General features: G+C 37.3%; 1 protein-coding gene across 1 annotated transcript; it reads left to right on the top strand.

Moving 5' to 3' along the window:
• The first annotated feature begins 95,516 nt into the window (after positions 1-95,516).
• Positions 95,517-143,618, top strand: LOC131049125 (probable carboxylesterase Os04g0669500). The gene is made up of 6 exons (XM_057983155.2): positions 95,517-95,888; positions 103,251-103,303; positions 104,855-104,978; positions 105,104-105,225; positions 143,057-143,164; positions 143,284-143,618. Exons 1-6 carry the CDS (start codon positions 95,591-95,593, stop codon positions 143,374-143,376), a joined length of 798 nt encoding a protein of 265 aa, XP_057839138.1. The 5' UTR covers positions 95,517-95,590; the 3' UTR covers positions 143,377-143,618.
• Positions 143,619-144,179: the final 561 nt, after the last annotated feature.

Here is a 144,179-nt window from a genome sequence, read left to right as displayed (position 1 = left end):
GATGGATTGGATGCTAATTGAGATACAATTTTGGATGTGAATCAATCAGAGATTGATGATATATGATTTGACCAGTGAGTAAAAGCTTTTGTGCATAGTTTCACATGCCCAATTCCAACTATTAGCAGAACAGGGTAGAATAGAGTATCAGTAAACCGGTTCATAGAGAGGTTCGACAGAGCATTAACCGGAACTTATCCAGCATGGTCAGATGCAATCAATAAGTTCATTTTTGTTTGTAATCATTGTATGATATTGTGTAAGTCAGTGAGACTTTTGTTGAAGCAGTGAGCTCTAGGCGGTTGACCTAATTGCATGTGCAATCCCCTCCATGTAATATTCGTATACCTTGATCAAGTGTATAGATATTGTGGGTATCAGCCCCACCATGGTTTTTCCCTTTGCAGGATTTTTCATGTATAAATATTGGTGTTATGGTGTTTCTTCTTTATGTATTATTTGGTTTATGAACTTTAATTTTATTTACTATTAATCGGTTCATATGAATAAGTTCAAAAATTTGTTTACCGGTAGAACACTGCTTCACCCCTCCCCCCCCTCTCAATGTTCTTGGATTCCAACAATCCCAATCTTCATCTGACATCATGGTCAGTTTCTTTATCTTTCCTTCCAATGGTTGCCATAGATCCTTTTGATACAGATAATCCTCCATCTGCATTTTCCATAGCTGATAATTCTGGTCATTGAACATCTCGACCTTAAATTTGATTTCTTTCATTGCTCCCACTCAAATTTGAAAGTCCCTATCAATTTATAGAAATGCACAACTCCAATACCAATTGTTAGGGTTTAAGCAGATTCAGAGCAAATACAAATTAACAATTATATGTAGATACAAACACAAAAGATGAAGAAAAAAATACATAACACAAATAACATAGAAATTTAATGTGGTTCACTCAAGATGGGCTACATCTACAGAACACATTCATCCAATATTTTCTTATTATCCACTAAATCAGTACAACACCATTACAATTTCTTTTTACATTCCAGCCGCTTATAACAAGCAATTTTAGGGCAACACTCAAAGTTGGTTATTTTTAGGGGTTTTTTTTTCAATGTCTGTTTTTCAACAAAAACGGCAAAAAAAAATTCCTCGGGGGCTGCACCCCCAAACCCCGGCAAGGATACATAACAAGTGTACAGTACTTGCATGATCAATCGCCACATATCAACAATTTTCTCTTAGATTAGAACTCCTTTCTTTTTATGAGCTAATACTGCAATAACTTCTTCATCAGATTTTGTCTCATCTGAATCAATATTATGAATCTCTACTGCTCAGAGATAAGTAGTGGTTGTGTGCTTGTAGGAGCTCAAGACTGAGAAGTTGTTTCCTCATGTCCTTGATCTTGTCTTTTAGATACTCCTTCTCTAGGAGTCATTCTAATGGTTGTCATTATTGGAGCAATAAAGGCTTGGGGAGTAGCAAGTAAACCAATGGTGACCCCTTGCTCAAATCTTGCTTTCGACGACTTTGACTCCTTCATTTTCTTATCTAACTTTTGTTGCAACTCCTCTTTCTCATTCACTATCATAGGAGCTTCTTCATCAGTTGGAGTTAGCTTTCTTGAATCACCCCTCCTTTTCCTAACATATTCTTGAGTAGTTTTGGATTAAGGGTTGCTCGTTGCCTTCCCTTTATTTTTCCTTTTTGATGGGTTACCTCACATTCTGAGCCCTAACCATTGCCTGCTACTTTGAACCACTTTCACAATGACATTTTCTATTTTCAAGTCCTCTGGTTCAAACAATCTAATTGGAGAAAGAGGTCTTTGATCCACTTTTTTCTCTTCATAGAGCGGGTCTAAAATTATCCCATCATCTGATAAATCCTTTTGGACATCATCTTATATATCAAATGCCCTCATTTGGAAGGCAGTTAGTCTACCAAACTTCATCTTCCTCACTTCAAAGCTATCCTACATCCCTGCCCAAAAATCCTCTAATGCGGACTCATATCCTTGGTATGTATTAGGCATTAAACCTTTCAATTTTCCAAATCAATCAAAGAATTCAAGAGAATAATCAAACTCCTTAATATTTAGTGCCTGCAGCTCATGGACTATTGTCTTGGTAGTTTGAAGATTTTGACATTTATAATATTCTAGAGTGAATGGGAAACTCACCCCCGTCTTATGTTTTTGTGTCATTAGGGCTTGTACTTGCACAATTTGCCTAGAAAATTCAAGAAGCACTATTTGATTGTTGTAATAGTGAGGAAGGAGAAAAGGATTTCATGTGTACCCACTAAGCTGGATGTATGTAGATCTTGGATTTTGAATGAACCAGGTTCCCCATGTTTCTATCAAGACCATTGCTTCCTTGGACATTCTGTATCCAATATCTCTTGTGAGTCTACATATGATTCCATAAATGAAAGCATCATTTACCCTTTTAAAATGATCATTTGTTGTATCGAAGGATAATTGAGTGTAGTATTCCCACACACTCTTGTCATTAGGACCCTCTCCTAGTCTCCCTTAAGTATTCAATCCTAGGTAGAGTCCACTTCTGGCTACCATCCATACCACACATGAGGTCATGAAGAACCTCTTGGTTTCCAATACAATGTAAATTTGATTATGAATAATCTCATAAATAATTTGAGCCCAATCAAAGTTATGCTTCCCCTTAAGGATGGTAAACATGTAATAATACATGCATAGTGATAAGTTGAGACTTTGTCATGTTTTTATCATCAAAACTCTTAGGTTTTTGACATCTTTTGGTTTGCATAGTAGTAGTGAAGTATTGTAAATTGACTGTATGTATTCCATGTGTTAAACCTGAACTTATGAAATCATGTTTGAACTTTGCCGGTCTATTCCTGCAGCCATGCAATTTATTCCTACGGCCAAGTGATTTGTTCTTGTTGCTATGCAGATTATTTAGGGTAATATCATATGTGAATTAATGAATGTGTTAATTAAATAAAATACGTATGCATATCCTTGTATGTTGTTTTTGTTGTAGTGCAGATAATAAATGATGTCGCAGTGGATATTCTCCTGAAGAAGGAAGAATCATGTAAGAAATAACTGGAGATCAAACTGAAGAGGAGCCCAGCGAGCGCAAGGTATGGCATGAGCAGAGCAGCCAAGCAACACTACGGAATTTTAACTCTAGTGGGCATTGAATTCGCAAAATACCACCATGACATGCAAAGACTATGGTTCAGTTTAGATCCACGTTTCCTGCAGCCAAGCTCTAGTTATCTTCTTCATCAGTCAATCATCCACCTCTTCTTCTGGGCGTGATTTGAGTTGTCCATTGTAGTTGATCTTTTCTTTTTAATAAGCTCTTCCTTTTTTTTCTTAGAGGTTAGAAAAAATAGAAAGGAATAGAGCAGAGAATTTTGATAAGCATTCTTGAATTTTCTTTTCAAATATGTAATCATTTTTCAGGAAGCAATGAATAAAAGATATGTTGTTCTGATCTGTTAAAAGTAGTTTTTGGGAAGCTTAATATCACTCATCCAAGGGGGGGCACTTGGTGAATGATCTTGTGTTTTTTCTCATTGAAATTAGTTCTCTTTAGTCACAGTAGAAGTTCATGCCTTGACTATTCCTACAACCACTGGAAATAGATCCACTAACTGTTCCTACGGCCAAGCCATAACAGAGTGATTTCTGTTATTTATATTAGATCATTCCAGCATTGTTTTTATAAGTTTTCCTGTAGTCTTCTATAATTTCCATTCTTGCCTTTCCTTTCTATATAATGTTAGTTACTACAGCAATGCAAAATAGCCATTGAAGGAGCTTAGTGCATATATAGTGCAGACCCATTTCAAGTTTTACGTCCCTGGGTTGATAACTAAATGAACACTAGCCATGAAAATAGTAACTTTACTAGATGAATGTCCAAACTTCGGGTTGAGATTTCAATTAGAGTTATTATTATTATAGTTGGAGTAGACATTTTAGGTGTCATTGCTGAGGATGGTGTCAAACTAAGAACCTTTCATGGTTGTTGTTGTTTTCAATTAATTGTTTTTGGTAATACCTTATTGTTTGAAAAATTTCATGAATCTGCATGCATAGAAGAAGAAGAGACTCCAGAGGTATATTTTTGCCCACTCATTCTACTCATGCAAAAGATGATTTCCCAGATATAAATCCTTTTGTTGAACTTTACCAAGCCCCACAGAATTTGAACCACCCTGAATTTGAAATTCTGGAAGGTAGTCTTCAGTTCCTTTTTGGTCTTCAAGAAGAAGAATTTCCTATAGTAAATACCCCCACAACTCTAATGCAAGGGAACCCTCCTCCTGGTGGGAATAATCCACCACCACCACCAGGTCCAGCGTTTGAGTTTCCCATCTCTGATCAGCATGATAATGCTAATCTCAAGAACATTCCAGCATCTTCACTCCCTAAATTCTATAGATTGGTGACAGAGGATCCGGACACATTCCTGTTTGAGTTTGATGTTCTCTGTAAAAGTTTTGACTATACTACAAATGCCCATAGACTCAAAAAATTTCCTGTCACTTTGAAGGAGTCATCCTTGAGATGGTTTATGAGCTTGGGTAGTAGCATAATCAGTACATGGGATGAAATGAAATGGTTGTTTCTTGCAAAATACAAAGATTATTGTAGAGGTACTGATCATCATGGGGATGATATCTTTAGAATGACACAAACTGAAGATGAGAGTCTTGAAGATTACTTGGAAAGGTTTCTGTTTAGTGTCAAAAAGTCTAAGCATGACACTCTTACTGAAGATTCCCTCAAATTGATATTTTTGAGGGGAATCAGTGATGAATGCACTGATTCCTTGGATCTTATGGGAGGAGGTGATATTACACAATCCACTTGGGCTGAAATAGGACAAATTTGTAAGAAGTATTCCAGATCTACTTCTAAGAAGAATAGGAGATTTAAACTAGGGGCACCATTATCAGCATCAGGAACTAGAGTTTCTAGATTGGAACTTAATCATCCGTTAAAGGACTTCAAGGAGGACATTATAAACAATATGGCTACCCAGTTGGATACACTGGCAGGTAAGAAGAAGCATGAGAAAGCTGATGCATTCCTTGCAGAATTATGTCCTCATTGTAAACAATGAAAGAAAGATTGCAGATGTAAGATGGTTGCAAACGTGGAGGTACTTGACTTCAAGCCAATTCAAGGTGAGGATGAGAAAGTCTTCTATGTTGCTCAAAGAAGACCAAATTTCCAAAGACAAGGTATGCCACCCGATCCACTTTCTTTTTCTGGTTATAGTGGAAATTCTTATGTACCAAATAACCAATGGCAATCACCGTATTCTCAAAATCTTGGTAACTATCAAAATTGGTATGGTTCACAAGGCCAAGGGTAGCATTTTGCTAATCAAATGCCACAGTTGTAGTAGCCACAGGGGAACTGGTACCCACCTCAGGGCCAAGGAAACCAGTTTCAAGGGAATTGGCAACCTACTTCTCAATGGAGGGGAAGCCAACCATGGAATGCCCAATCTTCTGGTTATCAGCCGCCTATTTAGCAACCACAACCTCTTTCTTTAATGCCTCCTCCTGCATCTACTACTGCACCGCCAAAACCAACATAGTTGCCTACTCAACCATTGCCAAATCCAAATATCAAGTCTCAGCAACAACAACAAGCTTATTCAACTGATGTTAATCAGTACCTAGCCTATTCTTTATCACTAGATGACATTCACCTCCGATCTGAAATAACTTTACCTAATCCCTCTCATCCAGTTATCACTGAGGTACAGGAGGAGCAAGAAATCTCTAATCCAATGGATACAATACCTCAGAATCAAATATTGCCACCATTTCCCCATAGATTGTAAGAAAAAGAAGTCCCCACTGAACAATAGCAAAGCTTTGATATTATTGATCAACTGAAGCACATTTGTGTTAAAATTCCATTGTTGCAAGCAATAAAGGATGTTCCCATATATGGTAAGGCATTGAGAGAAGCATGTCTAAAAAAACCTGGCAGGAAGAAAAAAGATCCACAAATAGTTCATGTTATGGGTCAACTAGCTAATATTATGTTAGGTAAGATTGTCATTCCAAAGTATTCTGATCCAAGTAGTCCTGTTGTGAGTATAGTCATTAATGCCAGTCAAATAAAAAATGTTTTGATTGATTTAGGGACAGCCATTAATGTAATGACAAGGGAAGTAATAAAACATCTTGAGATCAATATTTTAAGGCCTACACCCACAGTTCTATAGCTTGTTGATGGCTCTATAGTGAGACCTGATGGTATCATAGAGGATGTAGTAGTTACTCTAGATTCCTAGGAATATCCTACAGACTTTATGATTTTATCTTCAAAGGCAACATTGGGAGGATATTCGGTCATTTTGGGTAGACCTTGGCTTACCACAGCTGATGCATATATTGGGTGTAGATCGGGGGATATGACTATTTCAGATGGGAGTTCTACAAAAATATTAGCCTTGTATTCTCTAGCACAACCCCAGCTTGAACAACAACAAGCCATTTGTCCTATCTTGGGAGAAGAATCTGAAGAAATTGACTCTATTAATCACCTTATGATGATTAATCAAGGACCACTCATGTAGTTATATGATGAGGAATCAATTCTTTATAAAATCCTGATAAATGAATTAATGGAAGAGCAAAAATTATAGGAATTGGTTCCAAATATTGCAGGTTTGGACTTTCCTGCAGCCACTGATATATTGCATACTCTGTTGCCGCAGGGATTATCTTCTTCTCATTTTTCTAATATAAACCAGATTGATCTTACTATTAAGATAGAGGTAGAATGGAATAAATATTTGAATATCAATAGAGATCTATTAGATACTCAAAAAGAGGGCTTGTGGACTTGCTGAAACTTCATAAAAATGCTTTTGCATGGGATTACAAGGATATGAATGGGATTGATCTAGCAGTTTGTATCCACTGTATTTATATAAAGGATGAGTGTTGCCCACTCAGACAACCTCAAAGAAGAGTCAATCCTGCCTTGAAGGAGATAGTTAAAGAAGAATTGCAGAAATTGTTAAAAGTTGGGTTTATCTATCCTATCTCTTACAGTCAATGGGTATCACCTCTGGTGATAGTCCCTAAAAAGGAGGAAAATTGAGGGTATGTGTTGATTATAGAGCTCTGAACTTAGCAACAAGAAAATATCATTTTCCATTACCATTTGTGGCTCAGGTATTGGATTCTCTAGCTGGTAAAAGATATTTTTCATTCTGTGATGGATTTAGTGGCTACAATCAAATCCAGATAGCCCCCGAGAATCAAGAGAAGACAACATTTACTTGCCCATGGGGCACATATGCATATTTTGTTCTTCCTTTTGGGTTGTGTAATGCTCCAACCACTTTTCAAAGAGCAGTGATCAGTATCTTTTCTGATATTTCTCAAGATATTATAGAAATTTACATGGATGACTTTACAACTTATGGTTCTGAATTTGAGCAAGCATTGGGTAATCTGAAGAAAGTTTTGTAGCGATGTGAAGACTACAATTTGTCCTTAAATAGTGAGAAATGTTTCATCATGATGGAAGAAGGAATAGTCCTTGGTCATGATATCTCTGTACAAGGCATCCAGGTGGATCCAGTAAAGATTAAGGTCATTCAGCATATTAATGACCCTTTGAAGCAAAAAGATGTAAGAAGTTTTCTTGGTCATGCTGGATACTATAGACGATTTATCAAAGATTTTAGTAAAATTGCAAGTCCCTTATATTCACTGCTTACTAAAGATGCAGAATTTAAATGGACCCCAGCATGCAATGAAGCTTTCTTAAAGCTTAAGCATGCTTTGACTCAAGCACCAGTTCTTAAAGGGCCAAATTGGTCTCTGCCATTCCAAATCCATACAGATGCATCTGATTATGCAATAGGAGCAGTGCTAGGACAGAGAATTGACAAATTGGAAAATGCAATATATTATATTAGCAAGAATTTGCAGGGACCTGAATTGAATTACACAGTTACTGAAAAGCAAATGCTAGCTGTCATATATGCACTTAACAAATTTAGACACTATATCATAGGATATCCTATATTTGTGCATACAGATCATACTACAATTAGATATCTCATGAATAAGCCATCAATCATTGGTAGATTGCTGGTTATTGTTGATGCAGGAATTTGATATCACAGTTGTTGATAAACCAGGGAAGTCTAATGTGGTTGCAGATTACCTTTCACGACTTCAATTGTAAGAAGATTCTACAATAATAGATGACACTTTTCCAGATGAACATTTGTTTCTCATTCAAGCTCACACTCCTTGGTATGCTGATATTGCCAACCATTTAGTTGCAGCTAAGATGCTAGTTTATTTCTCTCCTAAGGAAAGAAGGTTGCTTGTTAAAAAAAGTTTTAACTTCTCATGGATTGTTGATTGTCTATTTTATACTGGACCTGACCAAGTCATGCAAAGATGTGTCAGAGAAGATCAAACATATGACATCCTACATGCATGTCATGATGAGTCATGTGGAGGTCATTTTGTTGCCAAAAGAACAGCATTGAAAATACTCAATATAGGATACTATTGGCCCACATTACATAAGGATGCAGCTCAGTACACACGGAAATGTGACAGGTGTCAGTGAATGGGAAGACCTACAAAATCTGATGAGATGCCACTATATCCTCAAATATCAATTGCACCATTTGACAAGTCGGGATTAGATTTTGTTGGCCCAATTGATCCGCCTTCTAATGGCAGATCTTATATATTGGTATGTACAGACTATGTAACAAAATGGGTAGAAGCTCATGCCATGACACATGCAAGAGATAATAAGGTAGCTGAGTTTCTTTATGAAGAGATATTCACAAGATATGGAGTACCAAGAGAAATTGTCTCAGACCAGGGACCTCAATTTACTTCAACATTGATAAAAGCTTTGGTCAATGAATACAATATAAGGCACAGAAAATCTACTCCATATCATCCACAAGCTAATGGACAAGTAGAAGTTACAAATAGAGAGCTTGAGGCTATTCTTACAAAAACAATGTCTGTTCACAAGAAATATTGGTCTCACCGGCTTTTAGAAGCAATTTGGGCATATAGAACAACTTGGAAAACACCAATTGGTTTCACACCTTTTGAGATGGTTTATGGCAAAACAACAATGATGCCTATTGAATTTGAGCATAAAACCTTGAGGACAGCTTTGCAATTAAATATGACATTGTCTGAAGCACATAAAGAATGCATTCAACAATTAAATGCTCTAGATGAATGCAGAAAGATAGTTGTTCAACAGACAGAATTGATTCAAAATCAAAGAAAAAAATGGCATGACAAATATATCAGGAAAAATAAATTCAAAGATGGTGACTGGGCACTACTGTATGATTCCAAATATAAAGATGCTATGGGAAAGCTTCAAACTAGGTGTTTAGGTCTGTATGAGATAGAAGAAGTTTTCCAGAATGGAGATGTTCGTTTGTCCACAATTGATCCTATTCAATTTAAACTCTTAGTAAATGGTCATTGACTACGTCTATATCATAAGCCAGCTACTAAAGAAGAGTTCCTGCAGCAGTTTGCTCCAAAAAATGACATAGAGGTTCCTGCAACAACTAACAATGATCCTGCAGCAACTCATCAGCTTCCTATTGCAATTGAGCGAGGTAATAAAGCTAAAGTTCCTACAGTTCTGCAGTGAACATATTTGCGGCCTCATAATAAAATATTTCCATATTATATGGGAATATTCTTCTTCGTACATAAAATTTCATCCACAACATTCCATCCCATGTTCTTACCTGTCATTTCATCATCATTTTCGTATAGCTGCAGGTACATGTATATTGTGTTTTGTTTTAATTATGCATTTATTAGTTAATAATGATTATATCCTGTTTAAATCCGCTCCACTACCCAAAATCTTGTCAGCTTGTGTGGACACGTGCTAGGTTAAGTTGGGGGGGTGCTTTATGGTTCATTTTCCAAAGTGATTAATTATCAGTCCTTTTCGGTACTCCGAATTGATTTTTTTCTTCCATAATTACTTATTATGCTATGATTTCATGCAAGGGAATAATAAATTATGCCGCCATAATTGAGATATGTAAGGGAATTTCAATTTAGTAGGTCTGTCAAATATTTTGGTTCAGCTGCAAAGGAAAAATAGCAGAGTAAGAGATGGGTAGTGATCCAATTCATCATGATAACTTCTTGAAAATCGGGGATTATAACGAAGAAATTGTTGCAGAATTTATACACTCCTTTGATAACTTAATGATGAGTGAATAGTACCAAAATGGTACTGAGAAGGGGGGGTGAATTAGTACAGACAAAAATACAGTCCAAAACCGGTTTGACAGCAGACACTTCAAATGACTGGCAGACAGTGACACCGGTTTGAAACAGAGTGCAACCGGTAAAGCTAAGAATTTATGAGACAAGCATTAACCAGTTACTCACTTAGCTTTTCACTCAACCTTGAGACTACACTACCATTTCACCCTTATGCATAAATAGGTAATCTATCATTAGATCATAATAATAGCTAGTTCAACATGTTTTATTGACAGGCATAAAACATAGAACCATCATATGCTTGACAAACAATAGCAAAGCATCACAAGATAAAATCATCACACATGACACACATATTTTTCATGTGGAAACCCAACTAGGAAAAACCACAGTGGGGATGAATACCCACGAGCTATTTTTGAACTCTTTAGAAGTCCGCTCTGTTGGGAGCCTTGTCCGGTTAGAGACATTACAAAAGGTTCTACTAGGAACCGATCCTGTTAGAGATCACCCGATTAAGGGTTAAACCATGTTAAAGGTTACCTTGTTAGAGGATTTCAAGAAATCAATAGCTAAAGGATTCCAAACTCAGTAGCTTTGAGTTACCCTATTAAAGGATTTTCAGCAAGCCGGTTAAGGCTACCCTGTTAAGGGATTTTCCAACTGTTGAGGTGGTTAGAGATCAACAGGTATTACAATGATCTGGTAATAGCACTCAATGTCAATGCAGATCCGCTTAAGCTCCTCTTCACCTTCTACACTTACACTCTGCAGGTATCACTTCTCTCCTTTTTGTCTGGCAAGAATCACATATCCCTTCTCTTGGATACACACCCAACTTTTGCCAACAGCCTCAGAAAGAGACACAACATCGACCTTATAGGAAAATAGATAGGTCGGTAGCATAAACCCTAAACCCTAAACCTATTAGGTTAAGGAATTCAAATGGTTCAATCCTAACCATTGAGCACACTACATTAAATGCAGCAGATCTTGATCCAAACTCAAGACATTCTCCATTGTCCATTTCCATCGATTTTATGGCGGCTGATAACCTATCACATGCTATCACGATTTTACAGACTTTGCACATTCCTGAGGTAGATAGGAACAATCTCCCTCATGCAAAATCCTTCACGCACTCAGGATTATGTGGCAACACGATATGTTCTTCTTTACAATGCTAACTCATCACATAATATCATTGGTTGAGCCACACAGGCTTGAAGCACATCAACCGGAAACCCTAAAGTTGAGACTACCAACCGGTAGTCATACAATACTTTCATATGTCGGTTCATCATGAACAAGCACACCGCTTCACTTTGGCACAAATGTCGGTTCACAGTGTTATACTGGTTCTCAATATGTAGATTCACACCTCTTCATCATATTGACATCAATGACAACATACAATATCATTATGTCCTCATACCGGTTCACATAATGCCAACATCCTTTAATGAAGGAGAAGCTACAGTTAAAGGTTTGAGGGTTATTTCTACGGAGCAGCGAATAGCAGAAGTAACGGGGTTGTTGCAGGAAGGAGAGCTATTTCCAGAATCAAAAGATGCAAGGAGCGCCAGGGCAGAGTTCACAATTCCCACGGATGGACCCTTAATGGTGGATAAACAAGGAACTAGAACGATTTCTCTACTAGCACATTGGCCTTAGGTAGCTTTGTATGTTATGAAATACATCACATGTGAGGGGCGATATTCAAATCTGCATTCACCTCATTTTAAATTACTTAGTCATCTGCGGCATGGTCGGTGAGCCAATGTTCCTAATTTCTTATACCACCTGATTTCTACAAGCGCTAAGGAGACGCAAAAAAATGGAAATCGCTCTGTTAGCCATCATGGATTGATTAAGCTACTTGTACAGCGGTCCCTGAGAGATGTTTCACAAATGGAATGGGGCATATTTGAGGATATACATCAATTTAGGGTTGAAGATGTCCCTGTTGTAGATAACCCATCGGTTGAAGAAGAAAATGTTGCAGAACCCTCTTCCCCCATAGTAGTTGCAGATGAGGATTTACTTGTTGCTGAAGGAGCCACGGTTATTATGGAGGAAAAGACAGTGGAATCAAGTGAAGAACAACCCTCTACTTCTCTTCAAAGAGATTCACCAGTTTTGCGAAGGAAGGGAAAAGAGTTGGAAAGGGATGAAACAAATGAAGAACTCATGACCTAGCCGCAGGTAACTCAGATTCCTCCTACAGCCAAGAGGCGTAGGACAAAACTAAAAACTCCTGCAACAACTGAAGCAACTCCTACAGCCATTCCAAAAGTTTATGTAAGAAGAACACGTAGCAAGACACAAAAGACTCATCCTGTGGGTAATCTGGCAGAGGTTATTACAGTGGAAACTTCTGAGGAAGGAAGCCCTGTAGATATTGAAATTCAAGAAGAAGGAAGCCTTATGGAGGATGAAATCCAAGAAAATGTTGCTGAGGATAAACTAGCAAATCTTGATTTTGTGGCACATCAATTTGAAGAAACTGTTAGAGATATTCCACAGTAGCCTGAAGAAAATATTGGAGAGATGCCAACACAAATTGAAGAGTTTATTGAGGAAATCCCACGGTCTAAGGTAGAACCTATTAGACCTCCTTCATCCCTAAGTATTTTATCTATTGCTTTAACATTTTTTAGACAGTGGGAAATAGAAAGGGCTAGGTTGCAAGGGATTATTGATAAACAACCAAAAAAAATTGAAAAGAGAGATAACAGAATTGAGGAATTAGAGGCTAAGGTGGAAATAATTTCTGGTATGGTTCCTGAGTTGATTCAGTGTAGGTCACCTCCAAGAGTTTATGCAGTTCACTTAAAAGAGCGGTATCTAAACTTCAAACTAAACCGCATTGTTAGGGACCTTAACCCCTCTTTAGAAACACCTAAAGAATTATTTTATGCTTACCAAACCTCTCCACCTGCTGTGAAGAATTTTCTATGTGAATTGTACTTACATAACTATGTTGTACCCTCAGACAGAGAGTGGAACCCTTTATTGTATATTGGGGATATCCATATCAAAGCTTTAATGTCATGGATCCAAAATGAGATTATCATGGGGGCACAAGTCAAGGAGTATGAAAAATTAGAGTTTGATTGTCCATTACCATTAAGAAGGGAATCAGAAGTACCAAGAGTTCTTTATTATGATTGGGAGAAGTTACCGGTAAGAGATGATGTTAGAAAATTAGTGCTTCCAATGAGAGAAGTCGTCTATCAAGCATATGAGCATTTGATTCAAACTGACATGACAGCTGCAATAGAAGGGTTAACTCAGCATTGGAATAATCTAACGGAATAGTTAAAACAAGGAGAACCTTATTCACTACAAAAAATTTATGCAGCCTTGCAAAGAGCTCCCAGATATATACAGTTAGGCAGGGAGAAAGCCAACAACTGGCTACCATTGATCTTTCAACCCCCAATCCTTATGTGGCCACTTTTGGCATGTTAGCCTATGGAACAAAACTGTGATGCAATCACAGAAGAAACAGCTAGATGGTCCAGGCTGGAAAAAATGAAAGGATTTTATTGGAACTTGGATTCAGGGGGGACAAGTCAAGGCACCATTGGTGATTTAAGAGTTACAATGAGAGTAAAAAAAATTCCTTTTGTTGTAGGATCAACAAACTCTTAAAGTTGGGGGGCATGATAAGTTGAGACTTTGTCATGTTTTTATCATCAAAACTCTTAGGTTTTTGACATCTTTTGGTTTGCATAGTAGTAGTGAAGTATTGTAAATTGACTATATGTATTCCATGTGTTAAACCTAAACTTATGAAATCATATTTGAACTTTGTCGGTCTATTCCTGCAGCCATGCCATTTATTCCTTTAGCCAAGTGATTTGTTCTTGTTGCTATGCGGATTATTTAGGGTAATATCATATGTAAATTAATGAGTGTGTTAATTAAATAAAATACATATGCATGTCCTTGTATGTTGTTTTTGTTGTAGTGCAGATAATAAATGATGTCGCAGTGGATATTCTCCTTTCTCGCCTGAAGAAGGAATAATCACGTAAGAAATAACTGGAGATCAAACTGAAGAGGAGCCAAGCGAGGGCAAGGTACGGCATGAGCGGAGCAGCCAGGCAGCACTATGGAAGTTTAACTCTAGTGGGCATTGAATTCACAAAATACCACCATGACATGCAAAGACTGTGGTTCGGTTTAGATCCACGTTTCCTACAACCAAGCTCTAGTTATCTTCTTCATCAGTCAATCATTCACCTCTTCTTCTGGGCATGATTTGAGTTGTCCATTGTAGTTAATCTTTGCTTTTTAATAAGCTCTTCCTTTTTTTTCTTAGAGGTTAGACAAAATAGAAAGGAATAGAGCAGAGAATTTTGATAAGCATTCTTGAATTTTCTTTTCAAATATGTAATCATTTCCAAGAAGCAATGAATAAAAGATATGTTGTTTTGATCTGTTAAAAGTAGTTTTCTGGAAGCTTGATATCACTCATCCAAGGGGGCCCACTTGGTGAGTGAACCTGTGTTTGTGCTCATTGAAATTAGTTCTCTTTATTCGTAGTAGAAGTTCATGCCTTGACTGTCCCTACAACCACTGGAAATAGATCCACTGACTGTTCCAGTAGCCAAGCCAGAACAGAGTGATTTCTGTTATCTATATTAGATCATTCCAGCATTGTTTTTATAAGTTTTTCTATAGCCTTCTATAATTTCCTTTCTTGCCTTTCCTTTCTGTATAATGTTAGTTACTGCAGCAATGCAAAATAGCCATTGAAGGAGCTTAGTGCATATATAGTGCAGACCCATTTCAAGTTTTACGTCCCTGGGTTGATAACTAAATGAACACTAGCCATGAAAATAGTAACTTTACCAGATGAATGTCCAAACTTTGGGTTGAGATTTCAATTAGAGTTATTATTATTATAGTTGGAGTAGACACATAGGTGGTAATGTCAAGATTATTCCTTCCCAAAACATCTATTCAGTATAATAATTAGGTCACAAGGGGCATCCTTAAACTCAGTGGACTATGAATGTTATTTGTCACCTTCAAACCTCTTTTCCTAAGCTCTTGAAGCCAAGTATTGTTCAAATAATCTTTGTTAATAACTACAATTCTATTGAATTCCTTTATAACCTCTTCTTATGTGGTTTGTAAGACTTGTTCAAATTGAGGAACCTTGAAGGTTAAGGCCACCATGTTCGAAGACAAGTCAACAATAATATTACCCTTAGTATCTCTGCATTGTCATGTGTATTTATCATAATATCCTATTATTCCTAGGATCAACTTAGGTGTTTGCATGGCTTGAGGGAGTACACTACTTTGAACCAACCCTAATCTACCAATTCTACTCCAATCATTTTTAGGATCCTTTTCATATACTTCTTCTTTAATTGCTTCTAACTCAATTTGGCCAATTTCTATGCTTGTGATTCATTGCACTTTATTCTCAAATTTGGAGGCAGTTATCTGGACTTGGTATTTATACTTCATTGTGATTGGAAACTTTTAAGCTTTGCCTCAATCTTTGTTTTTCTCTTTGAGATTCCTGGGAAATCTATTGCTTCCATAATATCTTTTGAACCTGCAAAACAAATTCAATTAACCACCATTTCTCAAGAAAACACTTTACACCCTATTAAATTTTCACTAAAACATAGGACTCCAGAAACCCAAGGTTCCGAGATTCTGGGGTCAAAATGACTTCTAAAGGAAACTCAGGCCAAAATTCCATAATCGGATTTTGGGTTTTTAAAGCTTTTACTACTTAGGAACTTGGGATTCTGAGATCTTGGGGTTCTGAAAAGGGAAATGATTTGAAAATAAATGGCCTAGAACTCTGGGATTTCGAGATTCCAAGGAGGCAAGGATTCAAATGTTAAAGTTCTAGAACCCTAGGATTCTAGGCTCAAGGGTTTAACATCGGAAGGAAAACTTTGGGATCCTGGGATTTTGGGATTCCAAAATTATACAAGGACTGCACTCTAGAACCCCAAGATCTCGAGGTTCCGAAGCTAGGGAAAGAACAACTTTTGACAAAGTTTTTAAGGCCTAGAGATTTGGGGATTCTGGAATTTTGGGGTAAACCATTCATCACAAAGAAAACTCTAGAATTCCGAGATTCTAGTATTTCAAATTTGGAGAGGTGAAACAAGACTTAAGGTATGGTCACATAAACTAGGGTGTTTTGAAGAAAATAGACTAAAAAACTGTAATGTTTGGGAACACAAATTTATTCAAAGGTAAAATCAGAGGCCAAAGAATGATAATGAGGATAAATTCCAGGTTTGCAAAGAAACCCAACTTATTACTAAACTAGCAAAAATATGAAAACCCTAATCTAACCGAGCCGCAAAACAAAAAAAAACAAGAACGAGACAAACCAACAAAGCAAAACAAAAACACACGAAACAAAGCAAGAGGGAGGCAAAAAAACCTCCTCACCAACAAAACAAGAAGGAAGAGAGGCACCGAGAAGATCCAAACACCCCAACAATCTGCTCACTAATTAATCACTAATAGCAGAGCTCATTCATGTAAAAACTCAAGAGTGAAAAATGAGGAAAATAAGGAACCCTGGGGGAATAAATACCCTCAAGAAAGGTGTGGGGTTCAAGGAATCCAGAAACCCAAAGCACCAAAAACCCAAGATTTCAGGATTTTAGGGTCTTCTTAACTCAGAGGCCATGAAGAGCTCAAAAACCTGGGTGTCTAAAACTCTGAAAAAGAAGCAACCAAGAAAAACAAAATGGGAATTTGGGATCCCAGGGTTACGAGCTCATAACAACTCAAAATTAATCACGAACACGAGAACTCGAGATTCTGAGATTCCAAAAAAATACAACAAAACCAAAAATAAAGGAAAAACTTGGGATTCCAAGATCACGGGGTTCCGAGTTTTTAATAGCCTAAAGCTATTGCTATATCGAGAACCCAAAAGAATGGAATTTTGAGGACAAGAATGAAAGAAACAAAGAAAACCAAGACCTCGGGGTTCTGGGTTCAAAACAACTTGAAGGCTATTATAAACTCAGGAACCCGGAGATCCAAAATTTTGAAAACAAAAAACAAAAACACAAGCAAAAACAAGATGAGACAAATAAAACCTGAGATCTCGGGGTTCTGGGATTACAACAGCTCAAAGGCTATTAAAAACTAGAGAACCTAGAAGTTCAAGATTTCAAAAACAAAAGGAAAGAATAGAAAAACAAAGCAAAACAAAACCCAAGAAACTAGGGTTCTAGGGAAAGGACGAAAAAAAACCTCTTGAACTCGGGACTCCACAATTCTGAAAACAAAAGGAAAACAAAACAAACAAAAAGAAACAGAAAACAAGAAGGAAAAGGGAAACAAAAAGAAACAAAAAGGGGGGACCCAAATTTTACCAACTAAAATGGAGTGGGTGAGTATGCAGGGTATAATGGTATGAAACCAATTTCTTCCCTAAATAACCATCAACATATACATCTATATCTCATTACATAACGCATATATAACAATGTGTCACCAAATACTTACAATGAGCTTATAGACTATAATGTTGGCATATATATAACTACTAGACTTTTGAAGTGTCTTCCATGCTAATCCCAAAACACCATCTATGATAAACGCACACCTAATCTCAAATGTACTGGACACACCTCATCTAACCACACCACATATTCTATTCATCTCCTCAATGACAACACATATTTTCAAGAATCAAGTTGACATCAATGACAACACATATTTCCAACAATCTCCCCCTTTGACATCAATCACACACACACACACACACACACACACACACAAATATTTATCTGCACATACTCCCCCCTTGACAAACAACTAGCTATATACATTCTCTCCCTTAATCGTTTTATGTATTCTCTCCCCCTGTTAATATCAAGGACAAAGGGAAAAGTATCTACAACAACTAAAAATATTGTGCATACCCCCCCTAACTACGTGCAATCATTACAAAACACTCCTTCTAAGATGGAGATCCTTAAAAAATTTATACTATATACATGAAGTCTTCAACAAACATTAAAAAATGATACTACAAGCCTCTGCATAACCATACAACCATAAAAAAAATTCTTTAAATTGGCATTAGAGCGAGGTTTTCTGTAAGTTGGTAGGACTTTCATATTTGAGTGGGAGCAATGGAGGATTCCAAATTCAAGGTCGAAAAGCTTAACGGCCAAAATTATCAGTTATGGAAAATGCAGATGGAGGATTACCTAGATCAAAAGGATTTGTGGCGGCCATTGGAAGGAAAAGCAAAGAAAGCGACCACAATGTCAGATGAAGAGTGGGACATTTTAGATAGAAAGGCACTGGGATCTATTTGATTGTGCCTTGCACCATCTGTAGCTTTCAATATAACATAAGCAAAATCTAATGTAGATTTGATGGCAACATTGGCTAAGTTGTATGAGAAACCCTCGGCTTCGAATAAGGTATTTCTTATGAAGCGTTTGTTTAATTTGAAAATGAGTGAGGGAGGATTTGTAGTGGAGCACTTAAATGAATTTAATACAATTACCATTCAATTGTCTTCAATAAAAATTACTTTTGCAGAAGAGGTTAGGGCTCTCTTGATTTTATGTTCTTTGCTAGAAAGCTGGAATAGCTTGGTTATGGCTGTAAGTAACTCTATCTCTGGTAAAAATACTTTGATATTTGATGATATTGTTGGTGTTATCCTAAGCGAGGAAATGCGAAGGAAAAGTATAGGTGAGACTCCAACATCATCAAGTAGTGTTTTGAATGTGGAGAACAGAGGAAGATCAAAGGAAAGAGGAAAAGGCCCTGGGAATGAGAAGTCACGAGGGAAGTCAAAGAAAGGACGCTCTCAATCTAGAGAAAAGAAAGATTTTTGGTACTGTGGAAAGCCTGGTCATCTAAAGAAAGACTGTTGGTCTCGGAAAAACAAAGAAGGAGACAAAAATGAAAATGACAGTAAGGAAGCTACTATTGCAAGTAATACTTTACAAGATGCTTTAATCTTATGTTTGGATAATGTTAATGATTCTTGGGTAATAGATTTTGGGGCTTCATTTCATGCTACACCCCATAGAAAATATTTTCTAGATTATGTTCAAGGTGATTTTGGACAGGTATATTTGGGTGATGATGAGCCCTGTAAAATTGTTGGAAAATGAAAGATAAAGATCAAGTTGCAGAATGGAAATGACTGGTTTCTGAAGGAGGTAAGACATGTTCCTAATTTAAGAAGAAATTTAATTTTTGCAGGGCAACTAGGTAGTGAAGATTGCATAGTTACCTTCTCAGACAGTATCTGGAAGGTCACTAAAGGATCATCAGTAGTAGCTAAAGGTGCGAAGGTAGGCACATTATATCTGTGTACTGGTAAAACTTACTCTACCCTAGCTGCTACAAATAAAGTTACTGCAGGGACAACAACAATAGATGTTGCAAGAACAGATTCGATAATGTGGCGCCATAGGCTTGGGCACATGAGTGAGAAAGGGATGAAAATCCTTCACTCCAAAAATCTATTACCAGGACTAAAGAAGATTGATTTAGAGTTCTGTGAAAACTATGTTTATGGTAAACAGAAAAGAGTCAGATTTCTCAAGGTTGGGAAAGAGAAGAAGAGTGAGAAGTTAGAGCTTGTGCATTCAGATGTATGGGGACCAACTCAAGTATCATCTCTTGGTGGCTCTTGTTATTATGTTATTTTTATTGATGACTCAACCAGAAAAACATGGGTATATTTCCTAAAACAAAAATCAGATGTTTTTGAAACTTTTAAGAAATGGAAAGCTTTGGTTGAGAATGAGACAGAAAAAAAATTTGAAGTGTCCCAGATCGGATAATGGAGGTGAGTATTGCAGCAAAGCATTTGAATATTACTAGTCCTTAAATGGGATTCAAAAGCAGAAGACAATTTCAGGAACTCCACAAGAAAATGGTGTGTCAGAGAGAATGAATAGGACTATCATGGAACGCGTGAGGAGCATGAGATTGCATGTTGGATTGCCCTTACATTTTTGGGCAGATGTTGTACATACTGCTGTCTATTTGATAAATAGAGGACCTTCAACCCCTTTGGATGGTGGTATTCTAGAGGAGGCATGGACTGGTAAAAAGGTCAATTATTCTTTTCTGAAAACCTTTGGTTGTGAAGCTTTTGTCCATGTTGATAAAGAAAACAAAACCAAGCTTGATGCTAAATCTCATAAATGTACCTTCATTGGATATGGGATAGATGAATATGGCTATCGGTTATGGGATTTTGAAAATAAGAAAATAATTAGAAGTAGAGATGTTATATTCAATGAGAAGGTCATGTATAAAGAACAGATGCAAGAAAAGAAGCATGAACAGGACAAACAAGAATATGTGGTGTTGGATGAGATTCCTAAAAATGAAATGCCATAGGTACCTGATGCTCAGCAAGAACAGATTGTCCCACAAACTCTTACAAGTGTTAGATGTTCTACGAGGTCAAGTAGACCCCCTGAAAGATTTTCTCCATCTTTGTATTCTATTTTATTAACTGATGCTGGTGAACCAGAAGAATATGAAGAAGCAATGAAGGTGGATTCCAAACAATAGTGGGAGCTAGGAATGAAAGAGGAGATGGACTCCTTGATGAAAAATAAGACTCGGGACTTAGTCCCTTTACGTGTAGAAAAAAGAGCCTTGCCTAACAAATGGGTTTATCGGCTGAAGGAGGAGGAAGGAGGTCAGAAAAGATATAAGGCCAAACTTGTGGTAAAAGGTTTTGCACAGAAAAAGGGTATAGATTGTGATGAAATATTTTCTCCAATCGTAAAAATGACTTCAATTAGAACTGTACTTAGTCTTGTGGCTACAAATGATTTACATCTTGAACAATTAGATGTCAAAACAGCTTTTCTCCATGGAGATTTGGAGGAGGAAATTTACATGTTGCAACCACAGGGATATGAGGTCAAGGGTAAGGAGAACTTGGTGTGCAAGTTGAAGAAAAGTTTGTATGGCCTAAAGCAAGCACCCCAATAATGGTATTTAAAATTTGATAGTTTCATGGCTGAACACGGTTATCATAGATGTCATTCTGATCATTGTGTATATTTTAAGAGATTGATAATGGCAGTTATATTATCCTATTGCTTTATGTTGATGACATGCTTGTTGTTGGGTCTAACATGCAACATATAAATGATCTTAAATAGAAATTAGCCAGGTCACTTGCTATGAAGGATTTGGGTGCAGCTAAGCAAATTCTCGGTATGAGGATTACACGGGACAGGAAAAATAGAACCTTGAATTTGTCCCAAAGTGAGTATATAAAGAAGGTGTTGAAAAGATTTAACATTCAGGATGTAAAAGCAGTTAGTACACCTTTGACTAGTCATTTCAAATTGACTAAGGAGATGTGCCCAAAGGCACGGTAAGAGGTAAATAAAATGTCTAACATCCCGTATTCATCAGTTGTTGGCAGTCTGATGTATGCAATGGTTTGCACAAGGCCAGATATTGCACATGCAGTGGGAGTTGTGAGCAGGTTTATGAGTAATCCGGGTATGGAACATTGGAATGCTGTGAAATGGATTCTTCAGTATTTGAAAGGAACTACTACAAAGGCATTATGTTTCAAATGATCTAATGTTGCTCTGAGTGGATTTGTTGACTCTGATCTGGCAGGTGATATTGATTCACGGAGGAGTACTACAGGGTATGTTTTTACTATAGGGAGAACTGTAGTCAGTTGGTTTTCTAGGCTACAAAAGGTTGTTGCACTTTCAACCACCAAAGTTGAGTATGTTGTTGCTACATAAGCCAGCAAGGAGATGATTTGGTTACAATATTTTCTGGAGGAATTGGGTCAGACACAGGAGGATCGCCCATTTTATACTGATAGCCAAAGTACCATTCATCTTGCGAAAAACTCTGCTTTTCATTCAAGGACAAAGCACATTCAACTCAAGTACCACTTCATCCGAGTTGTTTTGGAGGAGGGTCAGTTACGGCTTGAGAAGATTCACACAAGTGAGAATCCTGTGGATATGTTCACGAAGGCAGTTCCATAGGAGAAGCTGATTTCTTCATCAGTTTCTGTTGGTCTTCTTGATTGATAATTATGGAATTTATACCAGTCGAGTCCTAGTGTTTTATCTAGTGGATGCTGCAAGTGCAGTGGTGTCGACTAGTATCAGTCTCCAAGTGGGAGATTGTTGATATGTGGCGACTGATCAGCAAAGTATTGTACATTGTAATAAAACCTTAAAAAGGCTGACTTTGTTTGTTACCCTAAAAATTCACGATATAAGTGGCTGGGATGCTTAAGGCATTGAGAGGTTTATGTACTGTTTTTGCTGGATAATAAGAAAGATTGGACGACTGTGTATGGTGGACGTAACCCATTCTGGGTGAACCACATTAAATCTCTGTGTTATTTGTGTCCTATTTTATTCCTTTATCTTTTGCATTTAGATCTGCATATAATTGTTAGTTCATATTTGCTTCAGATCTGCTTGAAACCCTAACAAAGATACCCTTATACATTACCTTGAGATGAGCCAGATTTGCATTCCAATTCACATTAGCTGAAGAAAGAATCTGATTTTGGCATTCAAATTGCATTTAAAAATCTTTAGAATTATCTACATTGTGAAGAACCTTCATCTTTTTCTCTACCTGCTATGTTTCAATCAACACTCTAGACAGAGAAGCCAACCTTAATTTTACTACCTCTCTCAATAGGCTTTATTATTTATTTATTTCCTCCTCCTGGTCTTGCAACAAAGATAGTTGTAAATGAAGATTCTCCACTTGAGCCCTAGTAAAGCCATCCCTAACCTTTGTTAAGTAATAGGCTTCAACCAACTAAAATATTTGTGACTCAATAGAGTCAATTTGACTTTTAATACTCTTTGTGGAATCCGACCACCTTAAACAAAATTTATAAAGAGTAGTGACTTCATAAACATCGTTCTTAAAATCCTTTATTATTTCTTGTATTTTGATGTGTGTTTTGGCACACTAGTCAAATGCCTCTACCATTCTTTGTCATTTAGCTTTATCAGGGCTTCTTGTTATACTTTCTGCTCAACATGAGATGAGTGTTCCATAAAAGAATCTATTAGTAGTTTCAGCTTCTATTTCAGAGCTAAAGATGAATCAATGTCCACTTCCAATAAGCCCTCTTGTTTACCTTCACTGCATCATCAATTAAACTTGTTTTCTTCACATTTATCTCCAACATTTATTTTCCAGCCAAAGCATGCAAGATGTCAAACAACTAAAATTTGTAAAGAGGGAAAATTGTGAGAATTTTCCTATAGCAACCAAGATCTAGAGGTCAATGGAAAGCACATAAACAAGGGAGAAATTATATGTTACAAGAACACATTTAATTCTCATCAATGATGCAAAATAACCAACTAAATGAGTTGATTGAATTGATTGGATTACATACAATGTAAATGAGCCTGCTTATAAAAGTAAGGACATAAAAGCACACAAGCATGGCATGTGGCTCAATGAGATACAAGGGTAGGTGAGGGTAAGTAGGAGAAATAATAGAATATTCCACTGAAGGTGGATCACCCACTAAAGGTGGAATGTAACAACAAGATAAGACCACAACAGGTGGAATTTCTCCTACAAGCAATCTTCCCTATGGGCACACTTCCTTAAGTGTCTCTTATGAAACTACTATGAAATGTATTACCCTAAGTCAACTTAAGTAAAGTGTAATTATGAGACATAATTTACACCAACACCCCCCCTTAAGTGCAACTTAGGGGAATGTAGACTCAGGTTAACAATGCAAGATGGGTCCCAGCTACTAGGCCATGTTAGGTACCCATGTACAAATGCAAATGCAATCAAAGCAATCCAATCTCTCACAAATGGAGAAAGAGAGAAAAATCCAATGGGAAAAAACTCCCCCCCTCCCAAAAAAAAGAGAGATGAAAGCACACAATGCTCTCAATGATGAATAAGAAGAACAAAACCTCATGTGAGGAAAAAGTCCTCTCCCATAAGAGAGAAGAGGAAAGACCAAATAGCCCCCCCTCAATGTAGAATCTCTTGCAAGGATGGTCCAATGAAGTTGACCAAAGTTCCTTCCCATGAGGAAGAAAAAGAGAAAGAGCCAATGTTGCACCAAGAATGTCAAAGTGTGACAAAACCAAGTACCAATGTCGATGAAGAATGACCGATGAATCACTCATTACACCAAAATGAAGATCCGACATAGAGACACCTTCTTGAGCATCGATTGGATACTCATCAATTGCATATTGGTACAATCTAAGTCTCATTGGAGCCATGCACAAACTTGTACAATCCAAGTCTCAACTAGAGTCATGCACCAAGTCTCACAAGATATTTCCTAATCTACAGAGTACGAGAGGATTACATCAAACATGTCATTAATGACAAGATACAAAGAGGTGTGACACTTTATATTAGTGTGTTACAACATAGGTCATGCAAGAGAATACAACATGATGATGAAGATCTAGAAACATGAAGATGATGTCACCAAAATGATGCCCTGTAGAAGACTGCAGATGAAGATGCCTCCGATTAGTATGTTGCTAAAAAAAATGTAGGAGCAACTGACCCCCCCCCCCCCCCCCCAGAACGTTGCAAACAGGTATGGTAGACAAGAACAAATTTTGTACCCAGTTTTGCTTATTTAATGAAAATCTCGTTTTTAAAAACTTATTAAAAGTTTTAAAAAACATTTATTAAATGCCCAAAAAAAACTTTATTAAATACCTAATAAATAAAATTTAAAAAAACAAAATTATTCTAAAAAAAACTTTATTTAATGTAATAAAGAAAAAAACTATTTTTTTTAATTAAAAAACTTTAATAAAAAATTAAAGAAAAAGTTTTATTATAAAAAAAAATTAAAAGTTTATTAAAAAACTTTATTAAAAGTTTTATCTAAAAAACATTTTAAAACTTTATTAAAAAAAGTTTATTTTAAATGTTTAAAAACATTAATAAAAAAACTTTTTTAAATAAATCATTTAGTGTGGGGTCGAGGCCACCACCACACACCCCACAAAAACTTTTAAGAAAATTGCAGGGGTGTAGTTATTGTCCTGCCACGACCATGTCATGATAGGTGCCCCCCCCCCCCCGGGCACTTGTGTACTTGCGAACCGCAAGTACTAACAAACCTATCAGTATCTTGTCGTACTGCAGGATACGATTATAATTTTTTTTAAATTAAAAAATAAAGCCACCTAGAAAAATATTTTTCGATAACAAAGTTTCAATGCGTTTTTAAAACGAAAATTAAAAAATCGAAAGTATTAAATTTATTGACAATTTGTACCAGTCTGATGTGTGTCTGTACCATCAATCAACAAGGGGGGAGGCAAAAAAAAAATCAGCTCTGGATCAACTACTCCAATTTTAGCAAATGAATAGGAGATGTTGGGGTTCTTGGGCCTTCTGAGCGCAATGGTGATGTCAGATTTGACCCAAATTGATCCAAAATAGCAGATCGCTCCTGGAACAAGTCACCACCCTCCACCTCTAGATTTGGCCTCCGATGTTGGATTTGGATGAAACAAAAGGTAATTCTGACTTTCTCAAATCTCCTCAATCCAATGATGACTTCAAATTTGACCCAACAAGCTTGAATAATGACCTGTAATAGAAAGATCCAAAATACAAAACCCCAAATTATATCAAATTTCTCTCAAATGACTATCCATGGCACCCTATAGGCTTTAATACTGTAGACACCTAAAATTGTCATGTCTAATTAAATAAATATTTTATTTATTTAATTATCTAAGCTTAATTCTTCTATTAATTAAATAAATCTTTATTTATTTAATTAATTCATTTATCTTCTTCTAGCCTTATTTCTCATTTAAATAAATACATTTATTTATTTAAATTATCCTTTTCCTAAATTAAATAAATATTTTTATTTATTTAATTATCCTACTTATTCTATTTATTAAATAAATCTTTATTTATTTAATTAATTCGTTAACCTTTTCTACCCATGACACATGTCATTCATCTCTTAATTCATACACTACCTACCCCTTTCATTATTTTATTATTTCCTTTACCTACCCTCTAATCCTAGCCGACCTCCTTTTTACACCTCTCAATCTTATCCCTCCATTTCATATTGTGTCTTCTATTTAAGGAGATGCCTTCTTCATTATCAAACCCTAATCACTCAGCCTAATCGACAATTTGGAAGACTCGACTACACTACGATCCTACTTGCAACCACATTCTGTTCTTTGTTGAGCTCTTCTGCATATTAAAATCTGAGAGCAAATATATCAAGCAAGATCAATGGAGATAGGAAGAATGGAAATCAAAACCCTATTGGACATGTGATGGTATAATCTTTGTGATTTCATTTGATTTGCATTGTCTTAGGTAATCTTCATATGTTATGGTGGATCTTTGTTGATTGTTAGGCTACGGTTTTGTGGTTGAATTCATTTAGCCTTTCAATATTGTTATTATTGTATCCATTTTCACCATACACATTTTGGCACGCCCGGTGGGACATGGATTTTTCTTATATCTATGTTTTTTTTGCAGATTTTTCTAACCCTATATTGCTATTTTGTAAAACAATTTGGAGAATAACCTTGTGCAGCTAGGGTTTTGGACACAAAATCAAGATCTTGGAGAGATTCGATCATATCTCACAAACGGCTAGGAAATTTTGCACCAAATTTTTTTTGCAGGTTGAAGAAAGTATCAGGAGCTCTCAAGCCAAAATTCAAAATTTTTGGAGCACATTTTCATTTTCTATGAATTTTTTATGATTTTTCATAAAAAATTAATGTTGAGAGCAAATGAGAGAATTTTTTGGATTTTCTTATATTTTTGGAAATCTCTCATAATTATACATAGGATATGTTTTTTGTGATTTTAATTTTGATGCAAAATATTTCCCTAAAAATCGGATCTTTAAAAATTAGGGTTTTTCCTTATTTTGATCAGATCTCATAAACCGTTTTGAATTTTGATATAAAAAAAATTTTCCAAGTCAGAAAACATATTAGAAAGATCCAGTAAAACTTTCAGATTTTTTGGATCTATTTTTCATTTTGTATGAATTTTTTATGATTTTTCATAAAAAATTAATTTTGAGAGAAAATTAGCAAATTTTTTGGATTTTCTTACATTTTTGGAAATCTCTCAGAATTATACACAGGATCTGTTATTTTTTATTTTAAATTTGATGCAAAATTATTCTTCAAAAATCAGATCTTTGAAAATTAGGGTTTTGCATTATTTTACTCATATCTCACAAACTGCTTGGAGTTGTTGCAGAAAATTTTTTGTGCAGGTTTGGAAGACCATAAAGACTCTCTAGTAAAAACTTTAGATTTTTTGGATCGATTTTGCATTTTATATGAATTTTTTATGATTTTTCATAAAAAATTAATTTTTGGAGCAAATTAGCAAATTTTTTGGATTTTCTTACATTTCTGGAAATCTCTTAAAATTTTATAGGTGGTCTTTATTTATGATGAATCAGGTCTTTGAATTGGTCAACAAAACGCATTGTTGAAGGCCCCTATTTCACAAAGTCTTTTGGATCTAAAATTTACCTAACTTGTGTGCTTGCAGGAAGGAGTGATCATTTGAAACAATCCAAACTACTAATAAATCTTTGTTGCAGATCCTTGGCAAGGGTTTTTGGATTTTTATTATGTGCCTTGTTTTCATAGACTAGCAAACACTTCAATTGGTGCACTAAAATTGAATCATTGTCTTTTGTGTCTTGAGCAATAGGCTCTTTTTGTTTAATCTTTAGAGGGTCTGTCTTCCCGTGTGGTCATTAGGACTACTAGTGAGAAGAGAACGACCCAAGTGGTAGTGAGGAAAACCCACCTCATCCGAACCACCATAATCAAATGTATTCATGGTGAAAACTATGAATAACGTGTGCTGATTAGTTCATACCGACACTATGTCTCCCCATAAACTCGCTTGATCAAATTTATTTGATCAGTTGTAGGGCGTAACCCTACCGGCTGGGAGCCTTCTGTATTTACAGAGCTGAAAGTGCCGCATGTATGGCCACACGAGCGGATGCCCTTACTAGCACCTTTTTGTTTTAGAAGCCCAAATCCTTCTAGTTGTTGGGGCAGGAGGTCGGACCTCTGGTAGCGGCCCACACACATACGGTTCTTAGTAGAGATACAAAGTTCGCCACGGGGAGTTTTCGTGGGGACTGATGCTTGGCTGACCCGAGAAGTGAGTGCCGAGGGTGGAGCTAGTGAGGTCAAGCATCTAAGTATCCACTCTGAATAGTGTAGCCTCGAGGGTAAAACCTCATGTGGGATCAACAACTATTGTCTTGGCCAGCCATAAGAATTGTGCTTAACTTATTTTAAACATTCAAAACATTCAAGACCAAACAACAAAACATTGTGTCTTTTGTGTCTTCAAGTGTATGCAAAACAACTTTACATCAAACAACACACTTTTCTTGGAGTCATTTTGAGTCTAAACACTTGCAAACATTGAGTCATCATCAACATTGTGTCCTCTTGTCACGAAAAACAGTCAAACATTCAGATTTGGTCACAACCAACAACTTCACAAATTGGAAATATTTTACAGTCCAGCAAACAAAAGAAATCAGTTTCGGAATACTTGAGCTTCCTAGGTTGTTTCTTCAGGTTTCATCTAGCATTCAACCTGTCTTTGGGTCTCACACAGCCCATCATTGCTTTACATCTCTCATTACATTCACAATTGTCTAAACTTGAGTCAAAAGGTCACTTGCCTGTCCTCATCATACTTTGTCAACACACTACATACAACAACACTTTGCTAAGTGGTCCCTCATCAAGGTTTCTTACCTTTGGGTCTCATTTGGTCTTACTTAGAGTCAAGGTCAGCTTACCTCATCAAGAGAAACTATCCTCTCTTTGGAAGTCACACCTACTCTACTACATACATACTTGGTCTTACACTTTGGACATTACAAGTACACTTCAGACTCATTTACATTTCATCCAACTCTTGGTCTTCCATACTCTTTCCATTTTTCATCTAGTCTCACACATCTTGGTCAATACCTAGTTCATGGTTGACACCCGTCTTCAAAAATCTAGGAGAGAAACTAAAGAGGCTCAAGAGTCCGCAAACATGAGTTCTTATGAGTATGACAATGAGATCTTTTTCAATTCTGATCATACTACATTACCTCACATGGATGCCTATAGAAACAATCCAAATGTTGAGAACATGGACACTATAAACAACAATGCTACACAAAATGACAATGTGGACAACTTTTCAGTACATTCAGCATATGTGGAAGAATCCATTATGAATCCCCATTTCAATCGATTGGTTGAGGAAATAATGAGGAGAGATAGACAATACTTCTTACACATGATGGCACAAAGTGGAGCCAAGATACCTCATGATTTTGACATGTCTCAAATAATGGAACATAGACCTTTGCAACAACCTCACTCCAGTATGGATCAAAGGAGACCTAATAGTGGAGGAAATAGAGGACCACACATGGTACCTGAATCACCATCAGCTTTGCTTCAAAAACCAGAGGTCCCACATACACATGGTCAAACATATGATACTCACCTTCGCAGACCATTATGGAAGTCTTATGGAGAAAAATATGCTCAATCACATATCAATGCTAAGGATCAACCACCAAAGCAATGGGATATTCCAAGGCATGCTCACAATTTGGACACAAGGAAACCTCATGTCAAATTTGGGGGCAATACAATAGAACATGACATGCCTGTAGAATATGGTATACATGCACAAAATAGATATGGTGTTCCTCAACATGAATCTATACCAAGTGGTCCATATATGCAACATCATTACAGACCTCCTCCATATGAACATGTGTATGATCAATATCATCCATATATGCAACATGCTCCTCCTCCAATTGGTGCCTCAAGCATGGGGTATGGTCCAAGAAGTCGATCTCCACCTAAGAGCAATTTGAAGCAACAAATCAGGGACTTACAAAAGAAAATGGAGGACATAAATACACCGAAGCCAACATACACAATGAGAGACATATGTCCTTATCCATTTGACAAGAGCATTCCAATGCCTCCTTTTCCTACACACTTTGTGACGCCTAAATTTGATAAGTATAGAGGAAAAGGGGATCCTAAGGCACACATAAGACAATTTTTCACAGCTTGCATTGAGGTAGCAGCAGAAGAGACATATTTGATGAGATTATTCCCACAAAGCTTAGGTGATCAAGCTATGGAATGGTTCTCCCAACTTCCACCTGGTATTAAGTCATGGGGTGACCTAGCAGAAGCATTTATTCAACATTTCTCCTACAATATACAGACAGACATATCAGTCACTACTTTGTGCAACACCAAGCAAAAAGAGGGAGAATCTTTTGCATCATTTTTACAAAGATGGAGAAATCTAGCCAGCAGATGCTCTTGTGAGATTCCACAAAAACAAATGGTAGAGATGTTCACCCAAAATGTTAACAAAGAGATTGGTTATGACTTAAGGAAAGCTTGTTTGTCTACCTTCAAGGACGTTATCGAAAAAGGCCTAGCAACAGAAAAGGTCTTAATTGAACAAGGAGTCATTAAGATATTCAAAGAAAACAAAGATGACTTTAAAGGAAAAGACAAGCCAAGATTTTGGAATAAGAACAAGAATACAGTTAATGATGGTGTTGTTGATGCCAATACGGTGAGACCCAAATTCATCTTTTCTGGATTGAGTTCTACAAACAATCAAGTGAATACTCAAACAACTTCTAGACCACGAAGGAAGTACACTCCATTGGGAGAACCACTTGAATCAGTCTTCAAAAAGCTTGTGGCAAACAAAGTGATCACAGTTCCAGATTTTCCTCCATATGAACCAAAGGTCAAACCAAATTGGTGGAATGATGATGAGTATTGTGAATTTCATAAGAGTAAGGGTCATAAGACAGGAAATTGCCATCGACTGAAGAACATTGTGCAAGATCTCATTGATAGAGGTGACATTGAGATTGAGGGACATTCATCTAATCAAGAACATGAGATGTTTAAGGAACCATTCCCAAAGCATGACAAGGGAAAAGGTAAAGCCACAGATGATCAAGCCAACTATACTAGAGCACCTTACAACTATGACTCAACTATCAACCACATCTCGATGGACAATCATATCTCTACTATTACTATCAAGAACAAAAATCCTGAGAATCCTCCTCAGAGACCCAAGATTGTTCTAAGAGGTGTGGGATCTTCGTCTGAGTCTACCTCTGAATGTCATGTTACAACCCGTCAAGGCAAGATTACGTTGCCAGGTGCCTCCACTAAAAACACCGCTTCTTCATCAACCAAACCTGAGTATGACCTTGTAGAACAATTAGGAAAGACACCCGCGCTCATCTCCATCCTTGAGCTCTTACGCATATCCCCTGCTCATAAGGCTATTCTTGACAAAATCTTGAGAGACATTGTCGTCCCTACTGATCTGAACGTGGACCAGTTTCAAGCCATGGTGGGATACCTTTCCATTCCACATTCCCTTACGTTCACAGAAGCCGATGACGCCTCCGTAAGTCAGCCACATAATGCACCTTTACACGTTGAAGCCTTTATACACAAACATCGAATAAAGCGAGTCCTGATAGATGGAGGAGCAGGCCTAAACATTTGTACATTGAGCACCATTAAACAATTGGGATATTCTGACAAAGCTGTGAATTCTACAAATCAAATCACCATCAAGGCATATGATGATGAAGAGCACTCATCCAAGGGCACAGTCACCCTACCTCTAAGAATTGGGCCAGTCACAAAGGATGTGGTTTGTCAAGTCCTAGATCTGGATCTCACTTATAATATATTGCTAGGACGTCCTTGGATTCATGAAATGAGGGCAGTCCCATCGACATATCATCAATGCATTAAGTTTCCTCATAATGGAGTCGAGGTAACAGTTAACGGTGATCCTAATCCGTTCATATATTGCAATAACCTGAGATCACATACTGAGACCATCATTCCCAGTAATCGTGAAGCTATTCCTTCTTCGGCATACATTGACCCTGAGTCATTGAAACCTTCGACATCAAAACAAGTGAACTTAAAGGCAAATTTCAGGACAAAGGCATGGGAGAATACACTTTAAATCAAACCATGTATTTACGACAAGTCATGAGCTCTCCAAAAGAATATGGAAGGCCACATCCTAATAAGAAAATATCCATTATGCTATTCAAATGGGATCCTACTACCTTTCAAAGATGGGGTGAACTGGAAGAGGAAGATTTATACAAAATGCTCTACAAAGACATTGAAGATGACACACAAGATCAGATCAATATACCTTGTGAGAAATATGGTAAAGGCTTCAAGATTCTACAAAAATTCGGGTATGATGGAAAAAGCCCTCTTGGGTTACGCAAAGAAGGCATTATGGAGCCCTTACAACCTGAATTGACTATAAAAAGGGAACGCTCGAAAGGACTTGGTTTTCTGACTTCCAAGATCCACACTAAAAGGACAGAAAAGGCATCACAAATCAAAATTGCCAAAGTTCAACAAGAGGATTGCTATTCCACAGATTCCAACGAATGGGAATGGGGTTCAGACAAATCCTCCAGCGACTATGAGCTCACTGAGACATTCAAAGAGCCAGATGAACCCACAGAAGAAGAGGAATTTTATAAAAAGTTCAGAGTTGGTCAAGAAACAACCCATAAGGATACCGCACAGTCTTCGTCTCAAGGTTCTAGGTCGAAATCACATAGGATGAGAACACCTGTCCCAGAATGCGCTAATTTGGATTCGCTCACGATCGAAACTGATGAGGAGAGTGCCATCGATGACCTCGACGATTGCCTTGATATACCCGAATATAACCACATCTTCACTCTTAGCCCTGCAAACTCCGAAAACATTAAAAGCCTTCCCCTTGTTCACCACCAACTCATTGACTGGGATTATGAAGGACCAGCACAATTTGACGCATTTCAAAATGACGAAGCTATTATTGACTATCTTGGCATACGAGATGATCTTCCCCCTGGGGACCATAAAGCAGGATACACCATAGAACTCAACAACATGGCATATTTTGGTGAGGGTGTCGGACCTTCCAGTCACAAAAATATGAAAATAAGAACAAATCAAGGGTCTTATGGCAAAAACCACATTGTGGCGCTATCTGATCCCAAAAAAGTAAAAAGAAAGGACGTATCTAAGGGCGAAAACCTCTCTGAGGCACCCGAAGATGGAAGGCTCGACATTATCCCAGCCTTGTATGAGGAAAAGTCATCCATGTTGGTAGAGGATACTATCAAGACAAACATTGGTACAGAAGAGGTTCCACACAACATATTCTTGGCTCAATCATTGACAGAGTCCGAAAGGTCAAAATTCATAAGCTTCTTCAAGGAACAACAAATCAACTTTGCATGGTCATACGCTGATATGCCTGGACTAGATCCGGATTTGGTAATGCATCATTTGACAGTCAAACCGGGGGCAAAGCCAGTGAAACAAAAATTAAGAAAAATGCATCCACAAGTGGCATTACTAGTCAAAGCAGAGCTGGAGAAATTATTGGATGTCGAATTCATACGCCCAATTGATTATCCTGAATGGATCTCCAATTTAGTACCTGTCAGTAAACCAGATCGCAGCATCAGAATATGTACAGATTTCAGAGACATCAACAAAGCTTGTCCAAAAGATGACTTTCCATTACCAAATATTGACTTGATCGTTGATCTCACAGCAGGTCACGAAATGTTATCTTTAATGGATGGATTTTCTGGTTATAATCAAATCAGGATTGCTCCTGAGGATCAACATAAAACACTGTTGGAATGTCATGCCCTTTGGGCTAAAAAATGCAGGTGCTACATATCAAAGAGCAATGACCACTATCTTTCATGATCTCATGCACATAACTGTGGAGGATTATGTTGATGATCTCTTGGGTAAATCAATAGACAGAGATACACATTTGGACATACTTTCAGTCGTCTTTGATTGGTTGGAAAAATACAAAGTAAGATTAAACCCCAAGAAATGTGTCTTTGGAGTAACCTCCGGGAAGCTCCTAGGATTCATTGTGTCCAAAAGAGGAATCGAAGCCGATCCAACAAAAGTCAAGGCTATCTTGGACATGCCACCACCCAGAAATATCAGTCAACTTCGATCCTTACAAGGGAGACTCCAGTCTATACGAAGATTCATAGCACAACTTGTAGATAAGTGTAATCTTTTTCAACACCTGCTACATAAAAATATCAAGTTCAAATGGGATGATAACTGTCAACAAGCTTTTCAGACGCTCAAAGATTATCTTTTGAATCCGCCAGTTCTGATGCCACCAGTTCCAGATCAGCCTTTGCTACTATACATATCAGCTACTCCAACAGCACTGGGGGCACTCCTAGCACAACAAATTACTGACGGCAAGGAAAAAGCAGTATACTATATCAGTCGCACATTGGTGGGATATGAGCTAAACTACACACCAATCGAGCATGCATGTCTCACCGTGGTCTTTGCTTCACAGAAATTACGACATTATATGCTCACTCATAAGACTAAGTTGATTGCAAGAATTGATCCCTTAAAATATCTTCTCAATAAAGCAACACTTACTGGGCGACTGGCCAAATGGGTAATGATCTTGAGTGAATTCGACATCGAGTATGTGGATAGAAAAGCAATAAAAGGACAAGCAATCGTGGATCAATTAGCAGATGCCCCCATGATTGATGATGCTCCTCTAAATTCAGAATTTCCAGACGAATCCATTTTAACAATATCACATGCAAGGCCATGGCAACTATACTTTGACGGCTCATACACACAGCATGGGGCAGGCACTGGTATCCTCTTCATAACTCCTCAAGGCGACTCTATACCAAAATCATACCGCTTATCATTTCCTTGCACTAACAATATAGCGGAATATGAGGCATTAACAACTAGATTACGAATTGCAGTTCAATGGAAGATCCAGGAACTTCGTGTTTTTGGGGATTCCCAACTTGTCATCTGTCAAGCAACTGATGATTACCAAACAAAAGATGAAAAATTAATGCCTTACAAACAAATGGTGGATGATTTGAAACAACATTTCACAAAGATAGATTTTGAGCAGATACCAAGAGAGCAGAATCGTCTTGCAGATGCCATGGCTACAATTGCTTCACTGATTGATCTCCCTCAAAATGAAACTTGCTATGAGTTCTTAGTGGACAACCTGTTGGTTCCTTCATATGAGATCACTCCTACTGAAATGATATGCGTTGTTGGTCCCGAATCCCAGTTATATGGTTCCATATTCACATACCTTCGCAACAATACCCTACCTCCTGATCTATTAAACAACCAACGCCGCACTTTCATTCGCCAATCCTCTCGATATGTCATTTTAGCTGATATCCTATACCGGCGAGGTCTAGATGGCACTCTTCTTAGATGTTTAGAAAGCGACGAAGCTCAGATTGCGTTACGTGAAGTGCATGAAGGGATATGTTGTCTGCATGCTAGTGGTCCTACCTTGGCCAAGAAACTCATCAGGACTGGATATTACTGGCCCAATATGGAAAAAGACTCATATCAGTTTGTTAAGAAATGTAAGCAATGTCAAATTCATGGAGACCTCATACATGCACCAGCACAAGAACTACAACCACTCGCGTCTCCTTGGCCCTTTTGTCAGTGGGGACTTGATCTCATAGGCAAGATTCACCCTCCTTCTTCCAATGGTCATAAATTCATTATCACAGCCACATAATATTTCACAAAGTGGATTGAAGCCGTACCTCTCACACAAGTCACTGGAAAATAGATTGCTACCTTCATCCTTAACTATATCATTTGCCGATATGGTATTCCTGATTCCATTATTACTGATAACGGGCGTCCATTCAAAAATCGGGATGTTCGTGAACTCTGTGACCGCTTCCATATTTCCCATCATTTCTCCACACCATATTACCCCCAAGGTAATGGCCAAGCTGAGGCGTCTAATAAAATAATTCTTAAAATCCTCAAGAAGACAGTCGACGACGCTGGCCGTAACTGGCATATCCAACTCAATCCTGCACTTTGGGCTTACCGCACAAGTGTCCGCACACCTACAGGAGCTACACCCTATTCACTTGTCTACGGCGCTGAAGCCATCTTGCCTATTGAGGTCGATTTACCTTCTTTACGGGTCTCTTTGCAAAACATCATCAACGATGAAGATTATAGGGTCTCTCGCTTACAAGAACTAGAACTGTTGGATGAACAGAGACAAACTGCTTTTAATCATCTCAAGGCTTACCAACAACGAATGAGTCGCAGTTACAATCACAAAGTCAAGCCTCGCACGTTTGAGGTAGGTGACTTGGTTCTCAGAGAATCCCAAAAATCAGCAAGACAGAGAGAAGAAGGGCAAGTTCGAACCAAATTGGCTTGGCCCCTACATCATTACAGCAACATATGGATCTGGGGCATATCAGCTCTCAACTACAAAAGGTGAACCTTTGGAGGATCCTATCAATAGCATGCACCTTCGCAGGTTCTACACATAGCTCTTTGGAATATCCTAATTCAAAAATACAAAAAAAATCAAAAAAAAAAATCAAAAATACAAAAAAAATTATAAAACAAAAAAATCGTTACTTGGTGAAAACCTGGCAAACAGGCGCCTTGTGACACAAAAACATTGAAAAATTGAAAAAAGTAAAGAGAAATAATTTCATCAAACGGTGAAAACCACTTCGATGGCGCCCTGGGCAAGTATCATGGTGAAAACTGGGTCACCAGCGCCATGCGTAGAGACATTGCTCCTCTCTCCTTCAGGATTCACTTTCATCCTTTCACTTCGCACACACTCACAACCTATTCATCCATAATAAAATTACCCAGTCCCATCATGGCTTGTTATTGATCTACCTAAGATTGGTTAGCCATTCATAATAAATCTCCCTTTTCACATCCCTTTCCATCCATAATAAATCCGATCCTATCTGTGGCTAAGGCAAAATCCTACGTCTAGTGATGGGTGTGGAACTGAGAACATCACATGTTTTGAGGAGTAAAGTTTCTTCCAGCTTTCTTCAGTCTATCTGCGCACAATCCGCAATAAAGCAACATTTGCATCACAGATCTGCAATAAAGTTTCATCTTCTCTGCAATAAAGTATCAGTTTCATGGATTCAGTCAGTTTTAGATGAGACATAGCAGCAACAATGGGCTTCAACAAATCAAATATTTCAACAGACTCAGACAACATTATGGTTCAGTGCTATCTATCCTTTCTATGAAAGTGAACATTGTGACCACAATCAAATAAGACTTATACAGGTGACAAGAGACACTAAACTTGAGGACTACAGTGGATGTTGGTGTCGAGTCTTGGTTTTCTTTTGATTTCATCTGTTTTGGTGACATGTCTTTTAGCTTTTCTGGGATGTCTCTGACTAGAGCTTCTATCTCCAGGATGTCTTTGACTAGAAAGGCGAGGATGGGGTATCATCACCTATTTGTATTTTCTGTCTGTGGATTGTCTCTTAGTAATGCTATGACTTGTCCAAGGATATGAGGACACTATGAGTCTAGTGTGAACTGGGGCATTCCTTGTTTGTGACTGTCTTATCTCCATGCAAACAGGTACAATGACTTTTTGGGTCGAACATATGCCTTGATTGTCATAACCTATATTGCCATAATAAATCTCAATGATGATAACACACAAGAAGCTCTTTCACTTTCATATCTTCTGTCTTCCATCCCCCTTTCTTGATTGACTTCCATCGTCCTTCTCAAGTCCACATAGCCTGCTATCACATGACTGAGTATAATGACACACCAAAAACATTTGCATTTCATGTAGTTTGCACCTACATTACCACATATAAGCATTTCATACATACATATAGATATCACAACTGCATCACATCCTGCACACAACACCTGTTAGCACAATTTACATTTGCATTATCATATTCATCTGCATTACTTACATTCACATTTGCATCATGCATACACATATAAAACATAAAAAAAAAAATTGCATTGCATCATATACATATTTGCATCCATATCATAAGCATCACATAAGAACATCTCATCACATAGGTACACATGCATATAGCTACCGCAAAGATGCATCATCTCATATATATATATAAAGTGTCATGATACAATGATATCAAAATCATATGGCTACAATCACCCGTAGGTGTCTACATCATTATACAAAATGGTACAAAACTGATACAGAGGAACTCACTAATCACTCCTGCCAACACTATTGGTAGTGCTAATCCTATCCATGTCATGGTATCCCATGCCACGTGTCCCACCCTCATCTCCAGTCTTGGATCCTAGAACACTCATCTAAGGGCATCCCTGTCTCCGTCTCGATCGTACGGAATCAGCTCCCCATCAATCGGTATTCGCATAATCCTATATACATCCTCCAGGGTGACTATCATCTCACCCATCGACAGATGGAACGTGCACGTCTCAGAGTGCCATCTCTCAGCCAGCACAGTCAGCAAACCCATGTTTGCCCGAAACTCAGGCACATATAGTACATGTCTCAAGCCCATCTCCTCGATGGCAGCTCGGTCCTCGAACGACAACTCCGGTCGCAACCTCTGGGTCAACGGAAATCTCTCCCCTGACTCTAGCATCGGCAAATACTCCTGCAGTCAAGCAACTCAATCATGTCAGTTATAGTGGCATTCACTGTTTATCACAAAATGCTACTCGCTATCTAAATGCATATGGCTATCTACCCTAGTGACACTCACTGTTCATCACAAAGTGTTGCTGATTATCCTAGTGGTACTCCCTGTTCATCACAAAGTACTACGTGTGTGACACTCCCTGTTCATCACAAAGTACTTTATCTTGGTACTCACTGTTCATCACAAAGTGCTGCTCATATTTTAGTACTCCCTGTTCATCACAAAGTACTTTATCTTGGTACTCACTGTTCATCACAAAGTGCCTTGATCTATCCTAGTCTTCCTAGAGGACCTGCTTGAGTGTATCCCCTCAGCAGCTTATCCAATCGACAGCATATGTTCATCACAGAACTGTCGATTTGACCTAGAAGATGCAAATTCATACTTTTCAAACGCAAACACGCTTACATGACATAAACACACATTTATTATATTACCTAGCATGCATTAATGACAACAATAAATGCATCAAAGTACGAGGAGGTTTGGTGGTACTTACCGGCTCTCCTGCCTCTGCTGGCCTCTGAAATCAACGAACACGGTCGAATCTGTGAATGAAAGCCATCGCTGCTAACTGCTCTTGCTCTATTTTCGCTCTGCAATATGCTCTTGTGAATGTGTAGATGACAATGAGGATGTATTTTCCCCCGTGGTCTATCTTATAGACTACCCTAGCCCTCACTTTCGTTTCCCGAGTCAGTCTTCTTTATCCCGTGACTCTGTCACTTTATCCGGTCTATCCATTCTAGCCTTTCTTTCTTATCGAGAGATTGTCTGCAATCTTTTTAGACATTTTCATCCAATCTCTCGAGGGGGCATATCATTCCCATTCTGGGGCAACTTTGTATCAGTTCATCTTATCTTCTTTGAAACAACGCGACAAGTCGCATTGTCTCAAAGAGGGGCAAAATGTAGACACCTAAAATTGTCATGTCTAATTAAATAAATATTTTATTTATTTAATTATCTAAGCTTAATTCTTCTATTAATTAAATAAATCTTTATTTATTTAATTAATTCATTTATCTTCTTCTAGCCTTATTTCTCATTTAAATAAATACATTTATTTATTTAAATTATCCTTTTCCTAAATTAAATAAATATTTTTATTTATTTAATTATCCTACTTCTTCTATTTATTAAATAAATCTTTATTTATTTAATTAATTCGTTAACCTTTTCTACCCATGACACATGTCATTCATCTCTTAATTCATACACTACCTACCCCTTTCATTATTTTATTATTTCCTTTACCTACCCTCTAATCCTAGCCGACCTCCTTTTTACACCTCTCAATCTTATCCCTCCATTTCATATTGTGTCTTCTATTTAAGGAGATGCCTTCTTCATTATCAAACCCTAATCACTCAGCCTAATCGACAATTTGGAGGACTCGACTACACTACGATCCTACTTGCAACCACATTCCATTCTTTGTTGAGCTCTTGTGCATATTAAAATCTGAGAGCAAATATATCAAGCAAGATCAATGGAGATAGGAAGAATGGAGATCAAAACCCTATTGGACATGTGATGGTATAATCTTTGTGATTTCATTTGATTTGCATTGTCTTAGGTAATCTTCATATGTTATGGTGGATCTTTGTTGATTGTTAGGCTAGGGTTTTGTGGTTGAATTCATTTAGCCTTTCAATATTGTTATTATTGTATCCATTTTCACCATACACAGATACCATGTGAGAATTGGCCTATAGCAACCAAGATCTAGAGGTCAATGGAAAGTACATAAACAAGAGAGAAATAATATGTGACAAGAACAAACTATATTCTCATCAATGATGCAAAATACCCAACTAAATGAGTTGATTGAATTGATTGGATTACATACAATGTAAATGAGACTTCTTATAAAGGTAAGGCCATAGGAGAATACAAACGTGGCATGCAGCCCAATGAGATACAAGGGTAGGTTACAGTAGGTAGGAGAAATAATAGAATATTCCACTAAAGGTGGATCACCCACCGAAGGTGGAATGTAACAACATGATAAGACCACAAATGGTGGAATTTCTCCTATAAGCAATCTTCCCTGTGTGCACGCTTCCCTAAGTGTCTCATATGCAAACTACTATGAAATCCATTACCCTAAGTCAACTTAAGTAAAGTGTAATTATCAAACATAATTTACACCAACAAAAATTTGACAAATCTATTTGTCCCTCGTGTGTTGGGATTTGCAATAGCTATGGTGTCGCCACAAGCTCAAATTGCATCTATAGAACCAATATGTCTTTCAAGGAATCAAAGGATCCCTCACCAACCTATTGACTATCCATGGAATCAATATTTTTCTCAATCAACTTATTTGTAGCATCCTAAACCTTCTCAGAATTTTTCTCTTCCTTCTTTTCTTCACCTCCAACATTCTCTGTGTTTTCTCCATTTCTTGAATTCTCCTAAAAAAAAATTATATAGTTTGATTAGTATTCCCTAGAGGAAGAACATTATCTTCACCTTCTTGATCATTTACACCTTGTGCACTAGCATTAGTATTCTCTGGAGGGGAAGTTTCTTTATCCATCCCAACACCACCACTTGTCTTTGTCAAAGGATCACAAAAAACAGACATATCTTGCATGTTAGGAATATCTTCTAATTTATTGTCATCCAAAGAAGCAAATTCTTCTATAATTGCTTCTCCCTCCATCTTCTTTAGGATTCTCATAGTAATCTCTTTTGTCTCCATTTGAACTTTAACTTTATCGTCCCTTTTCATACTCATTATGGTGTTCACCCTTTGTTTTTTCCTTAGCTCCTAAGATTGTCTCAATGTAATCTTTATTATTTCATGTTTAGATAATGTAAATCCAACCTATCTAATAGATTGTTCTCTTAGTTTGGCGTTTAATTCGATTGCATCTTCTCTCTTCTCCATTAAGTCATCTGCAAGGCTCTCCTGAAGTTGGTAAAAAATAACACTAAAAGAAAAATTATTTTTCATTATATACATAATAATTGTTTTCTCTATAATCTCTTGATTATACAATGACACATTTAGATGTAGTTTAGTTGTTTCTTGTGCCCCATGACATTCAATTACATTGAGAATGTCATCTATATTGAAGGGTTCTTGTTCAGGTGTCTCCCAAGGAGACTTCTTGGTTTTCTTTGCCTCTCCCTTTATCTTTCATTTTCCCTTGTGTTTTCTTTTAGATCTTCCTTCATCCTCTCTCTAAATTATCTACTTTTCTCTTTTATTCAATACAAAAGCCTTCGTGCATTCTTCTTCTTCTTCTTCTTCTTCTTCTTCATCTTCATCAACGTTAACCACATTTATCTTTTCTCTTTTTGGTTGTTTCTTAACCCTTGGTTTCTTCTTCTCAACAGTCTTTGTCTTCTTCGGTATAATAATGAAAATGTCCTTTTTATTGGAGTGGTTTGTGCAGTTCATGAAGGTATAAGAAGTGTGGTAACATTAGTTGTAGACCTTCCTATTATCCTTGGTGCTAGTGGTGACTATGGAGAATCAACAACAACTTGAGATGCCTCGATAGTACTTCTAGATTGTACTCCTAACTTATTCTCGAAATCCCCATTCATTTTCTCAAATCTCCCATCCACCTTCTTCTTGATTAGATTTTTTGATATTTTCTCATATGTCCCAAACCTTTTCGCATTGGGATCCTTAGGCTTGATAACCAATACATATCAACATGTGAAATCCAGTTAGGTCTGGAGACCGCATATGGCAATTTTGGTATCCCTGAAGTCCTAGGCTCAATATCCTCCATATAGAAATCATCCTTATCAACCATGAATGTATGAATTCCTTGTATCTCTTTACAACCTTTGTAGGTATCCTATACCTCATATTATATCACTCTATAAAGTTTTAAGGGAACCCAATAAGTTGCATCGCTAGCCTTCATATCTAGAAAGATATGCATGTGATCTTTGATTTGTGAACCTAGTGAAACATCCTTCCTCCAAACAATATTCCTAACACCGGGAAATTCTTTCATGAAATACAATAGTAAACAGATGATTAGAGAACAATACCAAAATTGTTATTTTGACTGCTTTGTCTTGCACAAATTCTCCATCAATTGTTATTGTAGCAACTCACAAAGATCAAAGTTTTTTCTCTCTTTGATCATCTGGTATGTAGTATGTATAGCAATTGTAGTGGAAAAACCCTCTTTTTTAGTGAAATAAACCTTGTAGGAAATGCCCATATCATATAGTGCTAGTGCCCTTTTATCAAACTTAGCTCTGGTTAGTCTGATAACCTCATCATTCTTCACAGACTTCAATGTAGGGACTTCTATAGTGGAGCACAATCATTTCACTTCCCTTATGGCTTCTTTTGTGATCATTTAGGGTTGATCTAACCAAATAAATTCCTTGTGTATTGATGCAGGAGCATCCCCGGTCGATGAGCAATCTTGCATCAACCAAAAATATTTCCTTTCAGTTTTGTTCTTGTCTAGTTCTTTGTGCAGTTTTTTGTGTTCTTATCAGATGGTACTTGTAGTTGCTTTCTTTTTCATGGAAATTCTTATTTTTCAGTTTCTAGGAGGGTTCATGTGCTTAATTCTATATTTTTAGTTTATTTGGGTTCTTTTCCAGTCAGTTGTCGCTTCCGATTGACTGTTTCTGAGTTTCGGGATAGTTCTTGTGCTTACCGATTGGTTTTCCTTCATTACCGACATGATTCTTGGTGTGTGGATCTATCTTGGGTCTTGTCCGATGTTCTTTGGCGTGTGGTTGACCCTCCTATTGAACCATACTTTGTGGTTGTTATTTTCCATAAATATTTCTTTAATTCATAGGGCCGGCGTAGTTACTACACGTTTCATTTTCCTGCATTGGTAGATGTAATCTTCTGAGGCCGACCCAGATATGTTCCGATGGGTATAAATATGATGTTATGTAATCATTTGTAGGGACAGAGGAAGTAGAATTGAGAATAAGGATTAAGATTCACATTTTGTGATCCGATTGATTCTTAGAGTCTTGGTTGGATTGTATCTGGTTGATAGCCTGCATGTAACCAGTTAACTACCAGATGTTTTTTTATGATTATATGATGATAATTGGATGATTTCCAAAAGTTCTAAAACAATAATATGATTGGTTTAGGTGATCTTGTTATGTTTTCTTGCTGCTTTCATTGTGTTACTCTTGTTGCATAAGTTGATTGATTCTCTTTGAGGGTTTTACCGGTTATGGTTGCATCAAGTGGTATCAAAGCTGGTTATGGAGTGGCTGGTGGAAGAATTGTTTGTGAATATTGAGGCATTCCTTTGGGTGGGCATATCACTAATTGGAGGTAGGTTGCATGTGTGTTCAATAGATCATGAAGGAGAGGTAATTGAAACTGGTAGTCAGATCGTTGAGTTGAGGCAGTTCACCAGAGTGGAAGAGGAGATTCCGCCTAGAAGGAAAAACCCCCGGAGGGTAGAGCAAATGATGGAAGACTTCAATAATGAAGTGAGGAATGAAATCCGAAATGCTTTGGCTGGTTTGCAGAGAAACCTTGAAACGATGGATGAATATGAATAAGCCGATGAAGAGCTTGAAGAAGCTGAAGGACTGGAAGATGAAAGAGAGGAAAGATTCCTGAGAGCAGTGGCACAAGCAAGCAAAGTTCATAAAGTTGAAGTTTCCAACTTTTTTGGAACACTGAACCCAGAGGATCTGATCGATTAGATCGGAGAGTTGGAGGATTACTTAGAGTTTAAGGATTCAAGGACCCGTAGAGAGTCTAGTTGGCACAAACTAAATTGAAAGGGAATGCTACCTTATGGTGGAAAGAATTGATGAAAGACAGAGTAGAGAATGGTGAATTGAAGATCACCCGATGGAGATAGATGGTTGCAAGATTGAAGGCCAAGTTCATACCGGGAGACTATGAATTAGAGTCGTTCAAGAAGCTGCAGAACCTAAAATAGAGAAACATGACTGTGAAGGAATATACTGAGTAATTCTATAAGGTGACCTGATTAGATTTGTACATAGAGAGATGGATATAGAAATGTGGCGAGGTACATAAATGGACTTGCATTTAGCATTCAGGATGAGATGATTATGTTGAGGGTTTCCACATTTGAGGAAGCTTACCAGTATGCTTTGAAGGCTGAGGAGAAGATGAGGAGAAGAAAACCGAATAGAGGGAAGGAGAAATTCAAGGGACATATGAGTGACAGTATGAAGAAACCGGTTGAGGAAGATGAATCAAAACCTAAGTGGAGTAAAGAACCGGAATAGAAAATACAAAGGAAAGGCACTGCAATACCAGTAGAGAATTTCTTGGCAAATATTTCAAGTATGGAGAAACCGGACATAGATTCTACGAATGTAAGCAAGGACTGGAAAGAAGTTGTGTGGCAAATGAGGAACCAAAAGGTGTAGGTACAGGATCTAACTGTGCACCGGAGCAAGGAGAATCCCTTATGTTCAGAAGAAAGGATAGTAAACCTACGCAGAGGAAAAGTCTTTTTCGGACTGTGTGTAAATTAGGTGGTAAGTGTTGTAAGGTTATTGTAGATAATGGAAGTACTGACAATTTGGTATCCAAGGAGATGGTTGTGAAGCTTGGATTAAAGAGGCTTGAGAATCCTTGTCCTTATGAGGTAACTTGGTTACAAGATGATCAAATGATAGAGATAAAGGAGCAGTGTTTGGTGAATTTTAATATTGGGCCTTTCAAGGATGAGGTTTTGTGTGATGTTGTATCTATCAGTTCTTGTCATGTCTTGTTGGGAAAACCTTGGTAGTTTGATAGAGGAGCTATTTATGACTGTAGAAGAAACCTAGTCACTATTGAGAAGGATGGGCAGAAGTTCACGTTGATTTATTTGAAGGAGAAAGAGAAGGAGGTGAAGAATTTGAGTCCTGAGAAAAGTTGCAGTACTGAGAAACCGACGACAGAGGTTATACCGGAAGGATTGAAGAAAGATCTGATAGAACTAGTTGCGGAGGTTATGCCGGAGGGCGACATGAGTTTGCAGAAGGACATGAAAGATAAACCTAATGGACAGATGGAACCGGATGACATAGAGCTTATGGTGGCAAATTGAATGAAGTCTTGTGGGAGTAACAAATCAGAGTTGCAAAAGAAAGAGAACATTAAACAGAGACAATATGCAAATCTAAAGAAAACAAAGAGAAACAAAGAGAGTTAGGAGTAAGAGAAGTCGGTTGAGGAATCAAAGGAGCTAAAGTAGAGGCTAGCAGATAAAGAAGATGTTTAGATCAAAAATGAGCATGGGGTCTTTATTCTGAATCCTTTTAGATGTTCATGAGTTTCCTCTCATGGAACATCTTTTTCTACCTGGATTGTTAGATGCAGGACCATCCCCAGTCGATGAGCAATCTTGCATCAACCAAAAATATTTTCTTTCAGTTTTGTTCTTGTCTAGTTCTTTGTGCAGTTTTCTGTGTTCTTACCGGTTGGTATCAATAGTTGCTTTCTTTTTCATGGAAGATCTTATTTTTGGTTTCCAGACGGGTTCATGTCCTTAATTCCAGATTTTCAATTCATTTGGGTTCTTTTATGGTCAATTATCACTTATGGTTGATTGTTTATAGGTTTCGGGACAGTTCTTGTGCTTATCGGTTGGTTTTCCTTCATTATCGATGCGATTCTTGGTGTGTGGATCTATCTTGGGTCTTGTCTGATGTTCTTTGGCATGTGGCTGACCTTCTTGTTGAACCACACTTTGTGGTTGTTATTTACCAGAAAGATTTCTTTAATTCTTAGGGTCGAACTAGTTACACGTTTCATTTTTTTGCATTGGTAAATGTAATCTTATGAGGCCGACCTAGATATGTTCTGGTGGGTATAAATATGATGTTATGTAATCATTTGTAGGGGCGGAGGAAGTATAATTGAGAATAAGGATTAATATTCGCATTTTGTGATCTGGTTGATTCTTAGAGTCTCGATTGGATTGTATCTGGTTGATAGCCTACATGTAACCGATTAACTACCTGATGTTCTTTCATGATTATATGATGATAACTGGATGATTCTTGGAAGTCCTAAAGAAATAATATGATCTATTTAGGTGACTTGTTATGTTTTCTTGTTGCTTTCGGTGTGTTACTCTTGCTGCATAAGCCAGTTGATTCTCTTTGAGGGTTTAACCGGTTATGGATGCATCATGTATGCAGCTCAATACAATCCAAATCATCTCTTCTTCATAAAACATAGGGAAACAATTCCAAATATCCAATTTCTTTTCTTCCAAGCTGATGTACTTTAGTTTCAACATGAATTGATTATCCAAAAAGCTTTTATCTCTTAACTCTATCAATTTTATGTGATTGTACTCATTGAAGGGAGCATGGATGTACATATGGACATCCTTGGTGTGGATTACAACAATAGGCACACGAGAGAAATATCTGACTTTATCATTCATAATGGAATTACGGGGTCACTTATTGAAGATAGGTCTTGGTTTTTCCACTACATCAATAACCCTAGGAGTAGTAATAATTAACTTTTGAAACTTAGTGTTTGTTGTAAACACACAAAAAATACTTAAAAATTTGATCATTAAGGTTTGCACATGGGTTTTCTCTTTAAAATTTTACTTTCTCCTCATCTCCTCAGCACTCTTGAATTCTTCAAATGAGGTAAAAAAAAAGAACAAGTATTGTATATATACTTCTCCTATCTGTTGCATTGAATGCTCTTTAAGTTTTAGCAACTTTACACTATCCTACCATAATAGGAATCTATCAACCACTTAGCTATATTACATGAAAATGGAATCAGATAGTATTGGGACCTAACTCCACTTTCATTCATAAATTGGAATACAAAATCACCTAAAGTAGGGATTCTCTCATGAAAGAGATTCAAGGAATACTTTTAGGGTTTCTATTCCTTTGTTGTTATGAGAGGGAATATGTAATGTATAAGTGAATGTTAGACTTATGTTGAAAAGATAAAGAAAGTGAACAATACAACAAGTATAACATAGTTATTAACCACATAATTGAGATAAAAAGTATAGATCTTATAATAACGATCTAATGTGCATCTGTGATCATAAATTAAGCTTAATTTAGCGGTACCAGGGCATTGTACACCCTAGTCTCAAACACGGTGAAGAGATGCCAATTGGAAACTTGAATTGTAAGTTTGTGTGAGCTGCAATAGTGAAATCTAAGGCCAAACCAAGAGAACCGGGGTATGGATTACCCTAGTCCAAGACTAGGTAATTTTTGGGTACCCTGGTCCCTAAAAATCAGGTCCAAACTATGGTAGAGGCTCTGTACTAGCTTCAGAGGCTTCTTGAAGTATCTTGGCTCCATCAAATTCTTGTAGCTACACATAAGAGGAAAGAAAGAATGTTGTGGATAGGGATTTGCCTTAGCTCAAAACCTAAGTTTGGAATTAACCCTAATTGAAATAGAAATTGAACTAGCTTACCTTTTGAGGGCAAGGCTAAAATGCTTGAATGCAAATGATTATACCTTCAATAGGTGATGCAATGTTCTTAGGATAAGTCCTCCATGTGTTGATGCAATAAAATAATGAATCACATAAAATCCATCATGAAATCATAATTGAAACATAATATGGAGATTCCTTGATGTAGTTTGTTTCTCCTTGACTCACATCTGCTCTTGAAAAAGAAGGATTTTTCTCTCGAATTGGTGATAATTGTTTGCCTCATCAATAGGAACAATAACTAGAGCTAAAATCTCAACCCAAAGATTGGAAATTCACTCTGTGAAGTTATTATCTCTACAATTGAAGTTCATTTATTTGTCAACCTAGGGACGCATTACTTGAAATGGGTTTGCACTATATATGCACTAAGTTCCTGCAATAGCTATTCTGCATTACTGCAGTAACTAAATCTATTTGAAATAAACAAGCAAGAATCATAGCAACTGAATGGCAGGAAATCTTAGCATTAACAACAAATTCTAATTAAAGAATTGTTAACTAAGTTCAGAGCTAACAAACATGAATTACTTTGTTTGCTTTGGTTGCAGGAACAACCAATCGCTAGAACATCTACTGCAGCAAAAAGGAAAATTGAACCTAACAAATGCACAGGAATACTCACCAAGTGGCCCCCCTTGGATGAGTGTATCCAAACTTTAAAGATAACTCTATATACTCAGAATAAGATTATTTTTTTTCATTGTTTTTCAAAGGTTGATACAACACATGAAATGAAAGAAAATGCTTTTAATTGTAAAAATACTATGCAACTTTGTTTCTAATCCCCTGTCTCTAACCTCTGAGAAGAGGCACGGGCTCTTATTTATAAGAAAACTATAATAACTCCCTAATATCAAGGTCACGCCGATGAAATGAGGCGGACAACATTAATGACAGGAAACATAAAGAGTTAATCCACAAGAAACGTGGATCTCTGCTAAACCGAAGCCAAGAATATAGCATGGCAGTGTTACAAGTTCGATGTTTGTTGAAGACAAACATAAATAAGTCTGGCACGCCTTGCTATTCCTTTGCCGCTTCTTATGCACACTATTCTCTTTGCTATTTTGAATATTTAACCCGTTCCTTGAATATCTCCAACTGCCTTTATGACGTGACACAATAACCACTTTTGCAACATCTCATTTATTCCTGCAATTAAAAAGATAAAACATACAAGCAGACATATACATATCTATTTTAATTAATCATAACACTTATATATTCACACATGATATCACCTATGATAATTCGCATGGCAATAGGAATAATTGGTATGGCAACATGAATAATTGGTCAAAATAAAATATGATTTAATGGGTTTAGTTATCATCTAAAATGCACATATTCAAACTTTAATACATCGTATGACTCAAATAATATCCCGTTATACAAATTAAAACATGGCAAAAATTTATCAGTTATAGGAATAAAAGAGCCAATATCTCAGCTCATCAATAATGTTAGCATATGATTAGATTATGAAAATGAATTGAGCGGAATTCCTTATACAAGGATTTCATAATTAAAATCACCTTTAGGACGACTTAGAATTGATATATTTTCGCATGGAGTTAGATTTGAATAGAATGAGACTGCCCAATTAAGCTCCCAAAATTTAGGGAAAAACGTTCAGGACCAAGTAGTATACTACCTGGTCTGACCAAAAAATTTTCGATTTTTTAGGGATGCAAGCTATCGTGATTCTAATGCTAAATCCAACAAAGTGGCACAAATTAAGATGTGTAGATATGCAAAATATGCTATGAGAGTTAAAATTAGGATAAGGTAAGGATTAAATCAAGATGAAAATAGTAAAGGGCACACCTAGAATTAAGGTCCCAAATAAGAGTGTGGTGATGTAATAAAGTGGAATAATACCCATAATATCAATTTAAATCAATAAAGATCCTATAATGCATAGAGGAAAGGGAAAAACTAAAATAGGTACTAGGAGAGCATGAAATTGGATATACTAATAAAGGTGTACAATTTATGATGCTACATCAACAAACCTCCACAAAGAAAGTGTCTACTCCTAAAGTTTGATCAAATGAATCAAAATCACCAACCAGAAATGTCCACAATACCACTAACCATGATGCTAAAGATTTCAACATTTATGCTTTATAAGGGGTTTGAAAAGTTTGCAAATACAATTTTCCCTAACCCAATTTATTTTTCATTCAGCTTTCGGATGAACCATCTGCACCATTCGGAGGTACAGATCCATCCTTGACCTCACCATAGTCCTTCTTTTTCCATATCTTCTCCACCTTTTTCTTTTCCTCTCCTAGATTAATCTTCTTCTGTGAAACTTAAGACCTGACATTCTTTCCTCTATAAAACCTAGCAATATGTCCTAGTTTGTTATATTTAAATCATGTATCACCATGATGTGGATCATTTCTACCTCTTCGCATGTTAGATCTACAATTAGTAGCCTTGTGACCAAACTTGTTTCATATGTACCAATAGCCATAGAAGGATTGAGTATTCATGTAACATTGTTCTTATTTGTTAAATTTTATACATTGTAGAATACAAATCTAGCTAGAAAAGAGAAAACAAAACTTACAGGAGAAAATAGAACAAAAAACAGAAGAAAAGAAACTCTATTAATTCAATGTGTGATTTACAATATGTTGAAAGCATGATTTTATATAAAGAATGAACCACCAAAAGAACTAAAATTACGGTGGAATCATAAACTAGAGGATATGCATGAAGAGTTAAAATGAAATTATGAGGAAGATGTAGAGTTTAACAATGCACTATTTGATTAGCTTACACATATCTAGCAATGCATGAGTGCTAGTTAATGTGGAACACAAGTTTCCCATAAATCACAGGCACCAAACTGTTGCATGCACTAATACCCCCCCCCCCTTAAGTCTAACTAAGGAGAGATAAACCTAATGAAAGGAAAGAGGAAAGAGGGAAAACCCAGTGGGAATAAAACCCCCCCTCAAAATTACAAGAGATGCAACTATATGAAGTGCAGAAGAATATCCTTTGAGATACAAGAAAAGTGTGAACAACTATCGAATGATGATCGCCAGAGTGCTGAATGAAAAACCTCCTCACAAGACAAGATGATGATCAAGATCAAGAATCTGCATGAGTGCCCTCCATGATACTACTCAAACAATAATTAGATGGCAAAAAAAGTCAAAACATATAACATTCAAAGATTCACATGGCACATGAATCTGCACAAGTGATCCCAACAACACTACTCAACCATGCAAGAATAAGTTGCTAGTCGAAAATACAAGTGCCAACAATGAACTGATCAAACTTGAAACAAAACCAAGAAGAATTAGCACTAACAGTATATAGTCTCCCTCATAATATTCCAAAGGAGAAACAAGACAAGTCCACTGAAATGATATGTCACAAAGGAAAAGATGAAGGCAAGGCCCGTGAACAGAGGTTTACGTCAGCTTCCATTCTTTAGAAATCTGCCTGCAAATAATTTGTCCTTCCTGCTAGCTCTCAGGCTCTAATAGCATGTTAAATTTTATAAATTGTAGAATTGGTGTAGGAGCACCCTTCCAAACTCTTTCTCTTTCTTTTTTTTGTTGGTTTCATGCTTCCTTAGAAGCCATTGTACATGAATAAGAGCCATGAGCTCATGTGTGCTAGACTAGGTCCTAGTTTCAGGTCCTTAGTGTTTGTGTGATTTCTTGTGCAGGAGAGGTTGAGTGTGCCAGGAGTGTGTGTTAGGCCTTATTGGCATGTTGATTTCCTTAGGATAGCCCAAAATAGGCTTAGGAGTCATGAAAAGCAACAATGGCAAAGTTGCTCAAAAGATGCAAAAGTTGCATGACAACTTTTAAAAGTTGTCAAGCAACTTTTCCACCCAAAATGGTCTTAGACCCTTGTTGGTGTGGACAACCCTAAATATGGCACATCGATCAAGGTATGGGTAGTATAAGATGTTACAAACCCTAAGTTAAAGGGTTGGATGTCAGACTTTGTACAACCCTAGCAAAAAGATCAGACTGAGACTGTAAAACTGTTACCAGTCAGTTTGAATGAAGAAAACAAGCAAGTTAATGGATTGAGAAATGACCAAAACTGAGTGGAATGTTTTCCATGGTGTAAATATTTTCATTTCAAGAAATTAGTTTAGGTTTTTATTTGCAGATTGAGTGTGTTTGTAAATAGTCTGTAAATTGTCTTCATACTGTCCAGTTCTGGACAGGATTGTGTAAATGGCTGCATAACTCCATTCCCCGTTGTGGAACCACCATGAAACCATGGGGAATGAGAGTGAAGACCTTCTACCATACTACAAAACAAGAAGGGCCCTTAAAAATGTAGGAAGACCAAGCAAAGACCCACTCCTAGGCGAGACTGGACAGTGCCTGGTTAGGAGAGGTTAGATTGCAGAGGTCTTGGAGAGCAAGGTTAGACAGAGGAGAGTACATCCTTTAGAGGAGGGGTAGAGGACTGTTAGAAGCATAATTGGTGTGAAGGAGGAGCCTCCACCAATCCAAACAAGGTGGCTAACACATAAAACCTTCACTGTGACCCAGGCAGACCACAAAACCCTCACAAAACCCTTAGAAACCCCAAAAATTCGCCCTAGGCACTGTATAGCCACTTGGAGGCCACCTAGAAAATCTTTGAGCCCTTGCCAATTTCATGGCAATCCATTTTGGGAGTTAGGGTTTTTTGTGCATCGTTTGTGAGAGGGAGCCCTAGAAGACCGGTTAGGAGGCCTACTTGGTCCTAATCCTTGTAGCCCTATTTTGTAAGCAAAAACATAAAACAGTGAAATCGGTAGAAAGGATGAAGGTAGAAACTTCTTAGGGGCACATGGAGGGATGTAAAACATGGTTTAAGACCTGATTTAACCTTGCTAAGACCTTGGAGAGTGTGGAACAAGCCTTAGCCCTTATTAGCCATAGTAAGGGGTTTTGAGTCTCATGGGTAGGTGAGACCTTAGGAGCAGCACAACAACTCATTGGTGGGTGGATTGGGAAAGGTCAGGGGATTCCTCAAGCAAAGGAAGTCCTAGAGACCCTAGGGTGTGTAGAGAACACCAGGTGATCCAAGGAAAGGATCCAAGAGCATAGACTAGGCTAGTCTATCCCAAATCTTATCCCATCAGATTGGTATCAGAGCTAGTAAAAGACTTGTTGGACTGTGTATGTCTTTATATACTAGTGAATCAGTAGGGGAGAGAAAAATGGTTACTAATGCAGAGCTGGCTAGAGAAGTGGAAGAATAGAAGGAGAAAAATAGACTCCTTGAAGTAGCTATGAGTGAGATAAGGGATAAACTGCAGGAAGTGGTGGATCAGAGAACACATGAACCTTGGGATGAAGACACAAAGGGTAAAGGCAAGAGAACTATAGACATAGATGACATAATTCCTGAACCAGATCCCTTGTTCAATGAAGAACCTTTTGTGAAGGCTATTAAGGCCTTGAACACCAAAGCCTTTGAAGGATTGCCACATTTCCGTGGAAGAATGGACATAGACACTGTTATGGAATGGATTAAGGGCATGGAAAACCACTTTGAGTGTGAAGGAGTGACAGAGGCTCAGAAGGTTAAAGTTGCCAAATCAAGATTAAGGGGAGAAACTTTGACATGGTGGAAGTACCTGCAAGAAGAAAGGGTTAGCATGGGGAAGCTACCTATTGCAAATTGGAAAGCTATGGTGAGTAAGATTAAGGAAAACTACTTACCAGAGGATTATGAAGTCCAACTTCATAAGAAAAGACAAGGATTGAAGCAGAAAGATCTTGATGTAACCTCCTACACCGAAGAGTTTTAGAAGCTATGTCTTAGATCTAAGGTTCAAGAAGATGAATCTATTAAGGTGGCTAGGTATCTAAGCGGCCTAAAGTGGAACATACAAGAGGAGATAAGCCTATGGACTCCTACTACTATTCAGAAATGTCATCAGCTTGTTGTCAAGGTAGAAGAGAGGAACAAAAGGAAAGGAGACTCCAATAACAGGGGTAGAGGCAGAGGTAGAGACCAAGTGAATCACCGAGGTGGTTACCAAATCAAGACAAATGAGCCAAGGAACCAAGCAGAAGCCAAGTTGACTGAGCATGGTAGTGAAACTAATCTCAAAGGAGGACATTCTAGGGGAAGAGGTGTACAAGGTGGTCCAAATAGGGGTAGAGGTACCGGCAGAGGTAACTCCTATTTTGCAACTATGAAGTGTTACAATTGTGGACAATTGGGACACCCGACATATAGATGCCCTGACAAGCCTACATCATCAAACAGTGGAAAGAGGGTTGTTTATGCACAAGAAGACTCTTCAAGCAGCAAGACACCGGATGTGGACCAGATTGAATTAGAAGTTGGTGAGAATCTGATGTTCAATAGGATTTTGATCAGACAGCCGGTTAAGGAGGAACCCAAACATAGGAGAGCATTGTTTAGGGTGAGATGCAAAGTTCTTGGTAAAGTGTGCAAGGTGATAGTTGATACAAGCTCAACTGACAACAACATCTCAAAAGAGGTAGTTAGGAAGTTGAAACTCACAAGAATACCCCACACCAATCCTTACAAAGTGACTTCGTTGAACAAAGGATAGAGTGTCCTAGTCAATGAACAGACTTGGGTAGAGTTTTCTATTGGAGGATATAGGGATAAGATCCTTTGTGATGTATTGCCTATGGATGCATGTCACTTATTGCTAGGAAGGCCCTGGCAATTTGACAAGAAGGTGATCTATGATGGAGAGGAGAACTCCATATCATTCAAGAAGGACAACAAGACCTTCAAGATTCAGTCTTTGACAGAGGATGAAGAGGGCACTTCAAAAACACCTAGTGTTTTAATGGCTACTGGTAAAGAATTCTTGAGTTCGCTACATGAGGAGGAGATAGTGAAGTGTGCCATCTTTGTGAAGCCAAAGGAGAAAGCAGACAAGTTGCAGGCAAAAATACCCAAGGAGGTGAAGCAAATGTTGCAAGAGTAAAGGATATAGTGAGTGATGGAGCACCTGCAACACTCCCACCAAGAAGGTCTATAAGTCATCAAATAGACTTTGTTCTTGGTGCATCCTTACCTAACAAGGCTGCATATAAGCTCACACCTGATCAGAATAAGGAAGTAGCAAGGCAAGTGCAAGAGTTATTGGAACAAGGACTGATTAAGAAGAGCATCAGCCCATGTGCAGTCCCGGTAGTGCTAGCATCAAAAAAAGGAGGTAAGTGGAGACTATGCACTAACTCAAGAGAAATCAATAGGATTACCATAAGGTATAGGTTTCCTATTCCTAGAATAGAGGATTTGATGGACTGTTTAGGAGGGGCTATGTATTTTACCAAGCTAGACCTTAAAAGTGGTTATCACCAGATAAGAATTAAGGAGGGTGATGAGTGGAAGACTGCTTTTAAAACCACAGATGGATTGTATGAATGGATTGTGATGCCATTTGGGCTTACTAATGCTCCAAGCACCTTCATGAGGTTGATGAATGAGGTGTTGAAGGATTTCACAGGCAGATTTGTGGTAGTGTACCTAGATGACATTCTCATCTATAGCAGAACCAAGGAAGAGCACCTTGAGCATTTGAGGTTAGTTTTAAAGAGGTTGCATGACGAGAAGCTATCCATCAACCTAGAGAAGTGTGACTTCTTGAAGAAAGAGCTGGTTTACTTAGGATTTGTGGTGTCTAAGGGAACCTTGAAGATGGATCCAAGCAAAGTGGAGGCAATCTTGAATTGTCCTGCACCTAAAACAGGGACTGAGGTTAGAAGTTTCCATGGATTAGCCCAATTCTATAGGAAATTTGTGAGGAATTTCAGTGGCATATGTGCACCAGTCCTTGACACCATTAAAGGAGGTCTTAAAACTAAGTTTAAGTGGACTGAGCAGGCAGACAAAGCATTTCAATTGTTGAAACAAGAAGTAGCCACAAAACCTATCCTTCTCCTACCTACGTTTGATAAGCTATTCACTTTGGAGTGTGATGCAAGTGGAATTGTAGTAGGTGGTGTGTTGAGTCAAGAGGGAAGACTTGTGGCATTTTTCAGTGAGAAGCTTAATGAAGCAAAGAAGAAGTACTCAGTCTATGACCTAGAGTTGTATGCATTAGTGCAGTCTCTAAAGAAATGGAGGCATCACCTACTTCCAAAAGAATTTGTAGTGTTCACAAACAACCAGACATTGAGTTACATAAACACTCAAGAGAAGCCAAGCAATAGGCATCTAAAATGGATGGAATACCTCCAATCCTTCACCTTCACCATCAAGCATAAGAAGGGGCAGCTTAATAAGGTGGCAGATGCATTAAGCAGGAAGTTGTTGACAGTTCAAGAGTTACAGTTGTAGAGCATAGGAATAGAAGGTTTCAAAGACCTCTATGAAGGAGATGAAGACTTCTCAACAGCTTACAAGGTTTGCAAAGAGTTTGAGAACCATTTCCATGGTGAGTATGTAGATTACACTCTCCAAAATGGTCTCTTATTCAAGGGTAACCAGTTGTGTGTACCTAGAGGATCTATGAGGGAGAACCTCATCCAAGAAAAACATAATGGCAGTTTGAGTGGACACTTTGGAGTCAACAAGACCTTGGACTTAGTACAGAGGTACTACTATTGGCCAAAGTTGCCAAGGGATGTGAAAAGATATGTAGAACAGTGTGGTGTATGCCAAAGAGCCAAAGGTGGATCAAGCAATTATGGTTTATATCAACCATTACCGATCCCTAACAGACCTTGGGAATGTATAAGCATGGACTTTGTAGTAGGACTTCCCAAGACTAAAACAGGTATGGACAACATCTATGTGGTAGTAGATAGATTTTCCAAGATGAGTCATTTTATCCCATGTAAGACTACACATGATGCAAGCTATGTTGCACATCTCTTCTTCAAAGAGATTGTTAGGATTCATGGACTCCCTTTAAGCATTGTTTCAGACAGGGATAGCAAGTTCATGGGTCATTTTTGGCAAACATTATGGAGGAGACTAGGAACTAACTTGTCATTTAGCTCAGCTTACCATCCACAAACAAATGGTCAGACTGAAGTCATCAATAGGGTGTTAGGTAACTTGTTGAGGTGTTTAACTAAGGAGTATGGCCAAACATGGGACCTAATCATTTCTCAAGCAGAGTATGCATATAATGACAGTGTGAATAGAACCACTGGTAGAAGTCCTTTTGAGGTGGTATATGGCAAACATCCAAGAGGAGCATGTGAGTTGAGAGACCTTGGTAGTTTGGAAATGAAGAGCGGGCAAGAAGAAGACTTCACTCAAACCATCAAGGAAGTTCAAGAGAAGGTTAAGAAGGCCATCCTTGAATCCACTCAAAAACTGAAAGCCAAAGTGGATGAGAAAAGGAGAGAAGTTCAGTTCAAGGTGGGTGACTATGTGATGGTCCATTTGAGCAAAGCTAGGATGCAAGGTGGGAAGCCTACCAAACTACAGATGAGAAGGGTAGGACCTTGTAGAATCCTATCACAATATGGTAAGAATGCCTAAAAAGTTGACTTGCCTTCAGATTTAGCTATATCACCATTCTTTAATGTAGCTGACTTGATCATGTACAAGGGTGAGATAGCAGGCCAGACTGAGAACCAAGCCAAGGTACTGCAGGACCTTGATGTTAATGTCTTACCACAGGTGAAGAAGCCTAAAGTAGAGGAGATCTTGGAATCAAGGGTGAAGAAGTCAACTAGACACGAGGTCTACATGGAGCACTTAGTGAAATGGGCAGATCAACCAGTATCTGAAGCTACATAGGTGGAGGAGAGCAGGTTCAAGACACTTGGAATAGACCCGGCTCTCATCTCTTCTTCTTTTTCTTAATTGTGTGTAGAGGGGGAGTATGGTGCAGGAGCATCCTTCCAAACTCTTTCTCTTTCTTTGTTTTTTTTGTGTCATGCTTCTTTAGAAGCCATTGTACATGAATAAGAGCCATGAGCTCATGTGTGCTAGACTAGGTCCTAGTTTCAGGTCCTTAGTGTTTGTGTGATTTCTTGTGCAAGAGAGGTTGAGTGTGCCAGGAGTGTGTGTTAGGCCTTATTGGCATTTTTATGTCCTTAGGATAGCCCAAAATAGGCTCAGGAGTCATGAAAAGCAACAATGGCAAAGTTGCTCAAAAGATGCAAAAGTTGCATGACAACTTTTAAAAGTTGTCAAGCAACTTTTCCACCGAAAATGGTCTTAGACCCTTGTTGGTGTGGACAACCCTAAATGTGGCACACCGAATGAGGTATGGGTAGTATAAGATGTTACAAACCCTAAGTTAAAGGGTTGGATGCCAGACTTTGTACAACCCTAGCAAAAAGATCAGACTGAGACTGTAAAATTGTTACCAGTCAGTTTGAATGAAGAAAACAAGCAAGTTAATGGATTGAGAAATGACCAAAACTGAGGGGAATGTTTTCCATGGTGTAAATAATTTCATTTCAAGAAAATATTTTAGGTTTTTATTTGCAAATTGAGTGTGTTTGTAAATAGTCTGTAAATTGTCTTCTTACTGTCCAGTTCTGGACAGGATTGTGTAAATGGCTGCATAACTCCATTCCCCGTTGTGGAACCACCATGAAACCATGGGGAATGAGAGTGAAGACCTTGTACCATAATAAAAAACAAGCAGGGCCCTTAAAAATGTAGGAAGACCAAGCAAAGACCCACTCCTACGCGAGACTGGACAGTGCCCCGGTTAGGAGAGGTTAGATTGCAGAGGTCTTGGAGAGCAAGGTTGGATAGAGGAGAGTACATACTTTGGAGGAGGTGTAGAGGAGTGTTAGAAGCATCATTGGTGTGAAGGAGAGCCTCCACAAATCCAACAAGGTGGCTAACACACAAAACCTTCACTATGACCCAGGCAGACCACAAAACCCTTAAAAACCCCAAAAATTCGCCCTAGGCACTGTACGTCCACTTGGAGGCCCAAAACCTAGAAAATCTTTGAGCCCTTGCTAATTTAATAGCAGTCCATTTTGGGAGTTAGGGTTGTTTGTGCATCGTTTGTGAGAGGGAGCCCTAGAAGACTGGTTAGGAGGCCTAATTGGTCCTAATCCTTGTAGCCCTGTTTTGTAAGCAAAAACACAAAACAGTGAAATCTGTAGAAAGGATGAAGGTAGAAACTTCTTGGGGGAACATGGAGGGATGTAAAACATGGTTTAAGACCTGATTTAACCTTGCTAAGACCTTGGAGAGTGTGTAACAACCCTTAGCCCTTATTAGCCATAGTAAGGGGTTTTGAGTCTCATGAGTAGGTGAGACCTTAGGAGCAGCACAACAACTCATTGGTGGGTGGATTGGGCAAGGTTAGGGGATTCCTCAAGCAAAGGAAGTCCTAGAGACCCTAGGGTGTGTAGAGAACACCAGGTGATCCAAGGAAAGGATCCAAGAGCATAGACTAGGCTAGTCTATCCCAAATCTTATCCCATCAATAATACAGATCTAGCTAGAAAATAGAAAATAAAACTTGTAGGAGAAAACATAACAAAAAATAGAAGAAAATACTTTATTAACTCAATGTGTGATTTACAATATGTTGAAAGCATGATTTTATATACGAATGAACCACCAAAAGAACTGAAATTACAGTGGAATCATAAACTAGAGGATATTCATGAAGAGTTAAACTGAAATTACGAGGAAGATGTAGAGTTTAACAATGCACTCCTTGGTTAGCTTACGCATATCTAGAAATGCATGAGTGCCAGTTACGGTGGAACACAAGTTTCCCATAAATCACGGGCACCAAACTTTTGCATGCACTAACATTATTCATGAAACCATTTCTTATGATTGTATTTCTGCACTCATTCACTTTATGACGAGATTTGTTGCAAGTATAGTGCCAACCATTAAATGGTTGAGGCCTTGGAGGCCAAAATGAATTTATGTTCACTCTACTCCTATATTTAGTAGCCTTATGCCCAAAATTCTTACAAGAAAAGAAATTGTAGACACCTAAAATTGATGAATAATGATGAGCATCAAATATCCTAAACGGTACTGGGGGGGGGGCTGAATCAGTACAGACAAAAACTTCTCAACAACTTATCAAGTTAAAACAATGATAACCGGTTGTCTTCATCACTAAAATTAACCATGGCAATACCGGTTAAACACAATAAGACTTCAAACATCTAAACCAGTAAAATTGAATACTTCAAATATCATTCAACACTTGATATTTACTTCGCCAATATACATATGCATGTGTTGTATCAGTAATATCATAACTATTAGCTCTGCATGGATAATCACCTAAACAAAGAATACTCAGTCATCACATGAAAAATGCACAACTTATAACACACAGATTTTTCACATGGAAAGCCAAATGGGAAAACCCATGGTGGGGATGAATACCCACAATCTTGTTTTGAACTCTTTTGAAGCTCGCTCTGTTAGGAGCCTAGTCTGGTTAAAGACTTTACAATAAGGTTCTGTTAGGAACCGATCCTGTTAAAGATCACCCGGTTAAGGGATGGCTATATACCCTGTTAAAGGTTGAAACCCTGTTAAAGGTTACCTCGCTAAAGGATTTAAAGAACTCAATGAACATGAGTCACCTGGTTAGAGGATTTACAACAAGCCTGTTAAAGCTACCTGGTCAAGGGATTTTCCTTCTGTTGAAATGGTTAGAAGTCAACAGGTAAAGCTTTGATCTGATAACAACACTACTTGCTAAGGCAGATCCTTTTTAGCTCCTCTCCTCTGCAATCACACTCTGCGGGTTTCACACTCTGGTTTTGAAAGTATCTCAACATGCAGACACAAACACAACATTTGCCAACCACAACAATATCAAAACTCATCAACCTTATAGACAAAAATTAGGTCAGTAACATAAACCCTAAACCCTAAGTATTTTAGGTTTACAATTACAGGCGATCCAATCCTGACCGTTCAAAACACTTTGCATAAAATCAAACAATCTTAAACAGATCACAAGTCATTCTGCATCATCCATACTTCACTGCATCTGGAAAATGGTAACCCATCACGCGCTCTTCATACACCACTCATAAAATCGTGCAAGGTAGACATTTAATGCAATCAATCTTCATATGCAAGATCCTCAAGGAAATCCTCCACGTGCACAAAATTGACGTGGCATCCTGATCCTTATCCTTAACATTCACAAAACACCATCGGTTGCACCGCACAGGCCATACCAGAAACCCTAAAACTGAACAGAGACTACCAACCGATAATTACACTTAGTGAACCCCGACACTGGTCCACTCCATCCCGGTTGACCAAAACTACTTCCAACCTTCATACCGGTGCATACCGGTGTATCTGCTTGAGCACTTATTGACATCAATGGCAACATACTTTGTCATTGATTCATCATATGCCAACAAAAATTGTCCCATGCCTACAAACACCAATTTTACTGATTATTCCTCTATATTAATTAAATAATTTTAATTATTTAATTAATCTAATTTTATTCTTTAGAATTAATATTCCCCTTTCATTTTAAACTAATCATTCAACTTCCCTTTGAATCATTTAATCAATCAACCATTTCCCGCCTTAGATTAATTACTTTAATTAAATAATCTTTATTGTTAGTTAATTCAATTATTTTCCCATTATTGAATAATTTCTTTAAATTATTTAATTATATGATTATGTCCTCCAAATTAAATAAATTTCTTAAATTTATTTAATCTAATTTCAAATAATTCAAATTTCTCTCCAAATTCAAATTTAATTCATCTTCCATTAATTCAATTTCATTTCATTTTTCAAAAACTTAAATGCAAATCAAATGACATTTTATCTTAATTTCCCACATCACATTTCAAATTTCCTAACTACCACTGACTTCTAGTCAACTCTCAATAAACTTTTCTCGACTATTCAATCAATTCAGTCTTGTAATCAGTCAAGTTAGCTAACTACTCAATCAAATTTCTTAACTAATCAATAAATCATGTTTATATCCCAATCAAATCAGTTAACTCCTCAATCAATCCAGTTGATCTCTCAACCAAATCCAATCGAGATGAACAATTTTGTCCCACTTACTTGTCACATTGAATCTCAATCGTCGATTAATTCTATTCTCAAATCGATATCAATCGTACAATCAATCCTTTCAAAATTTATAAATTCTTGTGTCAACATCTTGTAGGTTTTTCATAGCGCTACTCTGAGATTGAATCCCTCGCAAGAAGCAGAAGAACAATAGAAGCAAAATTCTTGGATTCAACCGCGAGGTTCCGGTGTTTTGATTTGGTTTTATTGTTGAATTTACAAGTAGGATTTTATTGTCATTACATTTGGATTTTAGTTAATTAGATTGGGTTTAGTAGTAGCTTGATAATTTGATTAAAATGATGAATTTCCCCGTAGACAAAAATTACTGGTTGAAAGCTTGAGAATACCTGGTTTGAGTAGTTTGAATTGTTGATGACTTTCTAAAATTCTTCTTTTTGTTTTGAACTTGAGTGAGGTTGTTCTTGTTTTCTTATATCTTCTTGGATTCATCTTGTAACACTTTTTTTCTTTTCTCATTCTTGTTGTTAGTCTTAAAATTGTCTCCCTTACCAAAACCAATAACACCCTTGTCCTTCTGTGGTTTTTGATAACTAAGTACCTTATCAAGAAGATCACTTCCACCTTTGATTTTCATACCTTTCTCTATCTTATCTTTTGCATATCCTAGTTTTTTTTCAAAATAATGATCTCTTCCTAAAAATTGGTGCATTCAACAAATTTCTCACACACTTTGGTCTCCAAGCAATCAGTAGTCTTCTTTCCTTCCTCAACTTGAATCTTTACAATGATTATGTCTTCCTCTGCCTTCTTGAGTTTATCAACATTTTCTACTTCTTTTGTTCTCAATTTTTAGCCTGATAATTTAATCTTATGTCAAGTTAAGTTTGTCTTTGTATCCCTTTGTTTCTTCGATTTGAACTTTCAGTTTGACAATCATCGTTTTTACCTTATTGAATTTGGTCTTGTATTCTTCACATTCTTCCCTTGCAGCATCTAGGTCATCAAGAGAATTCCAAAGTTCTCCTTCAAAATCTACTTCATAATCATCAAGAGTAATATCCCAACTACCATTAGGTTCCATTACATCTAAGTATGCTTGTGGAGGAATTTCGCTATTCAACATTCCTTTAGCATGTCTTTGTTCAAAAATAAGATCGACCTCAAATGTTAGGCTATTACCTTAGGAACTTTGCTCTAAAACCAATTGTTGAACACACCTAGATACTGAGATGTGGGGAATTAACATTAATTAAAACTTAAACATCCATTTCATATTTAGTGATTTAAGTTAGATCTGCTGAAAGAAAGAACAAAAATAAAAAATGCACCATAGAAGAACTCCAAGATTTTTATGTGGAAAATTCAAGGAAGGAAAAACCATGGTGAGGATTAACTCACACTATATGACACAAATATTAGAATGTTTTATTTAGGCACATTGTCAATCAAGCTTATTGCTCCCAAAAGGACTTGTAGGTTGATGTTCACTACCCCAAGGCAAGATATAAGAGAGTTGTTGAGAAGACACACTATCTCTTAGCAAGATACATGAATGAGAACATGAACTGCCACATAAAAGGCATCTAACATATGTTGAAGTTGCAGTCCTCCTTTGTAGCATAATTACTCTATCATATTGGTTTTGCACATGTCCCGCTCAAATGATTCATCTCCAAAATATTTTTCACATTACAAAATTCTTCATTATCTTCATAAATGATTTATCCTTCCTTATATACCCCCCACAACACACCAATAAATTAATTAGGTCAGCTACAATAGGATCTAACAAATAAAACGTGTGACCCAATATAGTTAAGCTCTAAACACATATGTCACAAACTAAGATTAGGTTGTGGATCAACCCAAAGAATCAGTAAACCCCAAACACATCTTAACACATCCTTCAAAGTAACTAGAATAGGCCATAATCAACCGCAATTAAAAAAACTCAACATGTCAACCCAAATATTAACACCACTAGAAAAACTCAACATGTCTTCATACCATCGAGGAGAAACTAGAAATTTGTGTCCTACAAAATTGAGAATCGATTATGGTTGTGGGTGTAAATTCTAAGTCCAAAAGTGAGGGAGAATGATTGTGGATGTGTTTAAAGTGAATAAATGAAAGTGATTTTTTGGGATGATAGAAAAACTTGTGATTTTTTTGTATAGTGTGATGAAAGAGTATGGGGCGTAGCTAAGTCTAACTTAAACGAGGATGTTGAAGAAGGATAATAATTGATGAAGATTTTGATTAAGTAGACAAGTGGTCATGGTTTGAATAGTTCCAAGTTAGGTGGAATCTAGGTGAGATGACTATGGTAATGTCTACAATGGACTATAAAGATGAAAATATGGACAAGGTTTTAATTTTTAGAAAGCGGTTTTTTTTTTGGAATATGAGGATTATTTGGTGAATGTTTTAGGTTTATATCAAGTTAGTAAGACTATAATTTTGGACAATATGATCCGAGGACTCAAAATAATGGGTTTTATGGACTGTATGGGGTGGAACAACATAGGCATTAAAATAGAAAAAAATATTAAGGATGTGAAAGTGCTAAAATAGTACAAGTGCAAAGATAAGACAATACATTAAGCCAAATATTATGGAAGTTTATGTGAAGCTTAATAAGACAATACATTAAGCCACAAATGATAATCTCAAAATCATTGTCAATAGCTAAATGTCACAAAGAAAGAAAATAAAAAATGAGGCAATGTGCTAAAAGACCAATGACCAATTGACTCTCCCCTCTATGTTCAATCAACCTATCAAACATGAAATGCTAAGATCCACATAGCCAAGTTCAAATTACTTCTATAAAAATATTGTAGCATTGTAAATTGTATCCCTATACAATTTCGTCCTCACCTAGGCATTTTGGTCTTCAGTGCTTAATGCCTACTTTGATTATGCTCATGCCCACTTGAATTATGAATATTAAACTCCTTATCTATCTTTTGTCTACTTTTAAGTCCTAATTGATTGGACCAAGATGCCCTAGGCACCCCAGTCCTCCCAATCAGACCCAAAATAGGACCTCACAATGGTCATGTCTTGTGGGCAATAATTTTGGATATGTGTTGGCTTGCTCAAAAAATTTAAATAATTAATGCAAAGTTAGGTATAAAAGGAAGCCTACCACCCTCATTTCATAACTAGAACTAGAACTAGGAAATAATAAGTGAGATCTCAATTACAAATCAATTCAAGCCTAAGTGACCAAGCAATCAAGCATTGAAGGAGAAATCAAGTCAATTTTAAGCATTCATGATCAATATTCTATAAAAACATTTTGCATTGCATTCTAAACCCTTATGTGAGGATTCAAGCAAGCTTCATCAAGGTACCAAGTTCAATTTCAAGCATTTTCAAGTCAAATTTAGCCTTTCCCTCAAAAGGAAGGCATTACATTTCAATTCTACTTCAATTCCATTTCAATATCAAGGTTAATTTCTAAACCGGGGTTTGACCTAAGGCAAGCCCTCATCAACAAACCTATTTCTATATTTCTGTGTGCAAGACATTATCTCAGGAGCTATGAGCAAGGAACCCAGTAGAGTAGATGACGACAATAAAAATTGACTTTTGAAGGGACAACAAGAGGAGGGACAAGATGGTTGGCTCCCTTGTTCCTGAGAATTTTTTATGATCTTTTGATAGTGAATTTTGTGTGTGTAGTGTCATAAAATTGTGACCCTAGTAATTTATGACTGCATTAGGATCCTCACGCATGCAAACTCGAATCCTCTAGCCTAATCGAAGACCGAAGAGTGTTTGGCTTGAGAAAATAGCTTCTTCCTTGGCCTCTGCATCACTCTGTCTGCACTTTTCCCTAGAGAAAGGGGTAGGATAGGGGCATGGCGCCCTTGTCCACCCTTGGATAGGCACGTGGTGCCCTTGTCCACCCAGGACAGGGGTGTGGTGCCCCTATCCCTGCCCTATTTTGGGGCAAGACCTTCCTAGAGCATGCATTGTGGGTTGTGCAGTGAGCGAGAAATCTCCCCAATGTCAGCCTGTGACAAAATTCAAATCCTTCAAACATGTATTTAAGGGGCATTCGTCCTCTCATTTGCATAAGTTGGATAAGTTCAAGAGGTGGAATTTTGATAAGGTCATAAGTGATCAAGAGCATTCAAGAATTTGAGCATTCTTTTCCAGCATTGAGCATTCTCAAGTCTCCCTTCAAGGCTAGGTGTTGCATTCAAGTCAATGATTCAACCATTGAAGAGGAGATTGATTTCAACATACAATTCCATACAAGCATTTCTATCAACATTGCTACTATAACCTCCCTTGAGGTGATTTACAATTCAGTCTTTCATTTACATCTACTTGCAAGTACTTTCTTTCATTACTTGGTTAATTCCAAAACTGGGGTTTGACCTAAAGGAAAACCCCCAATCCCAACACATTTCCCTCTATTTTTTGTGTATAGGTTGCAGGTGCGCAGCTATACTTTCCGATTCAAGCTTCATTTGAAGAGGCAGAAAAACCCTTTTCGTTTCGTGGATTTTTCGGAGGACCGTGTACATTCCCACCATGGTCCAGACTACTTTTTGTCAAATTTGCAGGGCAACTTCGTCACAACATTTTACTACCAAATCCAGGTGCATAGCTTCATCCCATATTCAGATCTCAAGTTATAATCGATTCTTTGTCACTTTTGCACTACATAATTCAATCAATTCCATTCCAAATGAAACAAAGAAAGAAGGATAATCAATATCATCTTTGTGTGGAGATTGAATCTAGTGAATTATCCCTTATCTTCCTAATATAATGGTGAAAAGTGCTTGAAGGATAATCAATAGTGAAACTCTCATCTCTCTTTTAGGGAAAGGGTTAGTTTTCCTCTTGATCTATCACTCATCATTTTCCCACCATTACATTTTGGTGAACCCAACATTTTGCATGCTTTCCTTTGAACAAAATTGCATATTTTTCATTTGCAAGTTTAAATTTTCTACAAACTTAGTGATTAAATCATTAAAACCCCTAGTTTTTAAAATTGAGCTTGTGATTTGTAAAAATTGCTTGTGGTTGTCTTTGATCTGAAAATTGTTTTGATTGGCAAATTCAATTTCCTCATTGTCTTGTTCAATTTATAATTAAAATTTACAAAATTAAGAGGTTACTTGTTAAAACCCTAATTTTCAAAAATCACACTGAACTTGTACAAAAATTGGATTTCCCTTTAATTTTCAGAAATCTTATTGTTCTGAGATTTGTTTTCAGTTCTACAATTCAAATTTTCAATTTCCATCCTTTTTCCCAAAATTCAAAATTAAGTGGTTAGGTCATCAAACCCTAATTTTTAAAATTAATTGGATTTTGTGTAAATTTCAAATCAATTTCATTTACATTCAGATTCTTAAACATTTTCCAAGGTGTCCCTATCCGTTAGGTTTGACCCTTTTCAAAATTGCACTTAAATTCCTCTTTTTCTTCAAAACCCAAATAGGGTCCTATTTTCACATTTGTGTCTTCATTTCGCCCATCTAGAGATCATAAAATTTGCCAATTTTTTGGGGTTAGCTTTAAAATCAACGTAATATCCATCCCTAAAAATTTCAAAAAAATTTGGTTGGACCATGTGCGTTCCCGCCACGGTCCTCGAGTTTTTTTTGAAAATTTTGGGAGACTGTTATGAATGTATTTAATAGCCTAAATCCAAAAGATTGGCTGATTTTATTGATTTTTGAACCCTCTAGAATCGGCAATACCTTCAAAATTCAACATTTCAACTTTCAAGAAAAAATTTAAAATTAAGAGGTTAATTATTGTCTGCCTTGATTTTAAAAATTTTGATTTTACAATTAAGTGGTCTTCCCTTGGCCTTATTTTTAAAATTCCAATTTCCTTTCATTTTTGGAAATTGTGTCATTCCCTTCCTCCAACAAATTTCAAATTGTGTAATCATTATTTTATTAAATTTTGCATTACACAGTTTTTGCAAGCTTTATTCCACAATTCAAAATTCAAAATTTCCCTCTAGTGCATGATTTTTACCACTATTAGTCCTACCTATCCTATCCCCGTTAGACGACGTATTATAATTAAAGCTTCCCAAGGTTTAATTACCGAGGAGATGGAGACTAAATTGGGTGACTTCTTTAATGAGGATCATGTTAATTCTTTTCATCCTAATCATGTGCCCATTGATGGATCCCATGATGAAGAAGAAGCTTTAACTAGGGTTTCTTTAGATCAACTTTCTACATTCGACAATCAATTTGATAGCTTTCAACAATGGATGTCCCAAGAATACCCTCATAGTGAAGCTCTTCCATTAATTGAAGGTCTTAAATGCATGCTTCAATGTGATAAGAATGGAATTGATATATTGTGTGGCATTGCACATATTGTTGATTCTAATGTCATGCCTATCAAGAGTTGTGTCAAAACCCTAGGTTACTCACAACCTTCAACACAAGTCAATTCCTCTATTCCTTTGACCAATCCTATGACTATTATTCCTACTTTCGCATCCAACATCATGGCTACTTCAACTCAAAATGTCATGCCTACAACCATAGGTCATGGGGGAAATCCCTCTTCTTCATTTAATCCTCCATTGTTACCTATGTCTTCCATGAGTATTCCTACTATTTCTCAACCAATCAGTGTGACACAAGGGGGCAATTCCTTCAACAACTTTACTCCTCATTTAATGTCCCTTTCCTACCAATTCATCACCAATGCGTACTTATCATAGTGTCCCACCACCTTATTCTCAGTCCATGCCTTCTTTCAACAACATCACACCACCTTCTCACTCACCTATGTCTAACATGAATTCTTCCACCGAAATGACAATCAACAATCTTGCCCAAATTGTGTCTTCCTTACATCAACAAATTTCTTCTATGAGTCAATCCAAGTTCAGTGTTCCCACCTTTGATGTTGTGAGCCCACTTTCTCTTGATATTGTTAAATTTGTGCCACCTAAACATGTTGAGATCTCTCAATTGGAAATCTATAATGGAAAAGGTGATCCTCTTACGCATGTCAAAACATTTCAAACCTTGTGTACTGATTTTGTTTATGATCAACGATTGCTTGCAAAACTATTTACAAGAACACTAAGAGATAAGGATTTACAATGGTATTGGTCCCTGCCTTCTTATTCTATCACTTCCTTTCAACAACTAGCAAATGCTTTCATCCAACAATTTCAAAACAACATTGGTCCTAAAATCACTTTGACTGATTTAATGCATTTCAAACAAGGTGTTAAAGAGAAAGTGATTAATTTCATTGGTAGATATAAGCATTTGTGTACTCAAATTTCTTTTCATGTGCCTGATAATGATATTCAAAGAATTTTTATTTCTAATTTACAAAAAGATATCAGGGAAAAGCTTCTTTTGTCTTAGTTTACTTCCTTTCCAGAGTTGTGTGCAACACTCCACAATTATCAACTGGTTGTGAGTAAAATGGAGCAATCCACTCCTATGGCTCCGAGTGATAAGGGGAAGAGTGTTCAACAATCATTTTTGAAGTTCAAACCAACAAAAAGCTTCATCAAGTTCACTGATCCAATCAACAACAACCATGTGAATTCTACAATAGGTGGGCCTCCTATCTCTAAATTTTTCCAAAGAGAAAGACAATTTACTCCTTTGAATGAATCTTTGCATAGTATTATGTCTCAGTTATTGCATAGAAATGTTATCAAACTTCCTCCTATAAAACAAGTTGATCCTTCCAATCTTTCATCTCCTCATTTTGATAACAATTCCTTTTGTCAATTTCATTGTCATTGCATTGAAAAATAAGGTTCAAGACTTGATTGGTAATAATACTATATCTATGGCGGGTGTGAATGATAAAGGGAATAAATCAGTTGCTCCTCCTAATCAAAATCTTAATATTTTCATTGATCCCTTGCCATCTCATACCTCTAACATTATTGAGATTGTGCCTAATTCTCTCTCTTCTGAAAGATTCATCTGTATGGATACAAATTTGGTTAATATGGTAGAAACACAAGATTCTCCTAAGGATACTTGTATTACATTTGACCCTAGTGAGACCATTCAAGCACTCGATGGCCCTTTATACATAGCTGTAAAGGTTAAGGATATCCCTTGTCGTGGTGCCCTGATTGATCCCTCTTTCATGGTTATTGTCATAACTGAAGAGTATCTTTTCACTTTACAATTACATAAACCACTATATGATGCTTCTAATGTAGTTGTGAAGTTATTTGATGACTTCTCTTGTCCTACCATTGGTTTTATCACTCTTCCTGTTGAGGTTCATGCTAAATCCATGGATGTTGAATTTGTTATTATACCTTCTTCTGAGAAATTCCATGTGAAGTTGGGCTATCCTTGGCTATCTTCCATGAAGGCTATTGCTTCTCCAATCCACAAATGTCTTAAATTTCCTCACAATGGAGAAATTGTAACCATGAACCATAGCTTATTTCATCCATCAGAAAGAAGCCCCGGTGTTCTTATTGATCTCTTTTGGCCTAAACAATTTCAATCTCTTCCATCAAGGATCGATGCTCTTTTTCAATCTTATCAAAAATGAAAGAACAATATGATCTTATCCTTAAGTCAACATAGATCTCCAATACTTTTCATTCCTATTATTCTTCAAGATGAGGTTCTTCCCCTCTCGGATAGAACTAATCTTCCTCCTAAGGAAAATTGTCCACCTACTCCTATGGATGTGACTTTACTTTCTCTTAAGGAGAACACCAATATTCTTCCTAAGGTTAGACCTATCCCTCCTCCCCATGATGGACTTGGTCTCCTTCCTACACCTAATATTCCTCCTCTCTATGCTGCAATTCCACCTCCTTCCTCTTATCAAGAGAAGAGCCTTGCCTCTCCTATTGTTCAACCAAAAAGACCTCAACCTAAACCTTCCACTCTAAAGGAGAACACCATTCTTACTTCTTCAAAGGCTCCTCCTCCTTCTTAGCCTTCCACTAAGACTCGATGAAATCATTGTGCGAGAGAACGCCAATGAAGATGTTGTGTTTGAGCTCGTGAAGCTATCCCTCAAAATAGTCAATCTCCTTAGACTCCAACAGTTGACATGATTCCCTTTTCTCCAAAGCAAGATGTTCAACCAACATCTCCAAATCATAAGTTGCATAAAACATGTGATGGTTTTACTCCTATTCGTGTTCTTGCTCCTATTGCTTTAAACTTTAATGAAAAAATGGGTGAAAATGTTATTCATAATGGTAATACAACTCCTAATGCTGCTGACAGTGAGTATGAGTATGTTGATATGGAAAAACATTTATCGGATGAGTTTTCACAAACTTTAATCCTAGCTCCTAGAATCAAACAAAGTGATTGACAACATGAGTGATGAGCTGAGATATTAGCTCTTTTATTCCTATAACTGATAATTTTTTGCCATACTTTAATTTGTATAACGAGGTAGTGTTTGAATCATATGTTGTATTAAGTTTGACTATGTGCATTCTAGATGATAACTAAACCCATTAAATCCTATTTTATTTTGACCAATTATTCATGTTACCATGCGAATTATTCATGTTGTCGTGCAGATTATCATAGGTGATATCATGTGTGAATGTATAAGTGTTATGATTAATTAAAATATGTGTGTGTGTGTGTGTGTGTGTGTGTGTGTGTGTGTGTGTGTGTGTGTGTGTGTGTATGCTTGTATGTTTTATCTTTTTAATTGTAGGAATAAATGAGATGATGCAGAAGTGGTTATTGTGTCACGACATAAAGGCAGTTGGAGATATTCAAGGAGCAGTTAGATATTCAAAACAACAAAGAGAATAGTGTGCGTAAGAAGCGGCAAAGGAATAGCAAGGCGTGCCAGACTCATTTATGTTTGTCTTCAGCAAACATCAATCTTGTAACACCACCATGCTATATTCTTGGTTGCGGTTTAGTAGAGATCCACATTTCCTGTGGATTAACTCCTTCGGTTTGTTGTCATTAATGTTGTCCACCTCATTTCATCGGTGTGACCTAGATAGTAGGAAGTTGTTATAGTTTTCTTATAAATAAGAGCTTGCACCTCTTCTCAGAGGTTAGAGATAGGGGATTAGAAATAGAGTTGCATAGTATTTTTAGAATTAAAAGCTTTTTCTTTCATTTCATGTGTTGTATTAACCTTTGAAAAATAATGAATAAAAATGATGCTATTCTTAGTATATAGAGTTATCTTCAAAGTCTGGATACACTCATCCAAGGGGGCCCACTTGGTGAGTATTCTTGTGCATTCGTTAGGTTCAGTTTTCCTTTTTGTTGTGGTAGATGTTCTAGCGATTGACTGATCCTGCAGCCACTGGAAACAGATCCTGTGACTATTCCTACAGCCAAAGCAAATAGAGTAATCCCTGTTTGTTAGCTATGAACCTAGTTAATACTTCTTTATTTAGAATTTTCTTTTAATGCTAAGCATTCTTGTAGCCATTCAGTTGTTATGATTCTTGCTTGTTTATTTCAAATAGATTTAGTTGCTACAGTAATTCAGAATAGCTATTGCAGGAACTTAGTGCATCTATATTGCAGACCCATTTCAAGTAATACGTCCTTGGGTTGAAAAATAAATGAACTTTAGTTGTAGAGATAATAACTTCACAAAGTGAATGTCCAATCTCTGGGTTGAGATTTTAGCTCTGGTTATTGTTCCTATTGATGAGGCAAACATTTTTGGTGCCATTGCCAGGGATGGTGTCAAACTAAGAACCTATTATGGTTATGATTTTTTAAGCTTTCAGTATAGTTGTTTCTGATAACTTAGTTTGTTTTAAGTAATTCTTATGAATCTGCATGCATAGACGAAGAAGAGATGATCAAGGTAGATTCCTTCCTAACCATCCTAATCATACAAGACTTAATCCATATGAATCCCCTAATGTAAATCCTTTTGTTGCACTTTACCAAGCCCCAGATAATTTGAATCCTCTTGAATTTGAACTTTTTGAGAACAACCTTCATTTCCTCTTTGGACTTCCTGAAGAGGAACTTTGTTCAATAACTCCTCCTCAAAGCCCAATACAAGGAAATCCACCCCCTGGTGGGAATAACCCACCTCCACTTGTGAAACCAGTGTTTGAGTTCCCTATTTCTGATCAGCATGATAATGCTAATCTCAAGAACATCTCAGCTTCTTCCCTTCCTAAATTCTATGGATTAGTGATAGAGGATCCTGACACTTTCTTGTTTGAATTTGATGTCCTCTGTAGGAGTTATGACTATACTATAGATGCCCATAGACTCAAAATATTCCTTGCTGCTTTAAATGAATCAACTTTGAGATGGTTTATGAGTCTAGGGAGTATCACAATCACTACATGGGATGAGATGAAACGATTGTTTCTTGTGAAATATAAGGATTATTATAGAGGGGTTGACTGCCATGGGGATGATATTTTTGGAATGACACAGAAAGAAGATGAGAGTCTAGAAGATTACCTGGAGATATTTCTATTTAGTGTCAAGAAGTCCAAGCATAGTACTCTAAATGAACATTCTCTTAAGCTAATATTTTTAAGACGAATCAGTGATAAATGCACATATGCTTTGGATCTTATGGGAGGAGGTGACATAACACAATCAACATGGAATGCCATTGGACAAATTTTCCAGAAGTATTCCAGATCTTCTTCTAAGAAGAGTAGGTCGTTCAAGCCGGGAATTTCTTCATCAACATTGAATAATGGAGTTTCTCGAATGGAGCTTAGTCATCTTTTGAAGGATTTTAAGGAGGATATCATAAATAATATGGCTACTTAGTTAGACACACTTTCAGCTAAGAAGAAACATGAGGAAGCTGATGCAATTCTTGCAAAATTCTACCCACATTGTAGACAGAAGAAAAGAGACTGCAGATGTAAAATGGTTGCAAAAATTGAAGTTCCTGATTTTAAGACAATACAAGGAGATGATGAACAAGTTTTCTATGTTGCTCAAAGGATGCCAAATTTTCCAAGACAAGGTATGCCTCCCGATCCACTTTCATTTTTTGATAATAGTGGAAATTCCTATGCATAGAATAATCAATGGCAATCTCCATATGCTCAAAACTTTGGAAACTATCAAAATTGGTATAATCCTCAAGGTCAAGGGCAAAATTTTGCCAATCAAACTCCACAGTGGCAACAACCACAAGGAAATTGGTCTTAGCCTCAAGGACCATGGTTAATGGCAACAATTCCAAGGGAATTGGCAACCTACCCCTCAATGGAGAGGAGGTCAGCCATGGACAAATCAGTCATCTAGTTATCAACAACCTCAGCAGCAGTCACAACCACCTGCTATAATGCCTCCTCTTGCTGCCAATACTGTTCTGCCTAAACCTACACAACCTCCCACTCAACCCATACCAAATCCTAATAGCAAGCCTCAGCAGCAACAACAAGTTTATTCAGCTGATCCTAATCAATATCCAACTTATTCTCTTTCTATAAGTGATATTCACCCCAGATCTGGGACAACTTTACCTAACCCAGCCCCTCCAGTTATAACTGAGATACAAAAGGAAAAGGAAATCTCTAGCCCAACAACCCAAATACCTCAAAATCAGCAAATACCCCCATTTCCTCAGAGGTTGCAAGCTAAAGAGATTTTACAAGAAGAGGATGTAAATTTTGATACCATAGATCAGCTGAAACACATGTGTTAAAATTCCATTGTTTCAAGCTATTAAGGATGCCCCTATTTATGGTAAGGCAATTAAAGAGGCATGTTTAAAAAAACCTGGAAGAAAGAAAAAGGATCCGCAAATAGTGCATGTAATGGGTCAATTGGCTGATATTATGTTAGGAAAGGTTTCAATTCCTAAATATTCTAATCCTGGTAGTCCTATTGTGAAAATAGTCATCAATGTCACTCAGATAAAAATTGCTTTAATAGATTTGGGAGAAACCATTAATGTAATGACAAGAGATATTATGCAGAAACTTGACATAACTAGTCTCAGGCCTACACCTACAGTCATGCAGCTTGCTGACAATTCTACGGTTCGCCCTGATGGTATGATTGAAGATGTAGTTGTTACTTTGGATTCCTAGGAATATCCTGTAGATTTTATGATCCTATCTCCTAAAGCCACATTGGGAGGATATCCGATTATTTTGGGGAGACCTTGGATTGCTACATCTAATGCATATATTGGATGTCGGTCAAGGGATATGACTATTTCTGATGAAAATAGTACCAAAACTCAGGCTCTGTATTCTCCTTCTCAGCCCTAGCTTGATCAAGATCAAGTCATTTGGCCTAACATGGGAGAAGAATTTGAGGAAGGAGTAGACTCTGTCAATCATCTTATGATGATTAATAGAGAACCATTCATACAACTTCAGGATGATGATTCAATCCTCTATAAAATTCTGGCAAATTAGTTAAAACAAGAGCAACAGTCGCAGGAGTTAACATCAAATATTACAACATCAAATTTTCCTGCAACCACTGACATATTGCATACATTGTTGCCGCAAGAAGTCTGCACTTCTCATCTTTTTGAGGCATCTCAGGTTGATCTTACTATCAAAGTGGAAGTTGATCTAAATAAATATTTGAATATCAACAATCAACTCACAAAGACTCAAAGAATAACACTAGTTGAGTTGCTTAAATGTCATCAACACGCTTTTGTGTGGGATTACAAAGACATGCATGAAATTGATCCTACAGTTTGTACCACCGTATTTATATAAAAGAGGACTGTAGACCACTTAGGTAGCCACAAAGAAGAATTAATCTTGCACTAAGAGAGATAGTTAAAGAGGAATTACATAAATTATTGAATGTTGGATTTATCTATCCTATATTGGATAGTCAATGGGTGTTATCTCTAGTCATAGTTCTAAAGAAAGGAGGTAAATAGTGGGTATGTGTGGATTACAGAGCTTTGAACTTAGCAACTAGGAAGGATCATTTTCCATTACCATTTGTGGATCAGGTATTAGATTCCTTGGCAGGGAAGCAATACTTTTCATTCTTGGATGGATTTAGTGACTACAACCAGATTCAAATTGCTCCGAGGATCAGGAAAAGACTACATTTACATGTCCTTGGGGAACATATGCATATTATGTTCTTCCTTTAGGGTTATGTAATGCTCCAACTACTTTTCAAAGAGCAATAATAAGCATATTTTCAGATATTTCCCAGGACAACATGGAGATCTATATGGATTATTTTACCACTTATGGTTCAAAATTTGAAGAGGCATTGAAGAATCTGAAGAAAGTTTTGCAGTGGTGTGAAGACTACAATTTATCATTGAACAGTGAAAAGTGCTTTATGATGATGCAAGAAGGCATAGTTCTTGGTCATCATATCTCTATAACTAGAATACAAGTTGACCTAGCTAAAATAGAAGTCATTCAAAACCTCCATGCACCTATAAAGCAAAAGGATGTCATAAGTCTCCTTGGTCATGCTGGATATTATAGAAGGTTTATCAAGGATTTCAATAAAATTGTAGGACCTTTATATTGTCTTTTGACCAAGGATATGGAGTTTAATTGGACCTCTACATGCCATAAAGCTTTCTTGAAGCTCAAACATGCATTGACTCAAGCACCTGTGCTTAAGGGTCCAAACTAGTCATTACCATTTTATATTCATACATATGCATCAGATTATGCCATAGGGGCAGTTTTGGGACAAAAGGTTGACAATTTGGAGAATACAATTTATTTTATCAGCAAAAACATGCAGGGACCTGAGCTTAATTATACTGTCACCAAAAAGGAGATGTTAGCAGTTATATATGCACTCAACAAATTCAAGCATTATATCATAGGATATCAGATATATGTGCACACTGATCATACAACAATTAGATATCTCATGAACAAACCTTCAATTACAGGAAGGTTGGCTCGCTGGTTACTATTGATGCGGGAATTTGACATTACAGTTGTTGATAAACTGGGTAAATTTAATGTAGTTACAAATTATCTTTCTAGGCTTTAATTGCAGGATGATCCTGCAGCCATAGATGATACTTTCCCAGATGAACATTTGTTCCTGATAAAAGAACACACTCCCTAGTATACTGATATTGCAAATTATTTAGCTGCTAATAAGATGCCTACTCATTTTTTATCCTAAAGAAAGAAGACTGTTAGTTGATAAAAGCTTTAATTTCCCATGGATTGTTAATTTTTTATTTTATGCTGGACCTCACCAAGTAATGAGAAGATGTGTCAAACAAGATGAAACATATGACATCCTTCATGCATGTCATGATGAGCCATGTGGAGGACATTTTGATGCTAAAATAGCAACACTTAAAATACTTGGCATAGGATATTATTGGCCAGCATTGTATAAGGATGCAACACAATATACAAGAAAATGTGATAGATGCCGGCGAATGGGTAGGCCTACCAGATCTGATGAAATGCCATTATATCCCCATATATTAGTTGCACCGTTTGATAAATGGGGATTAGATTTTGCTGAGCTTATTGAACCTCCTTCAAATGAGAAATCTTATATTCTAGTATGCATTGATTATGTCACAAAATCGGTGGAAGCACAATCTATGACACATGCAAGAGATAATAAAGTAGTTGAATTCCTCTATGAGGAAATATTTACCAAGTATGGAGTTCCAAGAGAGATTGTTTCAGATAAAGGACCATAGTTTACTTCCACATTAATTGCAGCATTGGTTAATGAATATAATATCAGACACAAGAAGTCTACTCCATATCATCCACAAGCAAATGGTCAAGTAGAAGTCACAAATAGGGATTTGGAAGCCATTCTTACCAAGACAGTAGCTCTTCATAAGAAAGATTGGTCAAATAGACTTCCTGAAGCCATTTGGGCATACATTAATAACATGGAAGACACCAATTGGTTTTACACCTTTTGAAATGGTGTATGAAAAAACAACAATGATGCCCATTGAGTTTGGCAATAAAACTCTTAGAACAACTCTACAATTGAATATGACTCTATCAGAAGCACAAAGAGACCGCATCCTACAATTGAATGCTTTGGATGAGCTGAAGAAGTTGGTTGTCCAACGTACAGAGCTTATTCAACATCAACAAACTAAATGGCATGATAAGTATATAAAGGAGAGAAAATTTAAATCTGGTGATTGGGCACTGCTATATGATTCTAGATATAAGGATATTATGGGGAAGTTGCAGACGAGATGGTTGGGCCCATATCAAATAGATGAAGTTTTTACAAATGGAGCAGTTTGCTTGACCACAATAGATCCAGTTAGATTCAAACTTCTAGTAAATGGTCATCGACTACGCTTGTATCACAAGCCTGCAACCAAAGAACAGTTCCTACAGCAATTTGCCAGCCAAGATCAAACAACAGTTCCTGTAGCAACTAGAGAAGTTCCTTCAGCATCTTACAAATACTCTCCTGTCATACTTCCTCCAGCAAATGGAGAAGACATTACATACGCGGTTCCTGCAGCTTCTACAGGGATCGTTCTTAGTCATCAACCTTAAATCCTTCATGCATCCTTTCATAATAATTATTTCCATGTCTTATGAAAATATCATTCTCCGATAATAATTCTTTTTTGTACACATCATCCCATTTCATATCTCTGTTTGTCATTTCATTCATTTCATGTCATTTCATTTCACCTTTTTAATAGCTAATCATTTCATGCAACATTAATTAGTATGACTACAGGTACGTATATTATTTATTTTTCTTAATTATGCATTTATTATTTTGCTATGATTATTGCCTATTTTGATTTGCATAATCTATGTACCCTTCTCTTTGTTCTTTCTTGCATGTGTGGACACGTGTCATCTTAAGTTGGGGGGGTGTTTTATGGTCCGATTTCCAAGTTGAGTAATTACCCGTCCTTGTCAGTAATTTGTTTTGATTTTCCTAACATCCTTTTTGAATAAGACATTCTATGGCACGAGTGAGTAGATCATCCTGCCGCCGAATCAATGAAAGGTACTAGAAGTAAGTAAAGTATTTCAGAATATGTATTTTTAGCTCTGCGGGTTATTTTAGTCTTTCATTCTGCTATGGAAATTGTTTTGAGAGTCGAGTTAGTCATGGGAGGAGCTCCTATCCACCATGAACCAATATTTCATGACATGTTGTTGTAGGATGTTCAACGTGAGAATTACTTCCATATGTATGGGTGGATTGATTATTTTATGAAAATAATGGATTTCAATGAAGAAATTGCTTATGAATTTATGCGTACATACAACGAAGGAGAGGCCTTTGTCAAGGGGTTAAGATTAATTGCCACAGAGTAATGGATAGCTGAAGTTACTGGGTTGCTATAGGAGGGAGAACTGTTTCCTGAGTCGAAGGATGCGAGAAGCGCTAGGGAAGAGTTTACTCACCCATCAGATGGACCCCTACAAGTAGGAAACTAGACGGATATCTCTTCCAGCGAAATGGCCCCAGGTGGCATTGTATGTGATGAAATACATTACCTGTGATGGAAGGTACTCAAATTTGCATTTGGTCCATTTTAAATTACTTAGTCATTTACGACATGGCTGAAGGGTGAATGTTCCCAACTTTTTGTATCATCTTATTTTCATAAGTGCAAAGGAAACACAAAAGGGTGGAAATCGTTATGTCAGTCATCATGGCTTGATTAAATTGTTAGTAGAACATTCTCTCAGATGGTATGGGGGGCATTCGAAGATATCCTACAATTTAGGGAGGAAAATGCTCCTGTTGTAGAAGAAATAGTAGCCCAAGATGAAGATATCGGAGAGCCCTCATCTCCTAGGGTTTCTGCAAAGAATGAACCTCTTGTTGCCAATGAAGCCTTTTTTGTTGCAGAGGACATGGTAATTGAAACAAATATTGAGTAGCCCTCCACTCATTTTCAAAGTGGAGCGGCATCTTCCAAAAGAAAAGGGAAAGAAATAGAAACAATTGACGCAGAGGAAGAAACCACAGAGCAGCCTCAAGCAGCACAGGTTTCTCCTGCAGCTAAAGGATGCAAGGTAAAAGAAAATTCTCCTACAACAATATCTCTTGGCTAAACTTCTCTTGCAACCACTCCGAAAATGTATTCAAGAAGGTGTCGGCAGGGTAAACAGAAAACTCAAGCAGCAGGGGATGTGATTGAAGTCATTTCGGTGGAAACATTAGAAGAAGGGCACAAAATTCAAACAGAGATTAAACCACAGGAAGAACAAGAATCCGATAGACTGTCGAATTTCACACATGTAGAAGAACAGTTTGGAGAACTGGTTGAAGAAATCTCACACCCTCGGGTAACAGCTCACAGGTCCCCTTCATCTCTCACTAGTTTATCTATTGCACTTACATTTTATAAGCAGTGGGAGATAGAAAGGGCTAGGTTACAAGGAGTTATTGATAAACAACAGAAAGAGATTGAAAATAGGGATAATCAGATTATGGAATTGCAAGCTAAGGTAGACACAATTGCCAGTATGGTTCCTGAATTGATGCAATGCAGGGCTCCTCCAAGGGTTTATGCTTTATTTAAAAGAGTAGTACCTATGTTTCAAGCTAAACCACATTGCTAGGAATCTTAGTCCTTCTCTAGATATCCTAGAGGAATTTTATTATGTTTATCAAAATTCTCCTATAGCTGTTAAGAATTTATTATGTGAATTTTATTTGCATAATTATGTTGTGACTTCTGACAATGAATGGAATCCCTTACTATACATTAGTGCCATTCAATTCAAAAAATTAATGTCATGGATACAAAATGAAATCAGTATGGGGACTCAGGCTAAAACATACAAATATATTGGAATTTGATTCTCCATTACCACTCATAGCTGAAGCCAAAAATCCACGGCTTCTTTATTATGACTAGCAGAAATTGTTAATAAGACCTGATGTCAGGAGCCAGGTTTTACCAATGAGAGAGGAAACATTCTAGGAATATGAACACTTGGTTGAAAATGAAAATAAAGGTGCAGTTGAGTGTTTGGTTCAGCGCTGGAATAATCTCCTAGAAGACCTGAAGTAGGGTGAACCCTATTCGCTACCTAATTTTCATGCAGCTACATAAAGAGCTCCCAAGTACATCCACTTGGGTAGGGCAAATAGAAATAACTGGCTACCCTTGATATTTCAGTCACCTATCCTTATGTGGCCATTAATGGGATGCAGGGTTATAGACAAACCATATGAAGAGGCCACAAAAGAAGCCAGATGGGCTAGACTAGAAAGATGAAGGGGTTTTATTGGAACTTGGCTATAGGAGGAACAGGACAGGGAACCATTGGTGACTTACGAGTCAGTGCCCAGATCAGAAATTTTCCTCTTGTTGGAGGATCAATAAGATACTAAGCTGGGGGGCATGATGAGCTGAGATATTAGCTCTTCTATTCCTATAACTGGTAAGTTTTTACCATACTTTAATTTGAATAACGGGGTAGTGTTTGAGTCATATGAAGTATTAAAGTTTGACTATGTTCATTCTAGATGATAATTAAACCCATTAAATCTTGTTTTGTTTTGACCAATTATTCCTATTGCCATGTGGATTATCATAGGTGGTATCATGTGTGAATGTATAAGTGTTATGATTAATTAAAATATATATATATATATATATATATATATATATATATTCTTGTATGTTTTATCTTTTTAATTGCAAGAATAAATGAGATGTTGCAGAAGTGGTTATTGTGTCACGTCATAAAGGCAGTTGGAGATATTCAAGGAGCGGTTAAATATTCAAAACAACAAAGAGAATGTGTGCGTAAGAAGCGGCAAAGGAATAGCAAGGTGCACCAGACTCATTTATGATTGTCTTCAGCAAACATCAATCTTGTAACACCGCCATGCTATATTCTTGGCTGCGGTTTAGCAGAGATCCACGTTTCCTGTGGATTAACTCCTTTTGTTTGTTGTCATTATTGTTGTCCACCTTATTTCATCGGCGTCACCTAGATAGTAGGAAGTTGTTATAGTTTTCTTATAAATAAGAGCCTGCGCTTCTTCTCAGAGGTTAGAGACAGGGGATTAGAAACAAAGTTGCATAGTATTTTTAAAATTAAAAGCATTTTCTTTCATTTCATGTGTTGTATCAACCTTTGAAAAACAATGAATAAAAATAATGTTATTCTGAGTATATAGAGTTATCTTCGAAGTCTCGATACACTCATCCAAGGGGGGGCCACTTGGTGAGTATTCCTGTACATTCATTAGGTTCAATTTTCTTTTTGTTGCGGTAGATGTTCTAGCGATTGACTGTTCCTGCAACCACTGGAAATAGATCTTGTGACTGTTCTTGCAGCCAAAACAAATAGAGTAATTCCTGTTTGTCAGCTTTGAACCTAGTTAATAGTTCTTTAATTAGAATTTTTTATTAATGCTAAGCTTTCATGTATCCATTCAGTTGTTATGATTCTTGTTTGTTTATTTGAAATAGATTTAGTCGTTGCAGTAATGCAGAATAGCTATTGCAGGAACTTAGTGCATATATAGTGCAAACCCATTTCAAGTAATACATCCCTGGGTTGACAAATAAATGAACTTCAGTTGTAGAGATAATAAATTCACAAAGTGAATGTCCAATCTTTGGGTTTATATTTTAGCTCTGTTTATTGTTCCTATTGATGAGGCAAACAATGAGCATAGTCCTTGTTTGGATCTTGTGATAGCTCCATCTGTTGTGCTCGATGTCGCTCTTCTGGCATGTTGCTCGCCTTCCCAAAATAGTGATCAACAAGATCGGGAGGTGGATGTTGTGCTAGATTAGCAATATTAGCACTGCAAATCTTTCTCTCTCCTTTCTTTCTCTTTTGTGACTATTCTTCTATATGTATCTTTGTTCTTCTATTGTTCCCTTAATGTCTACTCGGGGACGATGCAAAGCATTGAGATCTTCTCTTGGTCTCTTTCATGTTGACTCAAAAGACATCCTCTCTTCCCTTTCTTCTAAGGTAGTGTCCTTCTTTGGGGAATGAATATTATTACATGCATATACATGAGTTATCATACCGCATACTGACCCTGAGGAAAGTGACACTACCCCGAGGAAAGTGACACTACCCCGTGTGTTGTGTTCATTGTCCTTGGGTTTATACCTAGATTGGGGGCTAAATCCTTGCAATAATGTGCTCCCTCTCTTCTCTTTCTCTTGGGTGTATCCTACCTTAAAGCAATCACTCCTGATAAGGTGTGTGTGATCGCTTTAACAGGGGGGCATACACTCCGCTCATACTTTCCTTCTTGTGATACTTAGAATTACTTCGTGAACTTTGCTTTGCTTTGTAATCTTTTGTATCCTTTCTTTCATGACTCATAGTGAAGGGAACTTTTCTACTTGCAATCATGGTTTCCCCCTTCTCGATCTTCCCTTTTACTTTGCCAATCGAAGTCGTAAGATCCTAAGTCCACTGGGGGCTTGGCGCATCTTGCCTCCTTGACGTGGTGAAAGTCTTTCAATCTTGTTTCCTTGTACTTTATCGACAGTATTGGCATACGCTTATACTCCCACTAAAGTGGGGGATAAATGTAGTGTCATAAAATTGCAACCCTAGTAATTTATGACTGCATTAGGGTCCTCACGCATGTGAACTCAAATCTTCTAGCTTGATCGAAGATCGAAGAGTGCTCGGCTTGCGAAAATAGCTTCTTCCTTAGCCTCTACATCACTCTGTTTGTACTCTACCCTGGAGAAAGGGGTAGGACAGGGGCGTGGTGCTCTTGTCCTCCCAGGACAGGGGCGCGGTGCCCCTATCCCTGCGGGCTATTTTGGGGCAGGACCTTCCTAGAGTATGCATTGTGGGTTGTGTAGTGAGCAGGAAATCTCCCCGATGTTGGCCCATGATGAAATTCAAATCCTTCAAACATGTATTTAAGGGGAATTCGTCCTCTCATTTGCATAAGTTGGATAAGTTCAAGAGGTGTAATTTTGATAAGGTCATAAGCGATCAAGAGAATTCAAGCATTCTTTTTCAGCATTAAGCATTCTCAAGTCTCCCTTCAAGGCTAGGTGTTGCATTCAAGTCAAGGATTCAACCATTGAAGAGGAGATTGATTTCAACATACAATTCCATACAAACATTTCTATCAACATTGCTACTGCAACCTCCCTTGAGGTGATTTACAATTCAGTCTTTCTTTTACATCTACTTGCAAGTACTTTCTTTCATTACTTGGTTAATTCCAAAATTGGGGTTTGACCTAAAGGCAAACCCCCAATCCCAACACATTTCCCTCTCTTTTCTGTGTGTAGTGCACGTGTGCAACTATACTTTCGGATTTGGGCTTCATTTGCAAAGGCGAAAAAACCCTTTTCGTTTCGCGGATTTTTCGGAGGACCGTGTACATTCCCCCCACTGTTCGAACAACTTTTCGTCAAATTTGCAGGGCGACTTCGTCTCAAAATTTTACTGCCAAATCCAGGTGCACAACTTCATCCCATATTCAGATCTCAAGTTATAATCGATTCTTTGTCATTTTTGCACTACATAATTCAATTAATTCCTTTCCAAATCAAACAAAGGAAGAAGGGATCGTCCTTACATTATTAATTCATTCAGAGTTCAATCTATCATCTTTGTGTGGAGATTGAATCTAGTGAATTATCCCTTATCTTCCTAATGTAATGGTGAAAAGTACTTGAAGGATAATCAATAGTGAAACTCTCACCTCTCTTTGAAGGAAAGGGTTAGTTTTACTCTTGATCTATCACTCATCATTTTCCCATCATTATTGTGTGTCATCTTGATCCAAAAAACACCAAGTTTGTCCGTCGCTGGTATTCAGAGAACCAGGACAGTCGACTCCCCTTGTCTCAACAATTTTGCCCAAACTTCTGGTCGCATATTGTAATCTATTTTCCATTCTCATATGTAATTTTATATCTCTGCATGGTATCTGGAACATTTTGTTACTGTTATTTCATGTCAATTTCTCATTTTTTGTTCTAGATCTAGAATCACAATTTAATTCAAATTCAAATATCAATTCAATTCAACTCCCAACAAAGAAGACCAGATCCAATCAAAACCCAACCCCTTTCTCTAAAGAATTGAGTTTGAATCTATTGGGTTTACTTCACTTTTAATGTTTTGGCATGCGAAAATAGGTGTTTTCATAGCTTAGTTTGTGTAACCCTATTTTCCACCCTTACATTTTTTAGTGAACCTAACATTCTTACATTTGCAATATTTCTAATTTCTAGTCTCAAATCTGATTTGTATGTATTTAATCACTCATATTTACACTCATATATCATATAGACACAAAAATTTAGAGGTTCAATTTACAAAAACCCTAATTTGTTTCCCTAAAATTGACTAGTGGTTTGCATAATTTTTTTAATTATATACTTAGATATGATTGTTATGGCATGTTATTTTCAAATTTAGAAGCATCTAGTGTTCAATTTCATAATTCACATTTCTTAATTAATTGGTTAATTAGTCATTTTACAAACAAATTGCATTGTTTAATCATACATATAGCTTGCATTATAAAAAAATATTAAGATTTCAAATATTTGCATTCAATATCACCTCTTTATGCATGAGTTTTGTTTCCCTTAGTCCTACATCCAATATTCCTATGAGAAAAAGTTATGGACTTAGGGCTTGTCGGATTTTAGATACCAAGGATATGGAGCCCGAGTTGAATAACCTATTCCATGTGAGTATTGGTACTTCTTCTAATCCAACACATGACATACCTAACATCATGAAACCCCATTCACCTCATACTTCTCATAATGAGGATGATGAATCTTTAACTAGGGCTACTACTAATCAATTGGGGAAGCTTGACCATGGTTTGGAAAGGCTTCAATGATGGATGGGTCAAGAACACCCGAATAGTGAGGCAATCCCCTTGATTAAGGGATTGAAGAGAATGGTTCAAAGTGATGTGATAGGTGTGGAAGTTTTGTGTGGCATTTCTCATATTGTTGATACCAATTTTATTCCTATAAAAAGTTGTGCCAAATCTCTTGGTTATTCTCACATACTAGTCAAGTTGAGCATTGCATACCTATGCTTACATCCTTGCCTAGTGTGCATACATATACATCTCCTATCATGACTATCTCTATGAAAAATGCTAATCCTATATGTGTTAGTCATGGGGGAAATCCTATTAATCAATATTCTTACATACCTCCTTCTATAAGTCTTCCATTTATTTTCCAACCATCTCCTATACCAACATATCATAATGTCCCCCCTCCTTATTCTTAACCTCCAACTTCCTCTAATAACATTACTCTGTCATAATCCAATATGCCCAATTCAAATCCATCCACCAAAGACACTATAAATAACCTAGCTCAAAGTGTTTTATCCTTACAACAATTGGCTTCTTTAATCCAATCAATTTTTAGTGTTCCCACTTATGATTTAGCAAGCCCACTATTTTATGAGATTGTCCATGCAATTGCTCCTAAGAATGTGGAACTCCCTCAATTAGAGATATAAAATGGAAAAGGTGATCCCTAGACTCATGTGAAGACATTCCAAATCTTGTGTAGTTCTCTCATGATAATGGACTCATGGAAAAATTATTTACTCAAACCTTTAGAGATAAAGCTTTGCAAAGGTATTGTTCTTTGCATCATTATTCCATCACTTCTTTTTTCAACAATTGGCTAATGTTTTCATTCAACAGTTTCAAAATAACATTGGTCATAAAATTAATTTGATTGATTTGATTAATTATAAACAAGGAGTTAAAGAAAAGGTGTCTAATTTTATTGGTAGATACAAATATTTGCATTCTTAAATTGCTCATCATGTGCCTAATCATAAAGATCAAAGAGTTTTCATTCCTAATTTGCAAAAGGATATTAGAGATAAGATTCTATTTTTAAATTTACCTCTTTCATGCAATTGTGTGCAATGCTTCATAATAATCAGCTTCAAGTGAGCCAATTTCAAAAATCTCCTTCAACGACTATGGTTGATAAGAATGATAGCATTCAACAATTGTTTCTAAAACTTAACAAACACAAAAAAGGTTTCATCAAGATAAATGATAACTCTTCCAACAATACCAACACACAAGTGGCAACGACAACATAAGGTGTGGGATATTTATCCAAATACTTTAGAAAAGAATTAACTCCTCTTTTTGAGTCTTTGCATAGTATAATGTTGAGGTCGATTAATGATAATGTGTTTCAACTTCCTCCCTTCAAACCTATCGATAGCTAAAATCCTCTAGCACCTTCCTTTGACCACCAAGCCTTTTCCAAATACCATCGTTACGTAGGTCATGATACTGGGAAGTGTTATAAGTTGAGGTATGAGATTCAATACCTTATTGATAATAATGTTATATCTATAGCTAGTGTGAATGATAAAGGGAACAAATCCATAGAACCTCCTAATCAAAACCTCCAAATATTCACCAATCATTCACCTTTTCACTCTACCAATGTTGTTGAGTCTAAGACACTTGCATTATTTCCCAATGATTTTGTTGTATAGTTCAATAATATTGTGAACCTCATTTAAAAACCTAAACCAAAACCTGAACTATGCGTCATCTTTGATCCTATTGAGACTATCATTGCACCTGATGGACCATCATACATTACTGTGAAGATTGAAGGCAGAATCTCATGAGTGGTGTTCATTGATCCAATATGTATGGTGGATGTTATTACTGAAGACCATATTTTTACTCAAAAATTGCATCAAGTTACATATAATAAATCTAATGTTATGTTTAAGGTACGATGATTTCTCTTCCCCTACAATTGGTTCTATTACTCTTCATGTTGATGTTGGTACTAAGTGATTAGATGTTACCTTTGTTATTCCTATATCGGATTAATTTTGTGTGAAGTTGGGACATCCTTGGCTCTCTTCCATGAAAACTATTACTTCTACAATCCAAATGTTTGAAGTTCCCTCATAATGGCCATATTATCAATGATTAATCATAGCCTTTACCAACCCACAACGAAGTGTGAAAATTTTACCCTGGATTAGTTTTGGCTTAAACAAATTGAACCTTTAAAACCTCGAGATGATATTATTTTTCTATCTTATCAAAAATGGAAAAAATGAGACGATATCAACCTTAAGTAAACCTAGAGACCCTTCACCCATGGATATTCCTCCTCCTCATCCTAGACCTAGTATTCTTCCTACATCTTTTATTCCTCCTATATATGTTGTGGTCCCACCTCCCACATCTGCATCTTATACCTCTCAACCTAACAAGGTCTCTTTTATTCCCCCCCTATAAGGGAAGAAAATAAGCTTATGTTTATTGATCCTCAACCTTCACAAGTATCGAGTAAAACTAAAAGAAATTATTGTACGAGGACATCAACGAAGGCATCATGCCAAGACTTGTGAACTTGATTCCAAAACCATTTCCTCCCAAAAGACACCAAATGTTGACTTGGTCCCATTTGTCCAACCTTCGCCTAACCCTATGGAGAAAGATAAACTCATATCACCAAAGTTAAAAATGCTTAATAAAAATGATGGTTCAATTTATTTTTGTCTTAAAGATCCTATTATGATTAAATTAGATGATGATAATGTTGTTCATGCTAACAATTTTGATCCTAATGGTTCTAATGATATGTATGAGCTTGTTGAGATTAATCATGAACTATCTTCACACTTTTGAAAAGCATTAATCCTAGCTCCTAGTGACAAACAAATTGACACATCATTAGAGCATGGTCCTTGTTTGGAAATTGCAGTAGCTCCATCTATTGTGCTCTCTTTTTCTCCTCTTGCATCTTGTCCACCATCCCTAAATGATGTTAAGCAAGATTGGGAGACAAAATATTTGCTTGACTAGATTCATAGATTCTTATGTATGTTTGCTTGTATGTAATGTGTTTCCCCCATGATGTGTTTCTTGATATGTTAGGATCTCTTTGGATGGCCCTTGTTACTCCATTTGTACAAGGTAATAAAGAGGCCAAATCTATTGTGAAATTCCTCTTTTTGTATCTCAATTCTTCTATATCTTGTATCAATGTTATGTCATACATGTGCTATTGTTCATAAATATGCTTTGTTTTATTTAAGTGAGGACAATCCAAAGTGTTGAGATCTCTTTTTGGTCTCTTTCACGTTGAATCAAAAATACATTTGTTTTTTCATCTTATATGCTCTTCTTCCATTGTGTTTGTAGTTCCACTAGGGGGTTGAGATAAATTCAATGCAATTATTCTTGATATACATTATCTATCAAAAGTGCATACTAACCCCAGATAGTGGATCCCTTATGTTCTTTTTTTCCTATATGTTTAGTGACCATTTCCATTTGATTTGTCCTTTCTTGGGGGGATCTTATTGTGGTAACATACTTGTCTTTTGGATGCATGTATGCTACCTGAAAGCAATTGCTCCCGGTAAGGCCCTCACAATCACTTTAACATGGGAGCATACATTCCACTCAATATTACACTTTGTGTGCACACCATGAGACTTGGTTCACACACTTTGATCACACACCATGACATTTTTGGTACATGCTATAGTACCCATTTTGCATTCAATTCAAATCCATTTTCAGGTTACTCTACAAACTAAGCCTTTTTCTTTGTAATCTTTTGCACTGATTTTTTTATTTCAAAATTTTCAATCTAACATGACTCATATTAAGAACAAGCCTCACTACGCCAAGTACAATCATGCTCTTTTTGTCCTCTTCATGTGCTGCTCCTTTTATCTTAAAATTAGATTGATAAGATCACAAGTCCTTGGCGGTTTGGTGTGTCTTGTCTCTTTGGTATCTTGGTGAAAGTTTTTCAATGTGACTTTGTACGTAACCACAAGTATGGACATAGGCTCATGCTCCCACTAAAATGGGGGCTAAATGTAGCATTGTAAATTGTATCTTTATACAATTTTGTCCTCACCTAGCCCTCACCTTGGTGTTTTGGCCTTTAGTGCCCAGTGCTTGCTTTGATTCTACTCACACCCTCTTAAATTTTGCATCTTCAACTCCTTATCCAAATTCTATCCAATTTTGAGTCTTGATTTACTAGACCAGGATGTCCTAGGTGCCTTGGTCCTCCCAATCAGGACCCAAAATAGGACCTCACAATAGTCATCTCTTGTGGGTAGGAAATTTGGCTCCATGTCGGTCTGCTCCAAAAATTCAAGCAATTAATGCACAGTTAGGTATAAAAGGAAGCCTACCCCTCTCATTTGAGAACTAAAACTAGAACTAGGAAATCATAAGTGAGCTTTCAATTACAAATCAATTCAAGCCTAAGTTAGGAAGCAATCAAGCATTCATCAAGAATTGAAGGAGAAGTCAAGTCAAGTTCAAGCACTCATGATCAACCTTCTACAAAGGCATTCTACATTGCATTCTAAACCCTATGTGAGGATTTAAGCAAGCTTCATCAACGTGTCAAGTTCAATTTCAAGCATTTTCATATTAGAACTAGCCTTTCCCTCAAAAGGAAAGCATTCCATTTCAATTCTACTTCAATTCCATTTCAATTATTATTTTAATTTCAAGGTTAATTCCTAAACTGAATTTTGACCTATGACAAACCCCCATCAACAAACTTGTTTCTCTCTTTTTGTATGTAGGAAATGATCTCTAGATATACGAGCAAGGAATCTGACAAAGTAGATGATAACCAAACTCAACTTTTGAAGGCACAAAAAGTGGAAGACCAAGATAGTTGACCCCCTGTTCCCGAAAATGTCTGACAATCTTTCGATAGTGGATTCTATGTGTCATCCTAATATGAAAAACATCAAGTTTGTCTGCCCCCAATATTTAGAGGACTAGGACGACCACTCCCCTAGTCCCAACAATTCTGCCTGAACTTCCTGTCATAAGTTCTAATCTATTTTCCATTCTCAGATCTAAGTTTACAACTCTGCATGATATTTGGAACATTTTATTATTATTATTTCATGTCAATTTCTCATTGTTTGTCCTATATCTAGCATTGTAATTTAATTCTAATTCAAATATCAATTTAATTCAACTCCCAATAGGGAAGACCATATCCAATAAACACCCAACCCTCTTTTCTAAATAATTGAGGTTGAGTCTATTGGGTTTACTTCCCTTTTAATGTTTTGGCATGCAAAAATAAGTATTTTGCTAGCTAAGCTTGTGTAACCCAATTTTCCATCATTACAATTATTTGTGAATTGGACTTCTAAATCAACATTTTCATGGAACTTGAATTTAATATACACACAAAATAGCTAATATTCCATTTGGGGATCATAAGTAGGAAAACACAAAACACATATAAAATTTAAGATAGAGGAGATTGTTTACATTGATACATGAATAATGATGCCAAAAATAGCACTTTCATTCATCCAATAGTCAAAATATTTACAAGATGCTATTACCCATATTTATACATACCATGGGATATCACATCACGTAATGTTAACATGGAGAAATTAAGAAAAAAAGAAAAAAAGAGAAAATAAAGAGAAAGATGAAACAAATGTTGGAAGGTATAGAACATCTAACTAATGATCTATTGAAGGTATTGGATCTAAGTTTGTGATGATGCATATGTGGTTGATCAGAAGTTTTTCCATTCCATTCTAACCCATGATGGTTTATGTAATTTGATTGTACTTGTTGATGAAGATCATGTGGGAAGAGTTCATGGGATTTAGGGAAGAATGTATCTTAGTTGTCCATGAAGGTACAACTAAGAGTTATTGCAATGAATTTAAGTTGTTACTGATATTAAGGTACATGCTAGAGATGGGTTTAAGAACAATTTAGATTCAACTCTACTAACTAGGCTGGTTAAAAGGCAATCAATGTAGGTAAGGATATCTTGACATTAGATGAGCCTTTAGAATCTTCACAAATAAGGAACTTATCACAGAAAGACACTAGTGGAAAAATTTATTAGATGTAACATGGACATCTTAACAAGATTTAGGCCATCATATCTACTTAGATCAATAAGTGATTAAAAGTGAAATTACCATCTAGGTAAAAGCCTTTGAGAAAATTTGCCAAAGAGAAAGAAGATATGAAATAATTAGAGAAGGGACCAAATAAACTACACTACTTTGAGATAAAATCTATTTGCATTATTTGATATATAAGTTAGGGTAAGTATACCACACTCGTAGACATTAGTAATAAATATTTAAAAATCTCTCAAAACTATCCCAACATGCATCAATTATCTCTATAACGGATGTAAATCTCCATGATATTTGTAAATAAATGATAGATAGAGAACATAACAAACATGTATAAACAAACAATATTAAATCATATTGAATTAAAGATGATAAACTATACAATAAAATAAAAATAGTGAAATGAAGGACAAAAAAATCTATAGAAAAGGATCCCCTACTCCACACCTTTAGTAGCAAAGCTTTGGTTATATTTACCCTATTAGCTCAATATGTAACTTGTTGAAAGCGAGTCATTACCATTGTTCAATAGGACAACAATGACCACTCAATTGGATGCCTAAAGGGAGCTCCTTTTCTACACTTTCAACAACATGCTTACTCCTTTACCAACACTATCATAACTAACCAATCTCAACTTTAATCAACATGGATTTAGCTAGCATAGATGACTTGCCTCTTGGTTGGTTTTCGTTGACACTATCCAGCTAGCTAACCGATAAAACAATGTCTTCCCACACTTTGAACAACAAGGCTAATCTTTCCAATGCCTCATATTTTAACCATGTCCCTTCATATACATGCCCCCATAAATATGGATGCTTGTTGCACATTACTACATTATAAATTGTTAAGAATAATAGTGGTAGTCCTATAGGAAAATGGTGCCAACAGTAATAGGAAAATGACTACTTTGGAAGATGAAACACAAACCTACCAATAGAGGAGAACAAACATTCTTTGGAAAGAGGAAATGATAGAACCTATACTAAGGAAACATTGCATTAGAGAATAAGAGTAGGCACTACCCAAATTAGGGGAAAATGATCACTATACAAAATAAGCATGATCACATACCGATGAAATACAATGCTACCAATAATAGAAGAATTACTAACACCAAAAAGACCATCCATTCATCTTCTTTTCTTCTTCATTCTTTATTGCCAACAACTAACACCTATGTCTATTAATGTAAACAAATGGTGTAATATTTGTGCAATTTGATTATGTTCTTTATGTGAGGATGTATGACTCTCTAATATGTTTTAAATGAATCAAGGTTTGTCCCTAGATATAACACCCTGACACATAAGTTAACAAATTTTGCACCCAAGTTGGCTCATAATAGCTAACTCTAGGGAGTCAACGAGATTCCAAATTTGAATTTAATTTTAAAGTTTTGGGCTCATTTACCATTAGTAGAATTGAATTAGATCACTTTTATAATTGTGGATATGAATTCAGTAAGTGAATGCACAAAGTAAATGTTGAAATTAGTTCTTAGAGATATGTATAGATGGAATCGGACTGGGAATAGATTATTTACCATTTTTTGTGCTAAAACATACCACTTGTGCACTAGTCATTTCACTAAGGATAACTCGGTCAAAGTGACTCTGAAATGAAGAGGAAAAGTGTAAGGTATGTAATTTCCACCATAATACTATGAAATCTTGCATTTTAAGGTTGTAGAAAAGTCATGTTAATCAAATCACATTATACCAATTAGATCCCAATCTCATCTCTTCAAAAGGCTAGACCTTTACATTCAACAAGACTTGATTACCAATGAAATCTTTATGAATCATTTTTTTCACGAAGTGGCCACTTGATTTGGGTTTTATTTTTTTAATGTAAATCCTAATTTGTTTTATTTTTTTAATGTAAATCTTAATTTTTTCTTAATTTTGAAAACAATTCCAATACATTTTAAAGTCTTATCACAAGAGAAAAAAACATTAATTAGGAGCTTAAATAGCCAAATCACTTCGGAGCAGACTTGAAATTTGACAACCACCCCTACTGTCATATGATTTTTTTATGACGGTTTAGTCATTCTAATGCCTTTCATTTTATGTTTTAAGAAAAATATTAAATGTAATTTTTTTAAATTTATGAATAGTTTAATATAAATTCTTTGATATTTAAACATTTTTATCAATTTAATCAATAATACATATCAAATATGAAAAACTTTTTTTATTTTTAATAAAATCAATGTGCAAATAATTTTGTTATTAATTTAAAGTATATTATTATATATTATTGAAATTAGCTAATTATTTTTAAAAGAGATTATAATAATAAAAAACATATAATAACAAATAATAAGTAAAACATATAATAATTAAAAACAAAAACCTAGACAGATATTAAGTAAAATATATTAATTATGTATAAACTATCAGATATTGAATTAAAACAACAAAAGAGACATAGAAGAGTAGAATCTGTGCATAAAGAAGAAAAATAAGTTGTACAAAAGAAAGACAAGACTTGCAAAAATTGCAAATGCAAGATAGAGAAACACTGGAGTAAAATAAACACCTTAAGCTTCATATCAAGCTACAATAAAATAAATACTTTAAGCTTCACAAATTGAAGTTACAAAAAAATCCATTGATCAATGATAAATTAGTAATGCACTAAAAAATATTAAATTTACTTGTAAGTTTCTAAATTCACACCCAAAAATCTTGTTTAAAATAAAAATAAAAACTATTCTAATTTTTTTTATTACAATATTAAAAAAATTAGAAATGATTATACAACACATGAGTGAGAACCTGCAGTATTGTGGATTTGTTTACATGAACAAGAAACACAGACTTGAAGGAAGCCAAAAAGTAATCTATTCAATTCGAAAATCCAAAGCCAAAAAGTAATCTATTCAATTCCAAAATCCAACATATATCAGTTCATGAGATTCCAAAGGTCAACAAAACCCAATGGAAACCCAATTTTTTTTTTTCAATATTTCAAATTTGCTTCTGATCACAAAGTTTCTAAAATTATATAAGAAAAATTATAATTAAAATTCTTATAAAAATAATATAAAATTAGAAACAATTATATCGTAATCTTATCATTTTAAAATTCTCTAAATAAACCTATATCTTAATAATAAACACTGTAGAATAATATATATCAATATTATAAATTATAATAATATATAATATATATTATCTATCATAGATTTTTACAATTTATTAATAATTTTAAGTATCATATATACAATTTTTTGAAAACAAAACCCTGTTTGTCATATACGATCTAAAACTGAAAAACCGGCCATATAAACCGTCAAATTCCAGGCTTGCTTCCCAGTCAGGACAACCAAGACACCTTTTAGCAACGAAGTCAATGAGTTAAAAAACAGCTTTTAGCATGGTTGGAGGAAGGTCTCCTGCTAACTTAACAGTAGCGCTTACATTATCCTTGGCCTGCATTTTAAGCGGGTCAGTGGTTTGGAGAAGAACAAGAGAGCAGGAGGAAGCAGCATTACATGTGTACGGAAATAATTTAGACAAGAAGGAAATGGCCAAGAACTTAATCTTGTGGTTACATGGGCTAGGAGATTCAGGCCCCAACAATGTGCCCATAAGGAACTTCTTCTCTGCTCCCGAGTTCGTCAACACAAAGTGGCTGTTCCCCTCTGCACCATCTCAGAGAGTTACCTGTAACAGTAAGTGCTTTTCAGATTTTGTTTTGTTTCGGGCTTTCTGTTTTATATGTGCTTGAACATTCACTTTCAAGGTTTGTAAACCCAAAAAGTAATTTTACAATTCTAAAGAGTTTATTAAAACAAATTTTAAATGCTGAACCAATACCCCTCTAAATCCTAAATCTCATCAAACTGGATGTTTTCGAATTTCCAGATATAAACTTGGACTGCTAATCGTTTTGTTTGCAATCTCACTTAGTCAATTTGTATTTCCTTAATACTGATCCGAAAAGATATATATATATCGTCAAATTGGATGTCTCTTAAATTTCTAGATACTTATTTGGACACCGAATGCCATAGTTTCCAATCATACAAAGTGAATCTTTACTTCCAAGATTCTAATTCCATATTAAAATACTGATCCAAAACCATAAACTTTAAATCTCATCAAACTGTAGGTTCAATTTGGAAGATATAATCTGGACACCCAATTTGTAGTTTCTAATCCCACTATCTCAATTTTTATTACTTTCAGAATCCAATGCAACACGTTTTTATACTGATTCAAAACACTACATCCCAAATGTCAAACACTTAAAAAACTATTTTACCAAACATCATAGTTTCCAATCCCACCAAGTCAAATTTTATTTCCAAGAATTCAATACACGTTTCTAATGTTGTTAGCAAACCCTAAATCTCAAATATCAACACTCTGTTTATAATTTTGGAAACCCAACGTCACAGTTTTGAGTTCCACTAACTGAAGTTTCACTTTCATAAATTGGCACACTGTGTTATTAAACTGTATGTTGTTCAATTTGCCAGCTTTACATGTTAGTTGCCAGCTTGAATTGAGAATTATGTTATGGCATTTGCCAAAATTGCTTGAATCAGTACCAAAACATTTATTTTGCAAAGCATTGACCCAAAATATATGCCATTAAATTCTAAGGCATTTTTCCCATTCATACATGTTTTGACCTTGTTTGAGAGAGGTAACAAAATAAGAATGTAAGGGGCTCATTTACAAGTAAAATGATGCATTCTGCACTAACACAAGTTAAAATCTCTCTTTGAGAGGAGAGTTTATAAAATCAAATAAACACAAGCGCCCAACTTAAACTCATTCCTCGGCCTCATGCTTTTGTGACCTAAATCTAGAAAACCTGTTTATCAATGGTTGTATACATTTTTAAACACAGTAGCATTACCTGGGAAAAGCTTGTGGTTAACTGCAACCCTGGGCTGGGGCGATGCAGATTTTTACTGCCCAGCTGGTATTTTGAAAAGACCATGGGTAATTCAATAACATGTGGTTTTTTCTGGGATTTTCAAAAATCTGCCCCCTTCGTTGTTAAACTCTTGGTTTTTCATATACACCTAATTTTTTCATTTAAACTAAGTTATACTTTATTTTTGTTCAATCCAAATTCTCATTATTATAAGAAATTAATAAATTATATATATTATCAAATTAAATAATATTAAAGAACAAATATAATATAAAAACTATTAAATTTTAAAAATATTAAAGTCAACATAATTTTATGATTTGGCCCAAAGAACGTGTAATGGAAGTAGGCCTAGGTTAAGGAGGTGTAACTTTGACTTTACAGACTGGGGTTTTTACCATGAGCTATTACTCGAACCATTGAAGGGCAGAAGCTATTGCATATAGTTGCAAATGGGATATGATGGTACCTTTGCAAGCAAGCATACACGGTTTAGGCTCTCACTCAATGATTTGAAACACAGCAAGATGAGTATTACTTGGTTAGTGTCTCGCGATTACTGGAATATTTCTCATTCATGAAATGCTACTGTAACTCAGATGGGTAAGGCAATGAATTTAAATAGAAACAAATCAGAATCCCAATCTGGTACAAATTGGACCCAGATCTGGGTGCATACCTAATGGATCCAACAACATAGGTATTTTTATTTTATGAATATTTCAGCTTTTTAAAAATTTGCTGGGCTGTTTTAAACTGGTGCAATAGATTTCCATTTACAGTTTGCTGTGTAAATGGAATGTTACTTGGTATCAAATATGCAAACTAGTATACCATCTCATCAACAAGCCTTTGGTAGAATCTTATTACCTACAAAATCATGTCGAATCAGCATTGCTATTTAACTCTTCAAAATTCTATCATAAGGTTAAGGTTGGGTTGAAATATAGGGTATTTGTCTTAATAAGACCATAGTTGAGAGCCAAAGGTCATCAAATTATCATAAGATCAAATAGATAAAGGTTGTTCATTGGATTGATTGCTCACCAGCGGTATGAGATCCAAATGTGCTTGGGGGCAGCACACTCAAATAAATTTGAATGTGTTATGAATGGAAGCAAAAGCAAGAGTGTAATTGCAAATATTATCAAGTTTATTCAACAAGAGAAATTCAAGAAGAAGAAGAGAGCATGCAAGTACTGTAAATTGCAAGATTGCATCATGCAATTGTTTCTACAAGATTTGAGAGGTCAGATGCATTCCACAAAATGTCTATCTCCTGTTCTATTTATTCTATTATCTCTATTATAACTTATTCCTTTAAAGAATAGTCATATTACGTCAATGTACAAGAATGGAAGGCAAAGGAAGGTCATTACAGTTACAAGAAATGCAACAGCTCATCTTTTGTTTGTTTAGTCATTTTTGGGAAACACAATATAATGGTGGCATAGAATAGGGCTGAGCCTGTTTGAGTTGTGTGACATAAATGCAGAGGAGTTAGAATTTTGCAGTATGACCATGTGTTTTGGGCATAGTGACAAGACTCAGACTCACCTCGCAATAGGCAAGATGATTTTTGACTTGGACTCGGACTCAGCATGTAGACTTGGCAAATTGAAAAAAGCATGATTTTTGAGGATTTAAAACTTGTTTCATGCACCCTTTAATGAATAAACTTTAAAGACGCAATAAACTAATCAAATAGAAGCTACTTTGACCATATACACAAGTATACATGAGTATAAAAACAAATTCTAATTTTTAGCTGAAGGAACCAACATTATTAGATAAAAATCTAAAATTATAAATATTGTCAAATGTATACAAATCTCATGGATTATAAAATCCATGGCATCAAAAGAAATATCAAAACTAAAAACATTTCTATGGTGCAGAGGAGCTTGCATCACTCATCCCAACATCACAACAAGTCATGCGCTGGCATCTAAGATAGGTCCCACACGATGATGCGACCATGATATCTGCTTGCATCTGAGTGACACCAACATCCAAGGGGTCTCCTCATGCTCTATCCTCCTCCTTTGTTATGGCTACTGCCACTGCCTTTGCCTCTCGATCCACATGATCAACCCATGCAACGTCCTCATTGTTGAAGATAGAATCATCAACTGAGTGTTCAATGTGATTATGGATCAAACTCCTGTAGACTGATGGGATATAAGTCAACCAACAATATTCGTTTGTGACAGAGGTGAAGGTTGTAATGAATATACACAAAATCATTCAACCTTTGCACTAAAAACCTATTGCACTTCTTGGAGTGTATGTACTCAAATGTACTTCAATTGTGTTCACAACCTAAAACACTTGTGTTCGCAACCTAAAGCACAACATGGTTGTCTCAAGACACGAACAACAATCCTTTGAAGATTTGACACCTTAGCACCAAACCTTTTCCACCATGCATCTGAAATGAGAAGAAATAAAAATCAATCCCACATCTAACTTTGAGTTTCACTTTGAATATTAATGTAAAAGAGGGAAAATTTTTAATTTTTAAACTTAAATTGTCTTTAATAGATTTCTACCAAGCTGCATTGTCGCTCAAGTTGCCTTGCATATGTATCATGCAAAGAGGTCTCCTTGTGCAAGCTTGAAGATCTCTATCTTAGTGGTTATCTTCACTCCAACTAAAGCATTAGGTGCCATTCGCTCTATGACTATGTATAGCCTACTCAAGACCTTCTCATCAGCCTTGAAATTTGGGTGGGATTGGATTGCTAGATTGAGGAAATAGGTAGCTGCATGTAAGGGCTTGTGGAGTTGAAGGCGCCATTGTCAATCAATGACCTCCCATATGGTATGTTACTTATTTTCAACCCCTAAATAAATAGATCTAATGGCCTCCTTCACCCTATCCATGGCCTTATTATGGGCTTCTTTCCTTGAGCAACTCGTAAAATAAAAACTAAAGGCTTTGTGACTACAATCATTGTGAAACATTAACATAAGTAAGTGTGAAGCAAAATAAGCAAATGAAATGGAAATATTATAATGAAAATTTACCTCTATGGTGTAGTCATGAAAGGGGGTATTATCACACTGCCCCATCACATAGCCAGAACAATGCCAAACCTAGAAAACATTATCAACAATAAAAAAATTTCTTCATTTGCATATAGGAGTACATCAATTACGATTTCAAACAAATAAGTGTCCACTTGAGACTTTACCCAACATCAAAACTTCTTCCACCATATGGGTGCTACAAGTCCTCACAACAACTCTCACTAGTTCGACGAGAACCAAAATCTTTCGTGGCTCTTTTCTCCAAAATTCTGACAGGCATCATCCTTCATAACTTTTATATTTGTCTTCCAATAGTTGAACTGTTGCATAATTTGAATTGTTGTTGATTTGAATCAGCTCATTTATCTATTAGAACTAGACACATAGCAATTTTGTTTCTCCAGGAACTTCTCGCTTCTGCAACAATCACAACGGAAGCTTGGAACCATCTTTTTGGTGGTTATCATTCAATTAAAATCCGTTTACAAATGTTGTAACATTTGTTTCCTTTGATGTTGAAGGTTCTATCCCTGTTAGGAACCATTACTAGGTCAGGGTTTTCTACCCTGCAAGGAACTCGAACCTAAATCTTACTCAGTTCTTTGTCAGTGTCTTTGAGTTAATCATAAACTATAAAGTGTTCTACATAGTCTAAGATGACCAATCAATCCGGAACTAACTGCTCTTCTGATCTCCAATTTCTTTCAAGTCTTTGTCGATGCTAAAGTGAGGATTGGAACTCATCTTGTTGTCAGGGTTATAAGCTTTCTCGTGATCCCAATGCTTATCGGGGTTTCAGGGGTTGGTAAGAGCTCATTAATTATGGTTTTCACATTAGCCGCCTTTTGACTCAAATCGGAGTTTTTTATCTCCTTGTCATTAGGTGCTTTGAATCCCACCCCACAAATAGTAATGGCAGCTATAATATTCTGCCAGTAAGGAGACCTAAAATAAATAAAATAAACAAAAAAAGTATTCTAAATTAAGAGTTTAATATCTACAATGCTGCTTACCCCAAAATGCAAAAATTCAATAGTCACAAAAATCAAATTATATACTTTAAAACAATAATAATAATAATTACCTAGCTGTGTGTTAATGCATTAGTAGCTTCTGCAAGATAAGACTCTCCTAACTCTCTACTCTGTTATTAGTTTACTTATTCATGCTTTATGTTTATTAGACTATAACATTGATCATAATTATTCTATCGATATTGGATAATGATGGATTAGATTGACGATCTACTTAACTATGTTAAGCGTCAATCTAAAGGGCTATCGGGCTACTAACCCGATAGCATACTAATGTCGATTCATATATGAATCGGCATTAATATGCTATCAGGGTATTAACCCGATAGCATATAATGCTAAACCATAATTGTTACTGTTTACTTTATATTATATGCTTTGATACCGATTCATTATCGGGTATGTTTTATCTGAAACAATTAACAAATACCGATTCATGATCGGATGTGTTCATAAGCATTAACCGATTCATGATACCGATTCACCATCGGGTATGTTCATAAGCATTAACTGATTCATAATACCGATTCATCATCGGGTATGTTCATAAGCATTAAACGATTCATTATCGGGTATAAGCACTGTTATCACTATACCGATACATTAATGTTTGAAGCACCGATTAGTTATGGATCGGTTAAAGATAAGTAAGGGTCACGACCAAGTGACATCTTGGTCGGACATGTCTAAAAGACATGTCCGATCAAGGTGCCACTTGATCGTGGTCATCCTTCTACTTATACATCATTCAAACCAAAGGAAATGACATTGAAATCGATACATGTTCATTCTCCTAACCTGCAGTAAAAGAAAGATAGCAATATTAGTGTCGTAGCCATAATATCAAAATTAAAATACACCATTCTGCATATAACCTGTTCATCAAATTGGAAATTACAATACTTTTACACTGTGTGAAATGGAATGGTGCAATAGAACCAAAAGTCTCCAATTGCACTTCTTGCGGCTTAATGCTTATTCATGTTCCAACTCATGCTCTCAAGTGATGGTTGGGCACTTGGAGTAGTGCATGAAACAAAATATGAATCTATATGAGATGAAGATCCACGAATTCTAGGCCCAACACTTACACTACCACTATGGCTGCCACTATCACTACTCATAGATCCAGGAAATGGAGGAATGGAAGAAGTCTCCCCATCAATGGTTGTCATTTTCTTTTCTCTTTCTGTAATGTCCTTTTGGGATATTACAGATCTCTGCACCTGCAAACAATGTTACTCAATAAAAACTGGTATTAGTAATATTAGCTCACAAGAAATCATGATAATATTCAAATCAATACATCATAGTATCATTGACAATTAGATAAATACATCACGACATCATTACTATTCAGGTTAATAGATTATAGCATCATAGATCAATACATCATAGCATATAAAATATTCAGTTCAATACATTGTAGTACAATCTCAAAGCTAATCACATAGTGAATTTCTTGAAATACTTGCCAATAGCAATATTAAGGTGGGTCAATCTTCATTATTGCCTAGAGTATGTAAGGGGGCCCATCCTCCTTTATCAAGCCTAAGAGCATGGAAGGTGGGCTATCCATTCCACCTCTTGGCCACGAGCATGGAAGGCTGGCTGTTCATTCCATCTCAGGTTGGTGTACATTATAAGAGCATGAGAGGGGAGGCATCCTCTCACCCCTCGTGGACTTGGAAGGGGGGCCATCCTAAGTATTTACGAAATAACTTCTTAAAATTCAAAATTGATTGCTTAGGGGATTGATTAGATGATTACTATTTGAGTACCTCTTGATGGATTGACAAGTTATTTCCTAGAGGATATATATATATCTCAAGGGCATGCACCAGATGAAGGTAACTAATGCTGGTAGCATTGTACAAGTTAGGATTTAGTGGCAGCAACCATGCATAATTTTTTTTATTTGTTCTGTTTTGGCAGTATCTTATTAGCAAATGAGGTTCTAGTGATGATTTGAGAAGACGAAATATTTACTGTGCTGATCAGTTCTATGAGATATTGATTTATTGTCCGCACTTTTTCTTTGAACGTATGCTGAGCTGATGTGTTGGCTACCCTGGCAGATGGAGTTACGATGCCGGCATGGTTTGACCTCTATGAGATACCGGTCACAGCTGTAAGATCTTTCTTATTGCACAAGCATTTTCTTTCTAGCTTGAAGGATAAATAAGATGTTCTGGCATGGCTCTGTAATTGATGTGGATGCCTAATTTTTTTAGTGAAAACAACCTAATCAATACAAATTACTTCATAAAAATGATGGGCACCACTAAAACCTGCATTCTGCTGCTACTTTAATCTGAATCAAAGATTAGTTTTTGTACACTTGTCATCAGACTGTGCTACTGGGACACATAGGGAAACACTGCATTGTGAGACTCTGCCACTAGTGCACACAAAAGAGAATGACAAAAAAATTCCATGATGCAGATCATAGACTCACTTGCATGAGTGTTCCTTGCTTGGTCAGATGAAAGTGGCCTTCGAAATATATATGAACATTGTCTTATGCTTGTTCTGTTCTTCAAGTTCTACAAGATCTGGCTTCTGCTCAGATTTTGTCAAGTTTCCATAGTTTACTGTCCCATTCCATAGTATTCTGGTTCCGTCCTCACAAAGTTGTCAACTACAAGGGCTATTTCTGCTGACATAAGTGAGAACAAGCTTATTTACCATCTGCAAGTGAGGTATTACATCCAGCCTGTGGGGTTTAAGGTAGGTGGCCAACCATTGTACTTTTTGATTGGATTCAATTCATTAAGCTCCATTTGTTTTGAAGTTTGATTTTGTTCTTTATTATTTAGGTTTGTATAGACTTCAATTGAATTTTTTAATAATAGCCATTTTCATCTAGTTTTTGCGTTCTTAAATCCCATAACAATTTTGTTTTGTTACTTTGTTTTCGAGTCATTTTGTTAACAGAACTCTTAGTTCTCTACTGCAATTCCTTTCTGCACATTTAGGGATGAGTTGTCCCGCAAGCTAGGGTTCAGAAGTTACCAGAGAGAAGTTCTAATAATCATCTCTCTACATATTGGAATGGACACAATGTACTATTACATTTAGACTAGGAGTAAGTAAATCCTGATATGTGCGTTCCTCACTCTATTATTAGTACTTTCAGATATGTGGGTACTTATTGACACCTGACTTTTTTGTGAGCCCTCATTTCTTTTGTCAATGTTCTTTCTTATTGAGACAGCCTCTTATTATGGTTCTAGCATAACTGATTGATTTTAGCTATCTTACCATATTTCTAGCTTATATGTTTTATTGCCTGAGGGCACTGTAAGAAATGCCAAATAAAAATACAGTGGGCATAGCTGACTTGCTTTAGAACATAGTAATTAAAAATCAATTGGAATCCTTTTTTCTGTGTTACTCTTGACTGAGAAATTTATGGAAAATATGGTACAAGGATTTTTATCTTCTGTGTTTGGTGCAAAGCTGACGATGTGTTTTAGACAATGGTGATTATAAATAATGTGAGATGGTCTTACTTTTAAATGACAAAATATTGAAAAGGAAGTTTTGTAAGATTTTAATTCCGTCAATGTAGGATGCAACTTGCAAGTACAGTTCAAGAAAGTCTTGTATTTTACTAGCAATTTGTGTGTGAATTTTAAGTTTTTCCTTGTGAGGATGGTCTATGAAATCAATGCTGCAGGAGTCTCCTAAAGACGAGGAAGGAATTTTGAAATCTGTTGAAAAGGTACATGAAATGATAGACAATGAGATAGCAACTGGCATCAGTCCCAAGAACATTTTTGTCTGTGGCTTTAGCCAAGGGGGTAAATATTTGGCTATAACTTGTGGTTTGGTACTTTGGTGTAATGTTAAGTGAATGTTCTGAAAAAATGATGTAGGTAACTTACTGAACAAGTGCTGTTTATGTGTTGTTTGTGGCATTTGGCAGGTGCTTTGACTTTAGCAAGTGCAATGTTGTACCCAAAAACTCTTGGAGGAGCTGCAGTGTTTAGTGGTTGGGTGCCATTTAATTCATCATTTATTGAAAAGATCTCCCCTGAGGCAAAACAGGTATCCAAGTTTCTGAACTTTGAAAGTGCTAGAACTTAATATCTTTATATCTATGTGAAACCAAAGTATCTGGAGTTATATTGAAATGTCAGTTGCATGGATCATAGCAAAGGTATTAGTGATATAGCATCAGTCGGTCTCCTTCTAACCGACTCTGCAGAACAAAATGTGTGAATGGCCTATCGGCCTTACACATTTTGTATTTTGATTATTCATGATTAACCACAGCTATACCTTAACCGATGTGTATGCTTGATAAGGAATTAATAAACAAACAATACTGTGTTAAATCGGTATATCCGATTGATTATTAGTTAGCAATAGTTAATGCATAACAAACTAATGATTAATATATCCCGTCACCCTATTGGAAGGTTGCGACTCTTAACTACAGTCGCATCCTCCTGAGGATAGTCGACTCCCTTCGGGGCATTCATATATGGGGAGATAAGAATCACAGACGGTGGCAATCAGACTGTTTATAGAGATCAGCAAATCATATTTATTGTTTCAGATCGAGCATAAAGCAATCGGTGATAGACAACTGTAGTTGATAGATAAGTATCGAAGAATACTTTTCTGCATATTGTGCCAAACTGCATATTGTATTGGTTTGATAGCATATCAAAGGAACAACATCTCAAATTATGCATAGCAGATACCTTGATTGATCAACAAGAAATATACTTCTACATACGGTGGATTTGCAGATCAACATAGGAATCACATCAGACTGTATCAACATACTTCTGGATATCGTGTAAACACTTACTGCAGATTGATATCCATATTCATATACCACAGACAGGTTGAATATATATTCTGCGATAAGAACAAAGATATATTCAGACCAATCATATATTAATATCAGATTGAGAACAAAGCACAAATAAAATATAAAAATTCCCTGCATACTCAAATCTGATCAAAACTCAACATGGTATCAGGGCAGGCCTAAGAACAGATCAGATCAGATTTATAGAGGTAGGGTAATCTTCTACTATTGTCTTCAAGTTCAACTACTTCTATCAACGTCAAGATGGTGAATGGAATTAGAGTTGAAGACAGACTTGAGGGAGCATCAAACTTCGTATCTTTGAAGTTTAGAGTTATGCTTGCCTTGGGGGAAAACGAATTAGACGAATTCGTGAAGGATGCGGTACCGGAACCAAAAGAAGAGGATGAGAAGCTTCAATGGAAGAGAAAGAACAACAAAGCAATGAAAATGTTGGTTGATTCTGTGAAAGATCACATTGTGCCAATCATCTCCAAGTTGATGAAGGCATGTTACATGTTCAAGACATTAGAGATGTATGAGATCAACAACACGAGTCGAGCTCTCACACTGAAACAACAACTTCGCCACATCAAGATGACGAAAGGAGAATCCATCATGTCTTACTTCATGAGGATTACCGAATTGAGAGATCAACTCTCTACCATTGGACACACTATAGAGAGCAAAGAGTTAACCATGTTGGCACTCAATGGTCTCCCTTCATCATGGGAGTCATTTATTCAAGGGATAAGCGCAAGATCAAAACTTCCTAAGTTTGATCAATTGAAGACAGACTGCATTCAAGAAGAGTCAAGATTGGCTACAAGAGGCATTGGCCAAAGCTCCACAAATGAAGATATTCATGCTCTTGCCTCGCACTCCTCAAAGAAGAAAGGTAAGAAAGGACATTTCAAAAGGAAGAAAGATAAGGAATCCAATGATGCTCCTACATTCAAAAGAAGGAAGGATATTTCAGAAATCCAATGCTTTAGATGTGACAAATATGCTCACTACGCAATGAAATGTCCAACCAGGACTATGCCTCAAGCTTCCATTGTGGATGTTGGTGAGACTCTCCCACAAAAGGATTCAGATGGATTCATATTCTGATTTGAAAAAGATAAGTTTTTTTAATGGTTGAATAATGTTCATGAATTTCATATGTGTTGACGTGTCTAGAATCGCATTGTTGCAAACTCCATACGGCCAATGCAAAATAGAATAAACCAGCTGAGTATCCTATCCTCTCTTAAGATAAGGAAGTCCCTAATGCTATTTTCTACGTTTGATCAAAGGGGACAACCTCAAGGTTTCATTTGTTAGGTCTTGACTGCAGGATTTCTCAGTGGTTTGATGTGTTTATGCTGGAAACACAAGGGGGACTTACGGTGAGATAGGCGATTGATAGATGAGTTCCCTGGGATCTTTATGATCTTTCTTATCAAATGATTTCAGTTGAGTTGATATTGTTTTCAATGGGACTGCGGATTCTCTTGATAAAAAAGGGGGAAAAGGAGGGAAGGGTAGAGAGAGAGAGATACATAAAATATAAATTTTAACTAAGATAGCAGATTCAGTAAACAGACGGACACCTCCAAATAACTAGACTAAGCATCACCAGCTGTTTTAGCACAATACTTGCATAAATCTGGTGCAATCTTCAAAGGAAAATAGGATTTTCATGTTATCAACTACAACATTAGAACTTTTACATTCATAGTGAGTATTCAATAACCGAACTAAGCATGTGAAAGGTTCAGATTAACCATGCAGAGAGAAAGGCAATCAGCCATTCCCCAATGATGTGAACTGCGAGGATTTTGTTGGATGTTTGTTTGAAAATGCTATATAAAGGAAATAAACATAACTGAAAAATTTCTAAATTAATGAAGGAGGAGACTATGCACTCACAAGGAAATTTGGAAACAGTCTTAACTTTGCATTAAATCCCATAAATTTCGCCAAAGCCTTTGCAACAATTCAAGAACTTCTTACAAAATGAGGGAAAACCAGTCCCTTAAATAGGCTTCAAAAATGGATGAATGGCCAAGATCAAATCTAAACAAGTGGCCCAGATTCATCCATAAAACATGGCTGCCCATACCCATAAATGGGAGGCAAATATCAACAACCACCCCAAAATGAGCAATAACTACCCAAAAAGGATAATTAAAACTCATCCAAAATTATCCAAAAAGGTGCATTCATAAAGTTTTACATTTTAGTTGACTTGAAAGTCAAATATGACCCTTTTGGCCAAAAGTGCACTTTTCAAAATTTTAAAAAGGAAAAAAGTGCATTTTTTAGGAAAACACTTTTTCTTTTCCAGTTTCAAATCCTTTTTATCAAAAATTGACTTTCTTCATGCAAATATTCCCGCCAGAGATCTCGACCTGCCGCACGTTCCTCACGAACATACTCCTGGAATTTGATACATAATTGGAAAAGCAGACTGAATGGAGGCATATGAGGATGGCGAATTTTATATTGCATGCCCTCGAGGTATTGGTCTACCTGCTTCAGACCATCTTGCCAATTGGAACGATTACGCTCAAAGCACAACATGTCCGAGTGGAATTGACCGGCAAAGCCTAGGTCCTTAGTGGAATAAGTGATCTTATTTGTTCCCAATCTTCCTCCCAGTCTGGAGGTATCACTTCATTGGATTGGTCATTTACTCATCTCGAAACCATTGATCGAAGGATTATCTTGCCAAGTTCCTGCATGGTTTTTAGAATTACCTCGCATGCATTGTGTTCTCTATCGATGATTTCCTTCGCATCATTCTTCATGTTGATAGTCCAGTACCATTCCTTAAGAGTGCTGATGTTATGAGGATCTAGGATGGTGGGTAATGTAGGAATCTGTGCATGGGTCAGAAAAGAGCGTTCATGAGGGGAAGAGTAGTGGCAGCCACTTCCTGGATGTGGAGGGATTCCCTCTTTACCTCTAATAACTTAACCAAAGTGGTTTCTCGGTGGCGAGCCATTTCCTTTACTTCCTCAAGGATTTGTTCTCCCCTTCTTCTGATGCCTTGGATCCATTCCTTGACGGCCCTTGTGGTGTCCCGTACTCCTTCAAATTCTGTTGTGGTCCTCTGTGCCAATGTTGTCGGGGGAATGTGGGATTCGGAGGCATTGTGTAATGGTCTCAGGAGTTGATCGATGTACCCTTCGGCCTGCTCAACACGAGCCAGATACATATCCTTCTCAGCTGTTATCTCTTCAAGTTGCCTGAGTATGTTCTGCACTGAATCCTTGAATTCCTCCTTTTCCTGTGCCTTAGTGGCTCATCCAATGGGGATAGTCGTGATGCTATAATCTGCCAGTGTGATCTGATCTGCTGGCTTATCTACAGGCGGGGTGGCAATGTGGAGAGTACGGTTCCTTTGCTCATCTTTAGTCATTCTGGAATATGCCTTGGGCTTTTTCTTCCCCTTAGCTTTAGCTTGGTCTATGCGTGAGAATATGTCCTCGAGGTCAATAGGTGGTTTGGTGGCGGCCTTGCACTGGGCTCTGGCAATTAACCATTCTTGAGGCATTGTTTGGGCTGATGATATGGTTAAGTTTGCATTATGTTCTTTGAGGTTTTCAACCGACTCATCACAGATTTGCAGTTGTTCTGTTACCGGAGGGGTGGAGGAGGTGCCAAGTTCCTTACTTGCAGCTGAACTTTCTCCCATTTCATTGAACAATTGTTTGGTGCCTTCGTGTGATGGTTGCTCTTCAGTCCTTTCGAGCTTGCAGGTCTCCTCTGCCCTTTGCTCTCCTTCAACGGTAGAGTCATCTTTGGTTGCATTATGGAGCAATAGTTCATGGCAGCTCTGTTGGGTGGGTTCATGCACTTCGATCCCTTGAATGGATGGAATCTCTCCTTCCTCTATTTGGTTACCCGGTTGGGTTGATTCAATGACCCTTAGCTCAGCTTCTAGCATGTCGGGTGCGGGAGGATCATCAGTTCCAAATGCATCAATGTCACTTTGAGAAGGCGGAGCAAGTATATAATCTAATTCTACTACATCGTTGGACGAACTTGGGTCCTTTGACGATGAAGTGACCTCTGATCTTCTTATAGGAATCTTTTCCCTTCTTGTTCTCTTGGACGTCCGAGTCCCTCTGCAAGCCTTAGCCTTTTTCTCTTCTCAGGTTTCTCAATTTCTTCTTTGGGTGCACTGGACGTTCCTTCATCTTCAGAAGATTGAGAATCGAGGCTGCCCATTAGGTGGTAAGTGAACTGGACTCCCTCATGAATTAGCCTCTCAATCTGTTGATGTAACCATTGGTCTGTATATCTTGCTGGAGCTGCCATGACTGCCTCAACATCACTGATCGGGTCCTGGGGCCAATCAACGCCTGGCAAAAGATGCCTTACTGCCTCAAATTCCCGGACTTGGAGGCAATTCCCTGAATCTGTGAGTTGATCTGGGACCCGGCGATATTCAAAGAGCCGCATTTGCTGCACACTCAGCCTAGAATATTCACGTCTCCAGACTTCGTAGTCATCAGAGCAATTTTTCCAATAGTCTTCAACTGATTCCTTTGCTCTGTACTGCTTGCCATAGGCTCTCTTTGCCAGATTATCGTGATCGAAATATTTTCTCGGAAAATGCTCTTGTAGGCCATAAGAGGCCAGCTCTGCGAGGGATTCCTCTGCTAGGGTGGGGGTCTTCAGATGGACATCCTGGTTGCCTATAATCATGGGGAACGCGAATCCAACCTGCTTGCTCTCTCTAAGTAAGATGCCGGTCGGACGTGATTGCCTTGCGACCTCCATAAGAACTATTTTGTCGGTTGGGTACCGTGGAAGTTGGAGAGGGGCACCGTCAAAGCTCGCTATTCGGATATAGGAGAACCTTGGGAACTGGATGAACCAAGCCCCGTACCTCTGTACTAGAATAGTAGCTTGCTCTAAGAGCCTTATGTGTAATCCTCCCTGCATTAGCCTGACTAGGGGCATTGTGAAGGCGTCATTGACGCGCTCATATTGGTCAACTGCATAAGCTGGGCTGCTCTTTTCTCTCTGAGCTATATCTTGGTAGTGCAGCTGCAGGTAACAATCATAGACCTTTACCTGACCAGGCCCATTTCTGATTTCACCTTTCATTATCAAACTTGGCAGCGGCTAGTTCTTGGCGAACATGTAGACCAAATAAGAGGTCATAGTGAAGTATTTCTTTGTTTCAAGCTCTATCAGCTGAGTGTGGATGTTGTTGCTTATAATCTGGGCCCAGTCGAACTTGGACTTCCTAGCGAAGACTTGCTCTGTGAAATAAAACATCCACTCCTCAAAGTAGTTGGATTTGGGAAGTCCCATAACCCTGCTGAGTAATGTGACCATATCCCCATGCTCATTATGAAAGTCACTTCTTGGGGTCTTTTTCCCAATTCTGGCGCTTGGAAGCCTTCTCTCCTTGTACCACTCTTCATTGATCAGTGTTCTGCATCTGGCCGGATTTATATCATATGCCCCCTGTGCTTCATCTATAGTCATGGCCGTGGGGTTGTTTGGGAAGGGAATGTCGAATGCGTCACCAATGGCCTCAGGAGTGAAGTTGGCGAAAGTCATATTCTCGAGGAGCACCAATCTGGAACCTGGCTGATAATGCCGGGCAGCCTTTACCACTAACTCATAGTTTTGTACTGCTGGAGGAAATCCCACTGCTTGGGCGATGCCACTTTCCACCATCTGTCTAGGCTTGCCGTATGCGTTAGGGGAGAAGACCCGATTCCTGAAGTCTTGAATGTCAATATGGCCTAGGTCGGTATCACCGACATTGTCCCAGACGCTCTGAACTTTTGACTCCCTCAATCCCCCTCTTTGATACTGGTACTTCATCCTTTCAACTTTGCGTGGGATATCTGATTTGGATGCTCGCGATGTCTCGGCTGTAGCAGGCGTCTTTGATGATTCTACCGCCGATTTAGGCATTTATCCTGCACAGCCAGATGTAGATTACGAGGCGATATAAAAGAAGTAAGGCGGGTTAGATAGAGAATATGCCAGCATTCAGGGATTAATTCAAAATTTAGATTGGAAACAGAGTGGCATTGCTAGCTGAGAGCTTGATTGAGCAAAACATTTATTCATGAAGCTTTTGACCGCGAATTTATATTTAAGCACTTTCTGGATTGATTTTCAAAGGGGACAAAGCTCGAAAAGTTCTCCTAAGTTTGAAAATGCGATTTTTGGTTAAATCTTAGTAGCAAATTCTAATTTTCGATTGCTTTGAATGACGCTTTAATAATCGGAAAAAGATGTGAATCTTGAAGACTTAAGCACTTTAATCAATTTCGCATAGGCATGCATCCAATTTAAAAAACATTTCAGATGATCAAGAGAGACAAAGCGTACTTACTTGATGAAAATGGATGGCGAGAAATTGCCCGACTTTGTGCAAAGACGAATGGACAGTTTTGCAAATTTTGGAATTTCAACGGTTATCCCTCAATTCAAATTTTCGCGGTTTGGATGGAAAAGAATTTTCAATGTCGAGTTTAGACTAAGCGATTTTACTTTAGGCGATTTAGCAATTTGAGCTTGGACGCTCGGAAGGGTTTATGTTAGCGTTTTACCTTGGATGTGAATTGCGCGAAATTGGCTCTGCCTCTCTTTAACCCTTACGCGATCCCTTTCTTACGCGAACTTCGGCAGTATGGAGGGGTTTTGCAAACTTCGGAGCATATGGGATTTTTGCCAGACCTGCCTTTGCTTCTTTGTGGCTATCTTCCAGCTCGCGATTTTGGCAGAATGGAGGGGTTTGCAATCTAAATTGCGTTTTCCTTGATGAAATACTTAAGCGCTATCACACCAACCTCGGACCTTGGCGATTTTCAGGACTTTCCCATTTTTTGCGAGTTAACAAATTTTCAAATTTTGCCCTTAGGGTCCGAAATTCGGCCCATAAGGCGATTTTGGCAATTTTAGACAAATTCGGACGCTTGGCATATTTTGCAATTTCTAAAGAACTTCGGACCATTCATTGCTCTTTGGGATTTCGGAGATTTCAAGCCTTTCACAATTTTGGAGTTTTCCATGGTTTTGGCAAATTTCGGAGGCTTAACGCCTTTTGCAAACTTTGGAGCTTTCACGCCTTTCGGCAGCTTGGAGCAATCCGGACCTTTGAACGCCTCTCGCAAATCTCGAAAAAAAACTTCGGACCTTGGACGCCTTTCGCAAATTTCGGAGTCTTCAACGCTTTTGGCAAATCAATCAATTTTCAAATTTCGGCCCCAGGGTCCAAATTTAGATGACTTAAGTGAATTTCGGACCTTGGGACGCCTTTTGCAATTTTTTCTTTTTTTTAAAAAAAAACTTCGGACTTCTGGGAGTTTTTGCAAACTAAGGCATTTTCGGACCCTAAGGCCACTTTTGCAAATTTTGGAGTTTTAACGTTTTTGTTAACTTTTGAATTTTTTGAAAATTTAACCCCAGGGTTCGAAATTCGGCCCCCTGGGCGGTTTTGGAAACTTGAAAGAATTTCGGACCTTAAGCCCATTTTGCCAGATTTTACAAATTTCTCTCAAATTGGCCTAAAAGTCCGAAATTCGCCCTTAGAGTGATTTTGGCGATTTTAACTTTTCTCCTCGAGAAGCGCGAGCTTGGGTGCTTGGGCAAGTTTTGTCAACCTTGGCATTTTGCAACGAAATTCGCCCCTCCTTTCCTAGATGGCGAAAATCGTTCCTCATTCAAACCTTGTAAACTCTGTAAAGACAAACCTTATGCAATCTATCTCATCCCTCTTACGCGGAAATGACAATTTTGGGTCGTCGTGCGACCTTCAGACACGTTGCTCTTTGCTTGGCGAGCTTCGCCAACTTCTACCACCTTACGCCTATCCAAGGCGATTTCACAATTTGAACAATCTCTTGGCATCGTGCTCGAGGGCTAGACTAGCCTAACGGAATCATCGGCTCTTTTCTTTTGACATCACTTCAAGGACCGGTCACGGACTCGCTCGAAAGGACGCGAGACACTCTGCGCGAAACTCAACAGGGCGAAGACTAAAGGCTTAAAAAAGGGAAGGGGGACCCTGTCAGCGACAGGGAGCGTGTGCAACGCACAACAATATGTAGTTATTAATTCATGCAATTACATTATGCTTGTTATTTGTGAAACAACATTATCAACAGATGTCCGCTTACGACAAGCTGCATTTGGATACCTTGTTGTTTAAATTTCTTCAATTTACTATGAGAAACTTGTCCCTTACATACATGACATCTTTAGAATCACAACTTGTTGCTTTTCAGGTTATAGAGTTTTTGAAGTTCTATTTGTGATGAAGAGATTGAAATTCAGGAGGAATACATAGAGGACTTTAGTGAAGATTATGAGATTTTGCATTTCCATTTTTTATAAAACAAATATTTACTTGCAACAGTTCACTTGTGAAAGCCATGGAGGCATTTGTGCAAGTGATGATAGCATCTAGGGTTACAAAGCAAGTTGAGACAAGAAGGCTCTTCCAGTGAGAGGGAGCATATTGCAAGGCGATTTTGTTCTAAATCTCAAGATGGTCATATTCCTACCTAGGGCTCGATTTTATGATAGTAGATCCATGGTGGTTTTTTTGATCTAGCACTTCCGGCCGTATGAGGATCTGTTGACGTGTATTTTGTACACAATCATACACAGAATAAAATACCAATAGGCATCTTATCCTCTCTTGAGAAAATAGTCTCTAACTGCTGAAGATCTGCATAAAGGATCAGTTAGGTAGACTCCAAGGTTCTTTTAGTAGGGTCTCTACGTGTGGACAAGCTTCCAGCGGTATGATGTGATTTGCTGTTTCCTCCAAGGGGCCTTACGTATTCCGAAAGTTCAAGATTTTACTAAACTAAGGAAACTATTCAAAAATAACAAAAGGAGTAGGGTTTGGAAGAGGTCTAATCTAGTCTAACCCTAAGAATGACTTCGTGTAGACAAGACTTGGCAAGATTCAACCAACTTCAATTTTGCCATAAGATAACAACTCAATTGAAATCAGTGCGATCTTCTAAGGTAATAAAATGGTATTCAATGCATCAAATATCATGGACACTGCCACGAAGGTACATATCCAAGATACAATAATGATTGAAGGTTAAGGGACTCAAAGTATTTTCCAATTGACCACGCAAGGCGTTCCTACAATCAGCAAGAAGCTAGTGGTTTGGATTACGAATCCTACCAAAGATCAAGTCTCACACTATGTCCTTCAAATTAACAAGCTACTTTGATTGAGCACAATTCAAGTAAATCAAACAACCATGAAGATAACTCAAGAAATTTGCAACAAAACACCATAACTTCAATATTTCATTGATTTCCAAATCATCATGTACAACAATTGCTTGAATTCCTCTCTTCAAAACTCAATCTTGCTACAAAATAAAATTGCTTCTAGCTCTAATCCCTCTTACATCAACTATTGACTATTACACTATTAACTATTTTAAATGAAATGAAAAATGGGGGTATAAATAGCATCCCCAGTTACAATGAAAGGTCCGGATCGAAAGTAGATCAACGGTCAAGATTATGACACCTAAACCCTAATTAGGGTTTGTTACAAATGGCCTCCTTTTTACTGAACAATATTTAATGCATAGCCAAATATTAAATTTTGGCACAAAAACCTAGGAGACATAAACCAATGAGAAATAAGATGTCATGTCATCTGTAACAACCTTTCATCTAGAATCTTATTCCCTTTCCAATTCTCTTTCTTAGCATATGCAATGAATCTTGAAACGATTCCTTCGATTTCTGCGATTGGAATCTCGGGAAGATTCTTCATACTCTCTTCTAAGTGGATGACCTGATCGAATGCATCTAGAAGAGCTGCGTCCCAAGTAGATTCAAGTTCCTTCGTCCTTTCAATCAGGAGCATGGTGGCAAACATCCGATCATACTGCTCATCTGTAACATTTGCGTCCTTGCAAAAGATGACCTTGATTCTATCCTCTAGTTCCTGCATATCCACATCTGTCTCGACCTCGATTCTTCTGCCAAGAATGGTACGAAGTACCTCAAATACTCTGTCCTGGATAGGATTGATCACCTCCTCAACTTGGCCACATCTAGTACTGATGTCTTCAAAGAAAACATTCTTCATATGGAGTAAGGTTGACCAATGAAACAAACTGTGAGGTTCTCCCTCCAAGATCCTCTCCTGCGCTAAAATCTTCCTTGATGTGTGTCTGATAACTTTCAAGACAGGAATGATAACATCCTTGGTATGGGCGAATGCAACTACTGTTATCATCAAATTGTGGATCATCTCAAGAACTTGGATAGCTTGATGAATAATCTTCATCATCCTTGTTGCAAATTCTATAGCCACTGTATGAGATCTATCCATCCAATTACTTGTACGTTGGACCATGTTCCTGAATCTTTCTGCTTCATTGATTGATTGAAGTGGAAGTGCTTGCACTGGTGATCTAGCTGGATCCTGACGTCCCAAAGGTTCATTGATGTGACTGAAATATGTCCTCCATGCACCGACCTCTCTCTCAAGGTTTCTATTCTTCTCCATTTCTTCTCTAAGCTTGTCTTTCAATGCCTCAAATGAATCAGTAGCATCATCTAAAGTCTGCTCTGCTGTGGATGGTCCTAACTCAAAAGTCTGTATATCATATTCTTCGGCTAGGATCTCACCTTCATATTTGTCTGCTGCCGGTGTAGCTATCTGCAATTTCCTGGATCCAGTCTCATCTCGAATCATCTTGGACATCTTGGTAGCCTTTCTCTTCTCTGTTACTTCATGTGAGCGTCCAACAAGGCTCTCTAAATCAATTGCATTGTCCTCGTCCTCTACTACGATCACCTTGGTTAATCTTTCCTTCAACCAATCTGGGATAATCGATCTTGTTTCTTGAACTTGAATCTCTTTATGCACTATTTCTTCTTGTCTGGGAGGAGATGTCATTTCATTGTCTTCTTTGTCTTCATCTAACTCATAGTCTTGGAGAGATCCATCTGGTGACCCATGCTGTGCCTGTCCTTCCTCCTGCCTATCGTTCTGTACCATAGACTCCATGGATTCTTCAACTTGAATTGTTCTCTTCTCAGGTCTAGAAGAAGTACCGGATGATCGATCTCTGTTAGCCTCTTGTTTCTTCTTGGAAGACTCTCTCTTTCCAGGTCTCTCTTTCCTCTTCGAACCTCTTGAATGGAGATTGCCCTCACTGGCACATCGAAGGTTACCTTCACCTGAATTCCTAGGATTAGGATTGCCTTCACTCACACTAGCTCCACCTTCAGCTGGTTTTTCTTCCAAAGTGAAAGACATAGCTACGCCTTGTTCTCTCAACTTCTGATGCTGAACGTCTACCCATCTGCGAGTACAAGACAAGACTGGTGCCATCAAAGCATCTAAATCCACGACCTCGGGCTCATTCCAATCCAACCTTATTGTTTTGCTTTCTCGATCATAGGAAGACTGAATATGTCTGCCACTGTCCTGAGCTTGGTCGGCCACTCTATAAATCTTGCATTTCCTGATGAAATCCAAAGGCAATCTAGAATGCATTTTTCGTTTCACTTCAAGATCATCTAAGAGATTCATCATAAAATCTTCAATCTGGTACTCATGCCTAAACTTCCTGCCGACTGTCTCCTCTAAATGTCCACGTGGATCAAAGCTTTCTCTCAAAGCAAAAGATGAAAAAGAATACAAGGCTAACTCCTTCTCTGCGTCATCCATAGCTAAAGCATTAGGACATACCTCAACTGAATTACCCAAAATGATAGGTACTGGAACTCCATTCTGATGTCTGTGTCTGAATGCCTTCACATATGCTGCCAACTGTCTTGTTACTTCAAGTAACACAATTCTGTTTGTCGGATATCTCGGCAACATGTATGGTGGTAAAGGACATCCATGCACTCTAATATAAGTGAACTTGGGAAACTGAATGAACCAAGCACCGTACCTCTTTATGAATTCCTGGGCATCCTGAGATAATCTGTTGTGAATTCCACCTTGCAGCGTCCTGGTGATGTTCATCGTGAAAGTATCGTTAACCAACTTATAGTTGCTCCCTGGCGGATGATGCAAGTAGGCGTAGGAATCACAAGCTCTGACCTCGCCGGGTCCTCTTCCAATCACTCCTCTGTGAGGTAGTCCTGCGTATTCAACACTCCTGATCAAGGCATAGATGACATATGAACTCATGTGGAAGGACTTAGTAGCCTTGAGTCTCCTCAACTGTACGTCCAAGCAATGGCTAATCATCCTAGCCCAATGTATCGTACCTTTCCCTTGAACAATCACCTGGATGAAGTAAAACATCCACTTCTCAAAATAGAAGGCATGAGGGGCTCCTGTAACTCGGTTGAGCATGGTAATTAAATCTCTGTACTCCTCCTGGAAATCAATCCTGTGTGGTGTGTTCGGGACCTTGCTCAGACGGGGACGGCTTTTGAGTAGCCAGTTCTTATTGATAATGCTTAGACAAGCATCTGGATCATCTTCGTACATTGATCTGGCTCCCTCTATGCTCTTGTATATCATGTCCCTGTGCTCTGGAAGATGGAAAGCTTCACTTATAGCTTCCTCTGAAAGGTACGCCAAAGTGTTTCCCTCTTTGGACACGATCGTCCTGGACTGTGGATCATAGTGACGAGCACACTCGATCATCAACTCGTGGCACTGAACAGCTGGAGGAAAGCCGGCCGCCTTAATGATACCACTCTCGATTATTCTCCGGGCGACAGGTGATGGCTTACCAATGTAAGGGACCTCTCGAAACTTCTTCGTGCTGAAGTTCCCCAAGTTGGTATCTCCAATGTTGTTCCACTTCGACACGATCTTGGTCTCCACTTCTTCGGTCTTCTGATCTTCTTTCATGAGAGCTGAGCGACTGGTGGATGCTCCCGCCTTCGGGGTCGCCATACCTACACAACATTTCATAATGAGAAGCTAGATTTTGCAATAAATAACATAGGTTAGAGAATAGATTTTAGGAAACTTCATGATAAGTCTTTGAGTTATCATTTCCTAAAATAAAACGATTGAGCTAGGAATTCAAAATTCAAAATAACTCAAAATTTAAAATATGACGATGAATAAATAAAACAATAAAAATCAAATCGCCATACCTCAATAGAGAGCTAACTCTAAAATGCAAAAAGGACAAAATTCGCCTAGGCAAAATTGAGGTATAAATGATCTTCAACGTGATCTCCTCAAGAAATCAATTTCGCCACCTTTGTCCTCGACGTGATCTTCAAATATCGCCCTTAACGCGACCTTCAAATCTTGGCAAATTCGCTCAATATAGATCTTCAAATATCGCACCACCTTGGAAGTATTAGTGCCACCTTTGGATGATATTCGCACTTCTTCAAACACAATTTCGCACCACCTTTGAAGTATTAGCGCCACCTTTGGATGATATTCGCACTTCTCCCTTTGATCGCATATGAGATAGGTAAAATGATGATGTGAAAATGAAGATTTCACTCTCCCTTTATAGCGCTCACCTCACCATTCACCCTAAGGCCGACTTTTGTGAAATAAAGCAATTTTTAAACGATTTTTTAATTAAATAATGAAGGCCGACCTCCATATTTAAGCGCTCCCTTCGATTTTTAATTGATTAATTAATTAATTATTAAATGCCTTTTATTTTTAATTAATAAATTTCGATTTTTAAACAAGGCAAAATAATTAATAAATGCCAAACGCAATTTTTTAAATGCTAATTTAATAGGATTTTCAAAACTCATCGATCTTAGCATTTAAGGTAAATTTAAAATGTTCATTTGAGCGCCAAATTTTGAAAATGGAGTAGACGTACCTCATCGCCCTGGTCCCTTGGAGAGGGACAGGAGCGATTCACCTTTTTTGTCATGATTCTTGTAACTTCCACGTTCAACTTCTTCATTTCCACGTTCAAATCACCCATTTTATCGGGTCCTTCAAGTTAGATCGCCTTGCATGTGCGCATAAGTGGTTTTGGATGTACCATCGCCCTTGTCCCTTGGAGAGGGACAGGAGCGATCCTAAGGTTTTTGCTTGAAATTCTCCATCTTGATATGAACTTTTCCTTGTATCATCTTCCAAATGCCATTTAAAACCTTGTGCGTCTTTATCTTAACGTGATTTTCAAAGGATATCATGTGTTTTGGCTAACATCGCCCTAGTCCCTTGGAGAGGGACAGGAGCGATCTCCATGTCCTGGCTCAAATTCGTAAACATCTAACCTTTGTTCATCGTTTATTGCCTTCCAAATGGCGTCTTTTACCTTGTCCATCCTCGCCTTGCCTTGACTTTGAAGGAGTATGAGTGTTTTTGATGAAATCACCTTGGTCCTTGTCCAAAGGACAGGAGCGATATGAGCTTTTTAGCTTGTTTGACAACATTTGGACATTCCAAACTTTGATATATCACCTTCAATAGACACCTTGAACCCCTTACGACCTTGTGAAGTCTTGTCTTAACGTCATTTTTGCATAAGTTGATCAATATACCCAATATCGCTCTGGTCCCTTCCTGAGGGACAGGAGCGAAGTTCAACATTGTGAGCTTGTTCTTGTTTTCTTCAACTTGCAATTATCTTCAATGCGTGAAATGACGTCCTTTCGATTCTCTTGGTAGCTTGACACTTGCTTGTCTTTTGAAATTCATGCCTTTATGGAAATATCGCCCTGGTCCCTTCCTAAGGGACAGGAGCGAACTGGGTCTTAGAGTGCAAATTCCTTCAATGTGATGACCTTGGTAACTTGTGCTTGATTGAAATGCCTTGAAACGTCCTTGCCTCCTTGTTCCTCATCTTGGAAGGTCTTGATCTTGGAGGAACGGTTTTAAACTTGAATAAGAAGCAATATCACCATCATATCGCCCTGGTCCCTTGGAGAGGGACAGGAGCGATTCTAGCTCTTGTGGTCTTCATTTCACTGTATCACCTTCAAAGTTATATTCAACGGGTTCGTAATGCGCCCTTCCATTCATCCATGCCTTGGGATCGATTGAAACTGGACAAGAAAATCATGCATAACAAAAATCGCTCTGGTCCCTTCCTGAGGGACAGGAGCGAACTAGGCATTTTGGGTCCTTGCTGACGTTTCAAAATCTTCAATTTGTCTTCAATGAGTTCATTTCATCGTCTTCCTTGCCATCAAACACAAACTTGCCTTGATCTTTGCCTGAATTTTGTCCTATGAAGAATATCGCTCTGGTCCCTTGGAGAGGGACGGGAGCTATAATGTATTTCGCCTTGGTCCCTTCCTGAGGGACAGGAGCGATTTTGGCATTCTGGACCATTTTTCTTCATGTTTGCTCTTCAAGTTATATTCATTTGATAAAACATCTTCCCTTGGACCTCTTCAAATTGTTAAGTCGTTGGAATCCTGCAAGGACAAAGCAATATTTGATCTGTAGCTCCGGTCCTTCACTGAGGGACAGGAGCGATTTTTCTCCTGGAGGTATTTCTGTGTTCGTGAAAATCTTCAATTTATATTCAACGGAAAGATCACGCCTTCCTTGATCACTTCCAACTCGAAATTCATCTTGGTCCTGCAGGAATAGTAAGATATTTGAAAACGAGCTCCGGTCCTTCACTGAGGGACAGGAGCGATTTTGCTCCTACAGGCCAAAATATCATGATTTTACACATTTTATCAATTCACGAGGCGAAAACAAATCATTCTCAATGCCTGGGATCAAAAATCAAAAAAGTCAAAATTTGGTCAAAATTAGTCAATTGGACAAAATTCACATTTCACCTTCAACACTTAGACAAATTTAAGCTCTGCATTCAAAATTCCAATTGAAAATAGACCAATTTGGCGAAATCATTGCATTCAAAGTTTGCATCCTAGAAAAGGAAGCTCAAAAGCTCTCAAAACTGACTGGATTCTGGCTTGAAAAGACGTTAATTAAAACCCTAAGGGTAGACCCTAAATCCAGACAACTGACTAACTAACAAAATCCTAAAAGCGAAGCGAAAAGCGAGCGAAAAACGAGCAAAAAGAGGGGGTCCCCATTTGCAATGGGGCGATGTGTGAAATGGTCACAACAGGATCATACCAGATGATGAGAGTCTCTTGAAGCAAGATATCTTCCATGATTGGGACCATGTGAGCAGGGGATGCTTCCGTGACAGAGGGAGCAACTAATAGGATGTGCTTCGATTGATATCCAAGGATCTTGGTCATATTGGTTTAGAGGGAGTGGACCATGTCAAGATGGTTTCTCTAGTGATCTGTCAAAGGACTATGATTCATGGGATGGAGCCCCATGTATGTAAGGCTGGAAGGCCTTTATGCTGACTCCTAAGTCATGATATTCTTGGACAGATGAATACTTGGTGAGCTTGAAATACACCAAGAGTGATGCAGACTCCAACCTTGTATTTCATGAAAGGTCAAAGTATGTGGAGATCAAGTATCACTATGTTAGAGACATGGTGGAAAGGTATGTTATTCAGTTAAGATACATTAGTACTAATGAGCAGATGACAGGCATTCTCACCAAGCCTCTCTTCAGAATAAAGTTTGTGTACTTTCGAGGTAAACTTGGTATGGTGGAAAATGAAGCCCTAGTTGAGATTGAGTCTTAGCATCATTGATTTGTTTATATTTTTTTTGTACTAATGTATTCTTCTTTTTATAAGATGTTTAAAGTGTAAACTCTTGTTATTGCATTTCTCTTTGAGGGAGACTTAAGGTGAAAGCCCTTATCTACACCCTCTGATATGGTTCATGGTGGATGTCATGTGTGTGACGCCATGACAAACATCACGTAAGAGAGTCCGCGATGATTTTATTGTACTTGTGTGTTTACCCTCTGGATGAGCCATGGTGAATATCATTGAGAGGTGACGATCTCACAATGATGAACACTTGTACATCTCACCATTATTGTGAGGTGACGATTTCACAATAATGGTTGATATCACGCGAGGTGATATCTATGTATAAACCATAATGGTGGGTGTCATGTGAGGTGATGTCTATGGTATATGCCATAATGGTTGATATCATGTGAGGTGATATCTATGTATAAACCATAATGGTGGATGTCACGTGAGGTGATGTCTATGGATATGCCATATTGGTTGATATCACGGTGAGGTGATATCTATGGAGAAGCCATGATGGTTGATATCACGGTGAGGTGATATCTCTCCTTCCCACATATGGATGTAGCCCTTGTGGTCAACCATCATGATGAAGTGATATGTTATCATGGTGAGGTGATAAGCTTCTCTCATTCACATGAGGAGAGACATTGTGTTAGTCATCACAATGAGGTGATGTGACTTGTGAAGATCAAGAAGGATTCCTCCCTAGCCAAGAGGGAGTGTTAGTGATATAGCGTCAGTCGGTCTCCTTCTAACCAACTCTGCAGAACAAAATGTGTGAATGGCCTATCGGCCTTACACATTTTGTATTTTGATTATTCATGATTAACCACAGCTATACCTTAACCGATGTGTATGCTTAATAAGGAATTAATAAACAAACAATATTGTGCTAAAGTGGTATATCCGATTGATCATTAGTTAGCAATAGTTAATGCATAACAAACTAATAATTAATATATCCCGTCACCCTATTGGAAGGTTGCGACTCTTAACTACAGTCGCATCCTCCTGAGGATAGTCGACTCCCTTCAGGGCATTCATATAATCAGTCTTGCCTTCATTGTTGAAAAAAAAATGGGGAGATTAGAATCACAGACGGTGGCAATCAGACTGTTTATAGACATCAGCAAATCATATTTATTGTTTCAGATCGAGCATAGAGCAATCGGTGATAGACAACTGTAGTTGATAGATAAGTATCGTAGAATACTTTTCTGCATATTGTGCCAACCGCATATTGTATTGGTTCGATAGCATATCGAAGGAACAACATCTCAAACTATGCATAACAGATACCTTCATTGATCAACAAGAAATATACTTCTGCATACGGTGGATCTGCAGATCAACATAGGAATCACATCAGACTGTATTGACATACTTCTGGATATCGTGCAAACACTTACTGCAGATCGATATCCATATTCATATACCACAGACAGGTTGAATATATATTCTGTGACAAGAACAAAGATATATTCAGACCAATCATATATTAATATTAGATTGAGAACAAAGCACAACTAAAATTTAAAATTCCCCGCATACTCAAATCTGATCAAAACTCAACAAAAGGTATTAGTTTTTTTTTTCTTTTTCGTTCAATGTCTAATATTACTGTTCTTGTAATATTTACTTCATCTTCCAAGCTATGAGGTACGTGGTGTCCAATGAGTGATTTTGCTCTTTTTGCTTTTGATTATTTCCCTTCATCCTTACATATATTTACTTGGTCTTTACTTTATGAGAACTTTCTTAGGAACTCACATGCTAAGCTGTACCTTGCAATAGCCAATCCTATTTGCTATTTGTGGTTGATTTTGAAATTATTACAAAGTCTTCTTTTCTTCTGCCACCAATGATTGATATTGACTCTGTTTTGTGTGCCATTCAGCAGGATTGGATAACACCCTCTATAGTTAGCCTACAAACCCAACTATTTACTTACATGTTTATCAATGTTGGTGGTTTGAGTTCGAGTTATTGTTTTCTCATTGGTATAAATTTTCAAACAATGTTACCGTATTGTTTGGGAACATATTGGTATACAAGGATTTCCAAGAGTTGCTGATTTGGATCCCAGGAAGATTGGAGGACAAATTGCAAATTAGTGTATTAATCTACAAAATTTGTAGAATGAATGTAAGAAATTCTGGATTAGTATACTGTAATGTCCTCTTCTCAAGCCTAGTCAGCTTGGTGACCATTAGCCCATTTCCTGAGTTCTCATAGGCTAATTGGTATTGGTGAGGGGACTCCAAAGATCTTGGAGAGCACAGGGTTAGTTTTTTTCTTGGCATTTGTTTGTAGCATTGAGTTTAGTTGGCGTTATGGATGTTTACCCTCTCGGGTGAATAGCTTAAAACATAAAGCACGTAATGCAGAATAACGCCATAGATATCAAACAAGTATAAGAGATGTTATTCCATTCATAAGTGTCCTACACAAGTTACATTCGGAAGTATATAAAGATGCCGAGGGGGTGCGAGTGCCAACCGTCGCACCGCAACTACCACCCCTCGGTTGCCAACTAACCAACACAATTACAACTTAATTAACTAGTTTTATTTCCGTGTACAATATTGCCGCCAACATCATCACCCCCAAAAGAAAAGAAGTCGTCTCCGAACGACTTAATACAAAATAGAAATGACATTAAACAGAACTGCTGATGCCAGTCGAGCCTGGAACTTATACACCTCCTGCGTCCTTGCTTGAAAACCCTTTTCTGCTACCATCTGATGCTCAAGTGCAGATTTCACCATTATTGCTTCTTTTGACATCAAAGTCCTCCTGTGCCTAAACCAAACTTGTCTGCAAAACACGCTTTTCAGTCTTAGCCTCCACCAACTGCTACTCAAATGATTCTGTCTTCCCTAGCCAATTTGTCCTAGATAGCCACCCGCGCTGCCCTCTCGGCATCCAACTCCTGGGTACGCTGAGCTACGTCTCACGCTAGTACTGCCTCCAACCTGGTGGTCAGCTCCTCCCGAGCCCTCTCTGCATCCACCAAGGCAACCTCACGTCCAGCCGAGACATACTCCAAGTTCCTCAAAGCGTACCATTCCTGCTTGGAGGTGGCCACAACCCGCTGGCACAAAGGCTAAGAGACACCTCAAATCCTCCATCACACTCTCCAAAGGCTAATAACTGAACTGAACAACTCCCTGGTGTCATACAACTGCGTGGACCTGCAATGCCTTCCCTCAAACTTTGTTTGTTCCCAACCTCCAAATCCGTCTCCCTCTACGGCTTATGGCTTCCCCGCCAATGCTTAGCTGCAGGCTTCTTTCTCACAGTACGGACAACCACAACACTTACCATGACATCTCTAATGCCCTTCGCCCAACTCCAACAAGTGTACTGTAGCTCACAAATAAACTGGGGTCTGGGGCAGCGCCCCCGTGGGGTCGAGGGGCAGTAATTGATATATGAAAGAATGGAAATGTTAATGTTAGCAAAGAACTCAATAAATGCATCCATAAACATTAATGGAGTTGGTAACCATTTCATAACAAAGGTCATGTCTATGAAAAGAGATCTATTCAAAGAGATGCATCACTTCATTTCGAGATGGGAATATAAAAAGGAATAATATAGTGTGGAGATAAGTGAGAAGTATGTATTACTCAATGAAATACAATGAGATATCATTCTAAGCAGAGCAGATCTAGAGCAATATAACATAGAAATGTATGTAAAGGATATGAAGAGTATTGCAGAAAGTTGGAGAAAATCTGTGTGAAGATTATTGCAGATTTAAAAGAAGAGTATATGTAGACTTGTGAAGACTTTATGAGCAGGTTATGAAGATTTCATGAGCAGATTTATGAGGAAATTGTGAGTGAGTTTATGAAGGTTTATGAACAGATTTTAGGAGAATTTGTGAGTAGTGTGTGTGCCTTGAAGACAATCAATATATACAGCAGTTTTTAAGAGGGTTGTAAATGGAAAGATCATATCAGATTTGTGAAGAACATTGTATGGTGTTTGAATGAATGCAAAAGAAATACACACCGATTAGAAGAAAGATTGAAGATATTATTCAGCATATTGATAGCAGGTTAAGAAGAGAATTTGGGGAAGATTCAAAGCACATATAAGAGAAACTTCATATCAGATTTGAGAAGAGATTTTTAAGAAGACTTGTGAAGAGAGGCTGAGCAGATTAGGAAGGTAATAAGAAAGGAATTTTGTGAAGGCATAGAAAGAGTTTTTGTCATCTATTGAAGAAGATATAAGTTATGGAGGAGTTTGCAATTGTCCATCATCCATTAAGATAGCAACATTGTTAAGGTGGAAACTCGTATTGGTGAGGTTGTTGCCCCACATTTGGAGTTGGTTCTTCCAGTGGGTTGGTGCTCACAAATTGAACTAGGGGTTGGTGCCTCTATTAGGTTGGTGCCTACAGATTTAAAAGTGGGAGTTGGTGCTTCCAGTGGGATGGTGACTACAAATATTGTAAAAGAAGATATTCATATGAGCATTTATTGTCGTGGTTTTTCCCATTAGGGTTTCCACGTAAACATTGTATTCTTTGGTGTTCTTATTTGTTAAAACTTGCATATGTGTTGATTAAGATTTAAAAGGCATTACTATTATTCAATCAAGTTTTAAAAGGATAAAGTTCATTAATATATTGATTCCCCTACACCCCTCCCTCCACCCCCCACCCCCCCTCTCCCCCTCAGTATATTCGTGTGCTCTTCAATTGGTATCACAATGGGTTCCTTCTGTAAAGCCTAACCGCTTGAAGGTATATCTTGTGAGCACATATGGGAAAACGAAAAGGAAAAAATTGATGAATAAACACCAGATATAAGTGATAACATAGAAGGTAGCATATGTGATGAGGTGGCACTTGGAAAGCACATGGCAATAGAAAATGACATCATCACAAATGGAGATGACCTTGTGAGTGAAAGAAAGGAGAAGATAAAAGGGGAAGGGAATCTTGATATAGAGTTAGAAGAAGATAATCCAAGCAATAGCTTGAAAAAACGAACTGGATGCGAAGGAAGCTCATTTTGATGTAAGGTTCAAAGAAGGATCCAACACATATGAAGAAGAAGAAGAACTGAATGAGGCATGCAATGAAGAAGAGGAAGAACTTCTCTATGAACACAAACAAAATGAGAAACTAAAGAAGAGGATCGCAAAAACAAGATATAAATTCAAGAAGTTTTTGAAGCCCTATAAAAGTCAAACAAAATTATTGAAGACCTAAAAGTCCAACTAGAAGGGGCCCAACGAATTGAGGAAGTCATGAAAGATCAGTTCAAGGCAAAGGAATTGGCTTGTGATAAACTAGATCTTGAAGTTGTCTCCTTAAGGAAGGAATTGGAGAAAGCAAGGAAGTGCCATTCTAAGAGTTTGTGCGTTGGATCATCTTATTGGTGTTCTCAAGGGCTTCAGCTTGGAAAAATCTGATGGTGGTAGTGTTCACCCAGTGAATACATGAAGATTGCAGATTGTGTCTATGTAAGGAAAGATTCAAACAAAAAAGAATGATGGCATTGATGTCAAGAGAGAAGTTTGTCACTCAAGCATATCAAAATACAAAAGATCAAGAAACTAAGAGAAAGGAGTATTAAAGCAAGGGGGAGCCTTATAGACAGGGGGAGCATCAAAGAAAGAATCACACCATGAAGGAAAGAAGTTAGTTACATCCCTTTGCCATTGATGTCAAAGTTAAGGTGTCTAAGTACATTGTTGGAAATGTTGTCATTGATGTCAAGCGTTCATAGTGCAAAGATTGATAGACATAACAATTGCCATCATTATTGTTAATGTTAAAGGAGAGCGTATTATCCATTCAAGAATTGTTATTAATAGAAAATGTTTTAAAGACGTATTATGACAAGAAGAGATTTCTATGTGAAGAGGAAGTCAAGAAGAGTCCACTTAATTATGGTTTGACTATGTACAAACAAGGAACAGATAAGGGAGACATATGAGAGGCAATAGAAAATGGAGGGCAGTTTTGAATCAAGAGAATTGTCTTGGAGCCACATCTGATTGGAACAATTGAAAGAAAGAATTTGCCCATTTGAAATCCAACATTTAGAAGATTAAAAAGAGAGAATTGAGGCAAAGACTACATCACTGTAAAAAGTGATGACATGGTGTGTAATGGATCATTATGGTGGATCTCGTAATCAAATACAAGATGCTAAAGAATCACATATGCTAAAGGAACTTTAGAAAATGATTAGTATCTGAAATAATATTAACAAGGGAGAGATTAATAAAAGCAGCGATGATATTTGATATGAGCAGCAGTGACACTTAAATAAGGAGAAAAAAGACTCATGTTTAAAGACAGCGACTATATTAAGACGTTTGCTGTTTAGAACAAACAACAGTTAATATATTGAAAGATAGGTGATTGTCCAATACAAGCATTTGATTTTAAGGCAGTATACAGTGATTACACATGAAAGAATAATGAAGACAGCGGGTTCAGACAGATATGTTTAAAGAGTGACTGGAGTGATTAGAAGTCAAATAGCAAATTCATTAGACAAAGTGATTAATATGCTCAGCCAGTTATATATGGCACTGATTAAGAAGCGTTAAAATGCAGCAATCTTTTATTAAGGAGAAGAAACAATTAATAAGGTCTTATGATTAAGTTAGCAAACATTAAGGCGACCAAGCTTTTACAATATTGTTGACTTCCTTTATGGCAGGAACTCAACCAACACAACGAGTGATCAGCGATTATAAGTCTCAATATGGCCAACTTCACAAGAACCATTGATTAATTCACTCAAAAATAAATTAATAATATCTTCCAAATGGTGTGATTTGTATAAAGGTTATTATGATTTGAGCATCTATCCAATATAAGTCATGATAGTTTGAGAGGCTCTTTCTTAGACGTAAAATAGAGAGTTTGCATTAGAGAAGAAGTGAGTCTTTCTAAAGATTGCTTAAAAGGTAAAAGTAATGATCTATGTGGCAAGGTTAAATATCAGGTAAAGGAAACAAGAAGATCTGGACATCATGAATGAGATGACTGTATTCTCGAAAGAACTAGAAAATACTGCTTGATTGATCACATATTAATTGTGATTGGGTAGCCGCTAAGAGGAGAAAGTCTGAAAATTAATGTCTTGCCTTCAAGATCTTTTCCTGAGGGCATTGTGGTCTACTGAAACATACCCCTTATTTTTTTTTTTGATTTTTCACAATTACAATCAACACAAACACCCATTAGGGTTAGATAATGATAATCCAACATTGCTGAAAGTAATGTTGTGACCTAATCACACATCACCCCATCCCGGATGGGGACCCCCTACTTTGTAGGCCCTTTCGGTCTTTTGTTTTGGTTTTTGGGGTCTTTTGGTGGCAATCTCGTCAGTCTTTCCGCTTTGCGAGTGAGTGGGGTCAAATTGGTTAGGTTTGCTTTTCGTTTGAGTGATTTTGGTGAAGTCTAGGGCCTGTTTCGTCAATTTTAGGGTTTCTGCCTTTAGTCCTAGATTTTAGGGTTTTCTGCTAGGGTTTTGGAAAAACTGAACATGGAACTAGAATCAGGGCCCTTCAAGTAACCTACCAGTAAAATTTGAGCCAAAACAAAGCAACTTTCTATTTTTAGAAAGTTCCTATTTTTAGGGATTTTACTGAGTCCCGGAATGAGTTATTTTGCCAAAAATCAAACTTACTTTTTTTAGTAATTTCTATTTTTAGTAAGTTTCTATTTATAGAAAGTCATTCTGTGTCCTGTTCTAGGAGTCTAACGCTGACGTTCTAAAGGTTTCTATTTTTGGAAGCTCATTTTTGGCAGGACCATTTAGACAAAGTGATGAAGGCCAAGCATTCACGACTACTTCTAATTTTGGAAAATCAGAAAGCAAACAGAGAGAGTCAAAAAACGGCCGAGTCTTGAAAGCCCATTCCTGAAGTGGAAAGCTCGAGAAATTTGTCTGTGTCCGGGAAATCACCTCAAATCCATATATGGTAACCTGATCCGGAAGAAGCTCAGAAATTCATCAAAGTTCATGAAGAATCCAAGACAAGTGAAATTCCTTCACCCATGCCAAATTGCAATCCAAGGCGCCAAACTCGGGTGGAGATGGAAAGATGAGAAATCAATGAATTCCTTAGTCAAAATTGCGCCCAACATGGAAGGAAGGTGCCAAAACTCAAGTGTCATGGAAGGAGGAAAAAAAATTGTGAATTCCTTCACCTAGGTGAAATAGTGCCCAAGCACTGTGGAGGGCGCCAAATTGGGGGGTCCTTGGAATGCATGGAAACTTGATGAATCCTTGACCAAAGCAAAAATGCCGCCTAGAAGTGAAGGAGGGCGCCAAAATAGCACACTCATGGAGAATGGACAAAAATTGCCAAATTCGTCCTCACCACCAAAAGCTTGCCCAAAAGGGTCAAAGGGCGCTAGAATGAGGTCAACATGGAGAGCGTTGAAAACATTGAATTCCATGGCAAGTGAAAAATGCCGCCCAAGCACTGTGGAGGGCGCTAAATTGGGGGGTACAAAGAATCCATGGAAATGTTGAAATTCCATGGCCAAGTCAAATGGCGCCCAACGATGATGGAAGGCACAAAACCAAGGGAAGCAAAGGAAAAAATCCAAAGTTGCTAAATTCTTCCTCACCATAAAAAATCCGCCCCAAGCTAGAGAAGGGCGCCAAAATGGACATTCCATGGAGGGCGTGGAAATTATGAAGATGCATAGTAAAGAATAGCGCCCAAAAGTGAAGGAGGGCGCCAAAATGGAAGGGTCAAGGAAGGATAGGCAAGATCATGAATTCCTCCTCCATGAAGAATTTCCGCCCAAAGACAAGGAAGGGCACAATAATGGAGTGTGCATGGAGGAATTGAAATTTTGCAAGAATCCATGCCTTGGTGAAAATTCCGCCCCAACACTCGGATAAGGCGCCAAAATGAAATGTGCAAGAAGAATTGAAGAAGTTGTGAGTTCCTTGCCTTAGGAGAATTGCACCTTGGCTTAGAAAAGAACGATTGAAATGGCCAAGTCAAGGAGAATCAAGGAAGTGATGAATTCCGCCATGAATTCCATGCTTAAGCTTGAAAACTCAAAAAATTGTCAAGGCATGAAAATTCAAGGGTCAAGGAGGAATGAAAAACACAAATCCCCTCTGGAAATTTTTTGAAATTTCCATTTTTAGACACCGAATCTTATCAGAATTTGGAAATTTACATGGATTTGAAATCGTGAGATATTTCTATATCTGATGGACCCGGCTTCTAAATTTTAGGAGGATCCCTAAAAAATAGGGGATGTCGAAGAAGCATGGAAAATTCCCTCTGAAGTAGGAAAAGTCAAGCTAGGATGGAGAATCAAGCGAATCTTGAAGAATCTTCCAATTTCCCTTCGAAATTTGAAAGAATGGAAAGTTAATGAGTTGGCAAAGGGAATATTCTAAGTATGATGCATAACTATGTGTATTAAGTGAAACTTCCAAATTCGAACTCAATTACAAGGGAAGTTCCATTTGCATGGCGTAGTGATTGGGAAAGTATGACGCATAATAAATTCAGTTGCCAAATTAATGCATCCTAACTTAGCAGTACGACTTGAAGAATTCTATACAAGGATGGAGAAGTATTTCATTTCTCACGTGCAGGTTTTGAGAAAGAAGAATTGGAAAAGTGAAGAAAGGTCATACTTAGTCAATTTTTCATCATTTTCAAGGTGCTTTTCAGGATGGCGGAATCAAGCAAGACAACTACCATCACCAGGCAAGCATTGATCAAGGCAGAGATGAAAGGCTTCCTTCCTAGTTCCCAGATGAATTCCAGATAGAAGGAAATCAGCGATACAAATTTGGGCACATTCAACCTGGCTGCCTTTAAGATCAGAATGTTCGGGACAGCAGGACATAATCCATCACCAACGATTGTCAAGTTTGTCAAGAGTGAAATTGTTGCGGCAACTGGTTTTCCTTCTAATATTCAATGTCCAGATTTGATTCTGGAGTGTGCAAAGCATTATAATCGGGAGCGGAAGACAATTTCAACGTCAGATGGCAGGCTGCTGGCGACATTGACTCCAGAGTCAATTGGTGAAGCTTTCGGAATTCCTTCACACCATTCCATGATGTACAGGACTATCAGCGGAGCTCAGGCAGTGTATGACGCAGGTCCTGCCAGGTGTGTTGACATGATCAACAAGCAATGGTTGCTGAAGCCCAGGCCACATATTTCCAAAATGCCAAAGACTCACTATCTTTGAGTTCAAACAAGAATATGTGGACTTGATAAAGATGCTGAGAAGGGTAATGGGATGTTCACATATTGTGAATTTTGAAACATGGATGTTCTTCTACATTGGCGAGATCATGAATGCAAATGGGCTAGTTGATTGGGCCGGATTGATTAGTCATTACTTGCAGGAACAGTTGAGGAACTTGAAAGAAAGAAAGTCTCAATCCTTCTTCATGAGATCCTACGTAATCTATATGCTTGCACGAAGGGGAGGATTTGATGGTCTGCCAGCGAGTGGAATCATGGGTTGCGGACCAACACAATTGAAAGTGCATGAGTGTTATCCTCAGCTGCATCTTCACAATGTTAGTTCTTACAGGCTGGAGAATGACACTTTCACTATGTACTTGACGCGGCTCATGCAGAAACAATTGCACGTAAGGGTGTCACCGCAAGCAAGGGCCTTGGTTCAGAAGTATGGAGCCACGTTCTTATAGTTTCCAAAATTCACCTACATCAGGACACAAGGATTCTCATTTCAGTCATACAAGTTGCCAAGGTATCCATCAGACAAATTCATACTGTTGGAACTCATGAGGCAGTTAACAGCCTATGATCAGCTACAAAAGAAGAAGTAGTCCATTGAATTCCCAGTTGTCCTAGGTGATTTCATGGAAATGTGTCTAGGTTTGGAAGCGGCTGAGAGTGCAGCAGAGGAGTTAGCATTCTATCGCTTACCATTTTATACATCCAGAGCTCAGTATGATCCTTATTGCCAAATCAGGAAGGTTGCTGGCGTGAAATTCATACACAAATTTCAATTAGAAGATTATTGGGAAAGTGCTGAGGATGACCTTGAAGTTTGGAGGAAAATGCATTCTAGACTGCCCCTTGACACCATCAGGATAAGTGAAATTTACCAAGTGCCGGATTAGGTGAAATAGGATTCGGATTTAATGCAACTTGAATTTGAGAAAGTGAAAGATCAGCTCATTTAGTTGCCAGATTGGTCGGAGCCTGAAATTGATGATTTAAATGTCCTGGCTAGGCTGGTGTTAAAATTCACCAAGCACTAGGTTGATTGGCAGATAAGGAAGTTGACGGAAGGAAATGTTCATTTGACATTTCAGCTAATGGGAATTTTAGATTCCCATAGTGAAACAGCTGAAGGATCTTCACAAGCCCAGGCGAAAGGAGAAGTTCAAATTGATATTGATAAGTGCTCAGAAGAGACCAAGAACGGCAAGGAAGAAAGATATCTAGCAGGAAGTTGCACAGGAAGTTCAACAAGAGGTGCGATAGGAAGAACCTCCGCAAAAGAGAGCAAGGGTAGAAAGGGTGCAGTCACTGACAAGTTCTTCCAGTGTACATGAGGTAGAGATGTTTGCACATCCAGTAGATCCACCTCCAGTTAATACTCCAACACCAGATATACTCAGCATTAGTGCTTCACATAGACCTAATTAGCCAAGAAGTCAAAGACAAGAAAGTCCTCCACTCAAGGAAGAGACTCGTTAGGATAGCTTCGTGGAAGCCATCCTTGGCGAAATGGGGGAAGAATCACAGGAGCAAGAGCACATGGAAATCCATAGTCACTCCATTCCCGCTCCTGATTAGCTGATAGAGAGGTTGAGGAAGGAACCAAAAAACGAAATCGATCTAGCTCAGGAATTAGAAGATTTGTTGAAGAGGATGGATCAGCCAGCAGAAAGGAAGGCTCCCCGAACATTTTCTAAGGTTGTGAGGGATGAATCTGGATCTCGGACCCTGCACATTGCTGAGCCTGCAGTGGATAAGGACAGGAATGAAATCAGGCAGGAAGATTATGTTATCAGATAGGTTGATCTTGGTCCTGCTTCCACGGGACAAGTAATTGGAGACTTCAAAGGATCTTCCATGACCATGAAAGAAAAGATGTTGAAGACAAAGGTGAAATGCAAGAGGCTGAGGGAAGAAAATAAAGCTTTATGCGAGTACATCAGAATTTTTAAATGACCACTCAGGGAGGCAAGTCCTTCATTCATTCCTCCTTCCCTTCCTAAGGAAGTTGTTGATGATGTGGAAGTAATTAGAGCAATGGCACAAAATTCCAGGGAGTGGATAGAGTATGTTTACATTGAAGCGGGAAAATTCATCAAGGACTTGGCTTAGCTTCATTCAAAATTCGTAGCCCTTCTGAACAAATTGGAGATAGCGGAAGGATTGTGGGAAGATGTTCACATATACCAGGACTTAACCATTCTGCAGCTCAGGGTTCTGACAAAGATTCCAAGGAAAATTCTAATTGATGGGAAAGTAATTCAGGAGAACAAGGTTTACGACTTTCCCCAGTGGTTATGCATTGTTTGCTTAGGAAAGAACACCTTTGATAAATTCAGTATGGAGTCTTTAACTTTGAAGGACTCGATCAGAAAGGTGCGGGAAGAAATCATCAATGCAATTGAAGCATTGTTCGCAAGGAAGATCAATGAGAATGGAGTAACAGTGAACTCCTTGAAATCTCAGTTGCACGAGTTCTTTTTTGCAGGCTCATTCCCTAAGGAACATTTTGCATATGTTTCTTCATTTTCTAGTACAATGAAGAGGACACAAGAAATCATGATGGAATGGGAAAGCTTCTTTTCCAAGAGCGAGGAAGAAATTACTTTGATGGATTTTGATATTGAAAAAGTGCCAAGTATCTCCATCGGAGAGCTGGAAGTCGTCATCAGTAAATTCATTGCATATGCAATAAATGAATGGGATAATGGTCGTCCATTCTTGGACGAAAATCTTTTGGTTGAATAGTGGCGGCATATTTACTGCTGGAATATTTTTTTCTTAGTGGCGGCTCGGTCAATGCATGTTGAATGCATGAGGACTCTTCTTGCATGCAGCCGTCTCATTAATGATTGTATGGCATATTCTCTATGCATGTAGCTGTCGCATGGGGAATGATGGGCATTTATTTCTTGCATAGGAATGTTTATTGTATTTTGGGCATGTTTGATGTAGTGGGGTGCATTTAATGCACTGATGGACGCCATTTTTGGGCTTTTGGAATAATTGTATATGGGCTTAGTGGGCATTAATAGCTGATTCCCACCTTGTTGTATCTTGAGTGGGGAATCTTTAGGGTTTGCATGTGGTCAAGGCCAGGAGCCTATATAAAGGGGTGACCCCCCTCATTTGTAAAGGAGGAGAGATTATTGTCTGAGATTGTTGCTAAGAGTTTTTGAAGCAAACACTTAATACATTGTTCTATTGTTGGTGTGTTCTTGTGTTGTTTTTGGAGCTCGCATGGTCTCACTCTTTTCATAGATTAGATTTTCTTTCATGTTATTAGATGGACTGGATTTGATAGGATTGCTTGTTGCAAGATTCGTGCTCATACTTTTGGTGTGCAGATGATTGTTGCATACTGTGCAAAGTTAGCTTGAGTCTTCGTTATTTGTGTATGTTTAACTTTGATTATCAATAGAGATTGTTCAATTTGATGGTTTCTATTGATGATTTGAAAATCTTTAACACACACTTTGAAGATTGCACCGCCTTCGTGTAGTTGTGCATTGCTGACAAAGCGAAGCATGGTTGGATTTTGCATAAGTAATTCCGTCTCCGTGTTCATAGGATTAGATTAGCCTTAGCCTAGTTCTCTAAACCTTTCCTCATTTACTTTTCCGCATATCTTAAATCCCCCCCCCCAAAAAAAAGAGCTTTTATTGCAAATCATTCGTATAGAAATCTTGAACTTACTATCCTCTTCAAGCGAATGCGTAAGGCCCCTTAGGTTAACAACAAACCCATCAACTGACTAAGTCACATCCATGCATTGAAGGAACCTTGGAGTTAGCCGTTTGAACTTTTTTGCAATCTTAGCATACAGACTAATTTTGATCAAGAGAGAGTAAGGTGACCGTTGGTAACTTTATTCTGTGTTAGACGTCATCATAAAAAACACGTCAACAAGTAACCCTTCCACTTTCTGATCACTAAGAGCCCTATGTGGGAAGGTGATAAGGGGATCATTAGCACAATAAATTGCTGCAAATTACAATGCAAGTACAATACTGGGCGGCAAGCCAGCCCCTTCCGTTTGTCCAGCGGATGAGAGAACTTTTACAATAGTTTGGCGGTGCAATTAGTCAATTTACAAGATTCCAAAGAACTGAAAATAACAACAATCACTCGACCACTTATCCAGTGGGAGGACTGAAAACGAAATTACAATCAACTCGACCGCTTATTCAGCGGAAGGATAGTGTTACAATAAATAAGAGAGTAAGGTGACCGTTGGTAACTTTATTTTGTGTTAGACGTCGTCATAAAAAACACGTCAACAAGTAACCCTTCCACTTTTTGATCACCAAGAGCCCAATGTGGGAAAGTGAGAACATACGGTGATAAGGGGATCGTTAGCACAATAAATTGCTGGAAATTACAATGCAATTACAATATTGGGCGGCAAGCCAGCCCCTTCCGTTTGTCCAGCGGGTGAGAGAACTTTTACAATAGTTTGGCGGTGCAACTGGTCAATTTACAAGATTCCAAAGAACTGAAAATAACAACAATCACTCGACCACTTATCTAGTGGGAGGACTGAAAATGATATTACAATCAACTCGACCACTTATTCAGCGGGAGGATAGTGTTACAATAAATAAGAAAGGCGACAAGCTAGCCTCTTCCACTTATGAAGTGGGACTAAGAGCAACAATCCAAATAGATAGCTGTTAGTAGTTGAATGAAGCAATAGTCTGCAAGAAATCGTGATTATACCCAATTAATCCTAAATCCTGGAGCTAGCCGATTTATTCCCCGAAAAAATCCCGATTCATGAAAAAATCGTTGACCGAGTGTTACCCAATTTTGAAAGATTTTTTGCATTTAAATCACGTTAAAATAATGTTAAAAACCCCCGAAATGGCAAAAAAGTGAAAAAAATCATTGTAAAAACTTGCAAAACCCTAGAAAAACGCATGGAATTACTGAATTGCTTAGAAATAGGGTTGGTTTGAGACAAAATCAGAATCAAATGTGGAATCTACGTTGAAAAAGTTTGTTATTTTGTCCATTTTCGGGGGGTTCATCACTCCCCACACTTGTTCAAACCCACGAGCTCAACAACCCAACAAAGGTAGAAATCCGACGAGCTCAATGGCCCAATAGGGGTTTGAACCTTGGTGGCTACCTCACCAATGGAGTTTTTCTACCACAACACTAAACATTCAAAGACATATTTTATATATGTAGATATAGATATATGATTTTTAATTTATAATTGATATAGTTAATTTTTGCTCAAACAAAGACATACAATTCATTATGTGAGCAATATATCTAAAGTGCTCCACGAAATAAATCTGAATGACAACAAACAAGCTTACATAGTTGTAATAAAAGAGCCTCCAACACACAATCATTAAAACTTGTCTCTACCTAAAATAGTAGTTGCAAGCTAGGTATTGCCAAAATTAGTGGCTTGCTAATCTTTTACTTCAGCTAAACAAATGCCTTTTGTTGAATTCTACCACATATAAAAGACTTACCAATTGCCATCAGGGAATATAAAGCATTGCAACTGTGGAATATGATTTGATAAGCTTTCTCAAATATTGAACTACCCCTAGAAAACTCCTTGCCTCAATCACAATGAAAGTCTTGGATCACTTCAAAATGGCTTCCATTTTTACTAAACTGCTAACGATTGTTGGATCTTTGTCTGATAAATTTTGATCTCAGCTACTTCATAGACTTAGCTAATCTTTGATTTCAGACTTAGACATCTATTTGGTGTATTTGGTGACTGCCCTTTTAAAAAGGTAAATGAATATTTGCCTATGTAATCAGCAATATGAATATAAACAACAAAAATCTATTTTCTACAATTCATGGGTTAAACTCCTTGTCTCAATCACAATGAAAGTCTTGTATCACTTCAAAATGGCTTCCACTTTTACTAAATTCCTAGCAATAGTTGGATCTCTGTTTGATAAATTTTGATCTCAGCTACTTAATAGACTTAGCTAATACCCCTAGAAAACTCCTTGCCTCAATCACAATGAAATTCTTGGATCACCTCAAAATAGCTTCCACTTTTACTAAATTCCTAACAATAGTTGGATCTCAGTCTGATAAATTTTGATCTTAGCTACTTCATAGACTTAGCTAATCTTTGATCTCGGACTTAGACAACTATTTGGTGTATTTGGTGACTGCCCTTTTAAAAAGTTAAATGAATATTTGCCTATGTAATCAGCAACATGAATATAAACAACAAAATCTATTTTCTACAATTCATGGGTTAAACTCTATTTTATTTACTCTCTATATCTCTATGCTATGGAAATACCCTTAAGTTTTAAATAAGAAGTAGTTTGTATCTATTTTTCTACAAATTTTTACGATTTTTAAAAATCCAATTTCTTACCCATTTTTTCAAAAAATCTTATACTTTTGGTTTGCCGATTTTTTCCCCAAATGATTTTTGTTGCTATGATAAAAATCATTGTACTTGTGGAATATGATTTGATAAGCTTTCTAAAATATTGAATTAACCCTACAAAACTCCTTGCCTCAATCACAATGAAATTCTTGGATCACTTCAAAATGACTTTTACTTTTACTATTTGTCTGTTAACTTTTGATATCAGTTACTTCATAGACTTAGTTAATACTTAGACAACTATTTGGTGTATTTGGTGACTACCCTCTTAAAAAGTTAACTGATTACTTGCCTATGTAATCAATAATATATGAATATAAACAACAAGAAATTATTTTCTACAATTCACAGGTTAAACTCTATTTTATTTGCTCTTTATATCTCTATGCTATGGAAATGCCCTGAAATTATTTAAAAAAATAGTTTTTGTCTCTTTTTCTACAATTTTTAATGTTTTTTTTAGATCCGATTTTAATTTTTAATGTCTCTTTATATCTCTACTATCGAAGATAGGCAGCAAAACCAGCATCTTCCACTTATGTAGTGGGACTAAGAGTAATCAAGAGAATTGCTGTTATTACTACTAACCAGCATTACAAGATGAATTAAACGGATATTCAAGTGCTAATAACCAGACCAACAGCTGCAACTAATTACCAAGACCTTTCTCACCACACCAAAGAACTTACACACTTGAAAAAACAACTCCAACCTCGAAAACCAAAATCTGATATATATGAACAGCAGGCTGAAAATGCAGACCAGCAACACTAAACCCCCACAAAACTCTTCTATCTCACTCAAATCACAACCAAACAACTCCAAAACACACTCAAAAGGACCCAAGACATTAAGCGACCAAAGGGAGAACTGGGAAACAACACTAACAATGCACAATCGCGTAACACACAACCCCAAACACCTCCCAGCATAGGGCGTACATAGCAGAAAGTTCGACTTGCAAGATAAAATTCATTACTCACAAATAATCATTAAAAAATTTACATGAAGAATCACCCAAGGCAGAGGGAAAAGACAAGCAAATACCCAGAACCATCAAGAAACCACATAGAAACTTATGAACTACATACACCTTCAGCTACACTGGCAAACGGCAACCTGGGAACACACTAACAGCACTCCAAAAATCAGAAAACCACAAAAATCTTCATCTTCATTGACCTCAATCTGCTCCTCTGGATGAGAAACAGTCACAAGTTCAGCTAGGTGCTATCTCTCAAGTACGAAACTGAAGGCACTAGGAGGTATGCATTCCTTGAAGCAAGAGTCTGACAGTATTTCGATAGCACTTCGTTATCATAGAAAATGGATACCAAAATGAGAGCCCAAGGCCTATATTTAAAACTTCTCACCAGTCATTCAAATTCAAATTCCACTCAAATGATGCCCAAATTCCATTAACATTTCATTTTACCTCCTTAGGCATTGCATTTCATATTACTCCCTTAGTATATGGCGTCAAAACATGACCCCCTTAAGTCGAACTTTTGGAATAACTTAAAGTTCATAAAACAATATTAATGATTTTGCACTTTGGTGTCCACAAAGAAGGTGAAATAATTCACCCAAGCAGACGGGATAAAAATTAATATTTTCTCCCTTCCTAAGTCTTCCATACATAAAATAATCAAATATTAAAACCTCATGCCTAAGGTAATAATATATTAAAAATACCTTCTCAAATACTGATTATTGTCAAAATTGAGCCGGGAACTGAAGTACTGGAAATCACCAAAACTAAACTGAGTTGTAGCTCTGGATTGAACTGCTAAAAATAGTACTGCCGGATATAGTACTTACTAAAAAGAGTAAGTCCTGAAAACATCACAAAAAAGATTGCTCTTCGAACCCCGTGGGTGAACTTAGGAAACCCAGAATTCCTGACGGCTGCCTCCAACTTACTAAAAATAGTAAGTTCGGAAAAGTTCTCTGAATTGAATGCATGTCACACCCTTGCGAAGCTCTCAAAAAACCCAGAAGGAATCCACAGTCTGAATTGTAAAATTCCAATTTGTCAATCATCAAACAGCTCCTGCAAACCTCCACAAAAGTTTGAAACCCTAATTTTTGCTTCCATTTAGCCTACGGATCTCCGGAATAGGCTAATGGCCAATTGAACTTCTCACCACTGAGAAGGGGACATTACATATACAATATGGCCAAGTGCCAACTTTATATAAAGAGATTGATGTATAATATGTAGTGCCCAGGTTTACAATTAAACAGAGTAGTAATTAATATATGAAGAATGGAAATGTTATTGCTACCAAAGAATTCAATAAAGGCATCGATTAACATTAATGAAGTCAATAACCATTTCATAACAAAGGTTGTGTCTATGAAAAGAGATCTCTATTCAAAGAGATGCATCACTTCATTTCAAGATGGGAATATAAAAAGGAATAATATAGTGTGGAGATAAGTGAGAAGTATGTATTACTCAATGAAATACAATGAGATATCATTCTAAGTAGAGCAGATCTAGAGCAATATAACGCAGAAATGCATGTAAAAGGACATGAAGAGTATTGCAGAAAGTTGGAAAAAAATTGTATGAAGATTATTGCAGATTTGAAAGAAGAATATATGTAGACTTGTGAAGACTTAATGAGCAGGTCTATGAAGATTACATGAGCAGATTTATGAGGAAATTGTGAGTGAGTTTATGAAGGTTTATGAACAGATTTTAGGAGAATTTGTGAGTAGTGTGTGTGCCTTGAAGACAATCAATATATACAGCAGTTTTTAAGAGGGTTGTAAACGGAAAGATCATATCAGATTTGTGAAGAACATTGTATGGTGTTTGAGTGAATGCAAAAGAAATACACACCGATTAGAAGAAAAGATTGAAGATATTATTCAGCATATTGATAGCAGGTTAAGAAGACAATTTGGGTAGGATTTAAAGCAGATATAAGAGAAACTTCATATCAGATTTGAGAAGAGATTTTTAAGCAGACTTGTGAAGAGAGTTTGAGCAGATTTAAGAAGGTAATAAGAAGGGAAATTTATGAAGGCATAGAATTTTGTTATCTATTGAAGAAGATATAATTTATGGAGGAGTTTGCAATTGTCCATCATCCATTGAGATAGCAACATTGTTAAGGTGGAAACTCGTATTGGTGAGGTTGTTGCCTCACATTGGGAGTTGGTGCTTCCATTGGGTTGGTGCTCACAAATTGAATTAGGGGTTGATGCCTACAGATTTAAAAGTGGATGTTGGTGCTTCCAATGGTATGTTGCTCACAAACAAAGTGAGGGGTTGGTGCCTCTAGTAGGTTGGTGCCTACAAACAGTATTCCATGGAAACGCGTTTCCCCCTCCCAGGCCCAAGTCCCCCCGTCACCGAAACCTGTCCCCGAAACTTTTTCCCTCTGTCCCCCCCGTCCCCGCCCCCCGTCCCTGCGTCCCCCCGTCTCCCCGTCCCCAATGGTTGTGGAACACTGCGGCTACAAATATTGTAAAAGAAGATATTCATATAAGCATTTGTTGTCGTGGTTTTTCCTATTAGGGTTTCCACGTAAACTTTGTGTTCTTTGGTGTCCTTATTTGTTAAAACTTGCATATGTGTTGATTAATATTTTAAAGGCATTACTATTATTCAATCAAGTTTTAAAAGGATAAAGTTCATTAATATACTGATTCACACCCCCGGCCCATTCTTAGTATATTCGTGTGCTCTTCATTTATCTCCAGTATCCGTTCATATCCACTTTCGTTTTTCTTGTTACTGATTTCTATTCTAGTTTTTTGTGTTCATTTTCTCAGTTCATTATGAAGAGCTGATGGTCAAACACTAAGGTGTGCAATTTGTTGTGTAACTTGTGTTCTTTACAGACACCAGTTCTGTGGTCTCATGGAATGAGTGACAATGTAGTGGAATTCAGTGCAGGCCAAGCTGGGCCACCATTACTTGAGCGTGCTGGTGTCAATTGCCAGTTCAAGGTATAAGAACTAGGATTTTTAGTATCATTGATACATACTGTTTAATTGTCAATGCATCAATTTCAAGAATCTTCATGGCAAATTTGAAGGCATTCTGATTTGATTATCTGGTTACTCAGGCTTATCCTGGTCTTGGCCACTCACTTAATTCAGAAGAATTGACTTCTCTGCAATCTTGGATCAAGAATCGCTTACAGTCATCTTCTCAATGATTTTTTATGAATTGTAAAACTGTTTCCTTACTAAATACCAGCTGGCTTATGCCAAACTGCCACCATCTTAGGTTGGAAAACTGATATACATTTGGCTTCAATCTCTGAAGTGAAAAAAGCTTTTTTTAACATAAATGCTCTGTAAAGTGTGTTTTCCAATGCAGACCAAATACTTGACAACATTGTGTGGTATGCATATTTAGCTCGACATAATTTAGTTACAAAGTAAACAAGATTTGCTAGATTTTTGTTATGTAGGATATTAGAATTAAAGAATGCAGAATTGTGAAAGAGGATGTATGAACATGTTTGAAAATTTAGTCCAGCAATGTAGTATGTATTGAGCAGATTCTTGTTGTAAAATTAATCTGTTGGACGATGGTATTAGTATTTTATTTCTTTTTATAAATGGTTAGCGGTTAACCAAGGTCTCAAGGTACATGTTTTTTGACATATCACTAACATCAACATTGTTGACTGCTTTTTGTTATCATCTGTTCCATATCAGATTTGACTTCATTGTAGTTCTCAATCTTATTAAAAATTGTTTTTATTTTCATTATGCATTACTTTCTCAATCAGTAGCATCATATTTTTTTTATATATTCTCATATAGAATTTTTTTTATATATTCTCATATTTGATTTTTGGGTGCTTGCTGTCAAATCAAATTTAAGTCATTTGAATTAAGTACATAATACCATTTTATTCCCTGGCAACCAACACTTACAGTAAATCTCTGTATTCACAAATCAACATACATTTCTCAGCTATAGTTCCTAGTACAAGTAACAAATCTAATT

Source organism: Cryptomeria japonica, chromosome 3, assembly GCF_030272615.1.
Source record: "Cryptomeria japonica chromosome 3, Sugi_1.0, whole genome shotgun sequence".
NCBI classification, from domain to species: domain Eukaryota; kingdom Viridiplantae; phylum Streptophyta; class Pinopsida; order Cupressales; family Cupressaceae; genus Cryptomeria; species Cryptomeria japonica.
The sequence above is the reverse complement of the archived record's forward strand: the minus strand, read 5'-3'. Positions and strand labels throughout refer to the sequence as shown.

Bases quoted from the DNA above. Each gene is read 5' to 3' on its own strand.
- LOC131049125 (XM_057983155.2), top strand. From the start codon at position 95,591: ATGGTTGGAGGAAGGTCTCCTGCTAACTTAACAGTAGCGCTTACATTA. The intron at 103,304-104,854 runs GTAAGATCTTTC...TCAATGCTGCAG, and splicing joins ATGAGATACCGGTCACAGCT to GAGTCTCCTAAAGACGAGGA. The intron at 143,165-143,283 runs GTATAAGAACTA...CTGGTTACTCAG, and splicing joins GTGTCAATTGCCAGTTCAAG to GCTTATCCTGGTCTTGGCCA.